The sequence below is a fragment of the Vanellus vanellus genome (assembly GCF_965231255.1).
Source record: "Vanellus vanellus genome assembly, chromosome: 4".
NCBI lineage: Eukaryota > Metazoa > Chordata > Aves > Charadriiformes > Charadriidae > Vanellus > Vanellus vanellus.
In genome coordinates, this window is record NC_138909.1 from 80000231 (window position 1) to 80144409 (window position 144179).

At 40.2% G+C, this 144179-nt stretch overlaps 3 protein-coding genes across 3 annotated transcripts; 2 read left to right on the forward strand and 1 right to left on the reverse strand.

Moving 5' to 3' along the window:
- Nucleotides 1-7535: 7535 nt before the first annotated feature.
- LOC309671597 (claudin-22-like) lies at nucleotides 7536-8189 on the forward strand (the record flags this gene model as incomplete). The annotated part of the gene is made up of 1 exon (XM_082482874.1): nucleotides 7536-8189. The coding sequence occupies one exon, from the start codon at nucleotides 7536-7538 to the stop codon at nucleotides 8187-8189; it is 654 nt and encodes a 217-aa protein (XP_082339000.1).
- Nucleotides 8190-9479: 1290 nt separating this feature from the next.
- On the forward strand, nucleotides 9480-10136 carry LOC309671596 (claudin-22-like; the record flags this gene model as incomplete). Its single annotated transcript, XM_082482873.1, has 1 exon — nucleotides 9480-10136. The coding sequence occupies one exon, from the start codon at nucleotides 9480-9482 to the stop codon at nucleotides 10134-10136; it is 657 nt and encodes a 218-aa protein (XP_082338999.1).
- Nucleotides 10137-13627: 3491 nt separating this feature from the next.
- Nucleotides 13628-119205, reverse strand: WWC2 (WW and C2 domain containing 2; the record flags this gene model as incomplete). The annotated part of the gene is made up of 23 exons (XM_082482635.1): nucleotides 13628-13708; nucleotides 15731-15858; nucleotides 21342-21584; nucleotides 22678-22770; nucleotides 25288-25452; nucleotides 27386-27578; nucleotides 28584-28699; nucleotides 30062-30226; nucleotides 31819-32011; nucleotides 35164-35250; nucleotides 35334-35414; nucleotides 37957-38080; nucleotides 42839-43452; nucleotides 45168-45257; nucleotides 50138-50380; nucleotides 56072-56145; nucleotides 57103-57249; nucleotides 57943-58072; nucleotides 61482-61561; nucleotides 66233-66309; nucleotides 67291-67494; nucleotides 82397-82506; nucleotides 119075-119205. 23 exons carry the CDS (start codon nucleotides 119203-119205, stop codon nucleotides 13642-13644), a joined length of 3555 nt encoding a protein of 1184 aa, XP_082338761.1. The 3' UTR covers nucleotides 13628-13641.
- Nucleotides 119206-144179: the final 24974 nt, after the last annotated feature.

Sequence of the window (144179 nt, forward strand, 5' to 3'; positions counted from 1 at the left end):
AATTCAAAGCAGGTGTCTGCTCAGGTGAACACAGGTTATCTTTATATTGAGAAATACGAGTTGTAATCGTCTTCACAATTGTTTTCTTGCAGTCTCAACCTAAGCCTCTTCACTGAGTTTTGTTTAGGATAAAGCATTCTCTGTTTAAATATTTGAATCCATGGTATGGAGGTAGCCCTCGCCTCTACACAAGTGCATTTAGAAAGTGGGTGATAATTTGCAGAAGATACTTAGTACCTTTCCAATATGCAGTCATCATCGATTTGTTAAAACAGAAATAACTATCACCTAACTATTGCAGAGGCATGATATTAGAAGTCTTCAGCAGTTCTCTCTCTCTGGGTTGATACTGAACATGGACAGGCATTATCTCAATCTACTGATGCAGAATTAATCAGAACTCCTGCAGTCTTGCTTGTCTCAGCTACACCGTATTTTGTAGTACATTGTGCATTAGATGTGTTAGTGGATTCTGTGCATCATCCTTTTCGCGTCTGCAGGCAGTAGTTGACATCTGAGGATGCTGCTGGGTGGCTGTGGTCAGTGGGAGGGCCAGGGGAAAGTGAAGGGAGGAAACTGCTGTTCCTTCTTCCCTCCCTGCACCCATCCTTTCCTCAGGAGTAGCCATAGGCATCTCTACTTGACTCCCTCCTCACTGCACCCCTGAAGGAACCTGGATAGATAGAGGCCTTTTAGCTTTTTTGATGTCAAGTAGGCAAGGTGAGAGGGAGTGGAGAGGAGGGGTAGGGGTGAATATGACAGAAGAAAACAGCAAGATGTATATTTGAGTTCTAACTGATACTGACAAATGTTAATGGCTTAATTTGTTAATGACAGGCTGTCATGAACTCTTTAAACTATAAGCTTGCTTAGATTCCAGTTGTGGGGGGAATATTTAAAACCTGAGAGCTCTTTCTCTTTTTTTTTTTTTTTTTTGTTAGCCAAAAAGATCTGCAACGATAGAACAGTTGCTTGCTAGGAAAGACCTTCCCTTTCTACATCTCTTAGCTTCCTGCACCTTAAAAGATAAAACATTAAAACAGTTTAACCCACTAGAATCTGAAGAACAATGCTATTTCAAATGACTACCAGAAATTGTTTTCAGCTGCTGTTCTCCCTTGCCCCCAAATATCAATTATGGCAGATGAGCAAAACACCACAGGTGCCTCTCACTTCCTTCACTTGTCAGAAATTCTCATGGCTCATTTCACACTCTGGCTAGCTTGATGTTAAAAAGTATGTGCAGTCTTCTAATTTATGGTTAACAAGTTCTTATTATCTTTGTAATCCCTATTGTTATGCAGTAACAATTCCCCATGTAGGTTCAACTGGGTACTACAAATAATTTCTCAAAGTTTACTGATAATAAGAAACACATCTTAAGGAATGAAAGTTTATTATAATAATTGTTTGCAGGTGTTAAATTAAGAGCATTATAGAAATACATGTGTGTAACACTCTGTTAAACCAGAATCTCATAATACGGGGTGGATAATGATAAAGAAGACTACACATTTCACAGCTCGGAAATTAATTTCTTAGACTTCCATCATTCAGGGAAATCGCATTCCAATCACTGTTTAAGTGACATGAGTTTTCATACTTACAGTAATCTCTTGTATTGACAGTACATCAAAAGTCGTTCCCTGAAGAATAAGGCTAATTTTCTAACCCAGTCAACCCTCACTTTGCAGTCTGTATTGGGATGGTGATGGAAAAGTTTCTGCAAAGGTTGAAGTACTGAGCCTTAAAGCATTCTTTATTCTTCCAGTATAACGATGGCAAATCTACCCTCTCTCATTTCAATCTTTTGAATAAGTCCCTAAAGCAGAAATCTGCAGTTTCACCTTGCTGCGCTTAACTCTTTCAGTTCCCTTCTAGGTCTTGTCATGTAGGATTAATGGCAGTTGGACATCTTATTTCAAGATTTTGATTAATCTCACAAAAGTGAAACTGTTAGCAAGGTCTTTTACTCCCAGAAGTGCGTTTCTTTTGCATACATAATAGGCTCTTGTTAAAATTGCTTAATGAATTACATCCAGTGTTTGAAGAGGGAAGCTATGCAGGGTTGGGCAGTCCTTGCAATACTGAAAAGCTGAGAATATGCCCATTTAAGGAGGGAGGTCCTGTTCAACGAGCCAGCGATGGCTGTGCCTTTTTCCCACATGAGAAGGTTCTGCACTCCCTTCCTTACTCTTCTGAAGGTGCTGAGGTGGCATGTGCTCGCTGAGTCCTCACCTTCCACTGCTGCCCTCAGCCCAGCTTTGCTTTGCTCTGCTCTTTGCATGCTGGCACTGGTGCACCAGTGCTGTAAAACCATCAGCAGTGGCTGCACTGCTGGGGTGTATTCTCTGCCCGTGTCAGGGAGGGTGGATGAGAAGAGGTGATACGGCCTTTGTGAAAACTTGCTTTGTCTCTGCTGGACCGTCCCCTTCTGCTGGAACTTCTCCACAAAATATTCAGGTTTTGGTTTTGTGACTCCTTCGTTCTAGCAGCGTCCTAGCATTCATTGAGGGGCACTATCTTCAGATGTAATACAGAAACAAATAACATAGTCTCATAAATCATCACCTCTAAATATTGAGATGTTTTATGAACGTGTAATGACACCATGAGCTAACTGCATGTGTGTGTTTGGAAGGGGCAAGGAGGGTAACTTTCAAAATGGAAATTGTCATTATCTTTATCACCAGTGTACCCCTCTCCATACTGCCTCTCTTCACTGCTTTAGTGATGGCCTCCAAGTGTCCATAATTAAGGGTTGCTGCTGTGGTTCGCACTAGGGTGTCACTCATACAACGGAGTATTTGTGGATGTTGTGTCACTTTGATTCACTGGACTTCTCACATTGAGCCCTACATCTATCCTTTCAGCTCTGTATGAGGCTGTCTACCTTGGTCCTGTTATTTCAGGGGGGAGGGGGGGGAACGAGAGGAAAATCAAACAGAAGAGCCACCATAATACCTTTAGTAATAAATAAATCAAATTCAGATCAGTCCTTCTCGTTAGCAGGCCAGAATGTACCTGCCGTCACTCTGTTCCAAAGTTTATGACTCTCAGTGGCTGGAGGCACGCAGATAATTATTCAGGGAGAAGTCAACCTCTCTCTACTGTGATGCTCTCTGATGCACCCTGAAACTTTAGGATCTACCAATACAAATAATTATTTTTGTCAAAGTTCATTTAAATGCAGACCAGAGTAAGTCAATATGGATAGCAGTATGGGTTGTTCTTTGCTTGGTGTTTCCCTTGGTTTCACTGAAGGGCACATTGGATATGCAAAACCAAAAGATGCTCCAGCACCACAAAGAAATGCGTTCTTGATTGGGTAAGAAAATGCTAACTCTCCCAACTTCCAGTTCAAGTAATAAGGTGGAAAGCAGAAGACTGCCAAGCTGAATCAATTAACTCGCTTGTAGTAAGATGCTGTAGACACTAACTTGCCAGCTTCTGACAGTAGCTATGTCTTACTGGCTGTAACTAACATTCAGTTATAGAAAATCCATACTGGCTTTTATTTTTGTCTTTTGCATATGCATCTGTACGATGGGAATCTAAAGATAAGAGAGAGCTGTGAATGATTCATGAAAATACTAGATATTTAATGAGCAATGAAAAATATTTTAGGGAACTCCATGAACTCTATCTTCAGATTAGCAAAAACTATGGTAGTGTCTGAGGAATGTTATTTGAGACAACTGTACTTCATAGATGAGCACACTTTTGGACCAATGGAGGAGAATAAACGAGCCCACAACGTGAACATGCTTATGCCCTACGAAGAAACTGAAAGTATAGGAAAGAGTCAGTTTCTTGTAATACACTGACTGCTTCTGTGGGATTAAATTGCCTAATCGGCTCCCAAAGTGCTGCACCTGATATTTCTTTCTGCTTATGCTGAACATAAAACATTTGGATAATTGTGTGGGCTGCAGAGCTGTGTAAAGACAACAGTTCCCTAATACTATTTGCAGGGGGTAAAGAGAGTATCTGTTTCTGGCCATGGAGGTTCCCAGAAGAGTTAGTGTAGTGCTAAAGCTTTTAAGGAAAATATGTATTACTTGCAATAAGAATCAGAATCTCTGTGTTCAGCCTGAAATGGTTTTATGGGGAGTAAAAATTGAATGCACTTTTACCTGCATAAAATGATATGCATGCTGACCATCCCCGTTCTGCTTTAGTCTCATCGAAATCAGTTTGCAAAATGATGCTTGGAGTTAGTTTGAATGAATGATGTGATCTCCGATGCTTTAAACAGTATTACTGGAACTGTAGAACCTGACTGTGATCTGCACTATATTCTTCGCGGGCATCATCTGTAATGAGAGGGTGGGAAGCTTAATGTCTGACAGAACTGGCTGCTGAAACAGTCAAATGGCAACAGCAGCAAGTGTCAGATAGACCGATCTGTGTCTATGGCAAGTGCCTGGTTTCGGGGCTCTCCTGATGCTCTGGAGCGTCTCTGCTGGCTCCTGCACGAGGCAGGCACTGGGGAAGGGACCAGAACTCTCTCTTCTCTCCAGTTCAGTTCCTCACACTGGGATTATTTTAGCTGCTTAAGCTGCTGTAGGATGGTATCCCTGAATGTTGCATACATCAGGCTTTGTTTAAAGTCAGGGGGTGTCTAAAACCAAACAGTCCAAACCCCCTCCAAATTCATCCTCACCCCCCTTACCTGAAAGCGCAGTGGTCAGTGATAGGTGTACCCGCTCTTCCTTTTCCTCTTGATGAGCTTGTGTCAGACAAGCACAGTCCTTGCTGCAGAGGCCGGCAAGGTGAGCAGGGGAAGGAGAAGGGGCAGAGTTGTCCCGGGGGCAGCGGTCACCTCTGCTGAACCCCCTTGAGATGATCAGGCCAGTGCAACCGCTGTTGTTTCAGGCTGTGCAGATGTCAGCAGGTGGTTTTCTTGTCGTTGAAATGTAACTGCACTCTGGGTTCATGTTTCAAATTACCCTGAACAGTAGGGCAGAAACTGATGGGAGCTCTGGGCCCAGTAGTGGAGAAGGCCATTTAGCTGGTGCTGAACACAGCTGGAACACGGACCCGTGCAGTGCATGTGTTGTGGCTGCTGTATGTTGCCCAGTTCTAGCCCTTCGGGTTTGCAGTAACTCCGACGTGTTACCTTCTGTGTAGGCATGAATCTACAGAAATAGAATTATTCTGAGAATAAGATGTTTCTAGATATGAAAGAAAGAAATAAATGGTGGGGAGGAAAAATGGGAAAGAAGGACAAGGGAGAAAGGACTAAGGCAGCTACTGACCTGAGAATTTATGTATCTCGGTTCAGCTAGAAGATCTTGTTTTGTTTTGTTTATGGGTTTGCTGACATTTTCATAAGATCAGCAAGTTCCAAGTAAAGGCATTTCAGACCTTGTTACTATCCAGGTGACATGGCAAGTCCTACCTATTCCCCCCCCCCCCCCCCCCCCCCTCCCCCGGAAGAACAAGCATTCTTTTATAATCTTGCTCAGGATAGCATACGGAAGCCTTGCTTGCTCCAAGTTAATGCATGGTTAATAGTAAGCTGCAGAACTTAATTGGCAGATCTTACTGATGCAGCAGTCTGAATGCTTCCGATTGCTAAAATTTAAAGGTTGGCATACTGCTTCAGCAGTGGTCAACATTACCAAAATGAATGGACTTCACATGCCTGATCTTGTGCTCTCACGCTGTACTGACTGTTGGAATTAAGACCAGAGAAGAAAATGTTAAAGGTTCCCAGGCAAGGGAAGCGCAACAGGCTTCCAGTAATAGTCTGGCAGCAAGCATGACTTAAAAGTCAAATTAGCACGTAGCCCCTGAGTGAGCAGTAGCACTCCTGAAGTGTAGTTGTTTGTCTGAAAAATTATTCAAGTGACATTATGGAGTTTCTCATTGAACGTTGTGATGGTTTCTAGAACCAGCATTCTTGCTCTGAATGCAGACAGGGGAGAGAAATGACACTGCCAAATCTGAAATTACAAGCTGGAGTTTGAATGAATACAGGGTTGGGTTTTTTTCTAATTCTTCTTTTTCTTAGTGGATGGCTGAAGTTAGAGCCTTGCTTGCATCAATTCGTTCCCACTTGTTGTCAGTAGTATCCTTGATGATTCCTGCTCTTGTGTGTGGTACTTTTTTGACCGGGTGTAAACAGTTGGACTGGATTGGTGCACGAGCAAAAGGGAAATAGATCATCTTTCCTTGCACTGGCTCTCCATCGCTTGTGACAGGAAAACCACAAAGGTCAGAAATTAAGACTCAATACAGAAATGAGGAAGAAGGGATCTTCTCGCGGTGTAATTTTTAATGATAGCTTTCAGGACTTCGGAAACCTTCAAAAGCAGCGTTATGTTTTTCCATCACCTGATAACCCATTTTGAGCAATTGAGAACTAAAATATGCAGATGAGTACATTATCACATCTAGGAAATGAAGTCAGGAAAGACTGGGAAGCCCCTCTGGGTTGTACACATGTGCATGGCTCAGCTCGCTCCCGCACAGGCTGTGCTGTACCGTCTGTGGAGGGGAGCAGCAGACAAATGTTCTCCGTGCTGACCCCATAGACAAGCCCCAGCGTAGCTGACACAACAGCAGAACAAAAGCAGGGTTTCCTCATGGGGTAACGGCATAATGGTATCCTGCTTTGATCAGAAAGGTACCAAGCATTCCTGGGAGCATTGAGTGCCAAATGTTGTTAGACACTGAGTGTATACACTCTGTGCCATCTGGGACGTGGGCTCAAGGAAAGGAGACACTCTGAGCTGGTGTAAGCTGCTACCACGGTGTTGCTGAAGTCCTGGGGCAGGTAAAGTTTACGCTGGCCGATGATCTGCCTGGGTTCATTATGGTGGAAGGATGTCTAGGATTTCATTTTCTTCGGTACTTTCACCATACCCGTCTCCTTTTCCCCTCAAGAGTCAGTCAAAACAAAGCCCATTTTAAAGGAAATGAATGTAGAAAATGTGAAACATAAGGATCTTTCACAAAGCGTCTTTTACAGTGCTGGGGACATAAAACAGGGTGGTGGAAGATAAGCCATTATGTATGTTGAGGAAGTCTAAGAATAAAGATTATAGGCAAACAGTCTACCTTTCTTTACAAGGCCTTGATTTACATCCCTGAAATCTCAAATTTAGCTATTACAATGAAGTCCTGTTGCACACAGAGCCGACTTTTTATCACCACTTAAAATCTAATTAATCCGTATTGAAGCACAAAGATTTCTGTTGTGTTTTAGGGTGAGGGGTCATAGAGCCCTCTTTGTTCATCCTCAGGCTTGTAATCATCAGGCATTGGGATATAATTTTACCAAGCAAATTGGAAGGTAACAGATCAAATCCTTATCGGAAAGCCTAACTCGTGGTTTAGTGAAGTCCTTCGTCCTTTATGTGAAACTTTATATTTGCGAAGAACAAAAAAGCGTTTCAGAGCTTACAAAGGGTTAACAGCAAGGGCTTATATTTGGGGCAGCAGAGAACTAAAATCACCATAGCTTCCACCATCACTCCAGGTAGCACTTGTTACAGAACTGCTGGGGAGACCACTCCGCTCTTAGAATGGCCTTGGTCTATCGACCAACGATGCAATTAAGTGGCATAGTCTTCTCTCTGTTGGGATGGGTGCTCTCCTGTCTCACTACCTATTTACCCCAGTGGAAAAACCTTAACTTGGAACTGAATGAACTGGAGATCTGGACCATGGGACTCTGGCAAGCTTGCGTTGTCCAGGAAGAAGGGGGAATGCAGTGCAAGGACTTTGATTCTTTCCTAGCTTTGCCTCCAGAGCTCAGGATTTCTAGGATTTTGATGGTTTTTTCCAATGGATCGGGGCTTTTGGGCCTCTTGTTCTCGGGATTTGGGTTGGACTGTTCGAAAATTGGTGAAAGACAACAGGAACAAAAGAAACGGCTGTTGCTGTTTGGAGGAATGCTCTTCTGGATATCGGGGATTACAGCTATTGTCCCGGTTTCTTGGGTTGCCCATTCCACAGTCCGGGAATTTTGGGATGAGAATATACCAGATATTGTTCCCAGGTGGGATTTTGGGGAAGCGTTATTTGTTGGCTGGCTTGCTGGATTTTGTCTTATATTGGGAGGATCCCTACTTAATTGCACAATCTGTTCAACTGAAGTCCATCCATCCTCAGTCCGTTATGCAGTAGCAGAACAGCAAGATCGATGTCAGCACTTGGAAACTGAAATTAGGCCTTAAAGAGGGAAGGTTTTAAGCAGTACCGAAAGACTGCCCTATCTTTTTCAAACTCTAGTGCAAGCCAGAAGCTTGTTCCAGTAGTAATTGAAAGGACTCTTTGTTACCTAGCTGATTTCCTAAACTTATGCCTGTTTTCTCCGTAACTGGGGTTGGAAGGTGGTGTGTTTTCTCACCTGCAGAACTGTTTAAAACTTTGTTTCACAGCAGAATGCTGAAGTTTTCATAGACTGAGCAAAACAAAAGCAAAACAACAAAAAAGGTGCTTTTGCTTTCTCAACTGCACTGTAAAATCCAGAAAATGAATATGCATGTTCCCTTACAGCTTGGCTTTTAACCAAAATATGCTTCCTTTTCCCATGTAACCAATTAAATGAGCCTCAAAGCTTGACTCCCTGTTGCAATTTTCCACTTGCCTAACGGAGTGATGTACAAACTGGAGCGTTTTCACATCCTAAACTGGCTAAATACACGCGTTGCAGCAAATTGTTCTTCTGCGTACTTGGAAATTCTTGTGCTAAGAAGGTTGTAGGTTTCTGAACTGGTAGTGAGCTTTGCAGATGTCTCTTTGTGCATGGGGTGTTGCGGGGCACGTGCTTCGTACCCAAGGAGTTGTGTTTCCCCAATCTAGCACTCTTAAGCTGCCCATACAAGTTATTCAAAGTGTTTCTGGCACCTGCCTACTTCCTGCACAAAAAATAGGCTGAGAAACACTGCTTTAAAAATATTTTCGCTCTCTGTCTTCTTCCAGTATGGGTCTTGAGGCATTATGTGTCCTAGCACGGGCTTCTTGAGCTCCATTCACTTGCGTGTTCAGAACAACATGTTGCTGTAACCTTTGACTTTAAGCAAATGATATTTAACCAGCAATAAAGCAGACAGCTTCATTTGCTGTAAGTAGAACTCTACCACTGTGGCACAAAAACTTAATTTTAAAACAAATTGTGACATGCCAAAACTAGCAGGACTGCTTTAGCAGAGTGATGGAAGGCAAAGTGTGTGCTTTTCTTAAAACAAACAAACAAACAACCCCAAAACACAAAAAAAACAACCCAAACCCAATGAAAGGTGAGCCCAGCTGTGGCCACACCTTTCAGCCACTGGTTTACCACGCTGCCGCCTCGTTCCCTAAACACCGTACGTGGAACCAGGCACCACAGAGCAGGAGGGGGAGGAGTATTTCATGCTTTATAAAGCATTGTTTTAATTTTTGCTTACGTTCAGTACAACAAAGAATTGTGCAGTATAGGGTCTGCAAAACTGAGCAGCTTGGTGCTTCTGTGACTGCTAAAAATGAACTTGGCCCACCGACACAGGCTACAGTTAGCTGGATTTCTGTTGTCTGTACTAGGATGGATTTTAACCGGTACCTGTAACTATTTGCCAGACTGGAAAAATCTCAACTTAGACTTAAATGTACTGGAGCTTTGGACCATGGGACTCTGGCAAACCTGTATAGTCCAAGACGTAGGAGGAACGCAATGTAAAGACTTTGATTCTTTCCTAGATTTGCCTCTAGAATTCAGGATTTCCAGGATTTTAGTATCTACGTCAAACGGACTAGGATTTCTGAGCCTTGTGATCACTAGTCTTGGTTTGGACTGCCTAAAGATGGAGGAAACAGAGCAGAAGCTAAAGAAACAGCTGTTACTACTTGGAGGTATACTCCTGTGGATGTCTGCAGTTCTGGCCTTAGTCCCCGTTTCTTGGGTTGCCCATACGATAATCCAGGAATTTTGGGATGAAGACATCCCAGAGATTGTGCCCAGATGGGAAATAGGGGATGCACTGTTCAGTGGTTGGTTTGGTGGATTTTTTATAATTCTCGGAGGATCTCTACTCCTCTCCACAATCTGCTTATCATCTGACCATCAATTACCAGAGCACTATGCAATGGCAGATATGCAAGACGCCTATCAACAGCTGGAAACTGGAAATAGAAGACTTTAAAAAGGGTAGATATCAGGTTTTCAGATTTCTTACTCTTGCATTACAGTAAGAAAGGTCTGCTGAACAGAGGGGTTTCTGTTTACAAGATCAGCGGGGCGGGGGATAGCTTCTTAATAAGTAGTTCCTTTAATCCCTGCTTACCTTCAATTTTAATTACATTAATTGATGAGCTGGGGAGAGTTTCTAAGTCACCACTGTATTTCTCCAAAATCTGATCAATTGCAGATTTTGGTTTTGTGGTTCCATATTTTTTTTTTTTTTTTTTTAAGGATAAAGGAGCATAAAATTTTTCATCTCTAGGCATGCGTGGAGAGTTGACCATCTTTTAGATGGCAGCATTTCCTACTGGGCCTGCTTTAAACAATGTCCTTTTTATAAAAAGGACATGAGTTTAAGTCTTGAAACAGTTTATAGTGCCAGTTCAACATGCATTACAAAAACCTAATACAGCACAACTTTGAATGAAGGGCCCGGGACCTATGCCATTTACATGAGTGTAAACTAAATGTACTCAGACATAGTACCATGCAGTACATGATTCTGTCGTACGTGTGTGTGTGAGAAAATAGGACTGAATATATCCCTGCACAATCTCTCAATAATAATGTGATGTTGTCCAGTGCAGAGTTGACCACGTTCCTTGCTATTGCAGTTTTTACTTAATGAATGTAAAGAACTAACTTCAAGTATATGAATCACTTTCTATATAACTTATCCCAAGACTTGTCAGTGATTGATGTGAACTTTCTATAGATTGCAATGATTTTACACTGACAAAGCTGTAGCAGCCATCTGTTTCTGCAAAGAGCGTATGGAGACTTAGAACAGCAATAAAAGAATTAAATAAAACACTGGTCTGGAAAAGAGCTTTGTTAAAAAATGTATTTTCCAATCACTGAAACACATGGAAAGTGCAGAGACGAGTTAATCTATATGTGATGTATTTGCATACTCTTACAGACAAAATTAGAACAGAAACACATTCAGAATATAACCTGATTAAATATTTAGTTCAGTCCTGAGCATTTGATATTTAATACAGTATAAACATAGCAATAGTAAAACAACAACAAAAAATCCTTAACGTTATTTGATTTGTGTTCTATTACAATTTCTGCTAAACTTTGCTCATTTGGCTAAATATTCTTGTACCAATAATATTTAGATTTGGACATATGGAACTGCAGTGACATTGGTACCTGGAAATAGAACTAATTACACTTGTTATACCCTGCTGTGCAGGCTAAATTCCACTTCAAGAGCAATATTTATAACTTCAAACTGATGGGGGCTTATTTGTATGTAGTATTTTAGCTTATTCTATTGAGTGTTTCAAGTGTGAATAATCTGAATTAGTCAAAAGATCCAAACTCCAAACCCAGAATTGTTAAAAACTGCCTATAAATATGTTTAACTTAAACATATTCATGCTCCTCACTCTCCAAATTGATACAGTCAATTTTTAAACGAGATCTGCAAGCTAAAGCCAGCAATACTTCAATTTTGACCTCACCTCATGCTTACAAATCAAATGATAATACTTTTTTTTGAAAACTATTTGACACGTGAGGAGAAACAGCTAATCTGGCAAGAACTGAGACAGCTCTAAGTATTTTTCACAACGGCATCCTCAATGTCAAATATTTTATGGCCAGAACTGAACTATATTAAACAGAACATAAATAAGACTGTAAATAAATAAAAGAAAAATCATAAAGTACACCTCTAAACATCATTCTACAAACAACTTATAATCAAACTGAGAAGTTGAAACTGTCAACCTTCATTTCACCTCTACATTAAATAATTCCAGATTTTTATTTTTTTTTTAAATTGACCTTTCAAACATTCATGTTATCTCAAACACAAGAAACAAAAACCAAACGGGGCATTCATAAAGGATGTTCAGTCAGTCATCTTGCCCAAAATAGAGTGTTTGGCTATACATTTAAGTGAACTGATGTCTTTGTGCATAAGAAAACCCTTGGGTGTTACACAGACCTCTCATCACAGAATTGTCACTTTAAATTTGAGACAGCTGCTACCATATTGTGGTTATATTTCCTTCCATTTTCTCACCAAGTAATTACAGCCTTTTTAGAAATGCATTTTGTGGCTTGTTGTTTGGGGAAGAAAATGTTAGCCAGTGAATTAAATACATCTGAGTGCAACATATGAAGTAGAAAATGAAATAATGGTGTTAGCTGCAATGTCCACCTGCTTACACAGTACCCACAGGAGGTAAGACCCCAACTGCTTTACCGAGATAGGGCTGCTTAGACCCCTTCCATCTCCTGTTCTGGACTGCTGATGAATGAATCCAGGTTGATGCTGCTTCCTGGCAGACTGTTTCACGTAAGACAGATTTGAACCGTGCTCTTCACTTTATTTATTAAATCTCTGCACCCTCAACTGCATACAGGGTCAGTGGTGTATTTTTAAAAATGCTATTTATTGTACTGAAATATGTGAAGACTTTCTAGTCACAAACTTTTCTTTTTCAGAAAGGGTTTACCTTACCAACAAGACTTCTAATATCTGAGTTAGTATGGGATAGCTTTTTCCCCTGGTACAAACGCTTTAATGAAAACCTCTTCGTATTTGGAAACCTAACAAACACTTGTACCTATTCCTAGTCGGCAGTAAGACCGCCTCTAGGACAAAAGATTAACATAGAGAAACTCTCATTTTTCAGTGTACAGGGGATATAACTATCCTGATTTCCATGCTGGTATTATGAAATTGATTCAGCTTCCAGTTCAGAAAGCAGCTGCCCCTTTTGGTAGTCTCATAGTAAGTTTTTAGGGTTACTTGTCTGCCTTGCCTTTCTCACTCTCCCGCAGATGCAAGAAACCTTTTAGTGCAGGTTAAAGTACTGTACATTCACAAAACTAAACTCTGAACTCCGTCTCTTCCTACAAAGTATTAAAAAATAAAAACCAAAACCAGAAGAAACTTGTTTTCAGAAACAAAATTCCAATGTGGGTGATGAATCTAATTAGCAGCTGTTGTGAGGCAGCCTTGATGTTATGGAAAGGAGCTTACGCTTGTGGTTAACTTTAAACTATAAAAGTCACACTCTTGTACAAAAATATTGCATGGCAAAACAGCCATCTTCACAGTCTGCTCACATGAAAATAGTGAAAAGATAAACAATCTTCTGTTGAACGTAATATTTCTCAACACAGTGCGGTTCAACAGGATCCATGCTTAGTACTGCCTTTGTTCCTTTGTTCCATCTTTACAAAATAAAAACACATGCAATACATACAAACTGTACAAAATCAGCATCAGTATACCAAAATTAATCTACTTTGGTTTTCCGGTTGTTGGGTTTTTTGCCATTTTTTTTTAAGCATACAACAATTCAATTCACTGTGTTTTACAAATAAACATATCAATAGTGAATGTAAAATCTAAGATCTTTCAAAGCAGGTCACTGGAACTACAAAGTTCATCTGAAAAGAGATGAGCACGTGGAAAACACTTCAGTGAAAATGCATAATTATACATCATCAGCTGGAAGGGCCGGTATACTGATCTTTGCTCTTGTGAAGTATGCTATCTTCTCCCTGAAATTAGAAAAGAACACAAGTTATTATCTTACTATTTATGGCATGACTCCAATGTCATCTGCCATACAGTTGCTGGCGTTACAGCACAGTTCTTTAAAACACGGGTTTGGAAAATATACAGTGAGGAAAACACACAGTGAATTTATTTACAACAAATGTGGTTGCCAGTGTTCTGACATAATTCCCTTCTTAGGCAGATTTATGTAAAAAGCAGCTTCAATTTTGAAAAATAATAATAATAAAAAGTATTTCATTAACTCAAATGATGAGCCTGAAATATTGATCTAGTCACTGAATTTCCTAGGCTGATATTGCAGGAAGAGGCAAAATAAAACATTTTATCCTGACTTGGGAACGGGGGGGGGGGGGGGGGGGGGGAAATTGGGTCTAGGCAAGACTCAGAGAAGCAGAATTGTCAACCCATTCTCTAGCTGCTTCCCCTCTGCTGTTACCATTTCTGTCTCCTCTGAAGTGAGAGATTACTGAAGCATAACAAGTTTACACAAGCTTGTCTGCCAGCAGCCTCGAAAGCAGATGATAAGTATTGGGGGCTTTAATTTTTAAGCTCAGAAGCGTCATTCTTCTTGAGAGCTTCAAAAATGCCTTTGTGTGATTAGTCTTTGAGGCCAGAGCGCTGTAACGAGCGCAGCTAGGCAGGGCGAGTACCGTGCAGCCTGAGGAGGTAACTATTTGTCCAGTAGACTAAACCATGTTTTGCACTGGCAAAGCTTGAGTTCCCATCAGAAACAGTAGCTCAGAGCAAGATCAACTATGTAAACTGGATTCCTCAGCTAATTGTGTGGTGATTAGAAGATAAAGGAGAGTGGAGTCTTACAATGCAGGGGAACGATATCTTGAGCACTATTACATGTTCCTGTAAATCTGTGCAGCAGTCTGTGATGACTGTTAAATGACCAGCACTGACCAAAACTCCTTCTCAAGACTTGCACAGAAAGCAAAAACTGTTTGAAGATGCTCCGAATGTCACACTGAAGATAAACAGCTCAGCTGTAACACTTCTTTGCTGAGGAACCCCTTTGCTTTCTCTCTTGCTTTGATTCTGCATCGCTTATGGTTGTGGTTTGCAATATGTGCCTCACCCCTGTTTGCTTTTGGACTTCTCAAACTGCTCACAATAGACTGGGTTAAAAAAGGAAAAAAAAAATAATCCTCACTCATATTAGCAGCTAAATTAAATTTCCTATGTAAGAATTCAGAAATCAAACTTTATAAACATGTGTTAGTGACAAAACAGATTAAATTAGCTTGCCATACTGCTTCTATGTGGCAGAGTAAACACTGTATTTTTCAATCAACAGTTTTATGTTTATTTTTATATAGAAGTGTGGCTTTCGGGCTGCTAGCCTGCCACTTGCTGTCTAGCTTTTTAGGAACTGAGACTAGTTAGAATTAAGGTTTGGGATAGAAGGGTTCGTTCTGGCTATGCTAAGCAAGAACACTTGATTAATTGTTTTATGTAATCGGTTGCTGTTCCCGCAACCAAAAGGAGGATGGAAACAAAAAGGAGAAGGGATTCAAGATCCCTCTTGAATAATAAGTCTTGAGCAAGGCACAAGTAGCAGTTAATGAGTTTCCTGATGAGATGTGCTCTGTTCAGCTTCTCCTTGAGGGGCGATGTGCTGCAGGCACCCGCCATCACCGGAGCGCGTCCCATTACTTACAGCCCACTGTCAATCTGCTGCGGGTGAGGCGAGCCATGGCAATGGTCGTGCACTTGCTCGCCCACAGCAGATGCCACGTTGTGGTCTGCAACTTTTCACTGTTTCCTCGCCACCGCTCAGCTGACATACCGCCGCTCCTGCCACACCAGCACCGTACCGAGGCACAGTCCTTTGAAACTCCCAAGTTTGAGCTGCGTTAGAAATGTATGGTGTTTCTTGCAATTCAAAGGCATGTGGATTTTTGACTATTATTGCAGGATGTGTCTGATTATATTTAGAAATAATTCATGTGGCTTCACTAGAATAAAAAGAGCGTGAAAAGCAGAAGAGGCCATACCTGAATGACTGCACCTGCAGCGGCACTTTCTGGCTCTGTTCCCGTAACCGGCATACATCCTTAGAAGCTTTCCTCATCAATTTCTCAGCACTTAAACCTCGTTTCTGTTCTTCTTTTGACTGTTCAGCCTGTAAACAGGAAAAATAACTGTATTTTGCTAATAATGAACAACTACTCATTTCAAAGAAATGGCAAATTCTTCTGTGTCAAGCAAAACACCTGGCAGTGTTAGGTTTATGGTTGGACTCGATGATCTTAAAGGTCTTTTCCAACCTACATGATTCTATGAAAAACTGTATACAAAGGGTCAGCAAGGCAAAAGACTGACATCACAGGCCAAAGCCATGGGCACAAAATAAGATAACAGAGCTGCTCCTAAATAAAAGAGCTTCTCCCATGCCATCACAGGTGGCTACTAGGTGTTATAAATTTTGATGAGGTATTTCTTAGGGCTAGAGTTAGACAATACCTAAAATTGTATGAATAAACGTTGTCTATCCAAATATCTTTTTAGAACTGGGAGACAGTGATTCTCTTCCCATGTAAAATACTTTTATTTCTCATCAAAGCTCTCGGGAAAGTTGCCTATATCTTCTCTAAAACGACAAAAAAATAATAGAGCAGGTGTGCTTTCCAAGTACACTTTCAAGTTTTGTTGACCTTGGTAGCAAAGTTAATATTCATGAACTTTTGTGCTTTTATTCACGACACTACACCTGTTTTGCATGAGACTCACTTTCATTTGCATTGTAGAAGTGTAAAAGTCAAGTCCAGTGAAGAGAACACCAGTGGTAACAAGAGATCAAGGGTATTCCTTGACGTGAACACTGTGGAGCAGCTGTATACCCACCAGTAAGTTACAGTATTTCCGTACCTCAGTATTGCTGCCTCTACGACACCTGTCTTTACCAAGGTCTGCTGCATCAACAGGGCAATCACAGCTGTACCACCCACCATTTTGGCAACAGACTGCTATAAAGAGTCGTGTTTTGTTTTTTAAAACACGTTGTCAAGGGTTTCTGAGTGCCCAATAATTTGGCCAGCAGTTATTTTTAGGTGAGCAGTCACCTGGATTTCTTAGACAAACGGCCACCATTCCTATGCCGATGAGTCCCATAACGCGTGCATTATCACCCCGTCACGTGTGGGGTGCACAGCATGGGCAACACAGCCTTCTAGACTGCAGGGACTGTCAGACAAATGTTATTTACTGCATTTTCAATTTTGCCAACCATCAAAATTAAGGAGAAGCAGTTCATGTTCTCAAATAACTTTTATAGCAGTTAATTTTTGAGGCTTAATTTTAGGCACTCAGACTTGAAACTGCTGTTTCTGTTACCTCAAATTAAAGCACACACCCAAGCCAGAAACAGCATTCCTCAAAGTTGGTTTGTAACATAGGAGTTCACGTCTCCAGTTCTGAATTCAATCCAGTAGAGTCCCAAACAACAAAACTAATAATTCAAAAAAGTTAGTCCATACTATCAATTTCATAGTGGGTATTTTTAGAAATCGGTTCACAGCAGCACAGCAGTACCCTCTGTCTGTTGAAATGCACTCCAGAGTTTTATATGAAAGTATTTTACATGAAAGACCACCACCCTTTCAAAAGCTCACTCAAAATCCAGTCAGCTTGTTCTGCTGTTAACTGCTTCAGTCCCCAACTCCAAAACAGATATGATTTTAAAATGAAATTAACTTATAAATATTGTTTCCCTTATTAGTTAGTGAACATAAATTTGCAATCTAATTTGCAAACTGCCAGTATATTAATCTTATGTATGTCACTGGCCATATGTTTTATCAGCTCCCCTAGTTAATATTTATCATCAAAGCACTAAACATAGAAAATTTTGAAGTTTTCTAATCTTATCTTTTCCCTAACTGTACATGAGATTCTTGTGACTCCTGCATTTCAGGTTAACAGCATAGTAATGGAGAGTATTAAAACAAAGAAGTCATCTATGTAATCCATTCTCATTTTTTTTTAATCCTTTTATTTTTTCAGGATGCTCTCAGAGAAACTTTGATTTCAGCCCAATGTCTCTAAGGGTATGCATGTGAGAAGGTATGTACATGACCAGGTTTATATTTATATCATGTTTTTTGAATGAATTATAAAAATAGTGAATCCTCCATCATATTTATATAGAAAAGCACACATATATTGGCCACATATTCAGTAAGTGCCAGATTTTTGGCACTGTCTGCCAAAAATAAGCGCCAGATAGGAATCTCTGCATCCGCACTTAGCTTAAGCATGAGATAACAAAGAATAAACACTATCAAAGTTACAGCTGAAACACTAATTCCTGTCTCGTTCATTGTTTTTTGTACAGAAGAATGACAGTAAATCTAAAGAAAAACTGTTAACTATCCTAAACATCAAAACACTGGAACAAGGACATATTTGCAGTATTAATGACATAATTACAGATTACCTCTACACGGAAGTTGTACTGGTAAGAAATAAAGATCTTTACAGATATTCACAGGAATTTTTTTTGGACATACACGAAGAGGAAGTACTTCAGAGGACACAGCGTCTGCAAACTTACTTGTACGAAGATTTAGGACCCAAACTTTGAAATAGTGCATGACTTCTCACAGAAATACAACTAAAGAAGAGAAAATGCTTCCGGTGCACAGAATTACCTACTGTTTTCTGATTTGCTGGTATTAGCGGGCTTTATGTACTTGCTGTACTTCAGAAGGTGTGGAAGGAAGGGGAGGGAAGGTATGGAGTCTCTGTATTTGGCTTCAAGCAGAGTAACTGCATGCTAGCACGCAGCCACTGATTTTCAACATCCCCCACATCTGCAGTTTCATTTTTCACTTGAGACTCTCAATTTCTCTGGCACTTCCAGCTGCTGCATTAGTCTGCGCCATTATAATGCCTGCAGGATCTGAAAAATAATCTATGACAATGTTCTCCAGGCTGCTGTGTTTTGCTAACCCAAGAGGAAACGCTGACAGCAGAGTACAGCATTCTCAGGGTTGTTTGGCTCCACGGGGGAAGCCTGCAATGATTTTAAGGGTAAAAATATTTCTAGAAACTTTGTAAGCACTCTTTGAAGAGGTGGAGTGGCTGTGATTGTTGTTCTGACTTTTAGTTTGGAAAGGAGGACTTAAATGCAGTGCTGCAGCCTGCATATATTTTAGGAACGTATATTATTACCCTTATTCCTCATCGCAGTGTGTGTCACAGTGCTGACGACTGACACCAGAGATATAAAATATGGCAAACCTATCTGCTGCCCCGAAAGAGCCAGCTGAAATAAGAAATCACAAATCCAACGGATTTACAGTATTGAATGTTGCAGAGGCACACGCTATTCTAGTGGGAATAGCTTTAGAGTGGGAGAAGTTTTAAATTAAATAAACAATTAAAAATTATAATTTCTATCCTGCATCCAGCATTAGATGAACTTCTAAATAAATCTAGCTATGCTTCTTTTATATAAGCAACTATTTTTATGGGTTAAAACTTAGAAAGATCAAATTCATACAATGAATTCACATGGTAAAAACCCCACACAGTTACCCTGTGTGATGTTCCCATGTTGTGCTGTCTTATCCCATTTTGCCCCACGGGGTTTTTTAGAACACTTGTCGTGCTCAGCTGAAACTCTGCTTCTCGTTTATAGCTGTTTTAGAACTGCACTCGCTATAGCCAACAGCAGATGCCAAGGAAAGAGAGACAGGAAGACAAAGGACAGAACAGGGCATGAACACAGAGCTGGGAGAACATACTGGGAAAAAGTTTTGTTTCCTAAGCTATCAGATTTTCAAGGACTTCTTGAAGTAGGCGATATCATTATGGTTAATGGCCTCTGGTGGGTTTTTCTTCCACGAATTTATCAAACTGCTTTTTGAACCTAGGCAGACTTGGCAGCGCTTGATGTTGTGGGGAAAACATTTTTACAGTTTCTAAATGTTGTGCTATGCTTGCTTGTATTTAACCTGCCACCTCTTCAATTCCCTACTTCCTATATTATAAAAGACAACAATTAATTGCTCTCCTCCACCTCACTCAAGCTTTTATAGCCTTCAGTTGTAGCTACTTAGCCACTCCTAACATGGAAGCTGTTTCCTCCTTTGACCGTTCCTCTGTAGTTTTATTATCCACTTTGTTCAGTTCTGGTTCCCCTTCCCAATGTTTAAGTTACAGGCCTAACATGTATTTTTATTATAAAACAATTACTTGTTCCAACTTCTTTTCTTAGTAATGTCTGTCTTATTTGCTTTTTGACATCTGCTGATTGCTGTGATGCTTTTGCTGATGTTTTTGTTTCTTCTATCTGGAGTATCTCATTCCTAACATCTAATTCAGAGCTCAGCTCTGTATACGTAAATATTAGGATCATCCCTCCCCTCCTCTACACAAGGCTATTCAATGACATTTGGCTTTTAAAAAAAACAAACCAAACCAACAACTATTGCTTACATATTAGGAGGTCTTCTGCACCTTGTTAAAACTGCTTTCCATTTTTACTACTCCAAATAACTTGTTGTCAACAAAACACTGATTTCTATCAACCATAAATAGCTGAAGAGTACAAATCCCTCCTGGATGTCACTAGCAACCTCCCCTCATGGAAAACTGATGCACGTTGACAGACACAGATGGGAAGGGAGCTCCAGAGGGCATCTACTTCAACCTCCTGCTCAGAGCAGGTGAAGCTAGAGCTGGGTACTCAGGGTCTTGTCCAGTTAGGTTCTGAATATCTCCAACGGTGGTGGTTGGAGAATTTTTTTGTTGGTTGGTTGGTTTTCTTCCTCCCCTAAGAACCTATGTCCCTGTTCCAGTGTATGATTACCCTGAATATTTATAAAAACAATCACCTTCCCCAAAGCAAAAGAAGAACCCCACAACATCCAACTTTTTCATGGATTTTGTCAGAATTTTCCATGTACCAACTTGTCACTGTTGGCTCTCACTCCATCTATCCTGTTTCTTGTCTTTTACCCACACGAGGGCATCCCATCTTACCTTATGGCAGTTTAGAGACAGTGCATATATACTTGAATTGTTTTACAGATCATCACGTAGAGAATAGAGTTTGGCTTTCCCTTGCCAAAACCTAGAACGTCCTGCATAAGGAAATAAGCCACAATGGAAGTACTGCCTTCCCCACGTGCCCCTACTGCTATAAGTAATGGACATCGCCTTTCTCTACCTGTTACAATGATCTTTTGGCTGCAAGTTCTGTGCAGACTGCAAATCAACTGATGCTGAAGGACAAAAAGCATATGCATATCTGTAGAGGGACGGCTGGGATGTCAGAATTTTAGATTATCTTTTAAGTAAATGTCTATACTATTTTACTACAACAGCCACAACTATTACTGCAAATAATAGATTCTACTCTGAATTACTGAAGTACTTAGAGAGCACTAGAAAAACACTACCTCAAATTCTAAGTTCAAATGCTGTAGTATTGACTAATGAAGAAATATTGTTTACACTATGTAATCCAGAGGTATAATTAGTCAAATGTGAGCTTCTGTAAAAATCTTTAACACGACAGACCCAATTATTTAGCAAAATTATAGAAAAGGTGGGGGCATAGGCGTATTCATGCAGATGATATCTGTATGCTGCTCATACCTGTTTTTCAGCTTGTTTCAAGAGTTTCTGGAATCGTTCATCCTCTAGCACACACAGGGGAAGGTCTGTCTCTCCTCTACCTTTCATTTCCTCAAGCTTTTGTTTAAGATCCCGCAAGGCCTGAAGCTCATCATTCAGACGATTCTGTCTTGTGCGTGACGCCTGGAGGTCCAGCTCCAAGTCAAGGGAAGTGCGTATGGGGCACTCTTGCGTAGCTCTTCGCATGATCGGCTGGCAAACAGGCTGAATCATTTGGGAGACAGAACAATAAAAATTAGTATCTGGAGAGGCTAGTGTAAGGTTTGACATAAAACAGAAAAGTGCAAATATTTATTTTATTTTTTTTTTTTTAGCAGAAAGCTGCTATGATGAGATCTGAGACCATAAATTCATCTTTTCTGGAATTTTTCTTCAGTCACTAGCTAAAAATAAGTGCAAAAGCTTCTCCAAGTAGGTGTCCGATGATACATTTACAGGTTAAAAACAAAACCTGCGTTGATCCCCAGGACAACACAAGGCCAGCAGACCAGAACTACAGAGACTTCCCCAGAGATTTCAACGACATTATTTATTTTTATCAACATTTGCTTTTTCAAGGCCTAAGCAAACACATAATGTTATAAGCTCTGTAAACATGCATTTCTTCAGTGTATTTCACATTTATTTACTGTCTTTTCACGGTGACTTTTCGCATGAATTAAGTCAGGTGGGAGAAGCCATCCCAGACTATTCAGTATTTCTTTCTTATGCCAAATATAATCCTGCTACCTGATAACAAACCTTCCGCAGAAGTGTTTTTTTAGTTACAATCAAGATTAAAAATATACCTCTCTCAACTTACATAAGAATGAACTCCATGCAAGAGAAATACAGTCTTACTCTGTTGTCCTTCGATCATTTTGCTAAAACACTCTTGGAGAAGAGTAAACCCAATTTAAAAGGACATCTGAATCCTTAAGATTTCCACTAAAATTTGCTCAAGATGTGTGTTACTGGTATTGACTTTTGTGCAGTGACCACTTTGGGTCACTTTGTAACATTTGAGTTCTTTAACAGTACCAAGCTAAGGTTCAACAGTAGATGCCACACTGCTGGGCACCGGTGTCCTGCTACTGGCTTCAGCCACAACCAGAACAACATAAGCTTTGTTGGTGGGGGAAGATGCAGGACTGAGACCACCATGTTGAGGTTTCAACCTGAAACTACAGGACTACACGTGGTACTTGCGTTGCTTTTGCTGAAATGCTTGAAATAAAGCACACAAGTTTAAGTTGTTTGCTACTCCTATTCTCCTCATACTTTGTTTTAAACCACGTCCAGGTAACACAACACATACCCGTTTAACTCTTAGGCTCCGCCGTTCTGTGGCATTTCTCACAAAGAGCGACTTTTTGGCCAGTGTTGAGCTGTCGCTGTCACTTCGATTCAACTGTCAAAACGTACATAACAAACAGAGATATAAAGCATCTTCATGTACAAACACATCTGTATTAATACAACCAGTCAGAAAATCTCACTGTTGATACACATGTAGGTCATTCTCGGTATAAAAAATTTTTTTCAACTAGAGTAAGCGTCTACTCTAAAATTCTATTCCTAAACCAAGACAACCATTGATCTTAATGAATGAATAGTAAGTAGACTCTTTAGGAATGCAAGGAAGGTAACTGTGGTTATTAAGTACTGCCAAATCACTGTCTGGCTTTTATATGACGGCAGATTGTAAACTATGTATTTCATTAACCTGGAGCAGGCTTTTAAGAAATTTACTACAGGGAAGGTAAATTACTGTGGACGTACACCTGTCCAACAAACAGTATTTTTGTATTATTTGTATTTGTAACAAGTATAGGTGTGCCTACACCTTCCTTCAGAAACACTTCCTGCTTCTCAAAAATACACACCACAGCTCAGCAGTAGTTTCTTAATTATAGCATTAGTTCCACGTAAATCAGTGCAGACTGACTGTTAGATGCACCAGCCTGTATGGTGGTAACCTTCAGGAAAAACAGAAAAATCTATCTGCAGAGTATTTATTTCCCCTCTTCAGAAAAGGACAGCCAAAAAGAGTCATCCTGCTACCATTTCAATAACCAACGCCGGAGCCCTGAAGCATGCTTACACAGGACTGACGGGGAGGCGGGGGTGAGAAATACAACCTCTTGCAATACAAATATACCTCTCAAGAGAAATCTGCCTTTTCACCATGGACCCACTATACCGGGTGCTCGCCCCTGGGTATGCACAGGTGGCTATCATCACCCATGTTTTTTAAGGATTTTTAAAGGGGTATTTTCAAAGGCACCAATAGACTTCGGATCTGTCCTTTGGGCCTCAGAAATCTTTGTGTTTGCTGTAACATCACATGAGAGTAGCTGTTTTCTTAAAGCTAGGCCATCTCTTGTGAAAAGAGAGCAGCTGGCAGCTGGCCAGAGCGTATCCAACAGATGCTTTCCTCCAGTACAGACCACAACGCAAGGGAGGCTGGATATGCTTGTGGTGCAAGCTGGGGACGGGGACTGGGGAGACCCGCGTTGCTCAGCCCTCTCCGTGGACTCAGGTGCAGCCCCAGTGCCACTCTTGAGCCCCGACAGTGGACTACAAGGATTTCTGAAGCTGCAAAAGAGTCATCTGATCAAACACAGGTTTTTCCCAGGCTATGTTGCTTCCAGGCAATACTGTACACGGTGAGGAACAGAATGGTTTATTCAAGGTATGTTTTTTTAGATTCTGGCTTCTGGCAGCAGGTACATAACAATGTTCAAAGGTACAAAGGCCCAATACTTTTCCAGATGCAAAAACCTCAGGAGTTTACACTAACTAAACTATCAGAGCAGCTGTGTTACTGCCTGTCCACAGGCAATAAGCTAAGACTACTTTTTTTTGCCAGTACAACTAATTTCCAGTGCACAGGAATTAAGATGAAGGCTAGGTTCTAAATTCAGCCACTAATCTATCCAAATTATGTAAAGACTGTTACAAAACGATCTGCTGTGTTTCCTTCTGGAGGGTATATAGAATAGTTATTTAAGTATGTAGATACTGACTATAGATTTTATTTTTAAGGCATTGATAATCACAGAGAAGTGATCAACTTTAATGTTCCCAAATGATTAAGTCAACCACCTCTAACTGAATTGGAGAAGAATTAAAATGTAAGGTGTTGGTCTTTTTTTAAAGTCATACTTGTGTGAGTAACCTGTATAAACTAAAGATCAAAAATAAACTTCCTTTTCTAGGGTGTCCATAATTAAAATCTATAGAGCTGGTAATCCATGCTTAAATCTTTAAACACATGATTTTCACAGTTAGTTCAGCAGCAACAGGGCTGATAATGTAAATCTTTTTTTCCATGCTACCAGAGATCTAGAGAGACTGGAGAACTTTCTTACCAAAGCAATGTTTAAAACTCAGCCCCTAGGCAGCGCTCACATCATCTTTCAAAGATGTAATTATGCAGGATTTGGGCTGCCCAGGTTTAAAACCGGTTGAGATACAAAGTGAGATTTAAAATTGATGACCGAGCTCTTTCTGCACGGTTACCCTTAATTGGTTACATTATTAAAATATGGTAATGCAATGGCAGTTTACAGTGAACTCTATTCTACGTTTTAACAAATTATTTTGCTGTGCGAGAGCTCTAGTTGCTGACGTGCAGTGAAACACACTTTTTGCAGCCAGCCAACACAGCAATCTGTGTTACTTCTCTCCGATGGGATGCATTTTTGCCCTAGTAGAGGTGTTTTGCCAGAGCATGCAACTGCTGAAAGTCAGGTCTACTATATACATCAGGTCAATTAGGGAAAGAACGAACCTAGAGAAAGCACAGGCTCTGCCTCTTGCAGGGAAAACTGGTACATGACTCACTGTCATTAATGCATCATTCCCAAGAAGTTAAATGACTCTCTAGTTAATAACTCTTCATTCCAAGTGTTTTTCCTCTTACCCTACAGATGTATTGGTTCCGCTCGCCTGGAGAGAAGGTTTGTGAGCGCACTATCATGCTGTTCCTGACAAAAGGACGCTGTCTTGAGCTCCAGCTGGCTCTGTCCTTGGGTCGGACTGTTGCGTTCTCGTTAACCGATTCCTCAGTGTTAGTCTCTTTATCAACCTATGAAAAGGAATTTAGTTTATAAGAACTACTATATCCAGACACGTGCCCCTAACACAGTTTTTGTGCCTTTGGATTTGACAAGCATTCTTGTTACTTTGCAGTGGATGGAAAAAGACTGGCAGCAAAAAGCACCTTGCACATACAGAGAAGCAATGCTAAGAAAAGAATTCCCAAATTTCCAAAACTCTTAGCAGTGTGGGGAGAGTCTTTGAAGGTACTCTTTGTACCCAGTAAAACCAAAGCTTTTGCAGAAAGGCCTTTGCTGCCCTGCAGACGGTCTGATGCAACCATGGTGCAACGAGTGTTTTGCTTTGCTGCTTGCAGACATTATTATTATTGCGCATTTATATTTGTATTTATTTTATTCTACATTTGCCAAACAGCAAGGTTCTGCCACACCTATGCATACTAAAAGGAGCAGCTGGGAAAGTTAAATTGCCGCCGTTCTTCCAGACAAACTGTCTTATGTCCCCCGAACGCCAGCAGCGGGGCTGCTTTATGGCAACCTGCAGAGCTGCACCAGCCTCGTGAACCCAGGGAAAAGATGCTGCGAGCTGCTGTCCCTCAGAAGTGCCTGCTGCCTGCTACAGTCACCCCACGCATGGCGCAGGGAGCTTCAGGTGCCAGCATCCCCGTAGGTGGCACAGCTTACGCTTACGCGCAGCAATCACCTTGACAGCCCGGCTAGAACAAGCGCTGCAGCAGCTGGCACGTCTGATGTTACTGATGGGCACTGGGGCATTTTCTTCAACTTGGGTAATTTAATGAGGTGGATGGTTTTCAACGTGCAGGTGATAAATACAATGACCTAAATCGCACAGCTGCAACCCTGGGAGGATCTGGCACACGCAGACCTATACTGTGCCTGGCTTCACTATGTCTTTCACTCACTGTCCAGCTCCGTCCAGCCCAGGCTTAGCAAAACACCTGTGTGCGTGCCTAACCTTCAGATGTTGTCCTTGATGTCTCCCCTGGCTGAGTTAAGGCTTTGATCTGTATTTGCTTGCTACCCAGCAGACTGTCAGTCCTTTTAGTACCGTGGCCTTAGCTCGTTTGGCATCTTGCCACATTAACTGGAAGTTAATTAAAGTTTCCAGGAAGTCCACTGAGGTGTTGAACTTTTGTATTGTCACAAACTTGGAAGGAACGAGATGTCATTCTTTGCCTTTTTACCTTTGTTATTTAACAGAACCTGTGGGTTTAACACATGCAACAGTGTTTTCGTTAAGATGCAGAAAAGCGTTCTAAAAATTTTATTTCTAGAGTATGTGCTACCACATCAGGGATATGTTTACTAAAAATTTACTAAAAGTAAAGGTGGAATATAATTTAAAGCGAACAGTTAACAAGAACATGGAGTTAGAATTTGTTACATGCAACATGTAGGTAATTCAATAGTACACAGTTTAATACATGTTTTGGAATTTTCTGTTCGTTAATCTTTCCTCCTCTGCTAAGCCAGTTTTTGTATTTCACACCCTAAAATAAGGGGAAGAAAGAAGGAAATCCCTTCATTGGTTTAAAGATCTTGACCCCTGTTCTGTCCTTCCCCCCTGTTTATCAGGTGAACCAGGAAAAAAAAAAAGAAAACAATGAAACAGATGTGCAGAAATATTTTAAATATGCAGAAGTTGAAGTTACTGAACTGCACTCGTATATTGAATAGTCTCCCTATGCAACAAAAAAGTGAAGATTTTTAGTTAATTGTCTTTGACTCAGAAGCTCTGCCTAGCACATCTGTTAAATGCGCTCTTCATAGTTCAGAAGTGACCACGCCGATTTCATTAAAAATACATACTAAGAAGTGCCACAGCAAGGGCCATATCAAATTGTAAATGCTCAGATGCAGCAGACTTCTACATTAACGGCTCAGAAATAGATCTCCAAACACAGCAAGATACCGTAGGAACGCGTATTTTAAGATATTCACCAGTGTTTGCATTACAGCAGCTTGCTGGCTGTCACGGGCCTCATCACTGTCCTCTCCGTCCTTGTCCTCATTTGTTTCTGGTGCATCAATGAGTAACCTCATGTCATCAGTACAGCTGCCTTCCACTGCCAGCTTAATGCCATCTTCCTCTTCATCCACAATTTCATCAGAGGCTTCTGCGAGCATTTCTAACCTGTATGAACAGAAATAGCCCAGGCTTATTCTCAAACTGAAAAAGTCCACCAGAGAAAGATATCAGACGGCCTAGGCCTTCACCCATGTATAACGTACGCATTTTCCTGACAGGGAAAACAAGAGTATCACCCAAATGCTTCCATTAAGTTCACGTGAAGGCACATTTCATTATATGCTCCAATAAAACCCAGCAAGCTCTACTACAGTTCACCTTCAAAATCGTTATGACAACACTGCACTACAATCAATAGCTGTACGTGATAACGTTGAAGGACTTTGGTTGCAACAAATTACAAAAACAAATGAACAAGTCTCCCCTTCCCCCACAATAAAGCACATATTTATTTCTAGCTGCACAGGAACAGAACTCAACACAGCAATTTAGCAAGAAATCTGTTCCTTGGGAAAGCTCACAACTGCTTCAAAAACAAGACCATCAGTGGAAGTGCACACACACTGGCTTTGTCAGACAGCAGCTCTCTTTTCAAATAGTGTTTGTTGCTTATTATAGTTAACGTAACTAATCCGTGACATGAGACATTCCAGTACACCTCCAGTGGCTTAAGACTCCCCAGGTGGTTTCACAGGAAAATGTACACGGAATGGAGCAGCACCAGCAGTACGAGTTCACAGAGCAACCGAGACACTGTAAACCTAAAAGGTGGTGAATGAATTGACCACACAAGAGTATGAGACTTTACCCCGGTTCCAGTGGTGGTTCTAGACACCGGCCCAGGCTGCCCAGAGAAGCTGTGGCTGCCACATCTCTGGAGGTATTCAAGTCCAGGTTGGATGGGGCTTTGAAGAACCTGGTCTAGCGGGAGGTGTCCCTTCCCATGGCAGAGGGGTTGGAACTAGATGGTCTTCAAGGTCCCTTCCGACCCAAACAGCTCTATGATTCTATGCTCTCCTCCAAAAGTACAGCCCTTTCATTTGTCTAAGAACAGGAGGAATGAGCAGAATCATTCAGGCATGAACAGTGAGGGAGGAAAAGTGGCTTTACCAGTCTTCCTCAGAGCCCCGTTGCTCCTGTTCATCCTCCTCCTCATCTTCAGCCAGCTCTTGTTCTACTGCTTCCAGCTCAGCAGATGTCCTCTCCAGCAAAGCTGACACAGCATCCTGCTCACAAGGAAAGAGAAGATGAAACCAGAACCGAGTGGCAGTGGACAAGGGAAGACCAACTGATGTCATCTACTTGGATTTGTGCAAAGCGTTTGACACTGTCCCACATGATATCCTGGTCTCTAAATTGAAGAGACATGGATTCGACAAATGGACCACTCGGTGGATAAAGAACTGGCTGGACGGTCGCACTCAAAGAGTTGCGGTCAACGGCTCAATGTCCAAGTGGAGAGCAGTGATGAGTGGCATTCCTCAGGGGTCGGTACTGGGGCCTGTACTGTTCCAACATCTTTGTTGGTGACATGGACAGTGGGGTCGAGTGCACCCTCAGCAAGTTTGCTAATGACACCAAGCTCTTTGGCGAGGTAGACACACCGGAGGGGAGGGATGCCATCCAGAGGGACCTGGACAGGCTGGAGAGGTGGGCCCAACCCAACCTCCTGCAGTTCAACAAGGCCAAGTACAAGGTCTTAGATCTGGGTCAGGGCAATCCCAAGCACAAACACAGGCTGGGCGGGAAACGGCTGGAGAGCAGCCCTGAAGAGAAGGACCTAGGGGTGCTGATTGACAAGAAGCCCAGCATGAGCCAGCAGTGTGTGATTGCAGCCCAGAAGGCCAACCCTATCCTGGGCTGCATCAAAAGAAGTGTGGCCAGCAGGTCAAAGGAGGTGATTCTGCCCCTCTACTCCACTCTCATGAGACCCCACGTGGAGTATTGCCTCCAGCTCTGGAGTCCCCAACAGAAGAAGGACATGGACCTGCTGGAGTGTCTCCAGAGGAGAGCCACGAGGATGATCCGAGGGCTGGAGCACCTCTCCTATGAGGAGAGGTTGAAAGAATTGGGGCTGTTCAGCCTGGAGAAGAGAAGGCTCCGGGGAGATCTTATTGTGGCCTTCCAGTCCCTAAAGGGGGCCTACAGGAGAGCTGGGGAAGGACTCTTTACTGGGGCATGTAGCGATAGGACGAGGGGGAATGGCTTTAAACTGGAAGGGGGCAGGTTCAGATTAAACATTAGGAAGAAGTTTTTCACTTTGAGGGTGGTAAGGGACTGGAACAGGTTGCCCAGAGAGGTTGTTGAGGCCCCATCCCTGGAGGTGTTCAAGGCCAGGCTGGACGGGGCCTTGGGCAACCTGGTCTGGTGGGAGGTGTCCCTGCCTATGGCAGGGGGATTGGAACTCGGTGATCTTTAAAGTCCTTTCCAACCTAAACCATTCTATGATTCTATGATTCCTTGTCCGTCCCATCTTTGGACCTTCAGGGGAGGACAATTCACATATTCAAGCAACCACAGTACAACAGCACAATTACAGCCTGTGGCTTTTTTCTTGCTACTCCAGTAACAGCCAAGACATTGCTCACCAAGTCCAATGAGTCTGATGACTGTTTGTTTAACAGAAATATGGATTCTTCATTCTGTTCCTTGGTTTTCTTGCCAGGAATTTGCTTGCAAGGCAACAGGTTGTACCACAGAGCACAAGTCTCATCAGAAAATGATAAATCAGCCAGACTGATCTGAGTCCCAGCCTGCACAAAATAAGAGGGGAAGAAAATGATTTGGTTTTTTTTTTTTTTCCTGCAAGGCAGCTGACAAGAAATTCTACAGTATTTATCACATAAAATAGGCAGCACAAATTTGACATGACTCTTAATTCCCTTTTTAACTGTACAATTTTCTATTTCGCTCCACTTCTAGTTAAAATAAACAAAGAGAAGTACATGGGAAGGTCCTTCATATTGTCCATTCTGCCATCTTTTATTTCAGTCTGTGGAATTTCTCCCCACATGCACACACACAAAACCCCCTAGATCACCATAATGCACACGTCTGCTTTCTCTAGCATTCAATAATGAAAAACTGCGTCAATGAAACCCGCAGCATCAACTCATGGAACATCAAGTTTCAGTCAATTCTTCAGTTGTTCCACCACAGAAATCATCAATACAGCAAACAATTACAGAAAACCTTGTTTGCTCTAACCAGCGAAGAAGCAGATGAAAAGACAGTAAAAGAGATTAAGAAACCCTTTCACTTGGACAAGCGCTGACATCCACTGAGTTGACACTCTGGGAAAACTTAGGAAGTACTTGTGTTTGGGCTGTGCCTTGGAGATGAAAATCCCCTATTCTTTGGCAAAGCAAATTATCTGCACAGCTACCAGGCTGCGCACCCAGCGCTTGCCAAGACTCTGGTCGTGTTGCCCAGGGCTTTCTGCTGGGGTCGGTACTCCCAACTCTTGCTTTTGATCTTCTGATGAACTCTTATGTCTTTGGTAGTTGGGTTTTTTTTGTTGTTGGGTTTTTTCCTCCACCTTTGCATCCTGCATTCTGTTGCATTTTTGTTCTGCCGCCCTTCCCTCACCTTACATACTGAAAAAGGCCAACACATTCCCCAGGAATTAAGTTAACTTCTACATTTTTGGAAGTCAGAGGCTGTTCCCAGTAGTTGGGGTGATGAACCCCACCAGATTCCAGCGGGTTGTAACTAAAAATCTCACTCAGACTCATGGTGAAAAACTAAACTGAGTTGTACCAGACCATGCAAAAGCAATTTGAAAGTAAATGAAGCATCACTAATTAGGTGATGAGCACAATTAACAACAAAATTTAAAAAGTGCCAGCTTCCAACTGACTGGTCTGTGAATGTCACACCTTTTTATTATTTCTACTGATCATAAAGGCTAAAAAGGTGGACATCACACAATCTACATTAACGTGCAAATGTAATTTAGTTTGTTCTTTGTGACAAGTTGTGATAATGAGGGCTTGCTTTTTTTTTGGACATACTATGGCTCTTATTCAGCTTGTACTTTAAAATCTAGTGGTAAAATAATGTTGCACTTAAGTTTATGGGCTTTTTGAATGTATAGAACTGCAAAGATGGAATATTAATATGTAATTAAAGGGTTAAGGTAATGCAGTGTTAGAATTACCAAAACACCTCCTAAAACTTCCATCCAGGATTAGATTCTCTAGCAGGAATTTCAGAGAAGGGCAGTATTTTAAGTACCATAGCAACAACCAAGTACTGTGGAATTTTAGCAGCCTTGACCACCAAAATAAGAGGGGACGCTATAAACAAATGCATGCCAAAAAAAGCCAGAAATAAAACTGCATACCAAGCATTCTTCCCGACGACTTCTACCGACAGCACAAACATCTACTCTCAGCGTCTTCTGTAGCAGTGTTACTTGGGAAATGGCTACTCTGAATATTTCGTTGAATAAAATGGTTTCCATGGCAGGATGAACTTTTGTGCGGAACAGACAGCTGATATCAGTTGAGGATGGAAGCACTGCTACTCTAATGTACCTGCCGGAAACAAAACAAAATCTTTACCTGTATTTAAACTAGCACTTGCTGGTGACGCGTGATAGAAGTTGACCCCATCAACTAAAGGACTGCAGAGCAAGAAAAGTGAAAGAGCAACAAATCAGAGGTGGAATGGAAAAGAGATGAGAAAGAGGAGTGAGAAACTTCCCCTGCCCCTTGCACAAACATTTCCCAAAAAGGCATTTCTGTGCCTGGTAAGGTAGTAGCAAGAGAGGTAGCTATTTCTGTCTCTATCCAAATTTATCCTCTGGTTTAGTACTGTGAACACTGAGGATCATGTCACAGATGGGAGGAAACACGATCTTAATGTTAATTTAAAAATATGAGAAAAAGTTGTGTGGATGTAAAAATTAAACTCTTAGAATGATGTGAGCAGCACTAAAAAGCAGTGATGTCTTCTAATCTTTTAAAGAAACAAACAAAACAAAACCTCCAGAGAAACCAGAAAACTAAGGAAAATGAGGAAGAAAATAGCTAGGCGCAAAGCTGCTTAAGATCAATTAATAGTATTTTAAGTGAGACTTAGAAGAATGCATTTTGCAAGCCTAAACTTAAGTACAAAGAATAACTTGAAACTGTTATGCAGCTGCATTCTTTTTATAGAACAAATACGAACGGCTATTATGTGGGTAAAGGTAATGCTCACTAACTTGCAGGTCTGGCTTTAGTAGTAGCTTGATAGAACAAAGACATTCCTAATGCAATTTGTACGTGTTATTTACCTACTGCACAGCTTCTCTTACACATGAATGAGCATAGTAATTGTTTTATGTATTTTTTGTGTCTACGCATTAGCCTGTTTCTGGTGTTGGCTTTAAATATAATTTACATTCTCTGTAGAATAGAATGCAATGAAGCTAGCTAAAGTAAGAAGAAAAAAGTGGGCCAAAGAAAATTATTCTGGAAAACGCTCGTTCTCCCAAAATTTACAGTACTATTGCTATATTTTCTGGTAATGACTTCATACATACTGTTATTATTATTATTAAAAACTTAGTTTAATTAAACAAAAGAAATTAGGTCTGTGAGAGATTTGATTTTGTTATTTGAATTTGGGCATAGCCTTTATTCCCCAATTATGCCCAGCTTCTTGGGATAAAAAGTAAGATCTAAGTTGTTTGGTTCACGCGTGTAGCCTGGATAGCAGGTATCCAGCACTGGGACAAACCAGTCCCAAAGTTAGGCGGTAGCGTAACGTGACTGCAGTAACGCTGCTGCGGTATTCACAGAAGTGCAGGTGAGCAATTTGCATGGGATACTGTAAACAGCCGTTTTAACAGATTAAGCAGTTGGGAAACATTTACAAAAGAGGCAGGAATAGAAGATAAAGTATATTAAAAGCATGTTTAAAAGGTGGTTCATTGGAACTTTCTTTTAATAATTGTTAGGCAATACATTGGCATCAGGCCAGAATGAGGGGTAAACAGAGAAGTAAAAGATAAACTGCTGACTGGCTTTGTTTTACAAGAGTACTTACTTTCATTTTAATTAAAAAAGTTTAAAAGTCAACCAATGCCTCAGATTTTGCTGTGACAAACCTCTGACTTCCCAACTGATGAAAAAATGATCCTGACAAATAATAAGTACTGGGCTGGGCTCTCTACCTACTCTAAAAGTGAAGAGCTTTTACAAACGGTGTAGCAACAGATACCAGTAAGACCTCCTGTCAAATCTCTTCCTCTGTGTGTAAAGGTTCAATAAAGTACTAATCTATCCGATTTGATGTTCTAGAAAATACAGTTATAATATACCATCATTTGCCAGACCCAATTTTTATCATCGTACTTATCTGTACAGTATATATATACATGCACACAATGGCAAGTGACAGAAAAAATGCTATTTGTGAGGTCCCTCCTTTACCCCGTCCCTTCTTCCTCCTTGTTTCGGGTAGCTTCAGTTTTATTTAATCTTTTTAGCAGCAGCAAGTCTGGGCTTCTGCACTGAAGAGTCTTGACTACTAATTACAACTTCATACATTAATTACTAAAAAGATGCCAGCTACAACCTAACTTCATCTCACTGAACATTTTGTTGACGTTCTTTTTATGTTCTACATTATCTACTTTTCCTCTCAGCTGTGTCAATTTATTCTTCGATAGTTTTTCTATATTCTTGTGCTAAATGCTAGTGGACTTGGAAGGTCAGCAGGGGAACGATGGAGGTCAGGGAAGGAAGGATAGTTAAAAACAAACAAAAAACCCCAGAAAAATCCAAGGAGCACCCAGGCCTGTATCCCTGTACATCCTTTCCATATTGAGTGGCCCCCTGTTGATCTGTCAGTTAAATTCAAGGTGATGGGGGACAGGGGGAAGGGAACCAGCAAGAAAACGAAATTTTCAAAGGATTGATTACGTTCTACTCTGATCTTACTAAGCTTCTCAACAGTTGAAGATAGCTTTCCAGTCTGTAAAAAGCTCACTGAACTACAAGTGTCCCCAAGGAGCCAAGGCAAGCTGAACTTATTTGTACAGGTGAGAGTTTTCGATTAGAATCTCAGTGGTAACATTTTCTTATTCAGGCATTTTTGTTCATTTCCTACATATGATTTCCACTGTAATCCCTTTTAGACCTTTCCTGTCCAACTGAACACAAGAACTAATCCTTAACAGACCTCTGAGCTCCAGTTGTTAGAGAAGGTGTATGTCAATGTGGCTGTGCTTGTCCACTTGCAATTTAACAAACTACCCCTTGCCTTTAAAAGCTCACTTAAAGGACATGTACTATTTTAACATCGGTTTACAGCAAAACGCCACATAAATGTAAAAAGACAACATTCTGAGCTGGAAGAATGGCAAAGTATCAAAACAATGTTTTTAGCAACTACAGAATAGCTGTTCTGCACTCACAAAGCTACAGAATGTTTAAAAACACAAAATGAAGCATCATTTTAAAAAAAAAAAAACAAACACCTTTCTGTTCCACTTTAGTGGAATGTGCAAATTTCCTGACAACTTCTTTTTCTTGCAGCATTGCTGGAATACGTAAAAGTGAAGTATGTCTACAGTTTGAGAAGTTTTATACATATTTCAGTGCTGTTAAGCAGTAAACCAATCCATTCCTTTGGAGAATTTGTACAATTCATTATTATACTCTCGTATTTCAACACTACTGCTCAGTGATTGACTTACACTTTAGAGCCAAGGGGGACAGAAAACGCTGGAAGATTTCTGAGCCGTACTAGGATTATCACAAAACTTGAATTGCCGTGGTCATATCTGTTAAAGAAAGGACAACGTGAGGGAAGTTTACTATTCACATTTACGTATGAAGAGAAATATTCCCTTTGCTGGTCACTTACCTGAGTCCTATTTGTACCTGGGCAGCCTCTAGAGTTGCTGCATCATCTTCACTATATACAATGTCCTCGGTTTCATTTGGTCTAGGGCAAACAGGCAAATACTCAAATTTAGAAAAATAGTTAGCTTTCAGCAATAGTTAAGGTACAAGGACATAGAACATATATACATTCTCCTAAACAGGCTGATTTAATTAGAGCATGTGCTCCAAATGAGAATTTCAGAGCCTACACAATAGCAACGCCTGTTTTAGGGACAGTTGCTGCCTGAACAGTTTGACAACTCCAGTAATGAATCGGAAAGACCTGAGGCTGATTGCTGAAGCGGGCGCAACTAACAGCCCAGAGAAAAACTCATGACATTTTCCTATGCATACTATTTCTTTACCCCCCTGAATACAAAATAGGAAATTAAAGCTTCTAATAACCATCAGATCACATGTAAACTGAGTATGAAATACTGCTTTGGAGAACATTTGAGAAGCAGAAGCTCTGTAAAATAAAGAGGTATCTGTGCAAACAAGAAGCATCTTCCCTCTGAGCCTGTTTTCAGAAGCATTCGAAGAACAAAAGGGACTCAAGTCCTGCAGCTGAAGAGCAACTCTAGTGCTGAATGGAATTACAGAGAATCCATGTGGCAAAATAATTTCCAATCATTTTCTGGGGTGTTTGAGTGAGGATGTGGTATTAATGTGTTTCATTGATGTTTAAAACTAGACTGTTGGGATCAATAAACAAGATCAAGATAGGAAATGTCAAGATAGGAAATGTGCAGAAAGACACAGACATCCCACGCCTTATCAAGACATGACAGCGTTATTTTAAGACTCTGCATTAAGAGGTTTCTTTTTTACTATTAATTTCCTGACTGATGGCTAATTTGATAGGGTCTATTTATTTCCTCCCCTGCCTTAAATTATTCAACACAAAAGACTGGTCTGTACAGTAGAAATCAGTCACTATACTGTAACTTCAGGAGCACACTGACAAATTGTAAGTTATTCTATACACAGTGTTCATAAAGACACTTCTACTAAACATAAGCAACTCACACACAGACACTCATTACCTCTTCACTATTTCCTACTCTGCAAGTAGGAAACCTCTTCACTATTTCCTACTCCACACCTGGAGCTATCACAGAATAACTAGTGTCTATAAATCTCAGCCTGCACAAATGGCAGTAGTTTCCTTTTGTACACAGGTTTGGGGGATGCAACTGTTGTCTTTTGTCTTTCCATGAGCAAAGACAGGAAGAAGACAGGAATTTGTTCTGTTTTCCAGCTATCCCACCACTCGCAGCCATTGGAAAAGGCAGCTAAAGACTTGCTCCACAGAACATCCACGGCTTTTGGTCCAATGTCTGTTCATTTCTATCCACTGGCCTTATAACTAGAGCAGAGGATAAATTTTGACCACAGTGCCTCAGAATTGAAAAAAAAATCAAAAGACAACAATGGTTATTGAACCAAAACACACAGGGACAGGCACTCGGTCAAGTGAAGGCTGAGTTTTTAATAGATGGGAGTTTACTTCAGCCTGAGAAGTTGTATTAGGTCTAACTGAAGACATGGAGCAAACTAATACTAGGATTCAGAGTTCAGGGTGAAATATGGGTCCATGATCGAAGATGAGGTTGAACGGCCATTGTAATGCTTTAGGAGAAATCCCTTTTGTATTTCACCTTTTTAATTTGGTCTTATCTATTAGCTTTTAACTTGTGAAAGACTTGACAAGTAGAATTAATTTTATCAGAGGCCAATAAAACCCATTTGTGATACCATAATGCACCTTTACCTGTCCTAATAAAGCATTTAGCCTGGCAACAGAAGCCATGCATCTACGTCTTTGTAAGCATGATGCTAAAGCATCTCTCTGAATATCCAAAAGGACAAAAATTTCTCAGATGTGAAGAACTTGCCAAAACTGAGGTGGAAAATAAAGATTTTAGTTTCTGTCACAGTTTGCAATAGTCTTCTGTTATGCAGTATAAACTTCATTGTTCTCAGTGCCAGAAAACAGACAATACTATATGAACTTGTGTGAATAATCCTGTAGAAGCTACGCCTTGTCAAAAAGCAGCAACAGCAAATACGTTTCTTGTATCCTGTTCACCACAGTGAAGCATGAATATTAAACCCTATCTTGGATTATTTTTATACGAACATTACCGCTGAGGATTTTCTTATCTTTCCTATATCCTTTTTCTTAAAAAAGAAAATACTCAAGTAAAATGCTGCGTAATCTTAAAATTGCATCTAAAAAAAGCCAAGACAGAACAAGAGTCGCTCAGAGTAGAGTCAATGCAGCCACATGGCAGGACCTGTATAGTTTGAATACAGCTTTTCTCCTACGAAAACTTCTAGCAAGAATAAAACAACAGGATTACAAGGTAGCACATTAATGCTACTCAACCAAGTTATACAAGCACAGTAATGCAAATTTATTAGCTTAAGAAAGCAATCAAACGTCATTGTTTGGCAAACTTGCCTTCCTTTCAATGTGAAAGGACAAAATATTTATAGAAAAGGCAAGACCGATAAATCGCTTATGCTGGTATTATATAACTGCTTATAGATATATTTACATTTTTGGTGGAAAGACTTGAATTATTTCTCAAACCTACTGTTTCATGGAAGCTTCATATACACCACTATCTCCAGCTACAGACTCATCAGACACGGCAGCAGATACGCAAGCTGTTTTCTCCTCAAGCAGGTGACCAGCTGTTCTGCGTGGTAAGTCAACACCTACAAAAAGAAAGAAGAATGAAAATTAGTCCCAGAGATTAATAGTCAGAAAGAGAGAAGTGCATAGCTTAGAAAGTTGTCAAGTTGCAAGCGGTGACCCTTAACTGAGTATCACAGAGTAGTTTTGTTCCACATCATTAAACCTTCTGAGACTGTACCGCTGTTACCACATATTCTGGCTAGGGATACAACCAAACTGATGAACTTGAAAACGTACAACTATTATTCCTTCCCAGAGATACAGGCTCCTATCATCACCCTTATCTGTTGAGCTAGTCATTATCCTTCATGTCTTCATTATTAACCCTCATTACGCTGATCTTTAAACCTGTATTTGCCATGTTCACGTTCTGCACTGCAGTAACACTCCAGCTAAATGCGAAGTGATTGCCTACTGTTTATTAAATATTCAGAAGCCAGACAGATGCCCTCTCCCCAGTGATATAACTGCTAGGAATGAAAAATCCCCTCTGGCTTACTATCATCAAAAACTGTTTATGCTATGGTGTCTTTACTATCAACTCCTACTTAGCTTTAATCTTCAACTCGCATTCATACGCTAGCGGCAGGCAGCGAAGCAGCAGCATTCACGGAAAGCCACGTTCTGCAGCGTAGTAAGTTGAGGCCCTATGCGGTACTTGTATCCGCCAAGGGGTGAGGATATTGGTATGCGTTATCGTCCCCACCTCAATCATGACTTTACATCTTGATAAGATGTTTAAAGTATAAGGCTTCAGATTAGATGATTGATTGTTGCATTTGTGCTTTTATTTATGGCAGCAGAAATGCTTTTTCCTCGATGATGAAGTGCTCTTTCCCTTCCCCCCCACCACGTGAGGGGTGAAGGTGATGACATGATTTATTGATTACCCTTAGGAATTACCACAGCAGCCTGAATTGACTTTGACAATGACAGAAACTGACTGTGGAAGAACTACATGATATTCCAACTAGGTTTCTGACAGCAGAGACATGTGCAGAGGAGCAAATATCTGTATGGTTCACCCGTACAGAAAAGTCAGAGACAGAGAGAGAAGCAGGTGAGCACTGCATCTGAAGAGCCAACGCAGATTATTACATGAAAAGAGCAACTATACTGACTCCAGGTATGTTTGTCTACCTTCAAGCTAAGGTTCAGCAGTATTCAGATTTGTAGTCTTGTAAAACTTAACTGTGGGGGCTGAAATTTTCCACACAGGTTTCATGCCTCCGGCTGAGTTTGTTGAAAACCTTCCCATTCAGCATCGCAGCAGTGCCACGAATGAAACTGGAGTAGAAACACTGACCCAACCCCAGGTCTATGTCTCACTGCTGATGTACTGAAACCTCACCATGAGGCCCATTTTACTGTGGACACTAGAGGTACTAAGGCATAATTAATTAATATCCGCCTTTTCAAAATCTGCTTGTTTTGGCAGTCTTAATACAGATTTAAAGGTAATTTGTATCATATATATGACCCTACACGAGGAAGTCACAGGATGCATTTATATTTTAAAACTGTAACTACTTACAGACTTAAAAGACACCCTGACACTATCCAGAATAACAGGTCCTCAAATAAGCTCAAGAGTATTAGACAACCACATGATGCCTCTGAAAATAATGATCTAAAGAAAGAATTCTTTTTAAAACATCTGACTCCCCATAGCCCTATGTGATCCCAAATTCCAAACCACCTTAAATTCAGCTCTCAGACTAGATGAGTTGCAGCCAGATTGAAAAGACCAACAGACTGAAAGTTGTTAATTTGGAAAGGATATGCTGCTGAAATCATAGAATCATAGAATGGTTTAGGTTGGAAAGGACCTTGAAGATCAGTGAGATCCAACCCCCCTGCCATAGGCAGGGACACCTCTCACTAGACCACGTTGCCCAAGGCCACATCCAGCCTGGCCTTGAACACCTCTAGGGATGGGGCCTCAACAACCTCTCTGGGCAACCTGTGCCAGTGCTGCACCACCCTTAAAGTGAAAAACTTCTTCCTAATGTTCAATCTGAACCTGCCCTCTTCCAGTTTAAAGCCATTCCCCCTCATCCTATCATTCCATGCCCTAGTAAAAAGTCCTTCCCCAGCTCTCATGTAGGCCCCCTTTAGGGACTGGAAAGCTGCAATAAGCTCTCCCCGGAGCCTTCTCTTCTCCAGGATGAACAGCCCCAACTCTTTCAGCCTCTCCTCATAGGAGAGGTGCTCCAGCCCTCAGATCATCCTCGTGGCTCTCCTCTGGACACGCTCCAGCAGGTCCATGTCCTTCTTCTGTTGGGGACTCCAGAGCTGGATGCAGTACTCCAGGTGGGGTCTCACGAGAGTGGAGTAGAGGGGCAGAATCACCTCCTTTGACCTGCTGGCCACACTTCTTTTGATGCAGCCCAGGACACGGTTGGCCTTCTGTACTGTGATTGCACACTGCTGGCTCATGTTCAGCTTCTTGTCAATCAGCACACTCAGGTCCTTCTCCTCAGGGCTGCTCTCCAGCCATTCTCTGACCAGCCTGTATTTGTGCTTGGGATTGCCCCAACCCAGATGTAAGACCTAGCACTTGGCCTTGTTGAACTTCATGAGGTTGGCTTGGGCCCACCTCTCCAGCCTGTCCATGTCTCTCTGGATGGCATCCCTCCCCTCCGGCATGTTTACCTCACCAGACAGCTTGGTATCATCAGCAAACATAATAACCTATTGGTTAGTGCAACCACTCGTCATGTGGAATAGCAGAAACAGAATCAGAATCATCAGAGTTGGAAGGGACCTCTAGAGATCATCTAGCCCAACTCCCCTGCCAAAGCAGGATTGCCCAGAGCACATTACTCAGGACTGCATCCAGGCGGGTCTTGAAACTCTCCAGGGAAGGGGACTCCACAACCTCCCTGGGCAGCCTGTGCCAGTGCTCTGTCACCCTCACCGTAAAGAACTGTTTCCGTGTATCTGAACGGAACTTCCTGTGTTCTAACTTGTGCCCATTGCCCCTCGTCCTGTCACTGGGAACCATTGAAAAGAGCCTGGCTCCATCCTCCTTCAACCCACCCTTTAGATATGGGCAGGAAAATTGATTATTTTTTTCCATCTTTTATAATATGGTTTTAAAGCAAAATAACTACTTTGTTCCACTATACTGAAAAGACAAAGGATAAAATGACCCCCCTCCTCCCAAATCCCTTTCCATTTCACAGGCTCAGACCATTAGGACATCAGTCCATTTCTTTTTTTCTTTCTGCGCAGTTAAACAGAGGGGGAACTCCCAGCTTGTACTATATATACCATACATTTCTCTTCTGGTGTCACATTGCTCTGGTCAATATTGAAATTACTACAGTACTGCACTAAGCTAATCTAATTAACCAACAGGTGTTACAATTCCTTGAGATATACATATATATAAATAAAAGCAAATTTCTCATTAATATATCAGTCTGTATCAGTACATCCAGGTACTTTTATTAAAATCTAGCAAACTCCAGGCACAAGGGTTCAAGCTTGGCAACAAATCTGGACAATGCACTCTCTCCAGTTAAACTGTATTTATTCTAAGGCACCCAAACTCCTTAGTAAGCCGCTTCACTACCAACTCAGGCCCAGAAACGTGGCGGTGGGTATGCTAAGTGCTGATCAGGTTTCAAACAGGGCTGCCAGTGCTCAGCACTAGGGAAAATCTGGCTCCCTCAGCTCTTCCTTGGAAAACCAGAGCCCCCCCGTAACCAAAACACGCAAACCTGAAGATAACGACACAAAGTAACACTAGAAAAATAAATGTGCAGAGAAAGCACAACATACTGTCAACCCTAACAAAAGGCAGCGAAGTCAATGCTCTAAGACTGAGGAGAAGCCATCAATTCTTGACAGCTGTGATTTTTGAAGTTCTGACACTGCCAAAGGCTTTGACAATATAAGATGACTAACTATGTTGCATGGCTTTTACTGCAAACTAGAAGTGGAATTCATTACAGCTATTTCAGCCATCTCAATATTAAAGTCAACTAGTTACTAAGGTTACCTTGATAACTCCCGGGGTCATTCATCCCATCTTCCTTACAGGGAAATATGTTTTAGGATGAGATGACTCATCCTTTTGGAGTTACCCAGAGTTTGCAGGGGGAGCCTAGACTAGCTTAGGAGCTCTGTTCTGATACAGACAGAGAAAAAGCTAAAAGCTGTGGAATCCACGTTAAAAATGGGGAGAGTCTTACTGTAACTTACATGGCATTACTTGTCTTTCTCAACTCACATAAAAAATTAATTGCAGATCTTTTAGTGACAGCAGGTTCAAATAACTAGATACACATACACACATAAAAGTTCTAACTCCTAAGTCAAGAAATCCCTTTTACTGAGGATGTCAATTTGTAACTTATTCTACAGTGAGAAACAAAGTACCTGATTTCAAGTTACCAAAAGACAGCAAAGGGTATTTTTGCTCTATCCCCATATATATTCCTGACAATACCTAAGAACACCATGTATTCACGTCTTCAAGATCCACCTTCAGGTTTTTCTGTTCATTTTTCACGGCAGTGTCTGCAATACATGAACTTTCCTTCTGAGATAGCTATTGAAAAAGGTAGATGGAATCGGGGTGATCATAGCTCTCTGCACCCAAAACGAGGAGTTTCTATTCCCTCAAAATTACTGACTGCCCACCATGGCAAATGTATGCCAATCAAGATGCTCTTCAGTTACATGAGGTGACCTCCCCATTCAAGAGGCAGCTGTTAGGGCAAACTTTTCATGTAACATATACATTTGACATTAGATTTTTTTATTACCTGAACTTCCTTCATGTAGAGAAGGCAGAGGCTGCCTAATGCCTTCATTAAGATCTTTATCATCTGGAGGAATCTGAGATCCTGCTCTGGCTTCAGAGTCCAGTAATATTTGGTTCTCACAGAGACTAATGCCCGCAAAATCACCCGAAAGGTCACAGTCTTCAAAGTCCGTAGTGAGGTGATGCAGAGGGGAATTTTGAGCCGACACTGAAAACGCAGCTTCTAAAACCAAAGGGGAGCCTGGGGGGGACAAGGAGGACAGCGAGGATCTGGAAGACAGCGATGTCACAGATTTGGGAGGTTCAGTCAATTTGGGATGGTCTGCAGCTGAGGGAGAGTCACTGTATCCCAGTCTCCCGTGGGAACCGACCACTTCATTTTCATGAATAGTAGTGATAGGCCCCGAAGGAATGTAACCACTTTTTTCTTGCAATATGAAGTCAAGTTTATACTGATAGTCCAAATCCGTTATTTGATCGCCTTGGTTGTAGTAGAGATCTGTGGAGCTGAGCGAGTTTAGTGACCCTCTGCTTGACGTGTTCAGAGATCCCCAGCTGGATGCCAGAGATCCCAAACTGCTCCCTGAAGACACAGATAACGTACTAGCTGAGAGGCTGCAAAGAAAGCACAAACACGCACACCGATGTTACTAAACTAAACCAGCACAAAACGGTACAAGGAGAGATACGATTGACGTGAGCTGCACTATAACAATTTACAACCGAATGCTGCTTGGGGTGCTATGTTTTTTAAGCACCCTCACTTGGCTCCGATCAGCATGCCCAACCTGTACACCATCACGGCGATTTATCCAACTTACAGCCTGTTGCCAAAGCCCCTTTTCTTCTGCAGAAGGCTACAGATTTGACAAACTGGTCCGACAGTAACAGCAGCCTTCTCAGCTGCGATACTACCTCAAAGACCTGCTCCACTCCGATGTGGGTGCTCATGGGGTCAATGTGACAGGAAAGGGACCCCCAGGAAGGAGGTTAGGGCAGCACAGGGCTGTCGCCTCTAAACCTATTTGTGCAGCCTCTGCCCAAGCACCTGGGAAAGATGTCAGCTAGAAGCGGACGACTTATAGCAGAACTGCTTCACATCTATAAGACAATACATGCTCTATGTGTACAGTAAATCCAACTACATAAGCACAGCAAAGGCCATAACACACAGTACTTTCCTATTAATAACAGGAGGTAAGGAGCCCTGGCAGGCCAGGGAAACCGAGCGTCACTGCCTTGGCTCAGGAGGACTCTGCTGGGAAAAAATGTCCGGAAAAATAATTCAAGGCAGCCCCTTCTAAACACTTAGATGTTTACTGAACAAAGCTATCAAAAAAAGATGCAATTTATGGGATCTAGCTCAGATGTCTGAAATGTCTGAGCCAGCCTAGATCCCAGGAGTAGGATGGCATGGCTTATCATGAGAGGACCTTTATAGGATGCTTAAAAACATTTTTCCTCTTAAAGCCCCATTTTGATTTCGAAGAGAATTGGTAAACATTAACGCAGTGTCTCATTGGTGTGTACCACTGTGATATGCAAGGAGTTTGACCAAATTCAGGATTTTCTAAATAAACACAATGGACACATGGTTTGGTAGCCCATGGTACAGTCCAGCAGTGAGAGAAACTCTTCCCTAGCACAAGTTACATGTATCATTAAATATCAGAACTCCCATCAGAGCAATGAGTTTGAATTCACAGTTGCTGTAACTGATTACTTTTTTATCACTATGAATTTCATAAACCCAGAGTCAGATTTTGAATCAATGAGTGTCAGGAAAAAACAGCCTGCTGAGGGTACTTCTCTGTCAACAGAAAGCATAAGTAAGTGTTGAAGAATAAAACCAGAATCAACTATTCACGTAAGTACTTAGATGCGTGCATGTACTCATTGAGCCTTTCCAGTTATTATTACACAGAATAAAGGCTACAGTTCTAACAGTTCTAATTTTAGACAGAACTCCGAGAAACCATTTGGTCTCCTCAATGACAGCATTTTGGAGATATGACCAATTAGAGAATTCACAATTTATTTATTTATTTATTTCACACAGAAGCAAAATAATGTCTCCCTGCTTAATTATAGAAGCTGCACAAAAAATCCATTCAATCCAGTCTCGAGTGCTTACTGGAATTATAAAAGTACACCAAGTTCCTATGGTAGCAAAATGCTTGAAGCTGTTAGACTTGCATTTTCTTACTTAAATATTAAACAAATTTTGTTCAGCTTCCAGCTAAGAGAAAAACCGAAGAATGAAGTTTAGACAGCCAGGTCCACTAGCCTGTTGCTGAAAAGAGGCTCTACATCATGCAGTACAACCTCACCTCCTAAGCTGTGAATGCAAATAAGTAGTTAACTTCGTAGTTTCTTCAAGTTTCTGTACCAACTCTTTTCTTCTCTCCTCCAATTTCAACCTGGAAAGAGAGGGACATCTAAGTATAGGAAAGCATTACAAAATTACCCAGAGACTAAAATACGTTATAGGTAAGACAGAAACAACGTGAAGATCCCTTATATTTTCATCTGGTTGCCAACTACTAAAATCCAAGAGACTGTGTTAGCTCACAGTCCTATCGTAAAACCCTAACCACTTCAGCAGAGTGACTTTACCTGCAGAATACTAAGCACTGTAACAAACCTGCTGAGTGTACGAGCAAGCAGCGTGTTGGTACATTCACACTGTACAAAGGGGAACAGGCACCCAATAAAAGAGTAACAGATGAGCACTGGGAAAATAGCTGCAGCTTCAGGACAATAAGATCTGCACTAATAACAGTTTTATAAAGCCATGCTGTAGACTGACTCCTCCCTTAATATAGTTTCAGAAAAATAACCCAAAAGACCACTAATATGAGTATTAGTTCTGATGATGCAAGATTTTGGGGTAGCACTGCAGGAAGTTTAAAATTAAAGCACTTCCTTTGAGTTTAGAGTCTTCATATAGAGACAAAGCATAGTAAATCAAAGCAGCATTCAAGCACAAGGTTCTGAGATGATGCACCATATTTAGGAGTCCTTGAAAAAGATTTCTACATCCCCAACAGCTTTGTCATAACCTCAGAGCCACACAGCATTGTAATGTTCATTATCAAGGTTCACCTCTATGAAAAAGCAGGATTTATTGCTTCCTACACCGTTATCCTAGCTCTAAAACCACAAGCGGTAGAACTCTCCCATTCCTTTTGGCTGGCTTGCAAGCAGGAAGGATTCACTAACCTTTACAGTGATTTTTCCTTTTATAATTCCCTTTATCACTCCATTTGCAACACCAAGTAAATTGCTTTCCCTCAGTAGATTCAGCTAAAACCCTCTTGTAGTTGTGGATTAGTATATTCTCCTCTAGCCCTTGCTCAGTCAACTGATGCATGGTGCAAGTTCTCAAGCAACAAATCTGAGGGGCAAGAAATTACCTCCACTCCTTTAAAAAAAAAAAACCAAACCAAGTGTGATGTTCATTCTCAGAAACCTTTCCTTTGGCCTTTCTGGCATCTCAAGGAAGTATAAATTAAAATTCAAATGCAGAGAACACTTCAAAGAACAAAACCCAAAAATCAACCATTGCTTTCTTATGCAAACTGAATGAAATACTTGAGAGTTCCCAGAATTCACTCTGAGTGTCAGATACCAGTAAAAAGACATTAAGTCCTCAATTCAGCAAAGCATGAAAAACACCCGCTTGCACCCATGCTTATTCAGCGAGCAAATCTGGGTTATGCAAAGGTGAATAAGTTACCCCGAGGTCAGCCAGGGTGTGAACTTCCACTCCACTGCCTACACTGCGTGTGCTCTTACACCGCAATAATGTGTTCATCTGACAATACCTGCTAAGTCTGTTAAAAGCATACACGATATTTCATTCTTTGTTGAGGAAGACAGGCACGCAGGTTTCCAAACCAAGAATTATGCTTATCTATGGTATCAGCCACTTTTTCCTACCATTTTACTATTTATCATTGCTTTTCCCAAGCAAGAGTGCTCTTCACGAACTCTTTTCTGGCTTTTCAACAGTGAACTGTCATTTTATCTTTAAGGAAGAAGCACAAAACCTGCTGTATGTGTTCAACTACTAATGACAAAAGGCAAGAAAAAAAATAAAAAGCTTAGGAACTTCGCTGACTGGAGTCCTCAAAACAGACACCTTTACTCGTTCCACTGAATTTGTACTATTAAACTAAAAGGTTGGTTTGTTTGTTTTCTCCAAAGCACAAGTAAACTTTTGTTTATTATCTTAAGGAGGATGATAAAATGTAATTTATCCCATATAATTTAGCTCCTGAAAAAAAGATTCTTTCCTGGATGTAATTTGATCTACGAGTAACTAAAGAAGTAGTATTAATACCTGCAGGTAAATTTCAGAAAGATGTGAGTCACAAGTCACAAACACAAGCTAGATGATGAAATCACTCCTGGAAGTTCCAAGACACATAGGAAAGTTTACTGTCTCGCAACAAATTGAGATTCAAGGAAATTTTTTCGTTCTACATCAGGCCAAATTGGAAAAAAAACCAAAACCAAAACAAAAAACAAACAAACAAACAAAAAAAACCCCAAGCCAAAACAAAAACCTTTCAAACAATGGACCTTCCTTCTTTATAGCATAAGCGGGAACATTAATATCCCAAAGACCATGTAAACACCTAAACAACCATCGTGTTACCTGTGGTGACATGGGACGCTCAGTCTCTCCCGTTTGCACCCCTCCTAGTTAAATTAACCGATTACTCATTGTGGGAGCAACTTGACTGTCAGTGAGATACCTGTCTCCAGTTTTGATCTGAAACCGTAACATTGCTGAGGGGCACAGAATCCTTAAAAAAAAAAATACACTAAAAAGTGCACATAACTCACCTTTCAATGCAAACTTATGTGGACTTGTTTGCTTATGACAGGCACAAGACCAGGGGCCAGCGTTGCAGGCAACAGCACGACCAAGTAGTTAAATCACGCGTCTCTTTAAATGCCTGTGATTACTTAGAAGATTTTGCCAAGGACTAAACCAGTAATAGAATCTCCCTGATGCGAACACAGCGGCAGGAAAGTAGCAAATAGTTCGCAACAGTTCCACAATCCAGCTATTTCTATACAGTTGCTGGAAGGCTTCTTAAGGCAGTCAAGAGTATGCCCAGTCTCTGCTTTTTTTGAAGCTGATGTTATGATTTATACCCTCCTTCTGTAAATTGATTCTGAGCACATCTACTAGTGGCAATTTCAGCATCCTACTCCAAAACAGCCCAGGGCTACGCTATAACTTTTTTGTTTTAAGTCAGAGCAAGTCTTCTGTTTCTTCCCCTTTAGAAAAAAAAAAACTAAAAAACCAAACCAAAACACCAAACCAAACACTCCTTGTCACATCAAGCTCTGACACAGTCCATAGCTTCTTACCCTGTTGTTTCATTACCAGTGCCTGTGAAAACACCGGAAACCTAAAGCATTCATGAAACTTCATGAAAGAAAATAGTAATGCAACAACAGTTCAGCACTTTGGAGATGGTGTGGCTCCTCCACTGATAACGGAGAGGAGAATCTGTCTCATCTCCAAGAATTAAAATGCTGATGGTTGATGAGATAAAATTAACTGTATCCTTTTCCCAAATTAACATTTTGGGAAAAGTTTCATCATATGAATCCTTCTCCAAAATGAGTATTTTCTTTATGTTTATAGCAGATACACCAGAAATAATCCTCAAAATAGCTTAATGCAAAAGAATTTATGTTCTCTGAAGTCATCAAAGGGGACAGTTTTAATAACATAAAGAGTTGCACGTAGAAACTCACTGGAGATTCACTGGAATAGCAAAAAAAAACAAACCAGAAAGAAATACTACCTCAACCAGCAGTGTATGACATGAAATCTTACAGTAACCTCAGGAAAAAAATCCATGTTTTCAGGAATAAAAATCAAAAGGAAAGAAATTTAAAAGAAAATAGTGGGAAAAAAAAAATTAAGCTCTAACAACTAGTTGTGTCACTATACATGGAAAAAAAATCTGTTGTTTCATTTCTTCTCAACAGTGGGAGACAATTTTACTTGCCCTTGGTACTCCAAGTTTGGCATCTGACATGTATGGGAAAATGATCTGGTGCAGAATTTTCTTTGGCACTAAACAAGCAAATCCATAACACATGACTAAGAAACCAGCTACCTATTTACAGCATAAGTCAAGATTTAGCTTAGAAAAGCATATTATTAGAACCTTAGATTCAAGTTGTTTACATGTGAATGTCATTTTATTATTGACCCCTCATTCTCCATTTATTAATGGAAGTCAGAAAGCAACAGATCCATAGTAATTTAGATACCACTAAAACAGACAGGTAATTTCTCCTGTAAAAATATAGTTCCAGTAGGACATAACCCTTCTTCTAAAACATGTCTGGATTATCAATAAAATGCAGTTTAAGCTACTATAAAGTGTGCAGATATTTTTAAAAAATTGTGCCTAATACACACAAACATACTTTGTAAACACAAAATTTCCTCACTATTTAACTACAATTTAGGACCCAACTTCTAATGACACACAGGAATTTTGCTATTCAGTGAACCTGGGGCAACAGCAGGTGTTTCCTAGCAGAGGGAAGTCGGAAAGGCTTACGATGCTGTGTTGCTTCAATAAGGCATACTACACTGATACACTGTGTTTATTGCATTTTATGTGTGCTAGAGGTGCCCATAAATTTATTTCCACTTACAGTTGATGAAAAGCCCACTTGTGACAGTCACCTTTGATTTTCTCGAACTCTGAATCTGGCTAAAACAATGTATTGTGGGAGTTGCTTTAGTTACCATTTAGGTAGGAGCAAGTTAGGAAAGTTTTGCAGCAATTATACTTCTCTTCTGAACTTTTTTTTTTTTTGCTTCTGGTTGCATTTTTGTATGTAATGAAACTCACAATGAAAGGCTTCAGATGGAGCAACAATCAAGATAATCTTTGTAACCTGAGTTCAAATAGTTTACCGCTATTATCAGAAACGAGGGAATGATGTATTGCCCTCCTGCTGGTATGTTGACATTCCTCAGTTATTTAACATCTGTCACAGGCATTTTCATGCTGGTAACAAGCGCAGAGCAACTGATATTGCAGAGCACATACAGGGTGTTCACGTTCTCGCACAGTACAGAAGACTTCTTTGTGTTTCTGCCCAGTGGGCTAATAACAAATTTAATTAAGATCTACATAGACCAATTACTGAAGGAAAACAGCCCATCAAGGCACAGTTCAGGGTCTGTAATGAGTGCAAAGGTTAGATTGCAGACAGACGCATTCAATATTAGCGAAAGACAACCGCTTACCTTTCAGCAAGTGCTTGACTGGGTGTGCTTTTTACAGACAGCAGCTCTTCTTCAAGCCTCTTCCTTTCTGCTTCTAGCTGCTCTAGCTCATCTTGAGTACGCTTGCGCGGTGTAATAAACTGGAGTTCCTTTAAAAGCTCTTCTTTTTCATTGATTAACATGAGTTTTTCCTTTTCCACATCCAGTGCCCCAGGCCAGGCTTCACTATCTAGCTTAGAGAGTTCGATCTTCAAGTTAGCCATGCTAAAACAAAACACAGCAGATTGGTCTGAGCCCAGCCCAGCACACAAATCCCAGCAAAAAGAGAAGCGATACAGTATTTTGAAAGGTATCAGGAGATAACAACATCTTCTACTCAAAGTCACACTTTTAATTAGTTTTGCTTCACAAAGACGCAGACTCCGCCAGAAAGGCAGGCCACCTACCCAGGCCAAAGCAATATGCATGCATGCATACGTATTAAAAAACAGTTGCTCCTGTTCAAATGTGGAGTTGAAGTAAAAGTACAGTTAATAAAAGGTTTATTGAAAGTGATCTGTCTGGTAACATAGTAGCGGCACTGGGCTTTACTCATACTAGGAGGGTGATGGATTTCTCCTAAGCTGTTGGAGGCTGACTGCTCCTCAGAAACAATGACCACGGAGAAGGAATGCGCCCCATAGCAAGGTGCTCAGCAGCATGCACGTATGCAAATCTCAAAAGGCAAAAGCATTGTTCTTCTGTGGGATTAAAATGGAAGGTAATAGGATAGTGGCCACCTAAAGGAAAAGAAGATTATTAACTCAAAAGTTTGAATTTGTGCAACTGCTCTTCCCATTGCAGATGCCAAATCACAGAGTTAAAACACCCAAGACTTGGTTATCTGTACATATTGCACAGACACATGCGTACAATGGAAGCAGAAACTTCCCTACATTATTATTTTACTATAGCTTAGTCCTGATCAAGACAGGTTATTTCCAGCGTTCACTCTCCATAATCATTCTGTATATGGGATCAGCAGTATGGCTTAAAAAGTGCAGGTTTTGCAATAAAGACTCATTACCCACTGGGAAAACCTAAAAATTCCCATTATAGGTGCCACATATCTAACAAGATGATAATTTTCAGTCACTTCCAGCCTTAGGCACACCTGAACCATCTGCATAGCTAAAAATATGGAAGCTCTGAACTATATAACAGCTCCTGCACCTCTTTCTTATAGGCTGTGGAAAAGGCCAAGAAAGGAGAAGTCAAAATGGAAAGATGTTCCCATACAATCTAGGGCAAGAGACCAGTGACGAGTGGTGTTCCTCAGTGGTTGGTTTTGGGACTGGTGCTGTTTAACATCTTTGTTGGCCACATGGACAGTGGGATCAAGTGCACCCTCACCAGCTTTGCTGACAACACCAAGCTGTGTGGAGCAGTTGACACGCTGGAGGGGAGGGATGCCATCCAGAGGGACCCAGATAGGCTTGAGAGGTAGGCCTGTGCAAATCTCATGAAGTTCAACAAGGCCAACAGCAGGGTCCTGCACCTGGGTCAGGGCAATGACAAGCACAAATACAGGCTGGGCAGAGAATGGGTTGAGAGCAGCCCTGAGGAGAAGGACTTGGGGGTGTTGGTGGATGAGAAGCTCAACATGAGCTGGCACTGTGCACTCACAGCCCAGAAAACCAACCTGAACCTACAGCGTGGCCAGCAGGGCGAGGGAGGGGATTCTGCCCCTCTACTCTGCTCTGGTAAGACCCCACCTGCAGTGCTGCCTCCAGCTCTGGGGCTCCCAACATAAGAAGGACATGGATCTGTTGGAGCAGGTCCAGAGGAGGCCACGAAGATGATCAGAGGGCTGGAGCCCCTCTGCTGTGAGGACAGGCTGAGAGAGTTGGGGTTGTTCAGCTGGGGGAAGAGAAGGCTCTGGGGAGACCTTAGAGCCCCTTCCAGTACCTAAAGGGGCTACAGGAAAGATGGGGAGGGACTCTTGAACAGGAGTGGAACAACAGGATGAGAGGTAAAGGTTTTAAACTGAAAGAGGGAAGATTCAGATTAGATATTAGGAAGAAATTCTTTACTGTGAGGGTGGTGAGACACTGGCCCAGGTTGCCCAGAGAAGCTGTGGCTGCCCCATCCCGGAGGTGTTCAAGGCCAGGCTGGATGGGGCTCTGAGCAACCTTGGGCTGGTGGGAGGTGTCCCTGCTCATGGCAGGGGGTGGTTGGAACTAGATGATCTTTAAGGTCCCTTCCAACCCAAACCACTCTATGATTCTACGACTTTAAGAGGAACTGATCTGTTACTTTTATTTATTTCTAACTGCCATAGTTCAATACACCTAAATCAGCTCAACAACCGCTAAGTCCATGCAACTTCAATGTGACCAGGCACTACCTAAGGTAATGACCCATGCCATACTTCACAAATACACACAGATAATTTGGTATGTATAATCTTTCTGCAGTTCTGACAGATTTCTGGGAAAATGTTTTTATTCTCTCCAGTTTGTTTTCTGCGATTAACAAAACCAATAATATGAGGCTTATTTTGCATCTCCAGTATTAATTTAACAGTACATTAAGGAATTTATTTATGGTCAAAGCTAAGAATAGTTAATGTTGAATCTAACTATCCCATTGCTTATACCAGAAGCTTAAGGAGAACCACCTCCCTTTGTTTTTCCATAGGTAACATTTCCTTCTCATCTGCACCTCCATGAAAAAAACAACAGGTTCAAAAACGAAAACAATCCATACTCCCACCAAACCCCTGCAAGAAGGGTTTGATTGACTCGGGGTATTTTCACAGAAAAACAATGTAAAATAAACAGCAATACTATCAGCAGTGCTACTGTAACCAAAGAGATGAAATGAAACAAAGCAGCTCAATGTATTTTGCAGCTGTTACATATATCATTTATATTCAACACTTCTTCAGAGAAGCAGTCCTCAGAGTGAAAACCACCAAATAATTTCAGATGGATAATGAAATGTTAAGACTTTCATCTCCAGGTCACTGGTTCTAGCTAACCATGTTCTGAAAGTAGCTTCTACTGACAGCTGTTTGATGGCTTATGGGATGGGATGGTGGTCTCCAAACAGCTCTTTTGATTCCTCTGCTACAGACAACTCCACTACCGTAACTCTCTTCAGCTGCATCAGCAGACAGGCAAAGGACTAGATGGATATGAAAACTGAACCGGTCCCACTCTTTCGAGGAAGCGCTTGCTCAACTGATCAACAAGGAATATTAGCCAGATCTTCACCACATCAGGGGAGGACTGTCAGCATGCTATGTCAGATCCTTTTGACTAGCAATTGTAACTGAAATTAGCATAGTTAACATCAACAGTCCACCTCTTGAAGACATTCTGCTGGCTAAGCAACATAAAATATGCAACATTCAAAATTATCTGATCATTTTCCAGTACATAAGTTCACTTACAAGATCCTCTTTCTCTTAGTTATTTTAAAACAAAACAGCTAAGAATTTGCACATTTAATATTTCAGAAAAGATGGTTAAATTATAGTGATGATTACAATGGCCATAATAATTAGGGGGGATGTAATTAGGTACTGAACTTTATGTGCAAACTGGTATGTATCCTCATTATTCCAAGATATGTACACTTTATTAAGTTCACCCTGTAGTCACTGGTAAAACCAGTACGTGCAAACACTTTAAAGACTTTAACAGTGTCTTCAAGGCATATGATTGTCTTACTTAAAGCTGAAAAGAATATTCATTACTGGGCTCTTTTCAGACAACATTGATTAAAGATATTATTTAAAAGGAGATAATTTAACCTTGAAACACACTACTGTTATGTAGAACAAATACTTAGTTACACAAAAGTAAGTCCATGAGCTACTGTAATTTTGACCCACATTATTGGCTAATTTCTGAGAAATTAAGATCTTGTGCTGCAGTACTCCATAATCTGAACATTGTACTTTTTTTTTTTGTTAATATAGGGTAGTAAACTGACTTGCTGCCAGGAATTTTTTTGTTCCTACAAAGGAGAGATAAAACACAATGCTAGGACTACTTCGTATCAAGACATAGTCAAAAGAGAGGATGATCTGGTTTTGCATCAATTACACCTGAGACAAAATGCCATCTGTCTGCATCTAGAACACCATCTGACAATTAACATTATGTACATGGTGATTCTGAGCCCAAATAATACATGTTCAATACCGAACAAACACAATACCCTTAGCACTCTTTGTTGAATTAATTAATTATATAATAAAGTTTTATGATCTGTAATGTGGCTATAAAGGATTACTGTTGTTATCGGCAAGGATGGTAGCTACTACTTTGTATAAGGAAGGTATGTATTTGAAATTAGGAAAAATAAAAGGTTGGTTGTGCAGCCTCCTGCATTTAAAACAAAAAACTATGCCTTTAATTTTTATTTACAAGCTGCAAATTTCTTTTCCTAGTTTTCCAATTAATCATGCCACAGTATTCCAACTGAAATAATATTTATATCTCAGATTAAATGGCATTTTAGGCACTGTTGTCATCTGGGGGAAAGTACTATTTTTTATTTTATTGTCTTGTTTAGTTCTTTATAGTAAAAAAGGAACTTTGGGTGTGGGATCACTTTTTAGATTGCTATTCTCCTTAAATTACAAAGCAACTCTATAACAAAAAAATAGAAGGTTTCTGAATAGCGGACACCTAATTTAGTGAAAAGTATTAGAAAATAATAAAACACAATCGATACACTATTTATAGAGAGATATGCCACACACACTTTTTTTTTGAACAGTAAATCTTCCCCTGGTATAATGCAGCACTTCTGGTGCACCAGAAGACATGTCATTGTAACCCGGAATGTTCTGCTTTCTGATGCCCGGTCTACAGTGCTGTGGCAATTCATCAAAACGGCACTGCTTTCATGAGCAACCACTGCAGAGCTTTATTTGAGAGGCATTCCACATTCATCAGTGGAGCAGTTCCCAATTTCTTTTCTCGTCAGGTTAAACTCTTAAAAAAAAACAAAACCAACCCCAGAGTGATAACAAGTATTTAAATTATCCAAAGTCCCAGGGAAAAAAAAGAATAATTAAGCCTACTAAATCTGCACTGGAAGTCTGAAGCAACTCTAAAACTGAAGAGCCTTCAGTGGCACAGTAAAATGAAACAATGATCCCAAAGATGGATATAATGGTTATCAATAACCTGGCAACTCCTTTCAGTGTAAAGCCAGCCCACTCTATTTCCTTAATGCAAAGGGCAGCAAAACTGGTGAGGTGTCTGGAGCACACGTCTTATGAAGAGCAGCTGAGGGAACTGGGGGGTGTTCAGCCTGGAGAAAAGGAGGCTGAGGGGAGACCTTATCACTCCCTACAGCTCCCTGAAAGGAGGGGGTAGCCGGGGGGGTGTCGGTCTCTTCTCCCAAGTAACAAGCAATAGGACAAGAGGAAACAGCCTCAAGTTGCACCAGGGGAGGTTTAGATTGGATATTAGGAAAAATTTCTTCACTGAAAGGATTGTCAAGCATTGGAACAGGCTGCCCGGGGAAGTGGTGGAGTCACTGTCCCTGGAGGTATTTAAAAGACGTGTAGATGTGGTGCTGAGGGACATGGGTTAGTGGTGGACTTGGCAGTGCTAGGTTATCGGTTGGACTTGATGACCTTAAAGGTCTTTTCCAACCAAAACGATTCTATGATTCTACAAATCCTGGAACTGCCATTAATTTGTCACTGTCTGCATTTTCTTTCTTAACACATTCAACTTAGCATTAGATGCAAAACCTGCTCTTCAAAAGCACCGACTGCTCCTGAAAGCCTGTTTGCATTCTGTACGAAAAGAAAGACACTGCAGTCTGCCCACAGTGCCTCCAGAGAGCCGTCCACTAGATGTCACTGCGAGCACAAGGTTGGTGCTGCGGAGTCCAGGACCTGGCCAACTCAAGACTGTAACTTAACAAAGCAACTAACCCTATTACCTTCTTTTTGCCTCTTCGTATTGAAGACTTAGTCTGACCTTCTCTGCTAAATTTGATCTACTTCTTGCTCCAACCTGTTGAGGAAAAAAAATAATTAGCCTTACTACTGTGTAAACCTTTTCGATGAATCAACAAAACCTATGCACAGGGTAGAAAAATCATGACTTAAAAAAATAAAGCCACACCCACCTGCAGCCACATATTTGCTGTTAAATGCCTAGTTAGGAATCTACTCAGATGTACAAAACAGTGCTGTTTTCTTCTGATCCAGTTCATCTATTTTTAACTACTGTACTACCAATTGCCCATATTCTATCAGAGTAAAGCAAGAGCATTTTCAAAGAAGTCTTGCAGTGACTGCACCCAAAATTTTGATCTCCTGCTTTGAACTCCACTGAACTCAGAATTTAGAACTAAGTCAGTGCATTTCAAAGTAAGACTTGAATAAATTCGTTACAAAACATAGACAAGCTTAGCTCTTTGTTTGGAAAACCTTGTAGAGTCTCTTCCTTACAAACTTAGCTCACAGAACTTCAAAGAAGGTACCAAAATTAAGCACAGCTTTCCGTGTATGTAAATATATCATCAGTGAAACAGGGAAGGTTTTAATGCATCACTGAAGAAGAAGTAGTTCCACCATTTTTCAGCTGTGTGAAATGAAATAGCACATTTAAATTCTGAGAACTTGTTTCTGAAAATCAAAAACATCTTCATATTGAATTAAGTCTGTAAGGTGAAACAGACAAATCCAAAACCTGCTATCTACTTATGCTGACCTTCACTGTATTACAACTATTTGATTAAATCAAATAGTCATAAATGCTTCATGCCAAACACGTAAAATTCATCTGTATCTTGATTTAAAATTTAAGGGAAAAAAAACATATAACTGATTCCAAGTAATTCTCTCTTAAACATGTATATACGTACACCTATCAGCAACAGTAAACCACCATTTGATTCCAATTCCGTTAACTGCAGCGTTCTGATTCAGTTTCTTTTTACAGTTGACAAAATGGAAAAAAGCTCACCTCACCAGAAATGTCAGTCTGAGACCCTGTATCCAGAGTTTGTCTAGAAAAACACAGCTGGGAGTTTACAGAGCTGGAACTCAAGTCTGGTTCAGATATCCCAATGGTCTGGTCAAGATTGAATTTCTCTCTCAGCTTTGCAAGACTCTGTCCAGGAAACAGAGAAGGAGGTGGTGTGAAAGTTCCTTTGTACTTTACCATGTTTATACCAGTTTATCTCCAGAAGATGTTTACATAAAAGACTCCAATACAAAAATTACGGGTTTACTTCATATTAAGCAAACTATCCTTTTAACCAAGCCATTGGTAGGTGACACAAAGGTTGATCAACACCTGTGACAATATAAAACCTACCCATGTGGTTTTGTCTACCTTTTGGTTTTGGTGGGGTTTTTTTGTTTGTTTGTTTTGTTTTTAAACTTGCTGACCAGTTAAATACTTGGCTGATAAAAAAAAAAGGATCTGCTTTCAGAAAAGGAAATAGGGCAATTTAGATTTGGAAAATGTTCACTGAGTTACAAAATGTCTATGAATCTCAAAACCACATCTCTCAATCTTGTCTGCTTAATATTTTAAACTGTGGTTTAGAGGTAACATCTGCATTGTACCTTATATACAAGTTCAGAAATCTATATTCTCTGACTGACATGTAATGGCTTTTTGAATTAGGAAAGTCACAGGCTTCAGTTTCTACATCTGAAAACTGATTTTAATACTAGATTTGTCTCAAAGAGTTTTGAGAATCCATTAAAAAGCATAAAATGCAAAGTACTTATAATCAGGAAAGTTACTCATGCTAAAACAAATCCACACAAAATTTATGTCAACTGTTCAAAATACCTTCATTAAATCTTGTTTTTCTCTCTCCCCTGAACTTATAGCCTTTCTGATGGCCTTCAGTTCACTCAGGATGGCTTTGGCCTCACATAGTTCATACCCGCTCTGGCCTCCAGACATTTTTTGGTCAATTCTGCAGAAAGAGAAAATTAATACTGGATACAGAAAATAATACTAACATCTCTGCTGTTCTGCTTCAGGCAGGAGCATAGCTAGAGAACAAAAGGGAGAGAGGTAAGAGACACCATTTCCCGTAACAGACATGCAAAGAGGAAAAAGGACATTGAAGTCACCATTGAAATGCTTACTACTTAATCCTTGGCAAAAATGTCAAGCTAACATACACAGTGCCTTGTGGATGGGCTTTGCTGACATCAGGGAATTGCATGAAAAAAATGCTTCTGTTGACTTTAAAACCACCTCAGCTAAACTACTGGGGCCTTACCAAAGACAGAGACTCCACAAGCAATTCTCACTAATCCAGTCTTAAAGACATACGGGGCACAGAGCACTAAAGACTCCTACACATGCTGCCTGGAATACTGCAGTACTGCTGACAACACTGCCAAAATTCCCATCCCCACCATAACTTTCTGCAGCACAGAAGCAGTTTTTGGATACACCTTTTATACTATTAACTGTTTGCGATCCTTACAGAATCGGAATTTATTAGTAGTAGTATTCCTCTGCCCCGACGCACATCATGACATGGGCAGACAGTCCAGCTTCTCTGCAAGGCTGATCGGTACCAAGACGAAACATAACCAGCTCCATTCTTGTCTCAGCTTCCCTCTCGTTCACTGTAATCCCTGGCATTAACAGTCTAGAACAGCTGTTCTGCTCAGCCAGTCACCAGACTCTCTTTTATTCACAAAATCTCTGGATAATTAATACCATATGTCATACATGGGATAATTTATTAAATTCCTGGACTATCAATGATTTTAAAAACTGTAACTTGAAAATAACAGAACAAAAAAAAGCCCCCCAAACTTAGAGATAAAAAGATATTTCATTCTAGTATTTCCTTATTTATTTCAAGAAGTACAATTTGTAAACACACTTCTCCGACCTCCAGTTTAACTGAATATTTCATAGCATCATAGAAATGACTGCAGCTGCGCTTCACAAAATTAAAAACAAGAGCCATCTTCACAAAAGTCAAGCATCTAGTAGAGAATACATTTCTTTATAATGCAATTGGTTTTCTGTTTTTATCATCATCCGTCATCTTTGCTAGAAGACATTAACCTTGCGAGTGAGGAACGAACAAACATTTTAATGATCAGAAGTGATCTCGAGCATCCCCTGCAAGAACAGAAACTCGCAGAGAACACCTGTAACAGTATCCCATTTTACTTCCATCTTTGTGCACAAAGATATCAAGGTTCTAAAATGGTCCTTAAAGCTGTGAGCATGTCTGTTTTCCTTTCTGCACATTACAGTTTTTGTGCAAACTACAACTGCATTTGTGTAAGAAAATTACCTATGTGACTCAGCACTCCAATTCCTGTTCAAGGATATATTTGTTTCAGCTTGAAAGTCCCTCAAACTCTTTCATAGGTAGGCACTTACTTACTGTCTGACAACACTCAATTTTTGGTAACTTATCAGGCTGCTAAGGTCAAATAGATACAGGATATGCCAACAACTGGGATCATGAATGAACTGTTGGGTAATACACCACATGCTGCCTAGTAATATGATGTGCCACATTCAAATCACAACTGCTTTATTCTCTACATAATTAAGATGGACAAGAAGGATCTCTGACATACAAGATATTCCATCTTCCTGTTTTAAATTAACGGGATTAGTAGTGTTTGAAAGTGGCTGACTGAATTTTAAAAACAAACGTCCATTGTGTTTCTGCGGAATGCTGTTGACAGTTTCTGAAACATGCTTTGGATTCCTATCAAAATGGCTTGTGAGCAAGCTGCTTTAAAACAATACTTCATTGTTAAATTAATATAATAAAACCAGCATGATTGGCTAACCTTTAGTCCTGGGACAGCAGCATGAGTTTTTATTACCTTGAGCTTTAGAATCAATACATCTTTCTTTCGCTTCAAATGAAATCTGATTTATGGCTAAATAAATTCGATCAACTATCCTTTTCTCCCTTCTCTCCTCTCTAGTCTTCATATATTTAAATAACAAACAAATCTTACATGTCTGTTTTAGTCAAAATGAAGGATAGACACTTGACTGGCATCCTCCTAAGGTGCTGAAGATTTTCTGTTCCCAATTGATTTCCAACTCTTCATACCAGAAAAGTATTTTTTGTCCATTTTGACATGTCTCTAGCTGTGATAGGACATTTCCTGGACTAGATTCTTTTATCCCCACTTAAAAAAAATAAAAATTCTACTGTATCGAACCGATCTCTTAAAATACACAGGCAATAGCCTATAACATGTTTTGGTTAGAACTGGCAACCGAACCCCAATCTCTCAGCTCCAAAGACAGATGCTCTATCATCCTTTGCAAATCTGCATTTTAGAACTCTACCCAGGAGATGGAAATGCACTTCCCTTTTCCCACCTTTTGTCCACCTTTTTTCCCCCTATATATTCTGTAAGCTCTCGAGGACTGAGATTATTACTTATCTGACAGTATACTGCCATACACAGGAGGTCCTGAGAAAAAGAGTAAACGAATCCAGACAGTATTACATTAAAGCTGCAACATTGCTTCTGCTCCTGGAACTAGTGTACTAAGAGCACACAGCTCAGCATTTTACTCGGTAAATGTATCCTTAATGTATGGGTACCTACCACAATACGGAAAACAACTAGGATTAATAAATTTCTGTTCATGTTAGCCAAGAAAACACACTTGTTCGCAAGGTCTCCTCTGCAGCAAGTTCTATGTGGTGACAGTTCCAGTAATATTTAATATTTTAGGGCCCAACTTTGTAAGTCAGGAGCAGCAGGGAGTGCTCACACCGAACAAAAAAAAAAAATCATTCCCTAATAATCCAATTGGTTAAATACCCAGAATGCTCACCCAGTTCAGCATCAACCCTTTGGACACCGGGCATCCCAGCAACTGGAACAAGGAAAATCAGGTCTCTAATCCCCAAATTGTGACTCATTTCAAACCCTGCACAGTTGTGCACTATTCGTACCTCCGAGAACAGCATCCTGCTCTCTCTCTTTTTTGAGCTCAGAGGTAGGGAAGGAGGAAAGGAAGACCTAATTACTTTTTCAATTTTTTTTCCAATCTTTTTAAACAGGACATGCAAAGCAGCTAAATTCTTCCTCAGGACCCTTAACCACTGCCCTTCTTTCTGCCTCTCTGCAACACAAGATACCTCATAGAAAAAAAATAGGAGGGGGAACAGATTTCTCATGTTAACACTTGCACAATAGGTTTGCCACTTCTACAGATTTCCTGCTTCCTAACTACAACAAAAAGAGTTATTAGATTCTCATTTTTCCCCCTAGTAATTCTCTCACATAAGATGGATATAATTCCATGCCAAAAAAAGAAATCAGGCGACTGAATTAAGTCAGTTTCAACTATTTTCTTTTACTCACTGTTGCAGTGTCTCAAAGCCCTGTTCCTTGTACAGCAGCTCTTGCTTCATCTGAGAGAGTTCCCTCTTCAGCTTCTTAACCTTGTGTGTTAAATCAAAGCAAGAGTTAGAAAATTCCTCTTGTTAAACAGCGTAACGCATGGCTTTGAACAATTAATGTATTCGCTACATCAGATGAGACAAAAAAAAGAGAGTAAATTGCTCTACTGACACAGATTAAAAACAAAAGGATCTGTTCTCTTCCTCATGTCTATGGGCAACATGCTTTAGTATTAAAGGGACACAAGCAGATTAAATCACATTCCTTATTTGTATTGATACCACACTGTGTTATTAAACCTGAGAGAACTTTAACAAGTAATTTACTTCTCACTTGTTAAGCAAGCATTTCAACTGTCCTACAGGGACATGCCTGTTTATTTTAAAGCTTATTATATTTTCACTTTTTCATTCCGGGAAACTTTCAAGTTATTTGCACTGTAGAAGACAGTGGACTCTTCCCCCCCCCCAACCATCCTTTCTTATAAAGGTTTATGGACACTGGATCCCTGGATATATAATCCCTACGCATTTAATTCAAAGACAACAATCACTAAACATATCTGGATCACAAATACATGTGTCTATTTAATAGAAATGTCTTCAACACAACCCTCTCCCTAAATTTGCATGCTCAATTGCTTTTTAATCTTAATATTGCTATATCAGATATTAGCAGATATGAGTACACTACAGAATATTTATGAATCAAGATTAAATTAAAAAAAAATCCTCCATTTAATTTTTTATGTCATACTTCCCAAACATACTGAAACAAAGTTTCTGGACCATCTATAAAAGAGTGTATTTTAACACAAATTAATCCTCAGCATACACACAGACAGAAATGCCTCCTGGCAATGTAAAGTCCCAAATTTTGGTATTTATACATGTATACCTGGCTCATTTGCAGTCTACATACTACCAGATATTGTTAGGCTTTTTAACTTTCCAATCAGTAAAGTGAAAAAAGGAAAAGGCCTGCTGGAAATTCCCTGCTCTCACCTACCACTGTGAAATTCTTGCTTGCTTTCATATAGGTCCTCAGATATTCAACTCTTGAAAAATGGATTATATTAAAATGAAGAACTTTGACCACTTTAACTGAAATTAATTTCAAAATACGCTTCCAAGACTTTTTATAGAAATCCCCTTAGTCTTCCTACTTGATGCTATTCTTCAAATTAATAATAATAAAAAAAAAAAAAAAAAGTGAGATTCCCAACATGCCAGGTGGCTAAAAGTACTGAGCATCAACAGCTGCTGCAGCTTTCCAAGGGACTTAAAACATTTTGTTTGTCTAAAGTAACAAGTGATTTGCGGGGTCTTCCTAGGGGGCTGTGAATGATATTTAGGCATTCAAGTTTGTAACTTCTGGCTAATGAATTTTCTGTGACAGAAATAAAATGCTTTCAATGTCAACTTTCTCCAAAGCAAAACTTGTTCTCTAGATGAGGCGTTAGGATCAGGATTTTGGAAACTATCATCACTAGTTGCTTTAACTGACAGAAAATTCTTTTTATTTTGTCTATACTGAATAGTTAGCAGGATAAATAGGCTACCTCTCTAAGTACACATTCAGCGCTCCTTAACTATTTCTTCCCTGACTAGCACGAAAACCCCAAGAAAAAGCTCTCAAGTGTTCTGATCAAGGTTATAGAAAATGAACGGATATCACCTCTGTGTTCCAGGTAAAGTAATGTGTAAAATATGAAAGAAGTGCCAACTTTTCTGAGAAACACAGAATGGCTTAAACTTTTTTTTTTTTTTTTAATCAGAAATGTGAGTTTAAAGTAATAGCAGAAGGCACTCTTGATTTCAACTTAGAGGACTGGATCTCTCAGAAACCCTTACATTTTTCCTCAAGATCATCTTCTGAGTGTCCTCTGCTGTAATTCATCGTCATTTCATTATCAAGAAATGCGAGTTATGCACATTATCCCAGAAGGACGTGACCTACATCATAATACAGACTCTGTGTTTACTGCATCACACTAGCATTAAACTATTCTTGTGCTCCTTGTCTTCTCCTTCAACACTTCCACATAATTCCGCTTTTTCACCACTCTTCACTTGTTTTATCCTTCACCTCCTTCCTACTGCTTCTGCACATCATGTGAAGTCATCCGCAGGCCTCCCGCTTCCTCCTCCTAACTGCACCTTCAAGCAGGCTCCTGTGCTAATTCCCTTCCGTTCCAGCACTCCTGTACTAATGGAACAACGATGACAAACCCCTCCTTGTTTTTTTATAAAGGTGCATCCCCTACTCGCTGCATATGCATAAAACATACTGTGATCACATATGCTTTGTATTGTTTGAATTATCTTACTGATTACTAATTAAGACCCCAAATAGCTCCACTCAAGTCCACTCAAGGATCAGACCCTTCAATTTTAGTCTTGTGAAAAAGGCCTTTCTTCTCCTGCTTATTTCATTTAGCAGCTGTCTGATTTCTGTCATATTTTCTCCGTGACCTATTGCGCAATAGGCAATTCATGTATCCAAAAGGCTTCACATGTATATATTAAGCACAGCTAACAAGGAAAAGGCCAAAGGCCCATTCAGAACTTCCTCGAATGCTGCATTTCCCCCCTCCAGCCACCATTAACCTGATGATACCAGTAAGCCTCAGCCAGCGTGAGAGCAACAGGTTTAGTACATCTGACCTAATAGTTCACTAAACAACGTGCAAATTCTAACTAGCTGGCTAGCAGCTTACTAATGACTAACTTTGTTTCCCATTAAGTCCGCGCATGCATGCATACACTGTAAAATGCCAAAACGTGGCATATTAGCAAGCATCCTCAAACATTCAAATAAGGGTGAACTATGGTAATAGTCATACCTCTCTTGCCATCTTCCATGAAAAACACTTTCCAGCCCTAGCATCACAGGGCTCCACTTTTCCTTATCCCAATGACTTTCATATCCAGTGGCTTTGGATGACAACACACTTTATGCTGATACAGATATTCTTGGACTGCACCCTTCTAAACTCTGCAGACAAGATTCAGGTCACCTATTTTAAGCACATATGCAACTTGGACTTTGCAATGCCAGTAAATCAGGTGTTGGGAACCAGCAGGACATTAGGCTCCTTGACTCCAAGAAACAACCAAGAGAGGAAAGCACCTCCAAAAAATGATTTAGTGCGATCAACATATCTGCCTCCCTCCTCAGTCAGCAGACAAGCTGTAGATTTGCAGCCAAGAGGCCATTCAGTGTTTCTGCATCTTGAGCTGGGAGGTGATCAGGGCTAAGTAAGGGAAAAACTGAGCACAGGACCATGTCTGAATTTTCCTCTCTTTGACTTGTAGGTTACTATATTTAAATTTGGTCATGTGTTTTGTTCTTCAACACCACTGTTAATTTCCCAAATATACTAGCGATCCCCTCGCCAAAGGGAACATCTGTTACTGCTCCACTCATTTTAGAAAGAAGCTCTCGCCTTGTCTTTTCATCCTTGTTCCTGACAGGGTCCTTACTGCTGTTGGTTCTCCCTACTAAACTTACAAAATTTTTCCTCCCACCTCCTCCAGTGTTGAAATAAGTTCTCTCACTAACCACCTGCCCTTCTCCTTAAAGGATAAGGGACTATAAATTGAGATCGGTACGGATAAACAGGTGTACAAGCAGTCAGGAGGGCAACATCCGGACACCAGTTTTACAGTGTATTCCATCCCTGATTTATACCGGCTTTTAAAATTTTAGTGAGCTATTCCACAGTTCCTTTTAAACATTAATTGCTTAGACTCCTAATCGTAACTCTTACTCCAGGTGAAGGAGGATGTTACTCTCGGAGGCTTCTACGAGTGCTGCTCTGTGCAGAAACCAGGAGGGGGCAATGGAAGAGCTGAGTAACGGCTGTCGCTTGTGCTGCTTCTGCTCCCGCAGTCTGTATTCCAGCCCTCAGGGAAGGACTATGCTGAGAGGTTGCTGCCTTTTTCACCTGCACGGTTTGAGCTAATTTTTTTCATTACTAACTACAGAAAGACTAGGCATCGAGCATTATATGCCACAGCTTAAATAAATGAACTCCCTATATATATATTTTAAATGTCTTCCACACCATTTCCTCCTTACTCAAGATAAATCCACTAGAGACTAACCTGCGAATGAAAGTTCTGTGCATGGAGTCCGTTAGTGACCATACTGAACACAGTTGACCAAATAATGGATTTTTGCTCATTAGCAATTTCAAAATGTGAACACAAACTTTCATTCTTGATCTGAACTGTTCCATTTTGACAAAACAGAGCAAAGTTTCACACCATTATTGAAAAGTGTTTCGTAAACCAACAGAAATTTGTGAGGCAGTTCATGTAGCTAACGGTGCATTTCTCACAGAAGAAAGATTGTGTTAAAACAGTCATCCAGCGGTAGCTCACCTTGGCCTACTACTTTTCTATTTTCACCTAAAGATTTTTACTCTTCCTTTTAAAAACAAAAGCATACAAGTGAAAATAGTTATTGGATTTATTTAAACCCACATCTAATTAGAATATCTGTCAAAGCTTCCCCCAAACGTGTTATCTGAAAGTAACAGAGACAGCTTTAAAAATTAATTTAAAACCTCTGAATGGTATTTACTGAGAGTATTAGGAGGTTTCAGTACCAGGGTACAAGATATGTCTGCTAGTTCAAGTATTGCTTATTCTATAGTCTTAAATTTGCACACAGAATACAAATTAATACAAGTTAAGCACTCTCACCCTTAATCTTGTAGTGGAGATTTCAGCCTTCAGAATGTCAGGGTCATACTTTGTGCTTGATGAGGAGCCTGAGAACACTTTTTAAAAAGACAAAAAAAGGACAAGTACTTTTAAATCACTAATTAGTCCCTTCTCGATGAATCTACATTGATCTAAAATTACAAAGTGCAGAAAAACATATAATACTTAAAAAAAAGTATCTTTTCATAGAGTAGTCAGCATTGCAGGATGGCAATAATTAATGAATAATAAAAATTTCCCCCTTTTTTCCCCTACCACTATTTGGTATCTCTCTTTCTTTGCTTATCCCAGGATATAAAGTAGCACCTCATTCTCTCTGGCTTTCTATTCCTTGCTTTCTGTTCTCATTCTTCTAGCTGAGCCATCCTGCGTTCACCTCTTCCTGGAAGCTCTAATTTCTAAGGACATTTCTGGAAAGCAGAAGAAGATGTATTCAGAAAAGCCTCAGTGGTCTGCCACTCAGTTCTTCCACAGCAGTACACGTTAGTTTTATCACACTACCAACCTCTAAGAGACATGTTTGGCCAATGTGAGGCCTCTGACAGCACTTTACTGCATGCCAATTCCTTGCCCAACATTGTAAATCTCTCCTTCACCCCTGATCACAGCACACAGGCTACAAAATTATTGTATGCTATTCTTATAATGCAGCAACAAATTCCCTTCTTGGTCTGCTGCAGACACCTGTCAACACAGTAGGGTCATTTCAGTACGGAGCCACGAAGTGCAAGAGATCCTATTTACTTTGAACCTAGATTTGGCAGAGTTTTGTTCTGACAAACCGCATGACAAAATAGATTTTAGAGCCAGCTGCTCTAAACCACAGCTCAAAGGAGTTCAATTGTATCAGAGAGAAGAGAGTTCTCTCCAGCAGAATATCTTTATATTAAATATAAAAAAAAAGTATGGATGCTATCTCTAAAAAAGCAGAGTACAAGGTGTTCATAGCAAACCTTGAAAACTCATCCTAAAGAGAAACAGGATCCCCTGCAAGGCACAGATCAAAGAAGTTACATTGCATTCTCTACTGTACTTACAGCTTGTACGAGAGCTTGATTTTTCTTTGTAGGCATCATTCAACCGAACGTACTCATCCAGTGCAAGTGCTAGCCTCTGTTCTTTCACCTGGTACAGCTCTTTCTGAGTACTGAGAGCATCCTGGGCTATCATAAGATAATCTTTTAACATTCTCTCTTGTTCTTGCCTCCATTGTTTCCTGGGATCTTCTATTTGTGTTGTTTCTTTGTAGGAGAAAAAGAAAGCATTTAGAGAGACCTCGGCTGAAATCTGTTGACAACTGAATTGTTTCTTTGCCTGTAATCCACAGTTATAGAAATCTAAGCCATAGCTTGCCTTTGGTTAATAAGCAGATGCTCAATTTTATTTAAGTTTTTCTTTGCCACAATAGTATGTGTAAGAAACAGTATTTAAAGGATCAATTGCAAAATTAGGAATTAGGGTACAACAGGTAAACGCTTATGTAGGTCATTCCCACACCTTCAACCTTGAATTAGTAACACCCTAGAGCTCAAGAAAAAACTTACTTTTTGCATCAGGGTATTTGGAAACAATTGGATCAATAAAGTCTTTCAATGACACCTTAAAATTAATGCATATCTAAACAAAAATGAGAAATAATCTTAGCTATAACATTTTTTTTCAACCCCCTTCCTCCCCACTTCATTAATTTTTACAGGCATATGTTATTCATGTTTTATAGTGGTTATCTCTCTCCTTTCCCTCTATGAAAACAGTTTTATCTTTTCCCCTGCAACTGAACTAACAGATCATTAACTCTCCAGCTCATCTCACCTAACTCCATCCCTATCCCCACTAGGCACCTGATCCAAGACACAACTTTCTTTTATGGCCAGTAGAGAGGGCCGCCCTCAGAGGGCACTCCATCAAAGACAGGCGCCCAAGATACACGGGACCAAAATGCCTTTTTGAGGTGTCTACTTCTTTCCACTGACTACCCAGGTAATATAAACAAGCAGGCTGGAACAGGCCCTTAATTCATGAAGGGCTTCAGGTCAACCATTCTAACTCCAGCAGCCACACAGCAGACAGACCAGCACAGAATGTGTAGACCAGAGGATTAGACATAATGTATTAAGAAAGTATGTATCAATCTAATTGTAGGTTTTAAGATACATTTTTTTAAATGTAAACGTGCAAATAGAAAAGACCAAAGCTGAATGTTCAATCTTATCATTAACATTTCCTGACTTAGTTCAGCACTTTTTGAAGCTGTACGATGAATATTCTTCATTTAAAGCTGTAAGCACAAAAACCTTCTCATAAGACACAGCCATGAAAAGTTTGAAATCTAAATGCATACGTGCACCACACTGCCTTTTCTTTGTAAGTTAGATACTATAAATCTAAATAGATCTACAGAGATAAAAAGTAACATTCAGTACCGAGGTATTTAAGTGCAAAGTATTTACTTCAGAATTTTTCTACAAAAGGAGGAGGGAAGTTTATTCTATGTGTTAGACTTCTGCCACTTTAGTTCTCTGAATTGCTTTACTGGGAGTACACAGGAGGGGAAATGAGAACATGTGGCTGAAGACGTGGGGGGGGAAAAAGAACTGCAGCAGAATCAATCTGATTGCTGTAAACTGTACCTGACGTACACTCTTGGGGAGAAGGCTCTCTTTCAACTCCATATATGAAAACAGATTTTGCAACAGGTTCTGGTTAACAATAATTTCCCATAGTGACTAACTACCAGTTTTTCAAAAGCCTTCTTTGGTGTTAATATCACATACACCAAAACCCATGCAAAACAAAAGAAGCATCCCATAAAACTAATCCTGTAGAATCCTAAACAGACAATATCTATGGAACTACTGATGCTTTTAAAAACACGCAAATGAATACACATACACACACCTCCCCTCCTGGTGACCCCCTCTCCCATTTACAAACATGACGAGCTTTTGTATTTCTTCTTGGGAATGGTATTTCTTAAATGTACACAATGGATGCATACAGAGTATAAATCCCGTAAACCCAAGTACGGTGCATAAAAGATTAAAGCAGAGAAGCTTTATACACAGTTGGTTTTCCAATAACCCCAACAGGAACATTCTCTCCAATAAACTAACTATAGCCACACACATATATATCCATGTTCATTGCCACTTGCTCCTCTCCACAAAGATGTCAGGTACACAAAGAAGCCAATCGATAGCTTTTCTCTCCTAAATGGTCAACACATGTCCCTATCTGTGGCCACTTATTGCTGTTGTGCTTTAACACACCTCCACATTCACAGTTATTTACACAAGATAAGAAGTGCTGGTTTCCAGAGCTGTCCTTTTTTGTGAAGCAGGATGAAGAGCATGAAGCAGGATTCTCATGGGTCAATGATCAAATAGGATAAGTGCAGTTATGTTGGTTTTTTAGAAGAATGTAATGATGTGATTGTGGTTTAAGACTGCAACCAGCAGCCACCAAATAATCTTACAAGATTGGAAGGTCTCATCTTCGAGCATGTTGTAGGTAATTGCCTTGTAGGTTTTAAGTGAGGATTGCTCAACATGCAGCCCAAAGACCAAATGTAGCCTGCAGAGTCCTAAAACGTGGCCTACAGATGCCCTGTCCTTGTGACTGCAAGAGAAGGACAAAGCTGATCAACAGCAGATTATGTCGTATTGCTGACAAACACAATCAAACATTTTCTTTTTGCCTCTCCAAGCCGCATGTGCAAAACAATACTATGATTATATGAGCTAACATCTTTTATACCGATAGCCATAAACAAGCTAAAGGTGACCCTGCATTTTAAAAATTGCACACTGCAACTTCACCATACTGAGATTTGGGTATTTGCCTGTGTAGGTACATTGACTGGTCAAATTATTCTCAGCCAATTCTATCTGCATGTATTTTATTCTGGAACAAATACTCAGTTGGGAAAATATATAATCCTGGAAAAAGCAAAGCAGTACTGGAACGACTCTCCCAGAATTGTTAGTCAACTTTTACCAAGCTGAGAAGGCTCTGGAGTATTTTTCACTCTATGTCTTCTTAAATATTATGAAGTGGAAAACCCCAAAAAGCATACCACTTGTTTGGCAAGTTGTTTATACATATATAAACGTGTGCCTGTGTAGCAGCACCATATGCTTATCCATCTATAATTTTCAGTTGTGTCAATTTTAATCAGTAGGTTTACCCCACAGAGAAAAAAAAAAAACTAAGACAGAACTATGGAAAATATTTCTGGTACTGTAACGCTGCATTTTGAAAAGTATGTTCATTTGAGCACATGTAACTTCCCAGAGCCAGTATTTATTTTTTTTTTTTAAAGCAGAACTCTTTCAAACACAAATATTTATACTTCTCAGAGTAAAGCCTCACAAAGATAAGGATTTTTTTCCTTGGACAAGAATGTTTTAAGCACCTGCTGTTAAGGTCAAACTCGCATACACAAGAATATTATTGGGACAGTTGCATGCATGTCAGTGAGGGAACAGCCTGCTGAACATTTCAAAATTAAATGTGAAGCTCTCCATGCTTTAAACCACAAAGAATATCTAAACATTTTCCTACCCGTATTCAACAGCTGATGTAAAACAAACTTGGGAGATCTCATTCCTTTAAGGCAGATAAATGCTTGCAATGGTGACTGCAATTGGATGCCTCACCACCTTGTCTGCAGCAGATACAAATCATGCAACAAACAGACTGCTAGCTAGACAGATGGGGAGAAGTTATTTCTGCTGGTCAGGTGAGGAGTAAGCACTGGTTATGACAGAGCTGTAGGGTTGTATCCGTTCTAGAAAATGCTAAATGCATTTCATTCATTAGCAGTGGGGAACAAACAAACCATCCCCTGGGCACGAACTCTCCAGTACTTTCTGTATCACCAGATAGTTAAATTCAAGAGTTCAGCTCTTTCTAGAGGGCCACGAAGATGATCAGAGGGCTGGAACACCTCTGCTGTGAAGACAGGCTGAGAGAGTTGGGGTTATTCAGCCTGGAGAAGAGAAGGCTCCGGGGAGACCTTAGAGCCCCTTCCAGTCCCTAAAGGGGCTACAGGAAAGATGGGGAGGGACTCTTGATCAGGGAGTGGAGCCATAGGACGAGGGGTAAGGGTTTTAAACTAAAAGAAGGGAGATTTAGATCAGATATTAGGAAGAAATTTTTCATTATGCAGGTGGTGAGACAGTGGCCCAGGTTGCCCAGAGAAGCTGTGGCTGCCCCATCCCTGGAGGTGTTCAAGGCCAGGCTGGACAGGGCTTTGAGCAACCTGGGCTGGGGGGAGGCGTCCCTTCCCATGGCAGGGGGGGTGGAACTAGATGATCTTTAAGGTCCCTTCCAACCCAAACCATTCTATGATTCTTGTAGAGAAAATGAAGACAACAATACTGGCCACCGTTTTACACAGTATAAACTTAGATATGAACTAAAGGAATCTCCTTAAAATGGATCTTTAAACAACTAAGAGTTTTACAACAGGCTCTATCAAAAGCACTGCTTAGATTTAACAAAATCTTTCTATATCAACTTCCTCTGTCCAATCATAATGCAAAGTAATAGTCCATAGTAATGGAATGAGAAGGTTGGTGGTGCGCCTAATATTTGGGTTACACGTTCCTCATTTGACTCGGTTTTAGTGTCATTTGGCAAAGACATTTGCAAATCAAAATTACTCAATTCTACTACGAGATCTTGATTTAAAACCAATTACTTTAACTTCAAACAAATTACTGCAAGTGCGTAGTTAATAAAGTTATAAAAATTATAAACAAGCAATTTATTTCCTCCTATTTTTCGAGATCTGAGTGCCTACCCACACGGAGGGGGGAAATTCTGCGAGACAGAAAGCACTTGTGGTCTCGCCCAGCGGAACCGCACAAGGGGCAGGATGGCACGCTCCACCCAAGGATGTTCCTGTGCACTGCAACGATCACAGCCCTGTAACGTAGAAGAGGAAGCTGTGCTGGCTTTAATCACGCTGCTATTCATGAAATGCAGTCTTCCTGGCTCACTGCCAGCCAGGTTTGATGCACTTAAACTCAGCAGAGAATCCGGCCCACGCAATAATTCAAAACCAAAATGCCAGGACTGACTTTCTGGCTTGAGAGTTTTGTTTATTCCTTTGGCAAGAACTTGCTTCAAGGGCAGCAATGTTATGCATGCTTTATGTAATTATACATAAGACGTATATTATACAGAAGATCCAGGGAATAGTCAGGCATGCCTTTTTTTAAAAATAAGATATTTTCATATGTTATGTTCCTGTCTGCTATCAAGCAGCTCTGCCAAATTTTTACAGTCTACTTGAACAGAAGGAAACTATTACCTTATCAGCAGTAGATCGCATTTCCCTAAAATACAAGAAATTAAAATCCCACTAGAAAATCCCACAGGGAAGGGAATGGCTCCCTGACGCCCTACTGCTAGACATGAGAGAATCGGACATTTTACTACAGGATTAACAATACATGGAAGCAATAGTCTTCCAACATCTCCCCTTGCCAAACAAAATAATAGCATTGATTGGCTCTAGAATGACCCACATGTAAGCTGCCTTCAGTCAGACACGTTGCGTTTAGGCAACACGGAGAACATGTACTCTCAAGAGGTCCCACTAAAAAAAAAAATGCTGGCAATGCTAGATAGCTATTTGAGAAGGACACATACATAGCAAGACGAGACAAAATTGTGGCGTTATACTTTTCATCCTGAAGAGAGCTCTCATCTGTTTAAACACATGCCCATATTGTTCCAGTTTGTAAATGTAGCAGAATCACCACCTCAGAAGAGAGCCTATTCCAAAGGAAACTAGTTGACCCGGCCATAAATGAGGACCAGAGACCTAAGATCTGTAGGGAGGAGAGCAGGGGGACGTTGCGTGCCACAGCTGGAGTTGCTATAAGTGCCCTCCTTTTTGGCACTGATGGTTTTTACCGTGTCACCTCAACCCACGCTCCCTAGCGTTACACATTCACATGTTCTCTTTTGCAGAGTCTCTGGTGCTCCCTGTCCTGGTTCCTGCAGGGATGGGGTTGATTTCCCCAAGGAGCCGGCAGGGAGGCCGGTACGGGCTGTAAGAGGCGCGAGCCGGGGCGGGGGGGGGGCAGTCGCCGCTCGGGCGGGCTGCGGCGGTGCGGGTCCGGTCGCTGCGCTGCGCGGCGGTACTGTAATCGCCTCCTTATACTCCTTTATCGGTGTTATTGTTTCTCTTTCTTCTTCCCTTTGGCTGTTCTGTTAAATTACACTGTTTCAACCCACGAGTTTCGCCTTTTTTCTGCCGATTTTTCCCACGGCTGTGGGAGTGGAGCGAGCGGCTGCCCGGTTCTTTGCTGCTGGCTGAGGCCAAACCGCGACACTCCCCCAACCCAGCACAAAGCCCATTCGATGTACTAAACCCACCGAAACACTCACTGGCTTCAAAAGATAACATGAAAGCAGACACATCACCTTCCGGCAGGTTAGGTGAGTTGTGTCATGTTACCAAAAGTCCAATGAGTCAGTATACAGGAGGAATAACCACCCACCCAGCTGGGGAAGGAACTAGACATCCTTTTTTTTTTTTGGCAGCAGCAAGCCTACTTACGGATCTACTCATCCATCAGAATCTTAAGTATGGATCTACTACTCATCAATCCCATGCACCTTCTCCCTCATATACTAACTTACAGGAAAGTTTCCAGACCTGGAAACCAGGGCTACAAGACGAGATACTGTATTTTGTTGGTGGCAAAACGGCTGAGCCCTGAAAAGCGGGTGGTTCTGACCGCTGCAGAAGTGTGCTGCACACAGCCGGCTGTGCCCTGGGCTGCACCATGTCACAACTTGGCTACTCTGTGTCAGGGTGGCAATTTCTCTACCTGAAATACTGAGTGATGAAAAGATAACCAGAGATGTCAGGTGTAATGGTGTTATCTTGCAAACTAACTGCAGGACTACTATCTCCAACCAAACAGAACCCCACCTTCAAGAGAGTAACAGAGGCCTCAAAGCCCCAAACCCAATAGCTGATGACATTCAGGATTCTTCATCACTGGTGCTTCTCCTGAACCCCAGTTGCTGAAGAAAGTGGCCCCGGAAAAGGGAGAGAACAAGGTTTCAACTGTACCTCGCACAAAAACGTCTGAAGGTGGTACAAACAAAATCAACAACAACCCTTTGACATATAACATCAGAAGAGGAAAAATGGTGTCCGATATCAACCATCGCAGGATGATGGGAGTTAGCTCAGCAGTGGGTGGTGAAAGTAATTTTATCAACAACAGTACGTAATCGCTATGGGTATGTTTATTCTACGAGTATATCCCACGTTTCTTGACAAACAAACTGGCTTTCAAATCTCCAGTACTTTTGCCTGCAGTCAGACAAAAATACACTTAGGAAAAAAAAAAAAAAAGAGTGCAAATATTACTTCATTGTACTTCAACTGGCCTAACAAATATGGCAGGCAACTGAGATGCAAGTCTTAAAGAACAGCAAAGGCACAAACGCACCAGCACTAGTTTCAGGCAGAATAGCCAAGTGTTACTAGACTGGCTTAAGGAATGCACTTTACTGTTTACATACCAGAGGCTTTCTGAAAGCGTTTTTTACCTTACTCCTTTTCCCCATGCTTTTTAAAATACTTAGAATTCAAACTCAAACAAGAAAAGCAATTAGAACCCAGAAATTCGAGGAAGAATTCACAAACAAATATTACATCATTTCACACTGATATATTTGTTCAATAGCTACATAAAAATAAAGAATAGCGCATTACAGAGACAGCAGTTTCCGTAAGACCACACAGCCCAACAAGATGACATATATAGTGTCTTAAAAATGATCTAAAACATTGCTGGGTACTCAAAGAAAATCACATTCTACCACATAATAAGATGGAATATGGGTTCTAAAGAGAGACACGAAGGAAAATTAGGTTATTCAGAGGATGCTCTGAATTGAGCTCTCTACAGTTTGTTTCCTGCCATAGAACTCGCACACAAAAAATGTCTCCTCTCTTCCAGACAACTTCTTCACTTTTCCATAAAATAATTCTGTGCTTGAATTTGAGTAATGAGATAAAATGAGAATGTTTTCCAGCTATACTGTGCAAGCATGAGCAGATTTCCAAGACATATTTATTCAGAGATTTTTATGAAGAAATATTGAACATATTATCCTTATGGCACATCAGTTTCCTCTAGATATCGGGTAGCATATGCTTATACATCTCAGAGTCAAAGGCAGTAGAAACTCTGAGCATTTTGCTCTACATTATCCAGTAAGCAGTTAATGTTCTACTGCTATGGCTATCGGAACTAAGACTCAAGAAAAACATGAGAGTATGATCTTTACATAAAAGTCAGCAGCCAAAATAATTTTTAATGCAGAGCCTTCATTGTTCAAGCCCTCCTTCCGTAGCCAGCATGTACCAGATTAATCCCTTCCTACAGCCAGGGGGCAGAGAAGATACCTATAAATAAGATTCAAGATAAGATACGCTGCACTTGGGTTTTCACCATGTGTATTTGCTGACAGTAGAGTCTTCACAATTGTTTCCCAAATGCTTGCGTGTCACTACTTGCTTAGAAGATGGTGATGGGTTGTGGGAACAAACAGTACACATTTATGGCCATGATAAACCATTCGACTCATACCCTCAAGCTAATGGTAACTGCAGACTCAGGGTGGGATTTTCAGATTTCTTCCTTGTCTGAAAATACAGTCTGAAATACTTTCATAGATGCAGATGTACTAGAGTGCCAGGCTGGAGCAGAGAAGAGTCAGTCTATCCACAAAAATCCCCGTGTTAAATAAATCAGGTGCACGGGCATGAACTGGCATGAAAGCCTTTAAGATTACAACAAGAAACAGGATACCTGTAGTTAAAATACTGTGTCAAACAGTATAGGTAAATAAATAAAATAAGTGTCAAACAGTGTAGGTAAATAGCTAGGCTTTCAAATTTTAAGAAGGAAGGAAACCAAGTAGGGAAACAAGGACCTCCAATGAATTGTACTCTCAAGCTAAGCAGACACAAATCCCTCTACCTCTATGCTTCCTGATGTTTTAGCATCACTGACTCAATTTCCTTTTTCTTTGTGGATGAAAGTGGTAGAAATCAGTCTCTGGGAAAGGTGCATTCATGCTTCCAAAGTGGAGAATTAAAACTAAGTAGGGAAGAGCTGCAGAAGCAGAGAAGGTAGATGTCCAACTCCTTTTTGAAGAACAGCGCTGGGGGCGGACGGCAGGGAGAAAAATCATCATGTTGAATGCAAAATACAGAGTGGCAAAAAGAAAATGATATGATGGACTGAAATATTCCTGGGCTAGGAGTAGCTATTCCTTCCCATCCTTATCTTTTAACTATTGTCATTCAGTTCCTTTCTATTACCTTTGCCAATAAACATTACTAACAGCAGAGTACTTGTTTTATAAGGTAACTAGATCAATGTAATGAAGAAAACAACCACTTGCTGGGTTATTTCTGAGGCTGAAAACAAGAACTGCAAGTAAAGGGGATAAGTTATTTAGGAACACATAGGGTGCTGAAGGAAAGGTAGAACTTGTCCCATCCCAGGATTCCCTCAGACTATTCATGTCAAGCCAGAAGTAGAAGTTTCCCTTCCTTGCTCCCATTACCTTTACAGCTGTTCAGCTACACACATCCCATGCAATGATCTGGATCAGAAAACCTGAGCAGCTGGAGGAAGGAAGAGGACGTGGCGAATGACAGCGTGCACACACCTCAGGAAGCAGAGTGCTTCCCCATCAGCTGTGTTTACTACACATCCTCATGCTGACACAACGTGGGGGCAGGAACTAGAGCAAGCCATGACTGCTGCTTCAGCTGGCACCACCACCCAAGAAGCGCGCACCTGGAAATCACAGCCTCGGAGTCAAAACTGCTTCCTGACAAACCTGCACAGGGCGCGGAACCAATGAAAGTTCAAGGGTGTCATTTCAACATACCTATAACCAGTGCTACCATGAAAAGCAGCTGTCCCCATCTCTACCACCTGGCTGTTCATTCATATCCCCAGGTCACCTTTCCTCTCCTGCTTGCATAAATAGGGGTGTGGAAAGGAGAACAAATAGCAACTTTTTTTTTCCATACCGGATTAGTTTCAACTCGAATCAGCTCCCTGATCTGATTCACTGTCTGGCCATGCAAATGTTCATGCCAGTATAAGCAAAAACATTGCAGGGACAGAACAAAAGGCCAGAGGTAGCAATAGAGCAGGACCAATTCTTTTACAGATTATATCAGCTTAAAAGTGTTTGCAAATCCAAGCGCTAAGAGCATAAATGTTTGCATCTCAGCCACTTAATGCCTGATGTTGAAAACGCTGGAGAAGAATTGGAGAAATGCGAAAGTGAGGACTTTGCCCGTAGATACAAGAAATGGAGTAATAGATTTGTGTTATTTTTGTTATTGCCTTGAGTTCCTAACCATGCTATTTAGCAAAATTAGTAAATGTCAGCAAATTAGATAGCTGATGTAGATGAACACACGAGTACACAAACGCAATAAGGATTATAAGGGTGAACACCATAAACTAAAAAAAAAAATCTTTGGACGCTCCCAAACCACAGTAAGAAGGATCCTGCAGGAAAGAAACTCCTCCATCTTGGACCACCAAATAATATCCCTTCAGCCATCCCTATAACAAAAAGCACTACTGAACCACAGGGTAAGCATTTAGGTTCTTACAGTATTAGCTACCCACATCATATGCATGTTCTGCCTTGCCAGATGGCCTGTAATCTGGTCTCCCTTGAAGCTGAAAGCATCACATTAAAACTCCTAATTGGGGTAATATATTCATAAACTAACGACCTCACTCAGTGTTTCTCAAAGTGGGTTACATCATCAAAAAGGATCATGAGAAAGCTCTAAGGCAATCAGTAAGAGCTAGGAAAAAACCCAACTGTATTTGAAAAAACTTCATAAAAATATATAAAATTATAGAAAATGTGTGATGATAACAAAACCAAATTATACTTAAACATATTGACACCAAAAGCAAGTTCCTTGAGTTTGAGGGAGTGTTTTACAATTGCAGACTGCTCACAGCCAACTCTTACCCCCCTCTGTGGAGTAGAAACTGAGTTTCCACTGGCAGTTAAAGAAAGTCGGCTTTTCTCAGGTTTGTATGGGAGAAAAGACTAAGACAGATGGGGAAAATACTTACATTTTTTATTTAAAAAAAATGATTTAAATAATTTTTGAAGAATTTACATTATAGAGATTTGGTAGAATTTTTAGAACTTCGCAAGGTCCAGCCTAGTACTGCTTTGTTGAAATCAGTGGGAGTTTTACCAATATCCACCCTTTAAGAGGAGTGGAATCAAGTCCCGCACCAACCACTAATGGAAATTCCATCCCTAACATTTTCAACCTTGAGTTTTTAACAGAAAAGGAGGGAACAACCATGACTAAGAGCTTCTGAATTTACAGTCTATTGTGCTAAGGTCTAGCCTGCTCCTCATAGTTTACTGAGTTGGTTTGAGAAATTTAACAAGATTGGCCAGTTTTATGACAACGGCTCCAAAGTCTTGTGGACAACCTGAAACTTCACAGTTGTATCAAATGTAGCTTTGTACAGAGGCACACGGTAGGAACAATACTAGAAAGAAAAATGAAAAAGAGGACAGGTAATAGGGAAGCCATTCAGAATAATTAATTATGGGATGCCAGAGGAGAGAATCAATGGGCCTTCCCTCAAACATTTGCTGAAATAAATTCAGCCAGAAGGCAGTGAACATGAAACGTCTTTAGTCACCTCTCTCTACCTAAAACATGGGAGCAGATTTCTTCCCAAGGCGCTATCCCTCAAGCTGCCATTTACGGGTCCTGAAATTCTGCTTTATCCAACCTGTTTTTCAGGCATCTACCCTTTGGTCCTCCTCCTAGCAGTGGGTGAGGTTTTTCTGCATCATTGGGCTTCTTTGTTCAGTAAAAGAGAAAATTAACAAAATTATAATTGATACAGGTGAAAGAGTAAAGGAGTCTTCCTTCTTCTAACATAGCCACTGTCTTGATCGAATTTAAAAAGTTTAAACCCAAAAAGCCTATTCAACACATCTGAATTATTATACCACTAATAAAGCAGTAAGCAGGTGAAATACCTGCTTTCTAGAAAGGCTTTTCCCCCCAATTTCCATACTAGAGATTTCAATAGCATCAAAACACTACATGTACCCCAGTCAAGTTATAATCTCTACATTTGGCACATCAGACAAACAACATACCTATGAGATTCTTAGGCAGTTTACCTCCCAGAAACTCAAAAGTACTCTCAGCAAAACACTTTGCAAAATAAAGCACAAAACTAAAACATACCACTTTACAAAATAAGAAGTTTCACTGAAATTGCCACAAAGCAACATGTATATTAACATAACAGAAACCAAATGCGCTACTCAACAATGGATGGAAGTGACTTTAAGTATACCAAAGGCCAAAGTACACCATTTTGTCATCCATCATACGCATCAATATAAAGAAACCTAGCTACTTGTACTTATTTGTCTCAGCCACAGAAATATAACTCTTCTCTATTAAGTGGAGGCATTAGTGTTTGCAGCATACTAACAATTTTCAAAAGAATTCCAAGACAATGCTGTCCAAGCCTCAACATCTTACATGTGTGTGAAGCAGAACTTCAACCCATGAACAGCTTATAATATTCTGAAATTCACCTTCAATGCACAGAAATAGCATTTAAAAGTAATGAAAATATTTAACCTCTTTCTAAAAAAAAAAGGAAAAAAGAAAAAAGCAATAAAGCTACAAGACTAAGATTTTTTTAGACTTGATTAAAAGTTTTGAGCATGCATGAAATAAAAGAGCCCTTTCAAAACACCCAGAAATGCAGATTGCCTGCTTATAATTTTATAGCTTTGAGTTTTACAGTTTTGGCCAAAGTAGAAGTTGAAGACAAGCTTCCTCCGATAATAGCATTTAGATTCAGAATCAAATCCTTTACTTCACCTTTTGAATTCAGTCAAGTACGTCCCTATTTTTTAAAGTTCAGGAATGTTTATCACCACACATAACATCAGAGGACTGTCATTGCTATTACAATAAAGCAGGGCTATAAAAGCCCAAATGAGGTTATTGGGTGGGATTCAGTTCAAGGTTAGGTGTCTATCTCATAGAATCATAGAATGGTTAAAGTTGGAAGGAACCTTAAAGATCATCTAGTTCCACCCCCCCCTGCCATGGGCAGGGACACCTCCCACCAGCCCAGGTTGCTCAAAGCCCCATCCAGCCTGGCCTTGAACACCCCCAGGGATGGGGCAGCCACAGCTTCCCAGGGCAACCTAGGCCACTGTCTCACCACCCTCACAGTAAAGAATTTCTTCCTAATATCTAATCTAAATATCCCCTCTTTCAGTTTAAAACTGTTACCCCTCATCCTATGGCTCCACTCCCCGATCAAGAGTCCCTCCCCAGCTCTCCTGTAGCCCCTTTAGGGACTGGAAGGGACTAAGGTCTCCCCGGAGCCTTCTCTTCTCCAGGCTGAATAATGCCAACTCTCTCAGCCTGTCCTCACAGCAGAGGTTCTCCAGCCCTCTGATCATCTTTGTGGCCTCCTCTGGACTCACTCCAACAGGTCTGTGTCTTTCCTGACCTGAGGGCTCCAGAGCTGGACGCAGTACTCCATGTGGGGTCTCGCCAGAGTGGACTAGAAGGGCAGAATCGCCCTGCAGGCCACGTTGCTGGGGATGCAGCCCAGGATGCAGTTGGCCTTCTGGGCTGGAAGCGCACATTGCCAGCTCATGTTGAGCTTCTCATCAACCAACACCCTCCCCCAAGTCCTTCTCCTCAGGGCTGCTCTCAATACATTCTCCACCCAACCTGTATTTGTGCTTGGGATTGCAGGTGTTCAATAAGCACTGCAGATATCTGATATCAGAGTTCCCGTCCAACCCAACCAAAGCAGCTTAAAACAGCTCATCTTCAAAACAGACACCCAACCAGTCAGGTACATCACACTTCACATTACATTGACTTTATTGACTAGATAGCTATTGACCACAAAAGATGCTTAGACATCTCAAGGTTGATTCACTTGCCCATACATTAGAGATGCCATGGGGTAACAAGCCTTGTCTCCCAGCTTTTTTTCCAGATGATCATTGATTGGTCTCTTACTGTCCATGCCATATCTACTGGTGTTGTGCAGTTGTCTCTGCTAACCTAAAGCATCTCAAATGGCCATAGACACCTTACTAAGTAAGTACACAGCACTGCTAACATAGATGCAGGCACCTATATCCAGGTATTGATCTCAAATGGAATCTCTTCTGTTACGTTATTAAAGACAATTTCTGAGAAAATAGAAAAAGGTATAAATTAAGATGGAGTAATAAACGCATTTAAAAAGGTAGAAACGCTTTGAGGAATATATTCTTTTCAGTAAGTCTAACAAGCATTGTATTTCAAATTTTGCTATAGTTTTGTATGGTTTAGACATAATTCCCATGCAATTAAAAATATATGTAGAAACAGATGCAGTCGTTTTGTATCAGCAGATTTTCTTGTAAGCCTTTTAAAGCCAATAATGTTATACCAAAGGGCAAATTTTCCCCAGCATTTTGATTCTCCATACCCTTTCCAATTACTACAAAATATAACATTATTTATAGCCTGAAATGTATTCTACAACGTTCTTAGAACTACAGTACATTTGCCAGAACTCATATACAAGTTCCAAATACCCCCCACACTCCATACTACCTTATCTACAATAGATTGTTTTAGTTAGGCTGAAGCCAGTTTTTGTTACTCATTTCAGACTCTCTGCCAGTGTGCATTGCTGAATATTTAATACCCACCAAACATTGTACACTTTACAGATACCCACAGATGTAAATCATCTTTATTTACTACACATTACATGGACTTCCTCCACAGAAGAAGATGAAGCGTTGTATGAATAATTTTTGAGCCAGCTATTATATATCTGCAACCATCCCCAACAAACCTATGCACACAAATGGGATAATTTGTCTACTGAAAATCAGAAATTCTTACTTTAACTACACTTTCCTCACAAGAATCTTTCCCTACTCCCAGTCATGCTTTAGAAACTTCTCAGGAAAGTCTAATCACGATGAGCCTTCTTACATAACCAATAAGGCAAATTGAAAAATACTTACGGTTGATGTGATCAATGTAGTATACACCGATCTGAGGATCATATGCAGCTTCCCATCCCCATGGCAGTTCATCCCCAACACAATCCGCAAATGACAAAGGCTTTGTTAACCTAAAAACAAAGAAACAAGTTTTTCTCTCTTCCATACGTATGTTTGTTATTCATATTAATTCCTATTATGACAGAAGCTAAAGAAAGATAGCAGGGAGAAAGGAGAGCAACTTGTTTTCTCCCTCTTAAAAGTTTAGGCTCATGATTGTTTTTCCCTATTCCATCTTTCTGAATTCATTAACTCCAAGAACATAATATAAGTTATTGCAAACATTTTTCAGTACAGGCATTCAAGTGAGAAATTCACTGCAACATCTTTCACATTTGACAGTTTAAAATTAAACAATAACTAATAGCTTGTAAAAAAAAAAAAAAAAATCTACACTCCTATTTGTCCCCAGAAGAACTGGTCCCTTCAACCTTGAGTCAAGGTCACCTTCTCTAATGACCACAGATGGGAAACTCAGACAAGAGCACACAACCATCTAAGATGCAGAAAGCAGCACTTACCAATCCACATACTTGAATGAAATAAGCAGCAGTGTGGAGGACTGCATAGAGTAGACATTTCATAAGTAACATTTAATGGGCCTTGAGACATTCACATGGTGACTTTTTAGGACGATAGACAATTAAAGTTTTTAATTTCTATAATGGAGCACCTATTTGTTACAAGAAACAGATTGGTAACAATAATACACAGGCTCTTTTCCAACTGAGGCTGAGCAAAGCTTTACATCATCATATTTTTGTCCTTTAAAAAAAAAAAAAAAGAAAAAGAAAAAAGAAGAGTACTGAGTTTCCTGTTGATAAACCCACAGATAAATGCCATGTCAGATATACTGATATATTTAATAGGAAGAACAAGGGATTTAAGGTTTTATTGTCGCCATAGTGACAATAAGATTAGTATATATCCAGAGATTAAAAAAAATAAAATCCTCAGAGTAAGATTATCAAAAGCAATTCGTGGGACACATAAGCATTGCCTCCTTTGCTCACTGCTGCTTCAGTTCTACCACCTAAGACTGTTTTTTCACCTCACCTTTAAAATTCTATACGAATAAAAAGCTAACAGTCTGATTCACATATGCTTTTTTGTGTTTCGATATTTTTTCTTCAATTAGTTTCTCACCAAAAGAAACTGGTTTATCGACATTTTTGTGAGGAATGAAAAAGAAAATAATAGCACATTTTACTTTCTACAAAATAAATGGGCTTTTTTGTGTAGAAAATGCTCCACAGAAAATACTTTACAAAACTATTGAATTAAATTTTTCTTGCAGCTGAGAAAACAGAAATTTAAGCACAGGTTTGATTTAGAAATCACTGTCCCACAAATACATTTTTATTATTATTGATGGAACTGACCTGTCAATTCTTTAAGTAGGGCAACACTTGATTCCTCCAAACTAGAGCTGCAGAAATTACAAAGAACCAAGCCCTTACGATCCAAAATCTCTGCAGAGTGTAGATAGATTTATTTTTTTTAAATCATAAGCATGGATCCACTTCCTCATATTTCTCCAAAGTCTATAACATAATGGTATATAACCTATGAAGGTTACTGATTCTTAATTTTAAGGTCATGAACAAATTCACAAATAAGGCAAGTTTGCTAATTTATTGCCACTTACAAACTGGTGTGCAAAACCTCTAAACGCACTGAAAACTATTACAAAATTCAGGCAAGATTACCAATGTGGAATTACATCTGGGTCACTAGGGTATAAAATATGGATTGCAAGCAGCACAAGCAAGCTGTGAGAAAGGTTCTGTTTACTGGGCGAGGTTCTCCATGAGATTGGCCAGCCACAGCCACTTTTCTCAGTTGAGTGACAAGGTGTAGCTTCTGTAGTACCTGTTCTCCCTCTCAGCCTGAACCCACTATATGCTGCCTCACAGTTCAAGAGCTCCTTTTCTAAAGGAAATCTTAAATGGACATGACCTATCCTCATTACGATGCAAGAGGGGACATCCCACTGAAGTTGACTGGGGTAAACTCCCCAGTGACCTCCAGGGAGAGACGGGGTATGTAGTAAGCCAAGCCTACCCGTTGTATCATCTCCCACTGCAGATATACATTTTTAAATCCAGACACGGCACTGGTCTGAGTGAGGCTGCTCGGAGAAGGAGCTCTCCAGAAAGCCCAGCTCAGACCTGCCGCTCTGTTCCTCACCCTCCTCCATTTCTCAGGTCAGGAGAAGCCGTGCTGCCGTGGCCAGGATGGCAGCTATGCCGCTCAGCGGGCTAAGGGCTGGCCCACAAAGCGCTGCCATACCCGATACACCTGCCCAAATGCTACCTGCTCATGCTTACCGGCACCACTTCAAAGATTAGCGTTTTGTTTGCAAATAGTAACAGCTAGAGAGAAAGAGATGGCTCTTAGGAAAGAGGGATAAGCCTTTTAAACACACACGACCACAGCTTCAGCTGGGCTGCTGGCAGCGCGCAGCGGACTGCACTCAGGGTACCAGAGTTCCCAGGCCGCTACTGCTCCACGGGGGCATCAGGCATGTAAAAGCAACAGCCCTTTGGCGAGTTTGGTTAGTCACGTCAACCTGTGCCAACTACCAGGCTCCACCTCTTGCTGTGAAGAAAGCCCTGCCTCAAATTAGATTACAAATGTGGATTTTCATGAAATATCTGAAACCGAATAAAAATAAATGTTCGATGTCAACTTTAACATTATAATATTAACTCAAAACACAAGTCTTGTAGTTTAAGTAGAACAAAATATTTGAAATACCATATAGCAAAGTAGGGATCATAACAAACTTGTATAAACATGGCCAGATGGTCTCTAATAAATTCATTTAGAACTCTGCATAAGCATTCAGTACTTTCACCAAAGATACACATGACAGTTAGCAACAAGATGTGATTTTTAAACCGCCTCTACAGGAAGGATATGAACCCAGTACTATCCTGGCTTTTCATGTGCACTGCACGCCAATATTACTTTTAATCAAATACTGACTTCTTACCACAGTCCACTCTGGCCATGGGGATGTTCTGCCCAGGCGTTATCACCTGTCAGAAATCGGACACCGTGAGAACAAATTGCAGCCACTCTCTCATCCCAGACACTCCATAAATTAAAGCAACACTAAAAAAAACGTGGAAAGTACTTTGAGTGACCCACTCTGGACTTTAAACAAAAGAAGAAGAGGGAGACAGAGGCCCTGAAGGTACAGGCAGTATGGGACAAACTATTCTATGAATTCTGCTCTGCTGGACCATGCTTGGACATCACAGCCTTAAGAACTGAACTAGGTCAGGAGAACTGCTCCTGAGTAGATTTTTAAAATATGAAAAGGTTTGTACGTAACAGGATCACAATTACTTAAGAGTGTTACATTCCTACAACTCTCTTTTTTGTTCCAGTCTTTTAATAGCAAATGATTTTTGAGCCCAACAGACTTTTGTGCAATGGGCACAAGGTGATACCCGATTGCTTAGGGCCCTCAGAACTCTCTCAACATAAACAGTATTTACTTTCAAAACATGTATGGCAAATGGATGAATTTAACACAACACGAAGATAAGTAAAATACAAGACAAAATTTGCAAGACAAAAGTTGAAAGGAAAGAGAGTTACAAGATGTAATTGAAAAGGAAATAACACTTCGGTGCAAGGACTGAAGTAATCTTGTCTGTGTGGAGATCATTATCATAACCTATGATAGACGGACTGCCATTACATTCATTAACCGTGACCCAAGAAAAATTAGGTTTATTGCACCATAATAAGAGGATTAAGTGCTGCATCTCAGGGCACTGATATTCTGAGGTAGTTTATAATACTTTCAGCTTGTCATCATCAATTTACATGTTCTTAAAAGAATGCCGACACTCTGAAAAGGATAACTTAAAGTCCACATTTAGTATACTATGAAGTTTAACTAGTTAACAAAACAAGGGGTTTATTAAAATGCATATCATTAAGCTCAAGTATTCTCACCTTTTTTCTTAACCTTACAGAACTCCTTCCAAGCGAAGACTAATTTATTAGCCTTTAGCTCATGTATGACATTTTTATCTATTCAACCCTGTACAGCTGCAGCACTCCCATTTCAGCATATGGATTGAAGTGTACTCCCTGGCCACAAGAACAAGAAGCCAGTGTGTGTAAGGAGAGGTGGCTACTCTTAAGAAAACCAGGAAGCATTCTGTAATTCCATCATGTAAACAGTATATAATTATGCTATTGCCAATCACTTCACAAATGCCCTGGGAAACCTAGGAGACAAATACAGCTTATAAATTGAGATGCTGCATTACCACCTCAAATCCACGTTTTTCTTGAATTTTTTCAAAATATAAAGTTAGCTAAGATCTTAAAAGGCGGATTCTACAATGATAAATGTGTTATCATTAACAGTTGCTATTGCCTCTCCAGCCATGCCTCTAAGTCTGTATATGCATGTAAAGTTAATAAAGAGGCTGATGATACTGTAAAATGGAACCGTAACTCCAGACTGATGGATCGTCCATGTAATATTGCTCCGTTTGGCCAATTCTCTTGCTTAACGTACTCCCTAGACCACAAATACACACAGAAGAAAGATTTCTCCCTAAGGTCAGGGTCCACAAAAAATGAGAAATTTACTACATATCCTAGTGAACACTATCTTTCTGACAAGATACGGGCAGCCCACGGTATTTCACACTTCTGTGATCTCACATTATCAACGTGCATGTTCTTAAAAATGCATATGCATTTGTATACACACACACACACACTCCCTCTCTATTTTCAACAGTGTTCTATACAAGAGTAATGCTGCATTCTGCTGCATTCCTTCTCTGACTTCTTTTTTCTCCAAAATTCGTTCAGCATTAAATCAACTGTAACACTGAACCAGAGGTTATCCATATCATGATTAGGACTCTATTTTATCTTTAGAAAACTCTGCACTTTGGTCTTTGCTCTCTTCTAAACTCAGCTGATACCAGCATCACTGACCTCCTTAGCAGACCTGATTTTACATGATTTTATCCACGCACTGAAGGACTATGCAGGTACAGCTTGACGGGTTTTGCTTAGATAGAACTATTTGCACCAATTTTGTAAGACTGTTTTATTGTGATTTATAATAGATGTGGTGGAGGGTGTTGGGGAAGAGAGAAAGGTTACAGCAGGCAGATCTCAGAAAAGGGAGGTGGGGAAGAAGGGGAAGAGACACAGACAAAAAATAACCCAACCCCAAACCACAACAAATCTGAGACTTTTCCTTAATTAGAAATGAAGAAAATGCAGGTTGGTAATACCAACACAAATACCTGAGATTATGAGCAGGTTAATCTCTCTTTCAAAATTACTTCCAAGAATACCTCCTTTGCTGTGTGGTGCTTGACCTAGAGTCAAGACTTGGGAATTTTTAATTCAATTATAACTAGGGTCAACACTCAACTTCTATAGCAACTTTAACATGCATTTGAAGACTTTCTCCAAATCCCAATTATCCCCTACTCAAAATGACCTCATGTTCTTTGCCATGTAGCAAGATAGTGTGTGACACTTACATGAAGTGTTGTACTGATTAAATTTCACATCCATTCATTCCTATATATAATGATGTACGTTACACGTTATTTCTTTTCTCTTACAATGCAGTACTCACTAGTACTTTTTCTAGACAGGAACTGTTCTGAAAAATACACCTCCTCTCCACACTCTAGGATTTGAAAAGATAAAACTTAAGTTACTACTTAGATGTGCAGGAATGAGCATCTATTAAAACATAACAGAAGAAACCCAGTGATGGAAGGACCACATACACACTTACCTTGAATCTGGCTTATAACACCATTACAGAACGGTGTACAGATGACTTACCAATAACACAATACAACAGTAACACAAAAAGCTTCCTCTGAGCACTTCCCCACAAATCTTTTCAGTTAGCACAATGACACAGCATAGGAACATATGATCAGCATCAGCTAATTTCTTATTTTGCGAACGGATGACTGAAAGTATTTAATCCTTATTTTGATCCAGCAGCTCAAGACCAGCTAAGGTAAGCATTTAAATCAAGTGATCAGGGAAAGGAACGTATAATGAGAAGAAGAAAAATGTTATACATTCTTCACTAGAACTCCTGAATTTAGTGCAAGTTGGATCTTAAAATCAAATCAATTCTTACCCAACTTTCTACTGCTATAGGCATTGTGACTTTGAAGGATCTATAAACACGTCTTCTAATCCCATCCTGAATATCCTCCCAAACATGGATTTTACTCACTTCAGGCAACCAAGATGGATTTCTTATATAAAACTCAGGGGTGCAATTCATTTCATTAACTTCAGAAGTTAGTTATCTAACCTGAATTACTCCTTTAGGTGCCCCAGAGAGGCTGATTCAGCACATCTATTGAGACTGAAGATGAATCACACTGAAGGTTTCCCCTCATTTTCTAGTGAATACAGGAGTCTGAATGCAGGTTCCTTAGCCTATGCAAGGTAACTAAATTGTAAGCAAGATGAATACTACACCAGGCAGCAGACAGAGTGCATATAGAATGGCAAAAGAGATGAAGCTGTAGCTCCACGTTGCAGGTCAGAGTTAAAGAGAGGCATTGCTGCTGCCCATGGCTGAGGTCAGGATCCATTCACAGCATGAAAGTTGCATTACATCGAGAAGACAATTTTCTCTTCTACAAATTATAGTGGCTGAAGCTGCAACAAAATCCATTTACTTTCCATTAATAACACTGCTGTCACTTTCCTGACTTTAAAAAGTGGTAACTGGGCCATTTACCTGTAAAAAGCAGCAGAATATGCATGCCCATAAAACACCCTTTTTGCCATATTCTTTGTTCATTCAATTCTATAAACTAGCAAATCCCACGCACAGTCTCTCTCTCTCTCCCTCGAAAAAGCTCATTCATGAGTCTGTTGACAGGATTTCAGCTTCTAAACACCATGTTCTTAACACAGTAGTGCCTCCCATTCAGATACCAGGCCAAGACATTATGTACAGTTTTGTATTGCTTAGGTACATTCTCTTTTGAGAAGGGTATTATTAAGATATACTGCCACTTTATTATAGGTATTATTTTGAAAAGGGTAACTAAGTGGACATCAGTACCACATTAGAACACACCAAACAAGGAATAGCACGGTGGCAGCTCCTGTTTTGGAATAGTGGTGTGAAATAAATAAATATGGTAAGGTCATGCGTCTGTTTACCTTGCTCACAAGACGTGTGCAACCAAACGTTAACAAATGCCTATAATTAAAAGACAGTGAGCATGCACATTACCTTTTCTACACCAAAACAGAATTACTAGGAGTAGTTCAAACTAAATGTCACCCCATTCTTTCATTATGAAAAATTCTCGATAACATTACATTATGCTGCCTTGTGCCTATAGCCACCATCGTGTGCACCATTAATCTGCTTCTTTCATATTACACATGCACGCACACAACAGTATAGGTTTTCAGTCACACTTTCCCAGCCATGGTCCTGGCATTTACATGTAGCAGTCAACAGTACCTGGATAGTACCATGCCTTCACCTTTTTGCACCACAACTGGATACTCAAAAACTAACTGCAGAGAATAAAGTCACAGCAGAGTTCTACACTATTAGAAGACAAAGATTTATTAACTCCATTGGCAAGTATTTCCTGGACACATTTAATGAACTTGCACTCGTTTTCCAGATTTCAGATAATCTTGCTCCTGGTAATACAAAGGTGGGTAAAACATTCAAATTTTTATAAAAAGAACGGAAACTTGAGATATTTGGGCACTGATACTAGTTTTCTAAAAAAACCCATACAGGTATAGTATCATTTTTAATAGCTTGCAATTTCTATCCCTTTAATACTTATGGCAGGCAGCACGCCTTAAAGAAATACACTTCTTGGGTTTTAGAGGGTTTTCTTGGTAAACGAAAATGTACACACATGTGGATAGGGGGTTATACTAAGAGACATACATAAGTACATTCACCACCTTACAGCAACACAGAATGGCTGGACATTATTTGTGTATATACTACTGAGATAATGGGCTCTTGCAACTATTTTACAAGCTCAAAAACTTGGTTTCTAGTGCTTAAACCCATACTGACAGTGGTTTACAACACCTCCCATATTACAAGTGAGCTGGTGGTTCTTGTAAGACTAGACCACATTCAATGTTGTTTCAGGGAACATCTAAGACTTTGAAAAATTCCAGCTAACTAATTAATTTCCATTAAGACTCTTGTCTAGCTAGCCAGCAGCCCAGGTGAACACAACATTGTGTTCAGGAAGCACACGAAGATCAAGCAGAAACTAAAGTGTAATAATTTTTTCATCCTTGTAGGGTTTGGGTTTTTTTAAACGTTTTTAGAGTATGAAATAAGCTGTTTCTTCTTCTGTAATTTAAGCAAAGTACTCCAGGCTGTTTTGAAATGCTTTGCTGAAAAGGGCAAAGTGCTGAACGGTGTCTTAGTCCTCAGTTAGAGAGCCCTCCAGAGACACCATGTGAAATGGCAGCATCAGCCCATTATCAGTTCTGACTGCCTTCCTGAAGACCAACTCATAGTTTCATACACTGTATCAGGGCATGCAACTGTTCACCATACTCAGTAAGTACCGCTTAGAAACCCCAAGCTGATATCGCCCCAATGACTGGTTTGGAGACAAGCACTAACTACAGTACAAAACTGTACTCCATTCCTCAAACATTTTCCAGGAACTACTCTTCTTGATTTAGCTAAACGTTTAATTGCCAGGGCAAGGATGAAAACAAACCAACCAACCTTTCTGCAACCCCGCTATAACAAAAAATCCTAAATTCAATATATTTGTACATCACTTACTAAACTTGTACAACATCAAAACCAAGAAATCTGACCAAAGTTCATTTCCAGTATCTATTACAAACACAACCATTTTAAGCCAATACAGCCATGTATTTATCAGAAAAGATGCATTGTACATTGAGAGCAGCAAGTTCTTTAAAACAAAAATCTATTCATAGCTGCAAAGAATGAGTCCACTTATTTTAACAGCAGCACAAGTCTTCAAAAACACAACCTGATAATAAAAATAGCTGAATGAACCCCCCCTACAGAATGAGTGCTATTGCTTTAGACAAATAAAGGACATATATTTGTTTGGGTTTTTTTGCCTTTGATGGGCCAGTAAAGTCTGCAGTAGTAGTGAACCAAACTGAAAAATAAGAAACCCAAGTAACTAGTAACTGAAGGGCGGGGGGGGGGGGGGGGGGGGGCGGGGGGGGGGTGTTTGGTGTCAAACCAACACAAATTAAAAAAAAAAAAAAAAATTTCTTATATGGTGGAACACAGTTTTCCCAAAAACCACCTTCCTACTTCACTTAGTTTTTCAAGTGTCTTGTAAAACCAGGAATTAAGTGCTTGCAATATATTAACAAAGATTACTATCCTTTTTATTTCTTTATTTTTAAAGGTTTGTCTTCAATGGTCAAAAATCCTACACATCCCCAAACTCCCTAAGCTTTATGCAATACAGAAAAGTTAAGGATGGAAATCTTCAGGTCCTCTAAAGATCTTGCCTGTTTCCTCCGCAAAAAAAAAAAAACACAAACCAGGGGACTGCTGTCCTTCTCACACACAGACACAAGAAAGGAAGTGAGCAGGCAGAGAACACATAACTTAAGATTTCAGTACAGGAGGCAGAAGATGGGGGGAGATGAGCACAGAAGGAGCACGCTGCCTTCCAGCTTACCATGAGATGTTATGTGCATGTTAATGACTGCCATAAAAATATGTTATAACAGCAAGGAAGCAGAGCGTAACTGCCTCTTCCCAGTTACAAAGGGGTCAACATTAGCTCAATGTCAGCTCACTATGTCCCTTCACAGGTGCTGCTGAAAAGGCACATAAAATGAATAGCTGAGACCCAGAAAGGGAAGAAAGCTTTTGGGAAGGAAGGGACCCACACCCACTGGTTGCAGGACCAGGTCAAACTGCCTGCTGGCATGGGGTTTTTGTTTCCTTTTCCTTTTGATTATGATAAACTGTTTTGGCCTTCCACTTAACAATTACCATCAGTGAAGGAAAAAAAAAAAAAAAAACACCAAACCACTGAACACAGCTATGCATTTTGCTACATCATTTTATCATTGAAGGTACCGAAAGAAACCAAATACTTAAGTGAAAAGGAGAACCAATATTTTTCCAGCTCAGCATACTAGCTATTTGTTTTTGTAGAGCAAAACCCCCCAACCAAATCACTACTTGTGATTTGTTTATCCCTTTAACATTGCCAAGTTCAATGCAAAGATGACATTTTGAAAGGGCAGAGAGGAAGGGGGGGCAGAGAAGTGGAAACGGGTAATGCCCTGAAAGTTTTCTCCTGCGTTTTTCTTTGACGCAGCAGTTGGTCCTGCGCTGGCATGTAAGCACTATAATATTAGACACCTGGAATGTGAGGAATGCCTGATAACCATACCCTAGCACAGGGATAATTCCACAGCCATAAACCAACGATATGACCTTTGAGCTTTCTCCCGGAAAGCTCAAATGCAGTGACATTATGAAAAGGCTATTATGTGCAGTGTTGCTATAGGTTATTTGTATACACGTAGCTGTACACTGTCGATAGAGGGAAACCATGTTGTCATCAATTCACTGTTAAGAAACTTAGCTATTAGTTACTATTAGTTTTTATCTAAGTCCATAAATACCATGGTGTTTTTCCAGTAATTTTAAGTGTTCCCACTCCTGCAAACTTGACATGGAAATGTTTCCTTTATTTGCCTTGTACCACTCTGCTTCTCATTTCATACATTTATTGTCAAACTGTTCCTCTACAATAGGAAGATGCACCCTTAGAAATAAACTTGTAAATACAAACAAAAAAAAAAACACCAAAAAAACCAACCAACCAAACAAAAAAAATCAACCAACCCCCCCCCCCCCCCCCAAACAAACCCAGACAAGCATTGTTTTGGGAAATTCAAAAAAGGCACAAATTCTGCAATAATTTTCCACAGGAGCAGCAACTGTCCCCAAAAGCCAACCATTTAATTGAAGCATGATATAACAATGGGAGGAAAATGTCCATAGGTTGGATACTTTATTAGAATAAATCAAGCCAGATAGGCTTATAATAAAGGATTAAAACATTTATTCTATTATTCTGGATGATTTATCAGCTTGGCTATCTGTCAGGCACTAAGTATCAAAAGCAGGCTTCATGGCAGATAGTTAACTACTAAAGGGTTAAATACAGGATATTTCTGTAGTGTGAAAATTAAATCTGGGAAAGAGAAATGCATTTCAAAGAAAGAACACACTCAAAACCAGAAAACAACCATGATAGTTAGTATCAGCATTAAAAAGATTTTCCCTATCCCTAACCTTTCCCCTTCCTCCTTTCTGTAATTTCATACACACGGTAGTCCAAATCACCCCACTACTCACCTCATCAGCTACAGAAAATGATTTTGAAAATTTTGTTCTATGAACTCGCCTTCACTCCTCCTGCAAACAAACGCTTGCACTGCAAGGAACCTTTGGATTTATAGAGAGGATATTTAAAGACTCTCCTCGCCTAACTCTGCTCCCACTGAAGTCAGCAGGAGTGTTACCGATTTCAGTAGCAGGAAACTTAAATCTGTGACAAGCACTTTTGAAAAGTACCATCCATCTGAACATCTCAAATAACCTCACAAACAGCCAGCTTCAGTGCTATGAAGCACTCCAGCCAAGTACACCAATCATTCCAGAAGCAGGGAAGAGCAAACTTGAGTTAACTGTCCAAGGTCACTGCAATTCGGTTACAGACCTACAAACTGTACCCAAGGGGAGACAGTTATTCTCAGTACTGAGTTCTTCACATCCTGATTTCTAGCTTCTCATCCAAGCACTTGTTTTGTAACAATTTTTAATGCATACTACATTAAATAGTTACACATTTTGCAGTACACTGCGGCTCCTGTTGCAAAAAGACTGAGCTAGATCAGAGCTCAAATGGTACACAACCACTTGGCCAACCTCTGGGTCCTGGTAAACTCTATTTCCAGATGCTACAGAAGAAGGAGAAATCTTTAAAATGTATTAACAATTTTTTACATGGAAAATTAACAAACACACCACTGATTTTATGCAACTGCAAGCAGCATAATACTAAAAAAAAAAGGGGGAAGGAGGAATCATAGAATCATAGAATTAGTGAGGTTGGAAGGGACCTTTAAGATCATCAAGTCCAACCATTAACCTACCCTGATAAAAACACCACCACTTCTAAACCATGTCCCTAAGCACCTCATCTACCCTTTTCTTAAACACCTCCAGGGATGGTGAATCCACCACCTCTCTGGGCAGCCTATTCCAATGTTTAATAACCCTTTCAGTGAAAAAATGCTTCCTAATATCCAATCTAAACCTGCCCTGACATAACTTGAACCCGTTTCCTCTTGTCCTATCACTTGTCCTATCACTTGAATATATTCATATTTTAATATTAATAAGAGACCGTAAAAAAGTCTGCCAACCCTCATTGCAAACGGTTCAGAAAGTTCCCTCAAATCATTTAATCTATGGTTTCATAGAAGACCGCCTCTAGAACAAACTTTATGTTCCTGAAAGCAGAGTGATGGACGCCACAACCAGACTGATGTATTAGTAAAACGGCACAAAACTGAAATAACGAGTAAGGGCTGTAGCAAATATGCTTGCTTCACACAAATCTAACACTGAACTTAAAAGTGCAAGATGCTGCAGTGTCAGGGTACTGTAAAATTACAGTAAGTAAAATTACAATTATAAGAAGATTTCAGATATATGTTCTGGCCTTCATTTAATCCCTCCCACCAATCATTTTAATACGTATAACTCTAGTTCACAATGCTTTTATTAAAATTAAATTCCCTTCCTTTGGATATTCCAAGATACTCCCAAAATAGTATTATATTAAACCAATTCAATGCAGAATTCCTTCAGCATGTCTACTGGTTTTACATTTCTTTATTCAGAATATTAATTGAATTCAAGTTTTAGATTTTTTTTTTTCCCAGTGGCAGTAAGGTTTGAGGAATGGGAAATATGCAACAACTATCTAACAGGAAACACCTAAGTGTTTTGCTGTGACTTCCTCCCCACACACCCACTCCCAGAAACTGCCTGAAAAAAAACCACCCCAAAACCTGTAACAAATGCAGCAAATTTTCTAGTCGTCACTAGCATGAATAAAGCACATACGCATTTTATTGCAGCATGACTTTCAATTTACAAAAAAAAAAAAAAAAAACCAAAAAAAAAAAAAGAAAAGAGCTTTTGCCTCTCATGTCAAACGGACTAAATATCTTTCAGGTCAGATACACTTTTTGGTTCCTAGAAGGGTGAAGCTCAAAAAAGAAAAAGAAAAGAAAAAAAAAAGCACTGAACTCTCATAAGTCTTTCCTCTATCCTCAGCATACAATTGCTTATCATACATCCCTCTTTATCAAGTACATTTGGCACAAACAGTTGTTCAGAGAAGGGGAAATACTTCTAAGGCAGTAATTTGCAGAGATTGCTGAGGAATTCTGTGAGACACTGTAAAAGGGAACCTGGAGCTGCCACATGAGCTAATGCTCTACTTACCAGACTGGAATAGAGCTGTCTACCTTTCCCACGTATGGAAATGCACTCACCAATTTGCATCACCGATTTAAAAAGATTATTCTAATCCAGGTTAAATAATTACTTCAGAGAACATAGTGCACATTAAAACCTAGTCCCTGGCTGTGATCACTAATAGCATAGAGTAAATTATCATAATTTCTTCAAATAAGCGTACAAACATCACAACAATATTCACAATACTCCCATGAGTAGGTAACAGCAATGTTTTACCAGTCCTGCCTCTAAAGGTGAAAGCATATGCGAGAAGAAGAAGATGAGAACACCAGAACGAGGTTATTTTCCACATTTTCAAATTCAACTGCTTAAGCTAACGCTTAGAAACTCAAAATTAAAAAAGGAAGAGGTTATGCACAAAAATCTGTGATGAGATATTGTACCACTGAATCAGTTTAAATTGCAGCAAGGGACATTAAATATTTTTGTGAACACCACTGAAGAAGTCATTCAACTCCTCGTGGAGCTCAACTCTTTGAATCAGCTCAACATTCAACAGAAGCCAAAGGGCCAAACAGCTTATTGACAAGTACACCACAACATCTAGAAAGCAAAACTAGACAGCAAGATACAGAGAAAAGTGGGCAATGGTAATCAAGGTACAGAATGTAATGTAATGGAACAGATTAAGATCATTCATTTGGAAGTTACTTACAGAGTGGAAGTATTATATACAAGGAAAGGAACAGAAATTCTCTGTTTCTCACACTACAAGGAAGCACACGCAGAAAGCACAGAAAAGCAGGCTCAAAACAAAGTTCTGTACAACACACAATCATACCTGGACCTCAGTGCCACAGCATTTTGTTGAGGTCAAAATTGTAATTCCTTTCAAAAACTGAATGACAAAAAATACAAAGAATAGATCCACGGTGACAGTAAACATGATATTCCAGATACAACCATTTTCCTATTGGAGCTTCTATTCTAAATTCACTCTTCTTCTAGCACATGCAAAAAGATGAATTAAATCTGCCACTCATTCCTCCCTTTCCCGCGGCTGTTATGATTGGAAATTCTGAAGACAGAAACCATGTCAGCTACAGTACCTTGTCTCAAAGTAAATTTAAAGACTCTAGCTACATAGAAGGTGCTGACCTTTACATTAATGATTAAGAAGACAATAAAATAAACAAACAACAAAACCCCAAAAGAAGTGATACTTTTCAAGATAGCTACTAGAATAGCAGCACAGCTAAAGAGTATGCCACAGTCTTCATTCTTTGACAACAGAAAGGAACACACAATAGACAAATCCTAAGAGTTAATTTACAATGATGAAAGTGAAGAGAAAGCTTCCCAGTGGGAGGAAAAAAGAAAAAGAGAAAAAAGACTGTGGCCTTGTGCACACACTTCAAACTGGACCATTGTTAGAAAGAATTCTTCACACTGCCTCACTACAAAGAAAAATTATGGACCTACTGCAACTCATAAGCAAAGATATCTTTGAAGTCCCTTTAATGTATTCTTATTTAATAAACATTTAATTATTCAACATTTTGTAATGATCACTAGAATTTTTCCTAACTCTTTTTTTTGCTTTTGTTGAGTTATAGTCACGAAGGATGATTTTTAAAAAAAGTATTACTTAACATTGACATTTCTTATATTTACATTAACCCCATTTATGGCAAATAATGTATGGTCAATATTGAATTTTAGTAGAAATGGAAAGCTAACATAATCGAGAAAGTTACAAGTTACTTCGGCAGTAAAACTCCCACAAAGCTTACAGCAACTTGTTACAACTTGAGTTGAAAGAAAGGAGTCACAGCTAGTCTCCACCAAAACCATGGTACTGATTCTCTTCATCTGTCCTACTCTTGTAAAAGCAGCCTGCAGCCCAGACTTGCCTGGTTTTGGGCTAGTGGTCAACAGGTTGTATTCTACCTGGAAGCCAGCAAGAAGTGGATTATTGGAGGGACCTGTCCCATTTAACACCTGTATCAATGATTTGGAGGAGGCATCAGAGTGCACTATCATCAGATTTGCAGATGACCTCAAACTGGGGGCGGAGGGGGAAGGGCAATCAACACTGTCAAGGACATGACCACCATTCAGAAGGACTACAGGAATGGGCCAACAAGAACCTTCGGAGATTCAGCACCAACAAATGCAAAGTCCTGCATTCAGGAAGCAAATGCCCCTTACAGCGATACAGGCTGGGACTGATCAGCTGTGAAGCAGCTCTGGGGTCCTGGTGGGCAGCGAGCTGGCAGTGATCCAGCGCCCTGGCTGCAGAGGTGGACAACAGCCTCCTCTATCAGCAAGAGCATGGCCAGTAGATCAAGGGAAGTGATTACCCGCTCTGGTCTGAGACTGCATCTCAAATACTGCATCCAGTTCTGGTCTCCTAAGGCAAGAAAAATATCAACAAATCGGAGCAAGTCCAGGGGAAGGTGACCAGGATGGTTGAGAGCTCCTTACCCTGTGAGGAGAGGCTGATGGACTGGGGTTTGTTTCACCTGGAGAAGAGGCAGCTTCAGAAGGATGCAACAGCAGCCAGCCCCTATCTACAAGGAAGTTTTCAAGATGATTGTGTCAGGCTCTTTGCAGGGGTGGGGGATGAGGGAAAAGAGGCATAAGTTGAAACAAGTTCAGATTGGATATATGGAAAAAAAAATTTCACCATCAGGACAGGCATGCAGGGGGGCAAGCTAACCTGAGAAGTTGTACCTTAGTAACGCTGATCTCACAGCTCACCATGCTTTTTGCATATAATTTTAAAATTTTTGCTGTCGCCACGCTTCCAAAACACATGCATGCATACACATACATGCATACTTAGTCCTGCCTTGCCTTCGTTTCCTGGAGCCTAGAATTCCATCATTGTGTATCTTGACTACAGAAAAATAATCTTTGTTACTTGCCTGTATCACACCAAACACTGAGGTTTCATAACTGTCTCCGCCTATGGCAGGGGGTTTGGAACTCGATGATCTTCAAGGTCCTTTCCAACCTAAACCATTCTATGATTCTGCGGTAACAATTTAAGTGGATCTAACCTGGCTGTCACAGTTCGGCTCTTCCTCCACACTCATGCTCCTTCTCTTTCACTTGTGCTGGCACTCATCTGACTCCATAGTAAGTAGTTCAAAGAAATAAACTAGTGGGAGAGACTGAAGTATTATTTTCAACCAGTTTAGCTGCCTAACCAGTTCACTACTGGTACAAATGCCAATACAAGAGAGAGGGTGGAACCACTTGCAGTCCCAATTCAAATTGGTATGAACCACTCATGAAACAACAGAGTTCCTAACAGACACTGAAACCCCGATTCTTGATGGAGATCGTAGGCAGTACTGCAATATATGTGATTACTCCTCCTCCTCATGATTAAGGTATTAAAACAGACAGATAAGACTAAGCATGCAAAATTGGAGAGGTGCTTAGCTACCCTGTGCAGTTTTTACATGGTGAAAGTTAGCAGGCTGAGTTTGGCAGGTTGAGAGGTTTTTGGACTAACAATGAACCTTAACCGGTTGTAAAGCCCTGTTTCTGAGAAAAAGTAAGAAATTACAGACAACAGTGTTTAATTCCTGTTGTATTATGAAATGGAAATGCTTGGGCAATTAGGAAAATTTCTATTTATTGCAATACCTTGATCTACTTGCTGCTTGAATTTCAAAGTAGAACAACGTAAATCAGTGAAGTGCCTGATCCTGTGAAGGATACACAACGTCACAGAACAAGCCAAGGAAACTTCCATGTGCAGCCTCCTTCTACACCCAAGTCAAAAGAAGCCTTGCCATTGCCTTCAACAAGGATAGAAGCAAACTTTGTATGTGATTAATACTTTAGTTACCAGACTTTTGCCATCTTTGCCAAAATAAAATCTACAAAATATTCTGTCCTTCTGTGAGAGGCTTTAGTTTTGCCATTTTGAGTTTTAGCCAGAACTAGCTCCCTAATGACGGTCTAGTAAGGAGAGAGTTTAAAAACAATTGCTAATGACACTGAAAACTACAATACTGTCTCAAATACTGAACAGAGGCACTTTCCTACAAAAACAACACCTAAGCATAAACAATTGATTAAACAGTAATCTCCCACGCAGTATATATCTTTTGTACTGGAAGAGACAAGTTGCCATATAAGCAACGTTTCAATAAATTCAGCTGACTAAAAAGCTGCAGTTTCACAGACTTCTGGAATTTCTTAGACACAGTATTTTTAAATGATTACTTCATAAAAATCACTTGAAGTATCTTGTTAGATGTAAAGTTTTTATACAGTTTGAGTAATGAAAAACCTCAACATTAGCTCACCCAGTGGAAATATGCAGTCACTCCTTGCCAAGATAAGCATTACATCTCCATTTGCCATTTATTATTCTTTTAAACTGAATAGAGAAGATTGCTCTTAAGAGATAGTCCAGATACAAATCTCTACTATCCAATTACTTATGTAATCTCTTTAAACTTCTCAATGGAAGCCTCTTACTATCTCTTATAAATCAATCTACATCAGTTGCTTTTGTGAAAAATCTTTAACATAAATATTAATACTTTGAGATACTATTTTTCCTCCAATTCTACATGATATCCTTATATTCCTTTGGGAAATTACTTCATGTATCATTCAAGCTTTTAAAACAAAATGTATCTACTTGGAGGCTAGGCTTCTGACTCTCATCCTATAAACATCAGTCATCTAAAACAATTTGCAGAAGTATTGGAAAGCTTAAAAGTAGGAGCACTGTAATTAAATAGGAGTCTAACTTCTAATCTGTTGAAAGTGCCTGCCTGCATTTCAATACTCTACAGTATATTAAATAAATCAATAAAAACAAATATAATGAAAATTAACATTCAGTCAGAATGCACATGAGCATGGAGTTTGACCTAACAAGAGGACAGATTTCCAAGCTCATGACAGTCCATCCAATTCTTCTTTAGCTTATCTGCAGGCACTCAGCACGGGTAAAGTTGTATTTTAGAAAGTATGTGAAAAGGTTAGGGAAGAAAGAGAGGATCATGATTATTCACAGTCCAGCAAAAATCTGTTTTCTGCATTTTAGACTCTGGGGATTCCATAGTAAATTTAAGAGAAGAAGCTGGAATTTCCTGATCTGGCCGATATAACCAAGGGTGGGGGAAGGATAATTCTCAAAAGAGCTTTCAAATGTAGGCTTGGAATTTTGCCGGACAGAACAATGATTGATTTAAATCAGCCATAAAAAGAGAGATTTGATCTTCTGTCAAGTCTTTGAAATGGTAGAAGTTAATAGGAATCATCAGCGCTGCGTGCTTGTTTAATGAAAAATCCATTATTTTCCATTTAGTTCTAAACATTTTTAACACACTTGTGGGCTGATCATTTCATGCTTTCAGTTGTCAGTATACCAAGCATCTCTTTTTGTGCCATGCTATGAAGAACTGAGGCAAAAACAGAAAGGAAGTAAGGTAGGGTTTTGCAATAAAATTAAGCACTTGCACTCCTTCCTAAAGGTGATCTGCATAGCTCTCCGCTGATGTTTTCAGTATATTGTAATTTTATCTTCTCCCAAACCAGTTTCAGTGTTTCATCAGTTTTTACACCAAACAAATAGTGGAAAAACTGCTCCTTATTGGAAGTCCAGGTGAAAGGGTCTAAGTTCTGTCTTTTTTGCTGACTGCGCCGTTTCATGCCAAAGATACAAAAAGCATTTATTTTGCCCATCACATCTTCTCTCCGTACATTATTGCCTTCTCTGTGTTAAAGTCTTTGTATTTCTATCCTTTGTATTTACAATAAACAGAGTGTAACAAGGGCTCTGGCTTTGTTTACATAAACTTACATAAATAGCAATATCACTTAAAGAACTAGAGACATCAACGGAACGGTACCGGAGCAGGCTCTGGGTACCAGTGGAGCAACAGCACTGCTCATTTCTTAACATTACAGTATTTCAACCATTATTAGCATTTCTGCATCAATACATACAAGACATTCTGTCTAGAAGTGACTTCTGCCTTCAAGAATCTAATCATAACAGCAGACATCTTTTATTTGGAAACCTAATAACCACAGAAAAGAAAAGAAAACAAAACAACCCTGAAACCACCACATTTAGTTTTTGATAATGACACCTGGCTTCATTTGACCAGAACCTGCAGAAGAAATGTACAGCCCTGAGCAACAGAGACGAATAGAGTTTGCAAAGTAACTAACAGTGTTGCCTTCTTATTTTGCCATGCCTAGATTATTCTTCCTGTTGTCCCTCTACAGCCAGCTGCTGGAAGATTCGCAAGGAAGCAGCAGTGCTTGGTGACCCTCACTGGCAGCCAAGGAATTAGTCTGGTTGATGAAGCACAGCAATCCACTGTGCCAGCTAAAAAAAAAAAAAGCAGGCTAGAACATTTTTTGATCCTTTCACTGGGCTCTTTGGGAAGACAAAATCTCTTACTTTAACAAACCTGACTAGGAAACTTAATTGATGTCCAAAGGACATTTACTGTACTGACACTCACTATGCTTACTTAGGCTATAACCAAAGTCCTTCATGGGTGGCCCAAGTACCTGTGAACGGGCTGTAACTGAGATAACTGCTTCAGACAGTAAGGACACAGCCAAAGCACGAAGCTCCTGTGATACTCACATTAGGCTAAGTCTATTTGTCAGTAGAGCACAGTATAGCTTGCCCAGCATGATTTGCAGCTACTAGGTGCAGAACAAGGTAGAGAAGGGCCAGAGAAACCCCTCAGCTGAGGTATGGGGGATGTCTGTAGTCTGCAAACTCCCGACTAGGACAACACTGAAACACTCCAACCCTGATGTCTTTGTTCCTTCTGCTTTCCTTCCTCCAGCTGCTATACACGTCAGAAAAAGAAAGCAGAAGGGGGAGAACAATTTCAAAGCACATAGGTAGCCCAAGACCCAGCTAGAGCCTTCTGAACTCAGTTTTTGGGAATCTGCAAAGGAGGGCCGGGCTAAGCACATCTTTGTGGTCCAAAATTGTGCTCCTCCTGCCAGTCGCTAACAATCCTAGTTGTGTTGTTAAGCTGCAACAAGCTAAAATGTATTGTGGACTTCAAGGCATTTAAAATACGTTGCATTTTCCTACTGCCATCACCCTTACCTACCTTTTATTTATTCCATACTATTCATACAGACAGGGTGATATTATTTGAACAGGCTAAGACCCACTCTTTGCATCTCACTCCTTTCTGCTTATTCACTTGAGCTGTTTTCTGAATGAAAAGGGAAAAGATCAAATACTGGGAACAGAGGGCACACAGGACACGGCAACTGAAGCTGGGAATTGCTCTTGATAAAAATCTGAGAGGAATTTATGGAGATTACGGAGAGTCTTTGATTGGTTAAATATTTCTAGTGATAGGCACACCTCTCAGTGCTATCTAGAGAACAACAATTACATTTCACGGGAATTTCTACAGCATTGTTTCTTTTTATTTATTTGCCTGCTTTTCCCCCCAAGAAAATTTTCAAAGTGTTCCATTTTCAAAACTGAAATCTAGATTTTCTCATTGCCTTGGGTTATGGCAGTTCAGGAAAGAGGCCTGGGACGCTCAGGTACCTTGTTGTCTCATTCAGTCAGGGAAGATGACTTTTCAACAGCACTGTCGCTCCAAATCAGGAAAGGGACCGGAATCTGATTCTTTCACATTCCAGACCAGTACCCTGACTAACAACCAATAAAATCTTCCCTATCTTTTACACTCCCAAAAGGGCCTCTGACAATAATTTTTAATCAAAACAGGAGAATGGAACATTTTATACAGACTTAATACTGCAACTTCTGAAAAAAAAAAAAAACTGTTTATTCAAAATATTTCAACCAACTTCAACTGTGAACTTTGTCTTATGACATTCATTTTCTTTTTTTTCTTCTGCCTGTTAGTGACAGTCCAATGAAACATCCATCTGTGGAAAAACATGTAGCACACTACTGCCATATTGGTATTTACAATAAAGTATTAAAGTAATATTGCTTTTGTACACCACTGTTATGGATGTCACTTGGAGCTTTCCCTGTGACAAATGCATTTCTTATAAGTTAAACAGTTTCCAGTCCGTCAGCAACTATTAGTACAATAATTATTCATTACATAATTTACAGCTTCCAGTGGAAAAATAACACAAAAAACCCCAGCAACTTTACAATTCTTAAAAGAAGCATCTCTGTATATCTTAGCTTGAAATAACACACTTCTTTTTAACAAGAAAAAAAAATTAAAGATAGAATTATTATTCTTCCTAAAATTGCAAGAATCAAAGAAACAAAGCAATCCAAGCAGTATAAAGATTAGAAAATGCTAGGATCATCAAGAACCCCATGTAATTTAAAGGCAACTTCAAGATAGCCCCCAATCAAACCAAATATGCAGCCAGCAGGCCAATTCTTTCAAGTATTCATCCACAGGTAGTAATTTAAAAAACAATCACAGTGGTGAATAAAAGCTGTTATGATCTATGAAGTACAGCAAGGTGCCATTCAGGAGAGTTGTTTTCAATCATCCATCTCTGAAAGTGCTTTCTGGAACAAACTTTAAAATGCTGTCCCTTCCAAAGTCACATTTGAAGGAATAGGAAAAAAAAAAATCTTAACTAGATGCTTCTAGTACATTTAGTAGTAGTAACTTTAACATTACACTGCAAATAATGTAGCCCACACACAAGTATCTTTAATCAACCCATCACTCGATGTAATATACATTTTCCCCATCAAATTCTAAAATTCAAGTTGTTAGAATTACATGCTAACTCCTGGGTGTTGGAGATTTATATTGAAACCACATAAAGCAGAGCTGGTCTTCAAAGCGAGAAGGAAATTTAATTTTTACTTTTTTAATTACTTTTGCTTGTAGGATTGATAACTAGAGCAAAAAGTCATTTTACAGACACCACAAAAGTGGACAGCGGTTGAGTTACTATCATTATACTGCAAAACACCACTAGTAACCTCCCACTGCATTCGTAATTCCCATTCCAGTATAGCACATTTTCATCTGCAGGTACTTGATCATCACCTAAGTTTTCCATTAAAGGCATAGGTGTTTGGGATTAAAGACTTCATGTCAAAGTATGGTAATAAGTGCTTTCCTTGAATTTAAACAGATTACATCAACATATTACTTCTCTGAAACTAGTCTTTTCCAAAATACTGGGACCTGTACTGTTCAACATCTTTGTCGGCGACATGGACAGTGGGGTCGAGTGCACCCTCAGCAAGTTTGCAAATGATACCAAGCCCTCTGGTGAGGTAGACACACCGGAGGGGAGGGATGCCATCCAGAGGGACCTGGACAGGCTGGAGAGGTGGGCCCAAGCCAACCTCATGCAGTTCAACAAGGCCAAGTGCAAGGTCTTACATCTGGGTCGGGGCAATCCCAAGCACAAATACAGGCTCGGTGGGGAATGGCTGGAGAGCAGCCCTGAGGAGAAGGACCTGGGGGTCCTCATTGATGAGAAGCTCAACATGAGCCAGCAGTGTGCGATCGCAGCCCAGAAGGCCAACTGTATCCTGGGCTGCATCAGAAGAAGTGTGGCCAGCAGGTCAAAGGTGATTCTGCCCCTCCACTCCACTCTCATGAGACCCCACCTGGAGTATTGCCTCCAGCTCTGGAGTCCCCAACAGAAGAAGGACACGGACCTGCTGGAGCATGTCCAGAGGAGAGCCACGAGGATGATCCAAGGGCTGGAGCACCTCTCCTATGAGGAGAGGCCAAGAGAGTTGGGGCTGTTCAGCCTGGAGAAGAGAAGGCTCCGGGAAGATCTTATTGCAGCCTTCCAGTCCCTAAAGGGGGCCTACAGGAGAGCTGGGGAAGGACTCTTTACTGGGGCATGTAGTGATAGGATGAGGGGGAATGGCTTTAAACTGGAAGAGGGTAGGTTCAGATTAAACATTAGGAAGAAATTTTTTACTTTGAGGGTAGTAAGGGACTGGAACATGTTGCCCAGAGAGGTTGTTGAGCCCCCATCCCTGGAGGTATTCATGGCCAGGCTGGACGTGGCCTTGGGCAACTTGGTCTAATGGGAGGTGTCCTTGCCTATGGCAGGGGGGTTGGAACTCTATGATCTTCAAGGTCCTTTCCAACCTAAACCATTCTATGATTCTATGTTTAGGTAATTTGATGATCTAACCCTGACACAGCCGCATCTAGCCATATATGCCTGGTAACTAATGGAGGAAAGGCCAGTTATAAAATCCTGAAATACTTGCTTTTAGTAACAGCAGGTCAGTCCTTCCCAGAAAACTCTTTTCCCCCTTTAAAAAAAAAAAAAGGTAATCATAGAATAATGTACGTGGGAGGGAACCTCTGGAAGGTCACCTGGTCCAACATCCTGCCCAATGCAGGACAACTCTGAAATCAGACCAGGTTGCTCTGAGTCATGCCCACAACCACTCAGGACAACCTGTGCTAATGTTTGCCCACAAATCTCAGTCTACCCTGCCAATTTTTTTTGATTCAGTAAATCACTGAATTCCATTTGCAATTATTTTTGAAGCTCTTCTGGGATACAGATTATATATTGGCCCATCAGTTTCAACGTAATGAACAGTACTAATTCTATTTCCACGTTAAACCACTGTGGTTTCCATTTAAAAAAACCTAACTTTCATCAGTTGCCTGCTGTTACTTTCACATACTTTTGTATGTGAAGTATGGTCTTCCATACATTTGTATGGAAGACCAAACAAAGTCAGTATTCATTTGGTATGCATTCTGTCCCTAATTTATCCTTAGTCTCCACATCATCCAGAGATTGTGCTTTCAAAAGATGACGACTTCAGTACCAAAGCTAGTTTAAGGAACATGATCCATCTTTTCTAAATAAATAAATAAGGAGGTAAATTCATTTCTCACTGATGCAACAGTACTATAAGCTTTTGTTGTGATATGACCTTTAATAGGATTTTTTTTTAACTTTACTCTTGCTGATTTTAAGCCTTTCTACTCTGGTTCACAGCAAAGTAACACAAACAGCTGTGTCATACAACTGAAGGGAGTGGTGTCAAACAGAAACAAAAGGTGGAAAGGGAAATATCTTCAGTCTTTACTAGCACAAAATTTTTTTCATGAAATCAAGACTTCAATGTCTGCTAGTCTCATTTCTCTCTTTCATAAATTCATTTGAGCATCAGACCACCTGAGCTGTCAAGTGTCAGCTGAATACTGCCCCAATCATATTGTATCATGAACCATTTTATTCTCTGAAACTTAAAGATGTTTTCACCTGAAAATCAAATATATCTCAAATAGATAGGCAGAATTGAAATACAGCAGTGCACTAATTTATTACTCTGAAACAGAACAGGAAACGTGGATTTTGTAAAATCCTGAGTTTCCTCCTTTTTAATTTAAAAATTTAAAAAAGAAACAGACTGTTAATTATCATACAGATTCTGTGCCCACTCTTCTCTCTTCCAACTTAATATCTGATTTCCATTACCTAGTATATTCTTAGGCTATTTCTACAGCAGAGCCAAAGGTCTCAACACTACAGATGGCAAACCTGTCCTTAAATTGCCTAGCTTGGACCTTGATGAGAGTTTGTCCACAGCAGCAAGAAATTTATTTACCCTCCTTCTCGATAAGCTCAGAATTCTATGACTTCAATGTAGACATTCTTGAAAACAGAAAAGATTGCCCAGTATACGGATGGGCAGCTTGAAAGATTTTGCCACCCCAATATTCCTTTTTACCTTCATCATCAAGCAATGTCAGGCTGATAGACAGCCAAAGAAGATACCCCGAGGAGAAAAACAAAGGTAGCACTCTTTGGCTACATTTCAACTGAGAAAGGTGGGGGTTGTGAGGGCTTCTGATCACCTGAGTTGCTAGACACTCTGTAATGAACTGAAACTTGGTTAAGTACCAATCCTATCTCTCCACGCTGACTTCTGGATCAGCTGGGCCAAAAGAGAGCTACAACCTGTTCTGGTCAGGACGACAGTTCAGCTGACTGTGGGACTAGGTTGCCAGGGTATGTCCTGACACACTTATTTCTGTTTAGATGTAGCCATTCTTATGTCAGGATCAAACCTCATCTTGGCATTACGAGTCACTGAAGGATGGAGAAGCTGCAGAAAATATTAGTATAAAATCTCTTTGTCCCTAAGAGTCTAAAAAACAGCTAGTTCAACTTCTGCGAGGCATCGGAGTATTCTCATGACATGAAAAGTGGAAGAAGAGAGCTCAAGAAAAAAAAATTATAAACACTCTGCAGTGGAATACCTCCAACCAGAGCTTGCTATCTAGCACAAATAATACACCTACAGGAAAAAATATATCAGATTTCACAAGTTCCTCTGCCTACAATATAGTTTCCTTTTATTAAAGCATCTACATAGATTACTTCCTGTGGAGAGATTAATTCCATGTATTGGTCTAAAAGGCTGAGAAAAAGTAATGTCTTCCTTTAAGCTTATTGTCCTTCAAAATTTTTGAAAGTATCCAATCATCTTATGCTTAAAGTTAACTACTAAGTTCTTACACAGTTTTTCATGTAATCAAAATAGCCCCATCAGGACATCACTATCATCAAGGCCATCTGAAACTTTGCATGATTCGTTACTGTGTTCGTCATCAGTGCAACATCAGTTTTAAACATCACTGCATGTCTTAAAGAGGGGTTCCCAAAATATCTGTTAGAAACCTACTACCTCAATAAGCAACAACAGTCCTACCACAAGGAGGGTCCTCTGATAAGTAGTCACTCCTCAACACCAGATGCCTGCAGTGAAAAGCGTTTCACAAGAACTTCAGACAACTGGCTGAAGCTGCTTAACTACCTCCTACATCTACCAAATCAACAATAAAATGAAAAATGAAGTGCTGATTATGGGAACACTACTTTGTATCATCCCCCCCCCCCCCCCCTTTTTTTTTTCCCCATACTCTTTATATATTATTAAAATACTAGCCATGTTAGGTACGACAACTATGACCAGAAAGAAGATACCTTACAACTTTTCAGAAAAACCCGACTGGCAAAAAAAGGACATGAAATATCAAGTATAGGAGGTCCTAAAGATTTTTAAGACAAAACCCTTAACTATTCTACATTTGTCCTCAAGGCTTATTTCCTTGCCAAAATCTTGCCTGGAAAAATAAAGTTTTGATGGCTTTCATGTATTCTGAGCAAATGGGTCAGCCAGGTCTTGAATGCAAATCAGCAACCTGCCACAGCACGGAAGTCCATGGCTCATTTTAGATCATTGTAAGCCATGCTGGCAAGCGAGGCAGAACAACCACCATACAAGCAACCGAGAATGTAAGCAAGAACCAAAAAGCCTTATCCATATCACCGTAACAACTTGTTTTGCTATAAGCAATTCAGCTTCTAGATCATAGTATCATTAATTTAGGTAACACAGCAGTGTAGCCAATTTACAACTCCTTAGCACACCTCAAACTAGTTCACTTAAGTCTTTCTCTCAAAGAGTAGGTATAAAAAGAGAGCCTAGGGATTATAAATAACAGAGGAAAACCAGAAAAGAACATGCAAAACTCAGAAACTTGAACAAAGCACCTGTTTACTGTGTGAGTTCCTGCATATTAAGCCTTACTTACTGCAGTAGTAAGCCACTGACCGCACTGGCCTGACTAAAAGGCTTAGGGTGTTTGTGTGCTTTGCTGCATCCCATAATTTCTCTAGTCATTTGAACACTATTTCAGGAATGTCCTGTAGAGGTCTCGGATGATTATTCACATCCACAGCATTCAACTGTTCACCAGAATGATTGTAAATGTGTTAACAGTTCATTTCAAACACTGCAATACTCACAACATGACAGAAAGAGGTCTTCACTCCTTGTCAGGTTGCTGTCTTGAATTGCACCCTCTTATGTGCAGTCATTTACTACTCAATGCTCCAGCAAAACATATTTTAAATATTTAATACTTCCATTCCAAATAATCCTTCTTCATGCTGTAACCCACTAACGCACTACCTCGGCCTGCCACTTCTGTGCAAAACAAAGCTAGCAACTGCAAAAGAATGTGGGAAATACGAAAAACTTTGGCAAAACTCCTACTGTCCAGGAACATTAAGATATAGAAACACAGAAGAAGAGACCTTGATTTCTGGGACTTCTCTAATGGTCTACATTCCAATCCACTAAATTAAAGGAAAAGTTAGTATTTACTTCAGAAGGGTGAAATTCAAGTCAGACCCTCAGAGATCACATCATCTGAGTAGCATCCTGTTTTCTCTATTTCACTCCAACTCTATGGACATTCCAATTCCAGATTTGGCAGTTTGTCACTGTTCACTCTGGAATTTAGTACTGAATAGTTTGGGGCCTTAAACTCGTATCATAGCTTATTCTGGAAATCTCTCAGAGAAGTCCACAGCACTCCAAACTAGAACTGTTCACCACTGTACAACTCCATCCAAGCTAGAATGGGCGGGTAAGTGCTAGTCTTTGCACCAAAAGACGCAAGCAACAAAAGAAACAAAATACCATTTAGGTCAGATCCCGCAGACAATAAAACTGTCCATTACTGGGAATGTGATTAAATCACTGCAATGCCTCAGAAAAAAATACAATCATACATAACTTTTGGAAGGTCATACTTGAAAATTAATCACAAATTGCTATACAAGATGGCATAATGTGTTAAGACAGCGTTGACAGAATCAGTTAAAAGGACCTGACTTTTCTTTTTGGTAATATGTGAACACACCGAGTACACATTGTATAGGTCTTGGGAATATGTGAGTCAGATTTGGATGGACAGTAGGCTTTGGTACACCTGGGAATACATCCCAAAGAGTATACAAAAAGCATAATTCGGTCCCATACAGCTGTAAAACATGCTTATCTGGACAAGACTACAGTTTAGCACATAAAAGTACTTTAAAAAGAAACAATAGGTGTGTAAAGTACTGTTCCTTCATTAACAACACACAAAAGTTGCTAATACAAAGAGCGTCTTAGCAGGATTTAGTTAAAATATAGATTCTTCCAGATCTTTTCCTCTACACCAAACGAAAAAAAAAAAAAAAAAAAGGTATTTCTAGCCACTTAAAGCCTGATTATCAGAACAAACAGCATATTATGGAATGCATCCCAGTATGGTTGTTCTTTTTGGTTTTCAAATAAAGATTGAAGTTTGAATTAATTAATTAAGAAAAATAGCACAGACATACCAAAGCAGGTCCAACATACAGTATTGTATAGCATGCAGCAAGAGTATGCAGAAATTTGAGTTTGCTCTCCCAAGACAATATGTCTTTACATACCCAAACAACTACTTTGAATACAATATGCATTCAGAGTTGATGAGATAAAGTTGCCTTTCTTCAAGTACAAACAGTATCCAGGTTCAAAGGATAGCATCAGATCTTGTTCTGTGAGATGCAAATGATTGTTTCAGTTGACAGAATACATTCATACCACCGACAGACTGCCTCTAGCCCAGAAGTCCTAACCAACAAAAAAACTCCAAAAGCAAATTAGCCTGAAAAAGGTACACTTAAAGAAGGGGCGGGGTGGGGGGGGGGGGCAATCTCATCCCCCAAGAAGCCCTTTCATCACTTTTTAAAAACAAGAGAAAGATTGACTTCATCAGGTAGGAACTTCACTATCACTAATGGTTTTGCACAGGAAAAGTCACTGGGAAGAGCAATAGTATTCAGCAATGCTCAAATTCTGCTATTTAAAAAGACAAAAACCCTACACCCACAAAGCAAAACCTTGCAAAATACTCAAAGCAACACAAAAGGAAAACCGTAACTACTGTATCACTCCCTTTTTCAGCCAGTAACTGCTCCTTCCAAATGAAGGACAAGTCAGTTTGTCCATACAGGTGACTCCTTCAAATACCTGAAGGCTAATGCCTCCAGTTTGCTTCACACAATAAAACATTCAAAAGTCTTGAATTACACCATCGCTCTGGTGAGACACTTTGCAGCAGTTTAAAACCTGTTTTATGAATAATTAGGAAAAAAAATGCACCAAAGTCAAAGAATTTCTGATCTACTTTCATACACAGTAGAAATCAGCTATTCATAAGCATATTGTCAACAGCAGCACATTCCTGGAAAACGATCTAATTCTGCAACCGTGCAATGACAAAATTTCTCTTCAACAAGAGCTTCACAGTAACAAACATCTAAAAAGCCAGTAAAAAGTTTGTAACATCATAAAGGTTTCTTGGTGACAAAACATGTTTAGGATCAAGATGTCTGTGAAAGTTGTACTGCTGGTTCACAGGAAAGCAAAGGTGAACACAAAGACACTTACAAGAAAACAATGGAGAAAGCCAACAAAAGAAAGGGACACCTAAGACGACAGTTCCATGGCAGCTACGATTGATCTGCGTCTTGGTTTTTACAGCACCACTCTCTCCTTTTGCTCCCAGCTCTGGACTTCCCTCCTGCCTCACACCAGCATTAGCATCCATTCAGGGACACAACAAGCTGATTCTGATGGAAAACAACCTTAAAAACAAGGGGGGGTAATTCTAGCCAAATCATCTGCTGGGGTGAGTTTATTACTTGGTGGCAGGAGAGGGACAGGTAAACAGAACCATGACAATGCAGAACCAGTGGGCTGCATTACCCCTCTACAACCCTTTTCTACTTCCCTTGCAGGTTGCTGTAATAAGAATTTACACATCCCTACATAACACTTGTGGAATCTTGGCACGAATAAAAACAATGCTTTTCTGAAAATGTGTCACCATGGAAATATAACTGTATGTTTGTCCATTTTCAACCTTTTCCATTACTGCCATGAGTAGTATTCTAGTTTTTAGTCATCTGTGTGATATTAAAATTGTGAGATCTCAAATACCTGTAACTTTTTTTAGGCTAAAAAGAAAAAAAGTAGCAAGAAAACCAAAACAAAACTCATTTCACAAAATTCAACTTGTCTCTAGATTTTACCAACATTACTAAGTGGAAGTAGCGAAATCCTCTTATCTTATTCTAATAACCTTAATAACATCTTCAAAGCTTAGAATATTAACCAAAGGCTTGAAGACAAGTTATTTAACCAGAGAAAAAGAAGAACTCCTAATGTAATCTGTACAGATCTCTAAAGCTGTAAATAATTTATTTGATCTATGTATTGAACCTTACCTGTAAAAATGAAAACTTCTTTCACAGTCATTACTTCAAATTAAAGCCAGTTCCCCTTCTCTGAAAATATAAGATAGTTCTGAAGTATTCCCATATTGTAGTACGACATCTCTAGCAAACAGGTCAGCTCCATTCATTTGAGGAAAGGTCTATTTTCCTTCATGTGCACAACTTCTCATTAAGGCTTACATGGTGCATGACAACTACAGTAACACTATCTTGTAAGTCAAGATCGGTTTTAATCGAAATAGCTCCAGAAGGCAAGTACTACAGACCCAGGTCTGGATAAACCACAGTCTAGACCACTTGCCCCACTTTACATACCAGGTCACAGTCCTTGGCTTTAACCAGTGATACATATTTTGCACACAGAAGCAAATACTCCATAGCATTTCCTGACTTGTTAACTTCACATGCTCTGAGATGAAAGATACAGAGCAGCCCTATCACTTCTAGAGAAATAAAGAATAAAAGCGTTATCTCAGAGTTACCGTAGCCATTTTCACTAATGCTAAAATCAACAACACATAGTCCCAAGCAAATGACAGACTGGTTAAAAAACCCACATAGGCAACCACTATGTATTTTAGCACTGTCTGATGCTATCACAGCTATATTAGCACTGTAATATTAGAATTCTACTTTACACTGGATAAACAAATGAAGGTGTCAGAAGTTCAGACACAGCTAGTCTCTCATTGCGAGTTCAGTACTTGCATCACGGGTTTTATTTTGAATAAATATACATCAATTAAGTTAAAGCAGTTCCCAACCTGTCACTGAAACCAAAATGAGGTACCAGACAGTTTCACAGGGAATATGCACATTCCTGAGCAGACAGGGAGACAAGAACAAATTATGTGGAATTAGGATAAAAACCAGCAAATTACACTACAGGATGAAACAAGGCAGAAAAAGATATTTGGGGGAAAAAAATCATTGTTCTATCTCACTATTGCAAGTTGTACATCTTGGAGTGTCATCAAATGATCCTCTCTTGATTTTTCCCAAATAGATAGGTGACTATTTCTTATTAAGGTTAGAATTTCATAAGATATGTTAAGGTAATCATTCAACAGCTCCATGCCACCAAAAACATGAAAGCCCCACTCCCTCCTCAGCTACAAGCAAACAAGGGAGATGCAAGGGAAAATAGAAAGGGAATGAGAAAGGGAGCCTTTCAGTGATGGTTTCCCATTAAATTCATTCTTAGCAAGCAGCAACCTAAGGAAAGGACTTATCAGGTACTTGCTCTAGTTGTACCTTAAATCAGCAATGTTGAGATTTGCACTTAAAACAGAATTAAGATTCATCACTTTCATAATGACTAACACTTCAATTTAACATCATTATTCTTCAAAGGACAGATGAATCATACTCCTATTTCTTGCCTAAATTTTGTTCCCTCCCACCCAGAGGTTTTAACATTTCAGAATTTTCTCCTGTTCTAGCTGAAGTCCTGCAATCACCAGTTTCATACAGAACTGTACTTGCCTCAGACACCAGACACTTCAGACAGTAAAAGTTATTCTACTCATTTGTCACAACACAGCTTTACTTCCATGCAAAAAAGAATCAATCCAAATGTATTTTCCAATCTCTGATGATGCCTCCCATCACGCTGTTCCCTCTTCCGCTTGCCTCTTATTTGCTACTTTTAACTTTTACCAGCTCAGTATCTTATATGCCTCCTATTTCTCCGAGTCTCCACTGCGACTGGAAGCCTTCTACCACGCACCCCTGAGCTACGGTAGTGCCCAGGAAAGAGACAGGATGAAAGTCTTCCTGCTCAAGTAACTTCAAGCTGAGTATCTTCCCTCCTCACAGCCTCTGCTGTTCATAGGACAAGAGAAAGCAAGTCCCAGTGAAAAAGGTAAAGAACAAAGTGACTTTCTTTTCTAAGGGGAAAGGGCTCGCAACATTTAATTGCTGAAACCTAATAAGCATTCTAATTCAGACAAATCTTGCACAAGTTACAGAATTCCATAATAAAATTGTAGTGTTTTCACCTCCCCAAAAGATGAAAGCAGCAATGGAAACTGCATTCCCTCTCCACATCACCATGAAGAAAACCCTTTCACAATCTCTTAACTTGTAGAGTTCTCTGGTTTCTGCACATCAAATATTTCTCAAGTACTTTCTTGGTTATATAGTTAGCTACTCTAGAAACATTCTAGTAGAAGTATACTACAAACTACTTCAAAAATACAAATAGATTTTAAACAGATTTTTCTCCACAGTGGAAAGAGAAGCGAAAGGATAGTTTTGTTTTCATAGCAGCTTACTCCTTACCACTCTGACAGGAGTGCAGATAAACAGTTAAAAAAAGATCACTTACAGCTTCAGAATTTGTGATGTGGAACTCATTTTAGGCAAGCTTTAAAAAAAAAATAAAAAATCTGTTTTGAGTCAGTGGTGATTAGGAGTGGAGCACGGACCATTTACTATGTACAAACCAAGATATGAGATGCCCTGCATTCCTGGTGAAAAAAACATACATCATCCAACTGCTTAAGATTTGAGGGTACAGAGATTCCTATTGCCTATTCCACTCCTCCTTGGTGCTTTACTCTGTTGGTTCCACTAAGGAATACAACAAAGATGAGGTCTACTTAAAGTATGTTGAACAATAGAAAAAATGAAAAATTTTCTTTTTTAAATTTGTCACCACCCCAAGCCCCTCTTAACTGTCTATCAGAAAAAAAAACCACACCAACACCTTACTGTAACTCAATATCCTAGGAACTTGAAGGAGTTTCAAGGGAACTTCAAAGAAAACTATTAATTCCTCTAACCCTTTCTCACCTTTTCATCTGGCTCATCCTCTTCAGTCCCTAGTTGTCTTTTTATAATTTTGTCAAGTAGTAGCAGGATACAATTTTTATTTTGGGCTATTGCTGTTCTTACAAGAAACCAGTTTCCAAAGAACTGTCAAGATCAGAGAGTTCTCAGGTTTGCTGTAGCTTGGAGGAGTCATAAACAAAAAAAAATAACATCTTTAGCAAGTGAAAATGTTACTACAACTCCCACATTCTTGCCTTTATGTTTCTCTTCCTTACACTATATCTTAAAGTGCCCTCTCTTTTGGGCCACCAGTCTTCAAAACAAACCAACACAGTACTCTAAGCATTTGGAGAGAAAAAACACTGTTGAATAGTTCAAAACATTAAAAAACCCTGAAGAACAGAGCAATTCAAATAGCTTCCACAACACTCCTAAAACACAACAAGCCAAGTCACTCTTGCCCTTACAAGTGTGAGATTCTCTAATGTCAATGGGATTACTCAGATAAATGAAGTGGGCAAAACTGAAAACTGAGCTCCAAGCTTGAAGCTGATGTGAGGGTTCTTCTCACAGCTGTACACAAGGCTATCATTATATTAACAGACCTGCACCATGTAAGCAGTAACAAATACATGCACTGTCAGAACAGTCTAGAAAAGCACATGAGAGAAAGCATCACTACATTTAAAAAAAAAAAAAAAAACAAAACACACACCAAATTTTCCAAGAAGCTTTGAAATACGGCATTTCCAACAGCTTATTTCTAGACATGAATATTTTAAGCCAGTAACAAAGAGGCTCCTAATTGTGCTCAAATACACCTGGCAACCCACAGACATATGGCTGATGTCTCACAGCACAAGTCTTCAGTATTTGTATCTTCTAAATCAAAGAGGATAAAAATTATTTTAAAACATCAAGTGTAACTTTTCTATGTAATCATCCAGGGAATGCATTGTAACAATAGCAGAAGGAATATTGTCCATAAAAACTTATCTATTCTACACTTGCTTTACAAATGAAAGATTTTAGGACCCCATGTACTGTAATAATCCACAAGTACATTATGAAAACTTTATGACCTCCACCAGAGGAAATAGTTGAAAAAAAAAGAAGTCCTAAAGTATCATCAACTAAGGCAACATGTTTTCAGTCCTTATGTAGAATCTATTATCTTCATTTTGACAATTTAAGCTACGTTTTAGATACAGCACAAATCCAGATTTTATTGTATTGACAAACTTGGAAGATTTCCTGACAGCAAGCCCTAATCATGTCCTGTATGGCTTCTGAACAGAAATTCTCTAAATACCTGGAAGATACAATGGAATCTAGAGCAAAGTCATCACAGGACTTTCATGCATTTCTTGCTCACTTTTCCAAACCAAGTCACCAATATAAATACAGATTGTAAATACAGATATTGTAAATACAAATACTGCAAGCTGTACGTTAAATGGGGTTGCCAGCCTCTTTTCTGTGCAGGCAATTCAGCTTCACAGTTGAGCCATGTACACTAAAGCATGGATTCTCTCGAGCACCTAGGGCAAAATCCCTCTTTCTGTTTTGCATGACTGACATAGGTTAACAATTATTCCAAACATCACTCTTTCCAAAAAAGAGGGGTTTTTTTACTTTACTTCCTTAGATCTCATTACAGATTATCAAGTCTCAAAGCTTGATTTCTCTTTCACCTGTAACCAAGATATTGTTTCATTAATATAGGATTTACCCTATCCTTATAGGATGGCAAACGTTCAAGTGTTACTCATTTAACTGTCCACTCTGTTAATGAGAGTGAAGACTCAATTTTACCACCAAACATAAACACTCTTGAACTTTCACAGACTACAGAATGTGTAAAAAAAGAATAATTTAAATTATTATACTCATGAGGCGGTATTATAACGAGTACACTCCAATGTCACATTTTGCTTTACCTCAATCATACCACCTTGTATTCTGCTTTGCAAACACAAAATCTAAAACTAAACAAAACTTCAAATGCACTGCTTTTAGAGACAGCAAAACAGAAGTTTTTACCCACTGAGGTGAAAAAATAAATAATCAGCTGAGAAAGCCAGGCGTAATAAATAACACTCCCGTATACCTTACCACCTCACTAATGTTTACAAGGTACTGAACATGTTTTGAAGTACAAAGGAATTTAAGTATTAAGTTTGTCACTGGTGGAATTTGCTGTTATAGCAAGTAGGACAGAGCCCCACACAGCATGTGATGCTTGTCAAAACTCTCCCTGTGCAGCTCATAGCCAGCCAGCTTCGTCACAGCTACCTTTTCCAATTTCACCGCAGAAATATAAACCAAGGCCTTCATTTATAATTCAGTGCAGCTTATTCCATAAATTTATAATGTCTTCTAAAAGTTTTTTTTTTTTTGGTAATTAGGCGGCACTGTTTTCAATAGCAACACTATCTTTCATAATACACGCAAAGTTTGCGGGGTTTTGATTACTTTTCAGGACTTTGGGTAAAATACACGTTTTACAGTGGGTATCTTGGGGGTCTCTCATCCAGCTGTTAAAAACAGCCATCGAAGCCTCCCTAAAGCGGCAGAATTCCTCCCCAAAGACCTGCGGTGCTCCCTCCTGGGCGAGAAGCCTTTGCACGGGTCACCTCGCTCGCCCAAGCGCTTTCTGAGGAGGTTTACCCATTTACAGCGCAGGAAAACCTGGAAAGGGCAGCAAACAACCCCGGGATGGCGGCGGGGGGGGACGGGGACACGGGACAGAGAGGACTTGGGCTTGCCGAGGCCTAGCGAAGCACACCAGGCCTCCCGCTGCCCCGGCAGAGCTCGCCGGGCCGGGCCGGGCCGGGCGGCGGGGGCAGGCGGTCTTCGGGCCCGGGTGAAGGGGGAGGAGGGGGGGGGAGGCCCACGGGGGAGGGACGGGCGTCCCGGAGGCTCCGCCAGCCGGCAGGGAGGGAGAGAGGGAAGGCAGGGAGGGAGGCGGCCCCGCTCCGTGGCGCCCGGGGGATGGCGAAGAGCCAGCGCCGCCGGTTTAGGAGGGACTCGCAAACTCTTCGGTACCTGTAGGGAACTCCCCAACACCCCCCCCTCCCCCCCCCCCCCCCCCCCGTCGCCTTAGGGAAGGGCTCTACAGGCTCTCTTCCTCCCCCCCATCAACTCTTAAACAAGGAATTAAACCCATGCCGACCCCCTGCCCGCGCACCCACCTGTCCCGGGGGTCGATCCAGCTGGTCTGCTTGGTGTTATGGTCGATGTAAAAGACTTTGCCGTCGTAATCCCTCGCCTCCTCCCAGCCGTCGGGTAAGGGGAGCTGCCCATTCCCCGCTTTCCTAGGCATGGTCGGGCGGCGGGGGTAGCTGCTCCATAGGGACAGAAAGAAAGCCGGGAAGCGGGAAAAGCCCCCACCCGGGGACCGGGGTGTACGGGAGGCGGGGGGGGCAGGCGGGCAGCGGGCCGCTCACGGAAGCTCGGGAAAGCTTTCCTCAGCGGCCGGGGCTCAGTCCACCATGCCGGGGCTGCCGCCTCGCCCGCGTCCGCGGCAGCCCGGGTCAGGGTTGCCGGCGGAGCCCAGCTGCCGTCTGGGCGCGGGGAGCCCGGCTGAGCCCCGGGCGGCCGCGGCCGCCGCTCATTAGCATGAGATTAGCATCCATCTCATCTGCATGCACATTCCTCCCGCCGCATTCCTCAGGGTTAACCCTGCCGGCGCTGCCCCCGCCGGGCTGGGCTGGGCTGGGCAGGCCCCGGGACACCAAACGTCCGGTGGGGGAGCGCGGAGGGGAGGAGAAGGGGGAGAACGAGCTGTGCTCCCTCAGAGACAACCACCTGAGGGGGTCGGCCGCCGGTGCTTTCACCTCCCGGGCGCTGAAGCACTTCGGCCGCGTCCCCGCCGCCTTTTTGGGCAGGTGGGAGGGTGAGGGAGTCCTGCGTCCGTATCCCCCCCCTCTTCCCTCAGTCACCTCCACCAGCCCCGCGGGGCGGGGGAGAGCGGCGCGAAAGGGGCTGAGGCGGGGGGAGGCGGCGGGAAAGGGGCTGAGGCGCGGTGAGGCGAGGGGAAGCAGCGCCCCGGCGTGAGGGCTGATGGCCCGCCGACCGACCGGCCGACCCTTTGTGTGGGAGCTCGCTGGCGGCCCCGCATCTGGTGCCTCAGGCGACTGTGGCCCGGGAGAGGGGGTGGAGGGTGTCCTGGTCATGGGGGGGAAGAGGGAGAACCTGCCCCGGGATAAAGGGCGCCTCCGCCTCCCGCTGGAGTTCCCTTTCCCGCCCGCTCGGGTCCCGCGAACTTTCCTTCACCTCCTGGCGAGCAGCCGCTAAACTCTAGTAAGGCTCAAAGGCTGTTAAAACGGATCTTGACGCTTCAAATACCTGATTTAAATAAATAAGGGAACCTTTCTTTAACCCTAGAAATACCTACATGTACTTTCTTTTTTGCTTTTTAACAGAAGCACCAGTAGAGAATGTACATACACCGTTTGTGCCCTGAGCTGTTCCGGCCTAAAAAGCTCCGGCGCGTTAAGTATAGAAACCAGGTGTGAATTACTGTGCGTTTGTCTCACGTTTGCCACAGGAGAAGAGTACTCCAGGCTGGTTACCGCGGTTCAGCTGATAGAAGGTAACTTAATGAGCTCTATTAATTTGCATGTGTATCTGATTCCCAGGATTTGGCACCAGAAGCGGAGCACCTATGGGGGAATATGACCTTTTAGTTTAGCGGCCAGGACTCCGAGGTAACCCAAGTTTTTAGTCCCTGTTTCCTTGAATGCTTTGTGTCTTTTCATTTAAAATGACTAGTTTAAAGTAACAAAATTTTCCTGGGACAGAAAGTCTGGGACCCAGAGCTGTCCTTTTTCTTTTTTTAATATGTATTTATTTATCTACTCCATTATAGCTATCTTTAGCATTCAGCTCTATGAATTATTCTTCTGAGACAATTTACACTTATTTAGTACTGGACTTGTTCAGTGCATGTCAATTTTTTGGATTCTGCTTCAGAGGTCACATACCTGACAGGCATTGCAGTAACTCATTTACAGGTATCTAAGTTCCATTGTTGGATCTCCTCCTAAATAGAATAAAAGTACCAGGAAGATACTATTTTAATTTAGCTAATTGCCAATCCAGTAGAGCTAAGACCTTTATTATTTTAGGTTATTCTTGTCATTTTATTCTGTAACACTATCTCTGCAAATGGCTCGTATGCCTCCCCAAAATATCTGTATGTTGAGCTCCAAACTATCTTGAAGATTTTATTTTCACATCTATTGTATTAAGGTAATGTGCAGTGAAACTACATACATGAAGTAAGGCCCTGCTAGTCAACAGTGGAGAGAAACTGAGCTGTCCTAACTTCTGGATATCCCTAAGAGTTTAGCCACTTAAGGAAAGCAGCAGGATCATTGCCTATTAAAGTGATGGACTCATTTATTTTCATTGAGAATATTAAGTTTCAATGAGCTGATTGGTTTATAAAGTCCGGTCTTGTTTTCCATCAGTGTAAAAAAACAAAACAAAAAAAACAAACAAAAAAAAACAACAACAAAAAAAAAACCCAAACCCACTTTTACTACTTTTACTATACATTTACATTTGTGTCCTTTTAAATAGTCTACTCAATTTTATAAACTTGTTTACGGGTGACATCCTACAGCGAGAAAGTACATGTAGCGGTTGTAGGACAGGGTAAACTGGATTTCCATTTCCCTTTTAAAGTTCTGTTTGTGTTATCAATAAGATATTTTGTTATGTAAGTTGATAAAAAGCTATAGAGGATATACTTTTTCTTTTTGAAACTAGCTACCAGTTACTTATCTTTGGCATTAACAAGGAGCTTTTATAACGATACAGCCTTTTTCATCCTGAAAAAGCAGGCCTGTTACACAGCAGCACTCCCATACTCCTAATCTCTAAATAATCCACACACAAAAAAAGCATGAGATTAGAAAACTGAAACCTCATTTATGTCAATACATCCCCTGAAGTTGATTAATGCACCTGAGGTAATACCTAATTCCTATTCTATGTCACCACCAAGGCAGTCAGAACCTCATCTTTGATTATTGGTCAGATGGGGTCCACATGGACCTGATTTATAACTGTCTTTACCGGGGAAAAACTTCTCATCAGAAAACATCAATATTTTCATTCACACAAATAAATGGAAATTGCAGTTCTTAATTTTTGGAAGTAAATATACTGAGATCATTGCATAATTGTCTAATTTCCGTGTATATGCTTGTGTGTGCATACACAGATGTGCTTACGCTTAAATATAAACTGTTCTATGGTGTTAGGCTCTCCCCTTCCTCCCTCCATTTCCCATTGTTTGAGTACTTCATTATGTTTGTATTTATAGTTAGAGTTTACAGTCCAGAATGCCAGTTTAGGGCTACATAGAAATGACAATATTTGAAGTCAGACTGACAAAAAGTAGGTAATATTTGTGTAAGTATATGCCAGAACTTCCATATTACCAGTGAGAACATTCAGCTTTTCAAAGGACCGCTATTGTTGTACAAAACAGAATCCAATTATACTCTAATTTCTTGCTCTTTTGCAATTTGGACTGGTAGAAAGTAATTTTTTCACATCTAATATAGGAAGGCAGACAGATGTTCATAATTATTCTTTTTAGCCTAAAATATGCTATAAATTCTAACTAAAAGTTGTTTTTCAAGTATACCTCCTACATCTCAACTGATAACCTGCCTAGCACGCGTTGCTGACGTTGTCAGCTGACAGCATACCACAGATTGTTTGGCTTAATTGCATAAGACAGCATAGTTCAGAAGATGTAAGCATGCTTTATTCAAAACACAGAAGGGTGCGTATGAAGGAGTTGTCCAAAAGCACAGAACAATGTAGCTATGGCATGACTTAGGTATTTATCAGTAAGTATGATAAATAACAAGATATGCTCAACGAGGAGTTAGTTGTTCCTCTTTTTTGCTTTGCATATGCATGTTTAACCGGTCTGGAGAAGTTTGCATTCTAAGTAGTACATAGTTGAAGGATTGAGTTAAAGGGAATTAGAACTATTTTGTGTCCTTTCTACTTACTGTTATCAGCTAGAAGAAGAAAAAATGTCTATGTGAAAATTCATAACACAAGTCTGGAAGTGGTTGAATCCAGAAAGGGGGTCTGCAAAGGCAAATGGTTGTGTCCCGTCACATAACGAGAAGCATACCCTACTCCAGTCTGTAGTAATGTAGTTAATCTCATGATACTCTCTACTTTCTGCTACTTTTACAGTAAATCTGTTCCTGAGACTGACTGTGAACAGAAAAGGCATGTTTGTACCCTGTCCTTTCATAACAAGAGACTTTCTTAACTTGTTCATCCACTAGAATGATGTCCCTGAGGAAGTTTACAGCTGTTACAACTCTAACTTGTACTATCCACAAATGGCTCTGAATCAAGAGCTACAGCTGTCTCCCTGAAAGTCTACATAGTTCAGTCTCTACTACTTTCAAACAGAATTTGAGTGCAGAATGAATTATGAAGTATGATGACAGAATTAATTTTTAAAAACATCTGACAAAAATGTTTGAAAATATGTATTGGTTATGTTAGGGTTTTTTTAGACACTTAATCAACCAAATATGGACAACAAGTTTGACTTCCCTCACTTACAGCTACTGTAGATCTCTAAAAAATAGTATTTTCAGCATTATAAATATTTGTTTATTTAACAACAGTGAATTTTATCTGACAGCTATGTTTTCAAAAAAACCCCACCAAAAATAGGAATTTTAGTTTTAAAAAAAGTTTAAAAAGTCCTGTGAAGAAAAACAGTGTACATGCACGAGGGAGGAAAGGAGGAGGTGTGCTGCTTTTACTATTGTCAGCTTCTGATGCATGTATACATCTGAGAGTAAAAGATCTTTGAATAATACTGTTTCTGGTTGAATTTATGATGAAGCTCTGCAGAAGCAATGGAGCCAGATAATGTTTATGCTCATTCAGCTTCTCTTCTTACTCCAGTTGGACAGCCTGCTGCTGAAATAGGATGTCCTACAAAAACTTCCCAGAGTATCAGTGAAAAAAAAACATACCGGGTTCTGCTTCAAAGGACTAGGGTTCTTTTCAGAATTTTGGCCTTATTTTTGCAATCAGGTGTCCATAGGAGAAAGTAATGAGCAATTACACAATTTGAGTCCTTGCAGACACAATTCTAATGCTATAAAACTGAAAATAAGTGCACAGAACAATTTTAACTGATTGTTAGTCAGATTAAAAGTTTAGGTTGGGTAGAATGGAAATTATGCGATATGAGCTTTGCCTCAAACCTAACTATGGAAATGTGAGTAACGTTTTCATGGTAAAATCTTCTCAAACTCACCCCAAACCACTCATTAAACTAACTTAGCATTCAGTTCTGTTAACTCTGATTCGTACTGCTGATATTTCAGCAGAAAAAAGACAATGGAGAATGTTCCAAAAACCCTAGGATTGATGATGTCCAAATTAGCCTCTGAGGCATATTCCCACAGAATTTCTTGATGTGGTCTTGGTATGTTGTCTTGGTGTTACATCTTCCATAGAAACAGTCTCGATGTATTTTTTTAATATAACTCTGATACTCGTACACATAAATTTAACTTTCCTAGATTTCATCATATCTGTGTAATTGTGGTGTCTATTCACTGCTGTCTGAAGGCTTTGGAGAACCGCAAAAGCACAGCTGGTCAGCCAAGAAGGCTCCTGAGAGCCCGGTCTTCTCTTTTGGCTGCATGTAAGACAGAAGTAGGCCAGCAATAGAGGGTTTCTGTTCATCGGCAGGGAGGGAAGAATGAAGAGGTTTCTCCATAACAGCTCCTCTGGTGGAGAACAGCGATTAATTTCTTCAAGTATTTAAGATATTCCATCAAGTGGTATACAAGTGCATAGTTTTACAGAGCTAATGCTTTTAACAGTCCCTCTCTACTGGTGCAAGGAGTACGTGCTCCCACCACAGATAGAACAAAGCACTTAATGTACATCTGCTGTGTTGTATCTAAGGGGGACAATGGATGAAATACAAAAAGGAATGTTTTAGCAATGATATCCTGAAGTATGGTTCTTCTCTGTATCATGAACTTTCAGAAACACAGTGCAGTAAATGTGTAAGTAAATGGACTGACTGAGTATTTAACACCTGCATTACAAAAAAATAAAAAAGTTGACTGATGGAGAGGCTTAGGGAACCTTTCTTCTAACAAATGAAAAATCTTATTTGAAACATAAAACAAGTACGAACTTGCCAAACTATAATATGAAAAAAATGCTTTTTTCGTCTTGTACCCAATTTTCACCTCTTCTTTCCCTTCAAAATAGTACAGTTCCTTTGCATGAACGCAAAATACTTTGACATCTATCCTGGCCAACAACAAAGGAACCTCAATCCTAACTTATTGCTAACTGAGGCTAAAAAACATGTTGCAAAAATGAAATCAGAATCTGTGCAAATTTATAGCGAAAGTGGGACCAATGCATCAATACCAAGGTTTAGCACTTCTAGACTGCTAGAGATGTTGCTGAATTATATGAATAATCCCATGGCAATTTCATTTTAGTCTGGTTATCCAAAACCCAGAATCCTAATGTTTGCACTTTTTGGAGGACTGAAAAAATTTGAAGAACACAGCATGATATTATTATGTCCACTTTGCAGTGGAGATGATTAAAAAAAGATGTGTTAAGTGACTTGATGGAGTAAAGAAATACCTAAATGAAATGGGGTAGGGATTAGAACATAGGATGCTTTCAGCTCCTGAGCTGAATCTGTTGAACTGCATTGTGTCATTTTTATTATTTCAATATGTGGTCTGAGAAATACTTGGGGTAAGCTTTCTTATCACAAGGAAAAGATTATAATTCATACAAAACATCCTCTTATTCAGTATCTCATCCCCAGGTAAAATGTGTATAAAAGTTATCAATTCAATATGGTCAAGCATATGTTATGAAATGCTTGTGTCCACATATAAGACACATGACTATATTTCAACAGCTCTCTCCTTTGAATTTCGTGGTGAAGAAACATAACAAAAGCATAAATTGTAGTTAGCTGCACTTCTGTGTTCATAAACGAAATACACTAATAAAGAAACAACCCCCAATGGCATAAAAAGATTGCACTGAACAATAATTCAGAGAAAATAATTTGAATCTATGCAAAGTCTGCAAAATTTAAGTATTAAAACATAATCCTCAGACTATGAAATGTCAGAGCTGTTGCTGATAATCAGCTGTTCTGTAAAGGTGTGAATGTGAAGCCAAAGGACACACAGTTGATGCTTATACCAAAGGAATCACATAATGGTCGAGGTTGGAACAAACCTCTGGAGATCATCTTGTTCAATCCCCCTGGTTAAGCAGGACTGCCTAGAGATGATTGCCCGGGACCATGTCCGGATGTTTTTTTTTAATATCTCCACGGATGGAGATTCTACAACCTCTTAGGGCAACCTGTTCCAGTGCTTGGTCATCCTCACAGGAAAAAAAAGTGTTTCCTGATGTTCAGAGGGAACCTCCTTGTTTCATTTTGTGCCTACTGCATCTGGTCCTGTCACTGGGCACCACTGAAAAAAGCCTGGCTCCATCGTCTTTGCACTCTCCCTTCAGGTGTTTATATACATTGATGAGATCCTCCCCGGAGCCTTCTCCTCTTCAGGCTGAACAGTCTCAGCTCTCAGCCCTTCTTCCTACTGGACTCTCTCCAGTATGTCACATCCATGTCTCTTGTACAGGGAAGCCCAGAACTGGACCCAGCATGCCAGGTGTGGCCTCGCCAGTGCTGAGTAGAGGGCAAGGATCACCTCGGCAACACTACTAATCCAGGGTGCTGCTGGCTGCCTTTGCTGCAGGGGCACTTTGCTGGCTCACAGTCAGCTTTTTGTCCACCAGGACCCCCAGGTCTTTTCTGCAAAGCTGCTTCCCAGCCAGTTGGCCTGGAGCATGTACTGGTGCATGGTTATTCCTCCCCAAGTGTGGGACATTGCAGTTCTCTTTGCTGAACTTCATGAGATTCCGGTTTGCCCATTTCTTCACATCTTTTAAGAGCACAAAAACGTGCCACATAATTCAAACATACCAAAATAAACAAACTACTATGCTGCAAACTGGCTTCTTGAGCTCTAGGCCAGAGGTGCCCCCGCAAGCAAGCAGCCGGGTGTTTAGAATCAGTGCTGCCTTGTCTCACTCAACAGTCAGAACAGGAGATAAACCTCCTCAGGACTGTGGTCTCTACAGCCTTCACTGGTATCGTGGATGTCATTACTCACAAAGGACCTTGGTTCTTCTGTGGAAGCATTAGTACATGTTTGTGCAACTCAATATGCCACCTTCAGCAAAAGAAACAAATCAAAGTGTTCTTTTGTATAAAGAAGTAAAATGGTGTTTTCAAACACTAGCTCAGAACCTCTCTGATGACTTAACCATTGACACCCTTTTTCCAGAACATAACAAACGTGAAAGAAGTATGACACACTTATGCGGCAGCCTGCTTCCCACTCCAGGAATTCAGAAACAATTAGTTTGGGCTTTTTTTCAAGTTGCAGAATTAGGCCTTTCAACCCAAGGAAATAAAGTGGAGTGTATCTTCAAAACATAGCAGACTAAGGGTTGGTTGTTCTACAGCTTCCACCCCATTTCACCCCACATACTTAAACCAAGATTCATGGTATTTTTTGATATTCGCTGATGGGGTGGGGGCAGGAAAAGTAGTGTCACCTTTTTCCGTGTCAGGCGCTGGCTCCTGCTCTTTTCCTTACCTTCCTTTTCCCACCTCCTGTCCTCTTACACCTGCTCCCTCTGATGCTCCCGTTGCTCTGCAGCCACCAGCTCTGATCTGCCAGGTCTGGGGCTGCAAGCGGAGCTGAGACTAACAGACTTGGCTTACTCCACGCAGCTGGTGTGTCTCCGTGCTGTGCTCCCCACTGTATGCTGTCATACCTATATCAACCATGCTCCTCCCTTCTCCGGAGCATCCCACATCCCCACTCCCTGGAACAGTCTTGTTGGTGGCTGTAGTCACCTCCATACCTGTTGCTGTGAACAGCTGGCAGAGGACAGTGACATCTGCTGCTACAGTCAGTGGCTGGGTTGCCACTCAAACCACCCCACACTTGTGAGACACAAAAATAGGGTCAAAGCCAAAACAGGCAGTGCTTGCCCCTGGATTTTGCTGAGGAAGGGCTCTGAGCGCAGGTGAATATGCTGCACGTCCTTGGGTGGCCTCAAAACAGCGCCAGTAGTTAACACCAGCAGCTCCATCCCGTGAGAGCTGGAAGAAGAAGAAGCAGCAACTGGAGGTTGAGCGCCGTTGACACCCCTGGAATTGGTGTGCCTTCTATGCTAGTTGCAGGGAAAGAGCCATTCTCAAGTTACACTTAACATCACTAATCACAGGTGCTGTTAAGAGAAAGCAAAGATCTGACCATTTGAATACATATTTTTAAAGTTTTACATAGTCTTCATAGATCACGAGCAAGCTAACACAAGCTTTTGTTTTGTTTGGTAAGAGGAGGCAAAGAAATACACTGAAGCAGGGGAGCAGAAGGTAAGGAGTTGTTTATGAAAAGAGGCTTTCTTGAATCAAGTAAATCCTTGAAGGAAATCATGTTTCAGAAAATAAATCTCAAAAAGAACATAAAAAATTTCTTAGACGTACATACATGCGCATTTTGTGGCCGTAATGCCACATCAAAAATTAATGCTTTTCTGTATTTATCTTTAAGAGATCTTTTTTGATGTATCAACATCAATAAAGAAAAGGTAAAAATAGAGAAGACTTGTCTGCTGAACCTGTAGTGCTACTTCTGCCCTTTATCCTGTAAGGCAAGAAAGAAGAAGTAGTGTACGCTGCCTTTTAATGCGGTGGAGGCCTTTCGCCATTCATTTTGTTTAATCTCCCTTCTCAGTATTCCACATCTGTGGAATACACTTCTTCAGCAGTCTCATTTTAATAACATATTCTAATCCATTAAACTCACTCTGGTGAGCTTGCAGTGAACCATGACATTTCCAAATCAAAGTAAAATCAAAGGCCTTAAACCAGACTGCAGAGCTAAAATTCTCTTTCATATCCCTTCACTTTATTTACAGAGGATTCATATGTTCAAATATACCAAATCATCATGACAGAATAATTATGATGTCTTGTCATGTCATATCTTTTGAAACAATGTCAAATACTGAACTGAAGGACCTGCAGAAAAGTAAGAAATAGCAAAAAAACCCAAAGCCAAACAATGATGGATGAAAGACAGCCTGTAATAAGCATGTCAAAACTTTATGTTTTTCTCTTCTGCTTTACCTGACAGTTGATAACTTTTGCAGCACCAAGTGAAGTCCTGTTAGTCCAATGATTTAAATCCTTGACATGATCCCCTACTCCGAATGCCATCTCCTGGGTGCAGGGCATTGTCAATTCCAGGGTATGTCAAGGCTTCTTAACCTCTGCGAAGCCTGGCTTTTCCTGACCAGCACTGGGATAGAATCTACCTGGATCGTTACATGTGATTTCTGAGATGTGAGATTGTCTCAATGTGTAGCGAGGCTTATTCCGATCTTTAATCTGTTTACCTGCATAAGGAAATTGTTCTGAGACAAGTCATAGCAGCAGACTTTCTTGAAAGCAAAGACATAGCAGGTAGGAAGAAAACTACATTGCTAAAGTAAGCAAGGGTAATGGAATACCAAACCAAACGGAAAAAAATCATTTTTAGTGTTGCCTTCAAATCATTGCAGGAAACCCAGAGAGCTGAATGTTAGTACATGTTGAATTTTTATTTGAAGCAAGTCAAGCAGGTGGTTTTTTTATCCTCTCCAAATATTGGATTTTAATTTTAGTGCTCTATACATAGTAGAATTAAGCACAACTATAGAAAAGAGGTAGAGATTCCCATGTCAGAATTCTTCACTCTTGTGTTTTATCAGATGTGTTTAAATCTCATCTTGCACAAGTGGAAATTACTACTTCTATTTTGCGAATGTACATAAGGTGATGAGATCACTTCTTAATCTCCTCTTGGGTAGGTTTTCACTATAAAACTCACTTTCCAGTCCCTTAATCATTTTCATTTCTCTTCTCTGACTCCACTGCAATTAAAGGAGATCTTTCTTCAGTTTGAAATACCAGAACTAGAGCTAACTCCGCAGCAGTAGTCACACTAATGCCAAATAAAGGGATATGTGGCATCTATCCACTTCTACTATAGTTTCCACAGTTTTGGACATAGATTGGATTAACTCACTCTGCCACAGCACCTCACTGGGACTTGTGTCCAAGGATTGCTACTGTTACCTAAGCTCTTCTTCTGGGACAGGGTTTCCCAGAACTAAGGCCACCGTCCTCTAAAGATAACCTGCATACTTGTTTCCCAGGTACATATTTTTCCTATTGAAACCCATATTGTTTCCTTCTCGCCATCATATTCCAAAGTTCTAATGCCTGTCACAGTGCCATCACACCTGTGTTTTGACAATTTACTGTCAGAGCAGGAAGTATTATATTAATACTTAATGTGCCTTTTCCCCAGCTACAAGACAGAAGTATTTCTTGAGCATGTCTGCTTTTTTCTGCAGTATTTCTAATTCTGTTGTTACCATCTGTGAACAGACCAATACCACTGGTGATAGCAGAACATGACACAAAGTCAAAATACAGGACTAAAGGTAGACCTGTCTTTTGGAGCTCTGATGCCATCAAAATTGTTCTATGGATGTTGACATACATTTTAAGGTTTTCCAAACAAGGTTTTATGTATACCTCTATTTTACCAGAGTCCATTTTGATTTAATTAATGTAGCATTAAAAATTAAAAAGGGATTCTTTTTCTTTTGTCACAATTTTTAGTATAATCTTAATACCATCCATTAATCTTAAAATCCATAAACTTTCTCCAGAAAGTCCACACAATTTCCTATAATTTTTAAAAAACAAGGACTAATAGTTATAATAATAACAATAAAAATATCATTCAGGATGTCACTTCAGCACTACTGCTCTTGCTTTATGTCATTGGTACTTTATTTCACAATGTGTAATTTCTAACCACAAAGTAATTTGGACTATGTTTATTAGTTAGTCTGGAATTGTTTTGTAAAGGTGTAATAATTATGTTTTTATAAGGTAAATTTGCAAACCAAGAAAACACACTCACAAAAACCTGGGCTTAGAGAAATTCAGTAATCTTGATTTTCTTCTGCTGAGGACCCCTTTGACATTTTAACAAGTTTTCTGAACACTTTTCATTTCCCATCTATTCCTAGATGGCCCTTCCTGTCTGCAGCCCTGAACCCTGCCCCCTTTCCAAAAAATCTGTCATCTTTCCTTCAGGGACAACGACAAATCGATGCAGTGATAAAGGTTTATCACTCCCGCTGCTGCTCTGGCTCTCCCCATCTGCCTGGAAGAGCAATAGGAAGAGCACAGAAATGCACATAACCCCTTGCTGTAGCATGTCGCTTCCTGGACATTTTCCTGCCATATGAAATTGCGATTTATGGCTCAAATTAATGAACAGATACTACCGCCTCCCCCAGGGGTGTTTGAGAGGGACCTTTTGGAGCCACCGGTCTGTGACATCCAAAAGCAGCAGACCCCTTTGGTTTCTGTAGGGGCAACATCTGGAACTCTCCTTCCTGCTGGGAGCACTAGGGACAGCGAGGGGTATTTTGTCTCCTGGACCATGGAAACCTTCTGCCTTGGCAGCCAGGCTGCATTGCTTCACTGCGCGGGCCTGGCGGATTGCCTCTCCATCCTCCTGCCATCAGCACAGTTTTAAGTAGGGAGGATGCTGGCGTGCCTCTCCCCTCTCAGCAAAGCAGATTAATAGGACCTTTCTTATTGCTCAGGGTTTCATGTTTTCTATAGCCACAGGCAGGCATTACAATGGGTATTAAGCATATCAAGATCTGCTTTCAAACTTCTTTTTCAAACCACTAGCCTGGGCACTTGAGAAATACTGATTACCATCTGATAATTTTGAAATAATAATAATATGACCCTGGAAGGCTTTAAAAGCAAGTTTATGTCTAAAATGTATGTAGGAAGGGGATGAATCAGAACCAATTATGTTAATACATTAATTATTATATAATTATAAATCAAAATCTTCATATTATTATAGCCAGGTTTATATTATTAAATCCAGAGGGGAAACAAGTGTCACAAACAGGTGAACAAAAGGTTTCTCCTGGCAGGATGAAACTATGCAAACCTAAAGATCGACAGTGTTTCAGAAGGCTTGAGGCACTTTTGGAATTCAGGCTTCCTAACTGCTGGTGCGTAAAAGATTCAAATCTGTTTGCATGCTTAGATTTTAAGATAACATGTAGAGAATAGATCACATATGTGCAGGTACAGTAGAGCATTTGGAAAAGCTGAACCTTGTAAATTAGCATAAGCTGGGAACCTTAGCAAAATACAACTTTAAGTTAAATAGCAAAAATAATGGTATGTGTATATATGTATAATTTGACGATACATTAGGTTTTGCTATTCTCTGCTAAGAATGATACCTTTAATCTCTTGCTGCATCTGAACATTTATTTGACAAACATAAGCACGATTTTTTTCATCAATATTACAAAAATTGTGCCTCAAATAAAAACATTGTTGTCATGGGACAAAACTTTAGATAATATATGCAGAAGTTACAGTAGCATCCAGGAGTTCATATTTTGTAGCCGTTTTCATTAGGGAAAACCTTTATTAACAGTTAGCATTTTTTTCCTCAGCAAAGCGCTTTCAAAACATTTGCTAATTAAAACCTTTATATCTTTTAGACAGTAAAAGTGCCTTTTCCAACCTGCAACAGCTATGTAACTTATTTTATTAGTAGTTTAGTAATAAAGTCAGATAAACCTTTGATTTAATAATTAGCATTTATAGAGTGCTTTCTGCCTTCAAAGCACTTTGCAAACATTAACTAATTAATTCTTGGAACTCCCCTGTAATTTGGGGAAGCAAGTATATTCATACAAGCTTGCCTGTGGTTTAGGGAAGAAAGTATTCTCACAGACATTTTATGAAACTGAGATTTAAGACATATAAATTAAGTCGTTCACTTAATTCCACAAAGGTGGAAACATTGTCAGAGCAGGAACTGGAACTAAATTATTCTCCTCATCGTCTTCTGTACTGCAGTCGCTCGGCTCTTCCGCCGATTTTCTCTGGAGGGTTCCAGCCAGGTCTGCCAAAGCAAAGCAAAGCTTTGGATGCTGAGCAAATCCCTCCATCTTCTCCTTACCCAGTGTCTCAGGCCACTCGCTCGTGGTACGTGCATACCTCAAGAACACATGTGGTGCTTCACACAACAGGTTTGCTGGGGCATGCTGGCCATGGGCATGCGGCTATCGGACAAGGAAGGGGCAGCAGCAAAGGGTTGCAGTGGGTCTGGTCTACCTGGTGTTAGCTCTCCCTGGCCATCACCAGACTAAAGGCAAAATTGAAAGAAGAAGCAGTGTTCTCCTGACAGCTTGCTTTATTTCTGCCTTGAGTACAACCCACTGCAAGTATTTATTATTATTGTAAAAGAAGAATATGGTTTGTTCCCTTTCTTTCCTATGGGTTTACTGGTTTGTTGCATACAATAACACAGCTTCCCTGTCTACTGCAACCCACCTAGCTACAACATTGTACTGCATTTTAGCCATATGTTAGATATGTACCTCTGTGTATGCTGCAGGTAGAATGAGGAGAGTACAAGCTGCAAGAAGGCTGCACCATGGCCCAGATACTATCAGAGGACAATGAGGAGTCATTTGCAGTGTTTTGACTCAGCAATGCAAGTAAGCTCTCTTTACTCACAGGCTTTAGGAAATTTCCTGAAATTAAAATACTTCTTTTTTACAGCAAATAAAGGCCATTAGCAACATTTCAACATGAATGGCATGTTTTCAGTGAATTTAAAAATTCCATTGGGTACAAAGGCCCAATTATTTATTATGCTTTGTTTTTGCTAAATGTTGGGAATTAATATTACTGTGTAAGTTTTTTGTGTATTTTTGTAAGTGTATTTCTGTTTGAATGATGAAATGGTAAAACAGAAATCCATTTTATCGCTGCTATGTATCAGTTTCTCTTCAACCAACATTTAAAAAATCCAAGAAACTTCAGGACATTTTTAATAGCTCAACTGAGCCAAGTTTTCATATGTCAAGAGCAAGAGAAACAGACTGAAATAGCAACAGAGAGACACCTGCTAATGCACACTTCATCATTACATTCAGATAAACAATACAATTAAATAATGTAGGAGGTTTGTAAGGATTAGAGAATTAGGGGCTAAGCGTTCCTTGGTGATCAGCTATTTGTTAAGTATCGAAGAGTAACTTTTTGTGATTCTGTTTCCAAAAGCCGACTCTGTCAAATGGAGACTACTAGCAAACAGAACAGTGCTGCATTTTGTATTTGGTGTGCCAAACACTATTTCTCTATGGAGATGAACAGATTTTTTTTTAATTTGCTATTTTATTGTATTTATAATTAGCCGTCTGGAAAAAAAAAGTTCTCTTTTAGCATCTGCAGTGATGCATTGATTCTTTCATTACAGCAAATACACATGACCCCCGGTGTTCAACTGTAAACAATAATAGTTACTGGCTTCATTAGGAAGCTAGCAGATGGCTTATAAGTTCTCATGGTAGCTTTTATCCATTTGAGGCTTGCCGTGTGCAAATGTTTGTCTTTTAAACAGGATAAAACAATGTAAAAGGGACTCTGTGCTTTGTTTTTATTAGTAGCAATTCATTTGTATTGCAGATTTGAATCTGAGTATTTGAGTGCACTGTCAATTTTTCCTGGCTGCAGGTAAAATACTCACTGGGCCTTGCCTCAGCCTCTCTGGCATTTTCTTTACCAAAAGAAATGAGGTCAAATACTACTTCTGGAGCTTTGATGGAGCTGTATTTTTCTTACTAGGACTCATGTTATGAACCAAATCCTCATTCCCTTCCCTTCCCTTCCCTTCCCTTCCCTTCCCTTCCCTTCCCTTCCCTTCCCTTCCCTTCCCTTCCCTTCCCTTCCCTTCCCTTCCCTTCCCTTCCCTTCCCTTCCCTTCCCTTCCCTTCCCTTCCCTTCCCTTCCCTTCCCTTCCCTTCCCTTCCCTTCCCTTCCCTTCCCTTCCCTTCCCTTCCCTTCCCTTCCCTTCCCTTCCCTTCCCTTCCCTTCCCTTCCCTTCCCTTCCCTTCCCTTCCCTTCCCTTCCCTTCCCTTCCCTTCCCTTCCCTTCCCTTCCCTTCCCTTCCCTTCCCTTCCCTTCCCTTCCCTTCCCTTCCCTTCCCTTCCCTTCCCTTCCCATCCCTTCCCATCCCTTCCCATCCCTTCCCATCCCTTCCCTTCCCTAGTGGTGCCCCCTTTCAGCAGAGAGGCAGCACTGCCTCTAGTTTACCCTACGTGGGCTGGTGATCTGACTATGGAAATCGTTAGTGCCATTTTGTCATTCCAAAACATTATTTACACGGCCAAATTTTTGCGTACAGTTTTGGAATACCTGATAAATAGCAGCTCATTTACTGTCATCACCAGTCTGGTGCCCAGAGTACGATGAACTTCAGGATGTTTCCCAGATAGCCTGCAGGCAGTTGCAATGACTGTCAAAACATAACCATCACGTTTATTACCTAACTGGGCAGAGCTATCTGAAGACCAGTTAATCTTCAGTAACATTTGGTAGAGCACAATAGCTCTTTTAAAGCAGAACAGTTTTATTTTAGTGCGTTGAGTCCCAGCTGAAACCATCACAATGGCTTTTCTCATACTTGTAATACAGCCCAGGCTCTCGTTACTATTTGCATGTACTCAGTTTTGTTGGTAGCTGGAATCAAGCTACATTATTGAGAAATAGAAGCAGGGGCTGTATATTAAACATGGCATTAAGTTCTGTTTGAAAGCACAGACACACAATGATGCAAACTCCCTCAAAGTGTTGCACCGCTGTGTTTCAACTGGATCTGCACATGCAGGAGCCAATAGGTAGTTCATAGTTTGTGTTCACTCAATTTCTCATGGTTTCTTCACACTAAGGCATAAGCATTTGACTGGTTGATCTTTACAATACGAATGCCTCTCTTCAGATAGAAATCAGCCATTTGTTTCAGAAAGGACCATCATAAATTAGAAACTTTTGGACAGGAAAAGTCTTATTTTGTAGGGTTAAATGAACCTGACTGCCTGGGTCTTGTGTTTTAATTATGGTACAGTAAGGGTACGAGTATCAAATTAGGGGGCTTTTTTTAGTAAACAATGATCTAATGAATCTTTAGGGTTTCATACTGTATTTTCATGTTCTATATTCAGTTTTAAAGTTCAAAATTACTTTTGTTTGGAGGGACATATGTATCTCCTGGAAGAGATATTGGAATTTTGCTTTCAGAGCATGTATTTTCAATTTTTTTTCTTTTCTGTTTTATTAAAAATAATATTTGCATAAAAACTTTCTTTCTTCTAAGCACATCTGCTCTTGCTTCTACCTCACCTGAAGATCTAACCCTTTGCATGTGACATCTTCAATGAAGAATAAGCAGCAGGAGCAGATGAGCTTTCAAGAAATAAAGATCCTATTTTCATGCAAATGCACTAGTAATTAAAAACGATGGGAGGAAAAAAAAGGCAACTCAATATGCAATACCTTCAAATTTAATTTGAAGTCTAATAGTTTTAAACTTTTCCATAAGAACTCCCAGAGTCTTTAAGTGGTTTAGTTTTGAGAACAGTAATAATTGTCATTCAGATTAATGGGTTAGCTTTTTTGTATCAAAAGACACCTTTAAAATAAGTTTGGGGGTAATAGTAAGAAGTTTTAAAGGTTTTTTTTCCCTGTGGTTTGAAATAAAGTTAATTAAATTCCTAAGTAAACTGAAGTTCCATTCAAGTCTGTAGGCGAAGTATAGCTGTACTCAAAAAGCCAGAGTAAGGCCTGCTACAAGCCCCACATGACTTTCACTATGGTAAGCATGCCAAGCTGTGTCTTCAACATTTTCTGTTGCTTCATTGACCATCTCACCATTCCTGAAGGAAGCATTTTACTGAAAAACGAAGACTCTGTTTTTATTAAGTTTTACCATTGCTTATTAATCACTTCAAAGCTTGCAAAATCAGGAAGGGGAAGATACTTTGTGGTAGTAATGCATCCCACAATTCTCTCCTTTTAAAACCAGTGCAGAAATTGAGAGAGATTTAACTTATACCTACTCTACTCTACTCTACTCTACTCTACTCTACTCTATTCCATTTTATTCCCTGTCTACATTAAAATAGAGTTTGAGATCTTGAGCATTCTCGATTCTCAGGACACATGAAGAGCGTGGCAAGCGCTCAATGCACAATAAAATAAAATCACTGCCTAAGCATTGGACCTAGTTCTGTTTATTGTCAGTTATAAGTTGGCAGGGTTGGAATGTGTAAACAACTTCTGCCATTTTATCCTATGCTATTTAAATTCATTACTTGGTATATAGAAGTAGTCATAGCTCCCAAATGATGGGTGCACCTTCATTGATTAGAAATAAGTTTCTTTCTGATGAATTTGGAAACGCTGGGCATTACATACACACACACACACACACACACATACACATATATATAAACAATGGAAAGCTGCATAATTTAGATCCCACAGAATAAAGAAGTGAGGTATTGATGATTTATTGATGACAGCTTACATTTAGATGAGGAGATGCAGGAGCTGATAAATAATGTAAATATTTTAAAATTCTGTCAGTGATAACCTAGAGGGAATATTGTAATTTGCAGTAATACTTGGAAAAATTCATTCACTAATGTTTGCAACTAGGATTTCTTGTACAGCGGGCTGAGGTGCAGCCCACGGACTTCACAGGGACTTGGTAATGTCCCATCCGCATCAGCTAATTCTTTCTTCCTTTGCATTTCTGGCTAGTTTTTGGGGTTTGGTGTTTGTTGTTGTTCGGCTTGTGTTTTTTTTTTTTCCTAGGGCAGGGAGGTGGACCACAAGAATAAAGTCAGGTATCTCTATGGAAAACCAGTACTGTAAATGCTATGAATAGGACCTACCACTAAATTTCAATGCTTCAAATTTCAGTGGAATTAAGACACGGAGGAGGCTAATAGGGGTTGGGTGTAGCTATCATGGGTATGGCAACACGTGCTGTATTAATTTGTTCCCAGGTGAGATTTACTCAAATGTTTTAGCTTCACTTTCATGCAAACTATTGGAACTCCATCATAAGTTTGCTTAGCTGGTGCCTTAGGCAGCTGTACCAAGTGTTTGAGTTTCTTGTGATAATGAACAATTAAAACTAACTGAAATCACCTATATTTTTGTAATTGATTTAGCAGTTGATTGTCTCTCAAGATTAATGATTCCCCGGTGCTCAGAAAATAACGTTGTTAGTTGATGCCTGAAGTCATATTATTTTTATTGCAAATATCATGGATGAAACATCATTTTTGTCAATTATGATTTGAAGGGATGAAACAGATTGTGCATAAAAGTAGAGAATAAAAAATACAATTTTCAAGACCACCATATAGACCATAGATGATGACCATTTTGTTATGAGCTACCAATAAGTACATTTGATATATTAATTCTTGTCCATATAATAACATAAAGCAAGGAACTCACAGTAAGTCCTTTTTTTACAGTACAGTCGTAATATTGCTTCCATTTCTGCTTCTACCCTCATTTCATTTTCATAGCTTCATTCACTACATGCCTATTAAAAACGTTATTATATTTCTTCCAACCTATTAGAAAGACTTATAAAAAATTTCTGGATGTCTTGAAAGCTTTGTAAAAGAAACAATTAAATGTAAGATTGTCCAGAACAGGATCCCAAGAAACTATTCTCAAATGCATTTGGCCTATTTCTATTCATCATTGTGCTCACAAAGAGTAGGAATAATACCACTGATGCCAGTCGCACTAACAGCAGATTGCTCTATTTTGCATATTCTACCAAAAATGGTCATTACTATTGCAAAACTGAGCATTCAAAAGTTAGAAACTGACAACATTATGAAAAGAAGCATTAGGAGATTGCTTTAAGGTGGGAGAGTAGGGATCATTTGCATCTTAATGTGTGGATACAAAATCTGGAAATCTACCAACGGTGGATATCTGAATGTCTTTGAGGAAAAATTCTTTATGAAAATATTAGATATGAAGTATAGATCTAAGATTCATCAGAGAGTTTGACAGCACCTTTATATTACTATCACCCAGTAAGATGATGAAAATATCTGAGATATGTTAAGAATTAAGCAAGAAGCCATAGGGTAGTTCAAGAGAATCATAAAAGAAAACCATGAGCACTATCCGTACTGACTTAGAAAGATTTAATAACACAAAGGATCTACAAAGACCAACACAGAACAGGCCAGCAGGGATTAGTTCATCCCCTTGCTGTGAGAAGGATTCAGGTGGGGCAAGGAGAAGGTTTATTTTCTTCTCAGTACCTTGATCCCCAGCACAAAAACCTCTGAGAAAGGATCCCCCACAATCACTGCTTTCAGTCCTAGTTTCTCCATAGGCATCTGACATCAGTAGGAAAGCAGCTAGATTGTTCTAGGTAGTGAAGGTAAGAACTCACTGTGAAAAAAAGACCTATTCTATTCTATTCTATTCTATTCCTATCCTATCCTATCCTATCCTATCCTATCCTATCCTATCCTATCCTATCCTATCCTATCCTATCCTATTAATTTTCTTATGCTGCACTTACTATCTTACTATTTTAATTCCTTCCAATAATGAAGTGTGATGACTATTCTCATTTGATCTCTGCCCTAAGAATACTAGGGAAATATATAGGCATCTTTTGGCTTTGCTTTGTTGCAGAGGGGTCTGTTTTATGGTTTAGCTTGTCTTGCACATGAAACAGAAGGTAGTGACCTTGTGTGACAGCATTTTCTTTCTGCCAGAATTGATTCTATATGTTCTTCTTCCCCCTACCCTCAGTCCCTCCAGAATTTTGTCTGTCATGCAGGTAGATGTTATCCTGGTAGAGGCTGACAAAGAAGCAACTCTGTCAAGCCATAACCTGACATTCTTCATCCTCTAGCTTTCAGTTATCTTGGCTCAAGGCTGCAGATTACTGAGATCTTACATCTTCAGACTTCAAATCTATGAAAAAGCACTATGGAGAGTGGAGAATGCGTTTTATGTGTCCAGAATGGACTCTGATTCTCAGAAGATGAGTGACAGGTTAGAGCTTCTGGAGAGCTGCAGGCTTCATACTGCTTTGCTGAAATCTAGGTAACTGAAGTATTAATAAAAAGGAAGATCATCATGTAGCGCAGTTCAAGAAAGACAACTGCCTGAGAGCAAGCATTAGTCCCAGCTGCAAAGATGTAAGAAACACAAACAGACCCTATTTGTGGACTGAGTTGGCCACTTATGGTTTTGTATTTTCAGTCAGAGTAGACTTAGTGCCTCTGTGAGCTCTTCAAGTAGCATCACTTATCTCTTTGCTTCAGCTTCAGCCAAATGTTTATTTGTGAGCTGCTCTTGTGAAAAGAATAAGCCATCTTGATGCGTATGAGTATGGTCAGATGCAGTGAAGTGTAGCTTGCGCTTGTTGTTGTCTTAATCTTGTCTTAACTGGTTCTCCTAAAGGCTGCATTTGGAAACTGAAAAGGCAGGTGGGAGACTAGACCTCCATGTGACTTATGGAAATGGAGGATTTGGGAGCAACAGCACTGCTTCCACTTGCTGCTCTTGAGTGTGCACCTTCGGGGGGCGGGGGAACTCACACTGCAACGCTCACGCTCAGAGTGCAAGGATATATACAGCAGCGATGAATTTAGCATATACTGCACTAGTTAGAGAGTATAGCCATGAAGAACATCACTTAGTGCCTAATATATGAACTTTTGGAGTAGTGTTCTAAATCCCTCTTTATTCCCAGAAGTATCACAGCAGTTTTCCAACAAGTACTGTCTGCTGCCTGTATACCTCCTTCTGCTTTTCTGAGAATAACTGGAAGATAAGAGAAAAATTCATTTTGTAATTCTGTCATTCACTAATGCATCTGCTGGCATAATTACCAGTTCACTGCACAAAGACAGCCAAACAAGTAAACTGATGGAAAGAACTGTTAATCTTTGTCGTCCTGGGACAGATTCAAACTAATATTCTAGTTTTCAATTCTTTTCACACTGCTTTGAACTATGAGTCTGGATTTAGCATTCTCCATCTTCTGCATATAATTACTGTCCTTTCTAGCTGCTGCCAGATATTGAATCGCTAATTGTATTTATGTGGTATTTTACATTCTTACCAAATGGTTTGAACATAATTTAATATAATCATTTATCTAATTACCTGATGTTTTAAACTTGGTATTGAATACTGCCAGGTCATTGACATGCTCAGTACAGCCCATAATTTAGGGCATAATCTGTTATTTTTTTAACTTCCTTAGGCTTACTTTTATACACTTTAAATTTTCACTTCTATGGCATATACACACCCACTTTTTTTCCAGTCCGTTTCAACTATATTTTCCTCTTTTCTGTTCATGACCAGCTGTTACCTGTACTCCTGATACATCAAATTGAACACCTTGAAGCTCTTGTCAGTTTTCTAGTTCATTAGTATGACGAAGATGAGGATCTAATGCTAAGCTCTGTGGCGCTGCATTTGTCGTCTTCCTTTTACATTTATGGTCATTCCTTGTCTTTGTAAGCAAGCTAGTTTGTTATCCAGTTGAGTATCACTTCCTTACCTCCTTACCCTATTCATTAATAACATATTTGGTACTAGATTAAAAGCTTTCTTGGGATCCAAGTGAATAATGTATACTTCTTTACTTTTGTCTGCTTTTATTGTCATTTCCTCAAAGAAATTAACCTAGTTTGTTATGCGTGATTTCCATTTTGGTATCTTCACACTGAAATATTAAAAATTCAATTTGCATGGGAGGTCTGGGCAGTTTACCAAAATGGAAATGTTCCTCTTATATTTTTAGATACCTGTCATAGTGCCATAAGCAATATTTAACATTTTACTGACAGTACATAAAGCAATGTATTTGGTACTGTACCCAATGCAAAAATACATTTTCACATAACAGAAAGGAACTACAGCCTAATAGAGAACAAAGTAGATTCCATCAGGGCTTTAAAATGTCATGAAACTTATATTTTACACACAAAAATCTGCTAATCAAGTTTTTACATCAGTTACAGTTTCATAAAGTACCCCAGGGTGCGACTCTGTAGCAATGTGAAGACAACAAAGGAAATATGAGTCTGCAAAAATGTCACAAACATATTAAATCTAAAAAGTACCCATTAAACTTGATGAAAGAAGAATTACTCTTCCAACCTATTAGACTCATATATAGAGAACTGGAATTCTTTTAAAATTCTTTGCCACTGAAACCCCTATGAAGTCAACAGGGATTCATGGTGAAAAGCAGTCTGATTTGAGACTTTTGCCATATGCTGTTCCTTTGACCTCACTGAAAATTTTGTGGGCATGTTAAGGGCAATATAGACTTTTGTTAACAACACTGGTTTTTTCCTTACATATTTCATACTTCATTTTTATTTTTTAATGTGCTTTATTAACTGATACGGATTTTAAATAATGACCACAAAGAAAAAATGTGAACATCTCTTTTGGCTGCATGGAATCAGAAGAACAAAGCCTGAGTTTGTGACTCTCCATACAGAGAGAACATAGTCATGTTCCATATGCAAAGCATGGTCCCATAAACTTGATCACTGCAGCCAGCTTCACAAATAGCTAGTCAGTCTCAGACTCTAGCTAAGAGGACTGGTTCTCTAGCCATTCATAGAATCATAGAATGGTTTGGGTTGGAAGGGACCTTAAAGATCATCTAGTTCCAACCCCCCTGCCATGGGCAAGGACACCTCCCACCAGCCCAGGTTGCTCAAAGCCCCGTCCAACCTGGCCTTGAACACCTCCAGGGATGCGGCAGCCACAGGTTCTCTGGGCAACCTGGGCCAGTGTCTCACCACCCTCCTAGTAAAAAATTCCTTCCTGATATCTAATCTAAATCTCCCTTCCTTCAGTTTAAAACTTTTACCCGTTGTCCTATCACTAAACTCCCTGATCAAGAGTCCCTCCCCAGCTTTTCTGTAGGCCCCCTTTAGGTACTAGAAGGTCCTTATAGAAGGTCTCCCCTGAGCCTTCTCTTTTCCAGGCTGAACAACCCCAACTCTCTCAGCCTGTCCTCACAGCAGAGGTGCTCTAGCCCTCGGATCATCTTTGTGGCCTCCTCTGGACCTGCTCCAACAGGTCCATGTCCTTCTTGTGCTGGGGACCCCAGAGCTGAACGCAATTTTCCAGGTGGGGTTTCACCAGAGAAGAGTAGAAGGGCAGAATCACCTCCCTTGACCTGCTGGCCATGCTTCTTTTGATGCAGCCCAGGATCCGGTTGGCTTTCTGGACTGCGAGCACACATTGCCGGCTTGTGTTGAGCTTCTCATCACAGAATCACAGAATGGTTGGGGTTGGAAGGGACCTCTGGAGATCATCTAGTCCAACCCCCCTGCCAGAGCAGGCTCACCTAGAGCAGGTTGCACAGTATGGCATCCAGGCAGGTTTTGAATGTCTCCAGAGTCAGAGACATTTTCTCAACCAACACCCCCAAGTCCTTCTCCTCAGGGCTGCTCTTAATCCATTCTCCGCCCAGCCTGTATTTGTGTATGGGATTGCCTTGACCCATGTGCAGGACCTTGCATTTGGCCTTTTTGAACTTCATGAGGTTTGTACAGGCCCACCTCTCAAGCCTGTCCAGGTCCCTCTGGATGGCATCCTGTGCCTCCAGCATGTCGACTGCCCCACACAGCTTGGTGTCATCTTTCATATGACTTAATGCTTTTACCACGGGCTGAGGTGTCCTACCATTGCTTCTTGAGGTTTTATGGCCCCTGGTGATTGTCCATCATGACAATTGATCTCTCAGACTATGCAGGCCCAAAGGCTCCTGAGTCATAGTAGATATAGTTGTAACTGTGGGGCCAAATAGTGAATTGACAGAGTTGACATCTCCCTCTACATAATCTTGGACCAGTGGGTATCCTTCCTGGCATATTCTCTTTCACTCCCTTCAAAGATGAGACATAGTTTGTATTGTATGTTTAGGGACTTTACCAGTCTCTGGTACTTCAGCAGTTCTTCACAACAAACCTTTGTCCCTCTAACCGTTAATTTTATGCTATCAGCAGCTCATTTCAAAGTAATTTATGAATATGATGAAGAACATATCTCAGGCAGACCACTGTGAATCTCCACTTGTGACCTTCTCCACTATTAAACTGACCATTTACTCTGATATTCTCTTTTTTATCTTTTAAACAACTATTCATCCATGC